Here is a 144,179-nt window from a genome sequence, read left to right on the forward strand (position 1 = left end):
AGTGAGGTGTGGGAGAATAAAACTGAGCTCTAGAGAAATGTTTGGCTAGAGATTCCCCTACAATATGTACCAGTTCCGACTTACATACAAATTCAACTTAAGAACAAACCTACAGTCCCTATCTTGTACGTAACCCGGGGACTGCCTGTATTTCAGTTGGATAAGTTAGAGCAGATTCGCATGCCATATGATTATTACAAAATTTGAGAATTAACTGTTACTGATCTGAATCTACAGCAGTTACTACTTCTTAAACTTTAAGAGCATATTTTATTTATGTGCATGCAATAATTGTTCAGCCTGGCATGAATGTGCACTTGGAAATCCTGCTGTAAATTAAAACAATTAATTGGCATTATAGAGTAGAGAATAAAGACGTATTAGCCTGGAAGAGAGGGTTTTTGAGGGGGTGACCCTAAGTTTTAATATGGCAGTCTGAAGGATAAAACAGTTTCAGCCCTAGTGGAGGTTCTTAGTGCCAGCACTTTCATTATTGTGTTAAAACATCTTCCCAGTGGGTATAGAAAGTCAGGAAGCAGTGTTAATGCAACAGACAACCTCCAGCCTCAGATGTATGTGACTCAAATGTAGGTTGATCATACACCCATTTTGGCAAGGACAGTCCCTTTAAGCCCTGTTCCAGTCATCCCAACTTTTCGGGCAGAAGTGGGCATTTGTCTCTTCCAGCTGATCAAGCTGAAAAGAGCAAATGGGACAAATGCTAATCAAGACAATGCCAGCAGCAGTGCCAGTTCTAACCTCTCCTAGGGACGGGGGGCAGTCAGGACTTGGGTGAACAGCTCAGGCCAGCGAGCCCCCATGTAGTGTCCTGTTTTCTCTTTTGGAAATATGGTCACCCTACTCTGATTTTATAATCAGTGGTTAAGACTTGGAGCTATGATTTGGGAGATCTGTTTTTCTTCCTAGCTCTTCTTCAGACTTCCAGCATTTCCCTTCTCTCATTCTTGGTCTTGTGTATTCATATAAGCTCTGTGATAAAGGGGCTCTGAGTGTATAAACAATAACAATGTTTTAGGAACAGCAAAACTTGATGCCAAGGAAAGTTGGATATTATTTTATTTAATAACACCACTTTATATTGAATAAAATGGGATTCTGCCAAAGCAGTACAGGTACTATTGAACCTCTCTAGTCTAGCTCCCTTAGGATCTGACCGGTGCCAAACCCAATAATTTGCCAAACCACAGGAGGTCAATATTGTCTAGCAGCATTACCAACATGTCCACTGACTGCATACTGGGCTCTTACCAGACATTTAGGGGTAAATTAGAGCTAAATAACACACAATATTTGAGAGCCAGGACCGGTGACTATAAACAAACTTTGAGACCATGGAAAACTTGGCCACACCCATGATGAGTGGGTATCTGGCTAACTAAAATTATGCTGGGCCAAGGATGTTGCCAGACCAGGGAGACCAGAGAGGTTCAGAATGTAGCTTAAGTGCTTTTAAGTAATTGTATTATTAAAGAAAGGCAGAACAGTTAGGTTTCCCAGTAAGGAATTTCTATATTATTTTTTTTAAAGTTAAAGTAGATTCTTGAAGATTCATGAGAGATTAATTTATACAAATTCAATTCTATCTGTGGGGAGAAAAATGATAATCTCAAGAAATGTTGTAAACAGTTCTCTGGTTTAGTAAAAAGGGGAAAAGGACTTGCTTATCAAAATAAAAAGTGGATAAATAATAACTCCAGAACTGATTCTATAATGAAAAATTAAAGTACAGGAAGACTAATAGCAAAGATATTACAGCTGAATTTGAATTTACTCTATGACTTTAGCACAGTTAAACACAAAAGAAATCTTAGACAAGGTGCTCATGTATCAAGACAATTAGAGAACTTTATACCTGGAGAAATGTAATTAATTTACTTTCTTGTAATGAAACTCCTAGATCAGATGGGTTTTCTATTCATTTTTTTTAAAGTAATAATTTGCTGGTACCTATTTTTGGTCAAATCTCATACCTCCCAAGATAAAAAGGAATTAATTCACAAATCCTGCCTACTAATTGCCTTACTTCAACTTGAGTGAGAGGGTTTTGTTATAGTTAGTAAGGTATTCCTACACTCCTATGGTTTTAGCTTAGTACAGCATACAGCTTTCTTAGCACGTTCTGAATAATCTCAATCGTTGTCATATTTCATATGAGATTTACCAGAAACGCTGGAGGCTTATACTTAGAACTGTTCAGAGACTGACCATTTATTCACCAAAGCTATTTAAACTTTACTCAGAAGAAATGTTCCAATTTCAACAGATGGTGATGAGGCCATCTGGAAGCAAAAGTGACTGGACAAATAAGTAAAGTCTACTTCCTTTTACTGTTCCCAATAGGGCATTAAATGAAATGTTCTTTTAAATAAAAGCATCTGGAGCTATTTATCACAAACAGTTTAACAATGCTCCTGGCTGTTGAAGGAAAATACTGGAGAGAATTGTCTAAAAGCTGTTATAAAGCACTACTACAGGAAAAGCTTAATTATTGGGTTTTTTTGCTTCTTTGTGTCTTTCTAAATAGTGAACATTCAGATAAACACCTGCTGATAACAGTACAAGATAAAAGAAAAAAAAGTATGGAGAACACAATACAGGGAAGGAACGAAAGTGAGCAAGATGATGAGGGGGCAAGAGAGAAACTCACACGGCAACCAGCACAGTACAATATACAGTCCACTGGCATACTCTTGTATAAATAACCACCCATTTGTCTCAATTCTGTCTGGTAAACAAGGTGCCAGCTCTTTCCCCAGCTGAACAGTGACAGTTTCATTGCTGGAAACCAATCCAGCTCACCCCTATATGTTAGCATGGTTAAGGTGGAAATTGGACTTAACAATGTGTTTAGGTTTCATAAAATGAATTTAAGCAGCTGTCTGTATTAATTCTACTTAAAATGTCCATCTCCCATGTTGCATTCCTCACTCTGGCTGGGTAGTGCAGGGGACAGACTAACCTCGACCTGCCCCAGCTGGGGAACATGCATCCCACCCCCAGCTGTGCCAGCTGGAGCTGCAGTGACCATGGAGAGGTGCTTCTCATCTGGCCCCAAGCTACTGCAGTGAGAGAGAGCAGGGGTAATCCTCTGTCCCTGGGGCTGCCTGCATAATGAACCCCTCATCCTTAGCCCCATCCAAGACCAATAATTTAAATAAAGAAAAACAAAAATTGAGATAAGGACCTAAGCAACATCAGATAAATCTTCTAGTATATAATATGTAAATTAATATTTCAAATTATAAGGTACAATGATTTATACTTGTTTTTACAATTTTCTTTTCAAATTGTGCCTGCAGCAAAATATAATAGTGATTGTAGTAAGCATTTGGATTTAGAAACATCCCTTTTCCCTTGACAGTTCTCTTTGCATATCTGTGTGTATGTGTAAGCTTCTCTCACACTTTGTTTATTTTCATTTCTAGGGGAGGTAATACCAACCAGTCATCGGTGTAGGGAGTATGGGTGGGCTGCCACTGCTATAGTTCACTCTGCCTTCACAGGTATTGGAGATCACCATTCCCAGCCAATGGGAGCTGCAGGAAGTGGCGCAGACCGGGACACCACTTCCTGCAGCTAGCATTGGCAGGGAACGGGAACCCGTGGCCAATGGGTGTTGCAAGTGCCCATACCTGAGGAGGCACAAATAAATATACTGGTGGTAGCCCATTAGGGACGAATCCTGGTCAAATAGATCTGGTTCAGGAGCCAGTATTTGCCTACTCCAGGTGTAGAGGGTCTGGGCCATATGCCAAATGTTTTTGTTTCCTTCCTTTCATTGGTATGGAGAGCCTTGGAGAAGTGTCACAGAGCAAGCCCACCCAACCCTCTCAGGGAGTGACGGTCAGGCCTCTGAGACACTTCAAATGGTGCTCAATCCACAAGTGCACCAGTCTGGGATGGGGGGAGGGACCATGCCTTCCCTCCTGACTATGCCCATAACTCCTACCAGACCCTGCAGGGAGGGATGGCTCAGCAGCCAGAGTCACTAGCAATGGGGTGTATATTCCCTCATGGGGTTGATGAAGCGGGGGTAGAGGAACCTAGACTCGCCCTCTTCACTGAGTCCCAGCCCAGGGCCCTGTCAGTGCTGGAGTGGCTTACCACTAGTTCGGCAGGGAATCCCAACAAAACATGCCACGCTCCAAGGGTACAACTCCCTGCTGTGGGCTACTTCCTACCAGTCTCTCAACTGCAGTGTTCCCTGGTTCTTCCCTCTGGACTGGGGGCTTCTCCTGCAGTTCCTTGCTGACTGGCCTCTGTGCCTTGGTCCATTTGCAGTTCCTCCTCATCGACAGTTACCTTCAACTGAGCAGCTCCACGGGCCTTTATTGCTGGCCTCCGGCTAGAGCATGCCCAACAGGGCTGTATGGAGTGGGGCCTCACAGCCCCAGTGTGAGGTTGGTATACCCACTATAGGAAGTTAGAAGTTTAGGGCCTTCTCTCTCTGGGATGTTTTTGGTTAATACTTAGAATCAAATAGCCTCCCCCTTTTTTAACCCCTTTTTTTGTGTAGCCAATCTCTCTGAACATATTTTTTAACTTCCCTAACCCTTCATATTATATTTAATTATTTTAGTCGTGTTTCTTTATCATTCCTAGGGGTGTGCTCCAAGGTCTAGGCCACACATCTAATGCAGTCACTAGTGAAGGAACCTCAGGGAGCTCATGGACGTTTGGCCTGTGACCCTTTCCAATCAAAACTTTCTGGAACATTTTAATTATTTACAAGTTTGAACCTTTTCCCTTTACAGGTCTCTTAGCGCACAGTGATGAACATCTCTCAATTTAAATGGTAGCTTTTTTTGGTACATTGAGCTTGCTTTCTTTATCACTTCAAGTGGTGGGGTCCTAGTAACATCCAGTGACATCAAGGTGTGAGGCAAGACTTCCAGTAACATCATCATCCTTCACTCATCCATCAGCCTCTTTGACATAGGGGCAATTTACAACTCTGGCCACTCTGGATCTATTTTACTTTGGCTCCTTAAGCTATCACATTTGGGTAAGTTATTCAGTCTGGACCGAATATATTCATTTTGAAAAAGTCTCAGGAAAAAGAAGTCACAAACTTCAGTAGATTTTTGGTCAATAAGAAAAAGAGAAGCCTAGATTTGGTCAGCAGCTCTTAGTGTTTTTTGCTGTATCTGCGATACCTTTATATCGGAATCCTACCTAGAAGTGATCATTTTATCTGAGTAGCAAACGCTGGTAATTGGCATGTCCATATCCTTTTTATAGTTTTATATTGGAGCACATGAATGGGAGTTTGTTGTTAATTAACTAAATTAAAGTTTAAAATATAATTTATTTAACTGGGTCTGTCTATATATTGGGAGTCAGAAAGGACCTTTATTTTTCAGAAACCATGAAACACTGTATATGTAACCTATCTAATTTTTAGACTGAAACAGAGAAGTTAGAGATTTATTGCTTAGCAATTGAAGGAGCTCTTCCTCCTACACCAAGTGACACTGTGATTTTTCTAAGAATAAATGTAATAGGTGAATTTGACCTTTGGTAACGAATATTTGGGGCTGTATTTCTAATAAGACCATTAAGCCCTTATCTTTTACAGGGTTTTCCCATCTAACCTACTAATGACATGAAGTTTCCTTTCACAGAAGACTTAAAAATCAATACAGTGTTACAGAATTGTTTTGGTACCTTTCCCATTATTGATTAAACTCCTTTTAGCATTTAAACCTCAGAAATATTTATTACTTTTCAAACCTATTTCTATCATATGCTTCTCCAGTTTTCAAGCCTGACTTTGTAGTTATGAAGATAGCAACTTGATCCGAAAGATAAGTTGTTTCGGTGCTGTGATGGCTAACTCTGATCTGTTCCTCCCATTCATCTTTAGAGCATTCGTTAGAGATAAATGAATTGTCTTCAAGTACAAAGTGTAATCATATACAGACCTATTAAAATATAAAATTGCCAAAGTAGATCAGTATATTTGGTGTCTTCAGTCTACAAAGTGCTGGATGTTCTGGCCCTGATTATGCAGAAGATTTTAGCGTATAATTAAGTTTTGGCAGTGAACATTTCCAAACAGAGTGCTATTCAAGGAAGTGCTTAAGCATGTGCTTATCTCCTACAGAAGTCGATAAAGTTAAACACATGATTAAATGCTTTTTCTGAATAGAGATGATTTCCTAGATCATGGCCAGTGTCCAGGTCCTTAAAGGATTAAGCCTTAATTTTCTTAATTAATCTGTGTTGAAAGCCTGAGCATAATTTCAGAAGAGTTTCAGTGGCTTTAACAGAACAGATACATCGTTTATGGGAAATCATTTTACAGCTTGTTCTTGTGGCAGATTACGATAATTGTTTGTTCTTTGCAGAAGTTCATGAGAAATGAAAATGTGTTTGTGTTCCCAAAAGAAGAAAGACACTGTCCCTTCCAAAAATTAACCATCAGCTTCAGCCTTCACCTGTAGGAAAAACACCAGCAGTGGTATGGTGCATTGTAAGTGTGGTGATGTTGGATTTCTAATGGGAACATGCACAGGGCTGGCCACTAGGACCTGGAGTGTAGAAAATTGTCTCTGCTGCTGGTGCAGTGAGGGGCCATGGGGGCATCATTTGAGCTCCCCACCTCAGGTGCCAAAATGTTGTGGGCCGGTCCTGAACATGCAGAACATTGTTGCCCCTGCTGTTCTGTGTTTGCCCCAGATTTGGTACAAAATGGGCCTACAGAGGTGTCCATTGAAAGCTTATGCTTTGCTGAGTCTGTCTTTACTATCCATGTGCATATGTGATTTTTGTATTTAAAGCTGTAAGCATTGGCTGTGTACTGGTGTTTCAACTATTTGCTTCTGGGAAACAACAGGCGTCCCCCACCTATTGTGAAGAGCAGCTAGTCAAGTGAATAGCACTGCTTCATGGACAATGGGCCTTAAGGGTGCAATCCACATCTTCCTCTGAACATGCAGACTTGCAGAGAGGTGATGGTGGGTTGCCGAAAAAAGGTCTGGACAGGTAACTTGGTCCTGTGACAAACTCCATTTTTGGGAGATACCTTCACACAGTGAGAACAACGAAATTCCCTCCACATGGGCAAGATTATAAAAAGGATACTAGATGCTCATCCATTTGTCTTCACTCCAGTTCTTCACGTCAGAAGCATCTTTGCTATGAACAAAAGGATTAATGACCCATCCTAACAAAGGATGTACTTCAGAGACTTTTAAGATAGCAGATATGGAATAAACTGCTAAGAGACTGCCCCAGGAACTTTGTCACAGAGCAGCTGTGCACAGTATAGCATCACTCTTGGGCTAGGGAAACCAGCACTGAGTGTTGGGATCACTCTGTCATGCAGGTGTGGGATAAAGAACAGTGGCTACAGAAGGGGGTAGAGCTGGGGCTGGTCTGGCCTCGTTCCAATCCCTGACGGCTGGCTTTGCCTGGTGAGGCCTCAGCCCCTGGCCCCTCTCACTCTCCCTCTCCTCCAGTGGCTTGGGGGAGAGAGCTGGAGCTTCCAAGGCTGGGAGGGTATGGGGGGAGGGGAGGCAAGGGGGGAGAGCCAGGGCAGGCCTGGCCTTGGCCTACCCCGTTGCCCCCAGTGGCAGGGGGAGAGAGCTGAGACTGACGGGCTTCACCCTGGCCCCTCCTGGTGGCTGGGGGCAGGAAAGAAGGGCTGGGACTTCCCCAGGGCTTTCCCGGCGGCCAGGGGGAAAGCCTCTGCCTTTCAGGAGGGGGAAGAGCTGGGGTTGGGGTGGCTTTGGATCCCCTCCCCAGTGTGCCATGGGGTGGAAGAGCTGGGGCCAGGGTGGCCAGAGCTCTGGGCCTTCCCCAGTGAGAGGCGGGTTGGCAAGGGCAGCAAGCAGGGCGTGCGGCTCCCTAGTAAGATGTAAAATCAAGGTGTGTCCATTCACAGTCAGTACTGATATCCTATGATGGTCAGCTTCAATTCTTTGTGCTTCATCCTTTAAATGTCTGTCCAACATCCTTCCAATGAAGACTGTAAAATCCTCAGTGTAGGAACTATCTGTGAATAGAAGTCCATCTGTGGGGCTACATAAGCTAATAATTATAAAAATCTTTTGTAAGAGCATTAGCTGTTGTCCTAGTCACGTTCCAGCTTGTGTAATTATATCCTAAACACCCCCAAGCAATTTCAACTTTAAATCATATTCTAAAGTACCATGTAGGGTGGCCATACATTGTTTTATGCCTGTGGTTCTCAAGTTTTTCAGCCTGTGGCCCATTCAATGCAAACTTTTCCATGGACCATCAGCTAACCACCCATGATGACAAAATGGGGGTGGGAGTGCAAGATCGGGGTGGGAAGGAGGGTGCAAGAGTGGGATGGAGCGGAGAGCTATGTGGGAGGGGTATATGTGGGGGGGGGAATCAAAGTAGAGGTCTGGATAAGAAGAGGATAGAGATGTGCTTACCTGGCTTTGAGTCCCCTGCTGCTTCCAGGCACTGCCTCCCTCCCCCCCACCACTGTTCCCATTGGCAAGGATTCCAGCCAATGGGAGCAGTGGGAAAAGCTGCCAGGTGAGAGGTTTCCTATGCTGCCATTTTCCCAGCTGGGGAAGGGGTGGAGATGAAGAGTGGAAAAGGGAACAGAGTTGTTTCATCTCCCTGCAATCCAGATCCTGCCCTGTGAGGCTTGGAACTCCCCTTCCGCAGCAGGAATCCGATGCTGGTGTTCCAGACTTGCAGGATAGGGGCATGAAGGGTTGGAGTGTCAGTTTGTGCTCCCTGCTATGGGATGGGAGAGGCAAGCCCTGAGCTCACAGACCACATGCAAGATGGGTGTGGACCACTAGTGGGCTGCAGACCACACGTTGAGAACCACTGTTATATACCTGTCTTATTCTAAACTGGAAGGCAGCTACATTTCCACACAGGAGAAAGCAAGTTTTCTGCCAAGCATTTCAGCATCTTTCAGAAGCAAAATTAGCCATAGCAGCTAAGGTATAACTAAGTAATGGTAAGATCATTTTCTATCTTTATCGCGGCAAAATCAGGCACTTGCAAAACTGTGGTGTCTAAATCCTCCCCATCTCACTAGCAGGGGTGGTGATTTTAAAAGGGGGAAGGCTTTTTTTTTTTTTTTTAAACTATGGGTAATTGAACAGACAGAGCCATTGCCCAATATGAGCTGGCAATTTGAAGCTTGTAGCTACTAGAAACAAGCTGAATTTGTTTTTGAAAACCATCTTATTAAGGAGTTCGTACGCCTTAGTCAAAAAGAGCAATGTGTAAGCCAGCAGGGGAGTGACGGCCTTAGAGAAAACCCTTTTTTGTTTTGTGTTTGCCAAATTCACAGCAGCTGTCTCTTCCTCACTTGCCAGCTGCTAAATCCTTAACCTCATTCCTCACCAGCAGCAAGCCCTTGCTGAAATTCCCTGTAGAGACCTTTCTCTTTGGGAGGGCACAGAGCTCACTTTCCTTTCACTTGTGAGAGCCTGCAGGGAAATTGTGAAGTCTCAAAAACATAGGCTAGCAAATGCTGCCAGTGAGGCAGTCCTAGCTGTTAGTTAGCACCTCTTCTGAATTGTAGCATCTTTAGTGCTTGAAAAATGAGTAGTACCTTACAGACTAACAAAAATACATAGACTCATGAGCATTGGTGGGTAAAGCCCACTACATTGGATGAATTGGAATGGAAATAACAGAAACCAAAATATATAATCTTTAATATTTTAGTCATTTATGAGCTCATCACACATGTATCGGAGAAAATGGGTCTTTGCCCACAAAAGCTTATGCTCTGATAAAACTGTTTTGTCTTTAAGGTGCACAGGACTCCTCGTTTTTACATTAAGTGAATTGTTCAACTGTTAACTCCTTCCCCTTCCATCTACATTGTTTTAGTTCTTTTAGGGGTAGATCAGTGGCAAAATGCTCCTTCTACTCGTGGGGACTTCATATTCCTTTCCCCCTAATCCTGTCCATGGTTTCTGCAAACATTTTGCACATCATCTATTTAAATTCAGTCCAATTCCAACCAAACAATGCTGAGACACACACCACATCCTCCTGTATCTCCTCCCAAAGTCTCTAAGGTACGTTCCAGGAACAGATTTCCTATTAAATGTGCTAACAGATCCTGATCCAAAGTCCACAGAAGTTTAAACAGAAAACTCCCATTGACTTCAGCAATGTTGAATTAAGCCTCTTCTGATCACTTTACTGGAAGAGCTTAGTAAGTGCCACCAGGTTATTTTAAATGACTAATCATGGCTTAGAATAGCAATAATCTCATCAAAATTGTCTCTTCCCGGCAAAAACAACGAGGAGTCTGGTGGCACTTTCAAGACTGACAAATGTATTAGGGTCTTGGAGCATAAGCTTTTGTGAGCTACAACTCACTTCACTGAAGTGAAGGCAGGGGCAGAGTGGGGCGATGCACCTCCCAAGTGCTGCCATGAGGCTCCTGTGTTTATCACTTCAACTTATTTACATTTTCAGTACATTCTCCTGTAACATACAATCTTTTAGTCCTCGTGCTACTTTGTATCAAGAAACAAAATATGCATTTACTCCAGAAAAAGATGACCTCAGTAGCACACAGCAGATCTCCCTCACTAAAAGCTCTTCCAAAGTCTAGTGAGGGAGAAGAAGGGTACACCATTGCCAACCCAAAGTGTTACAAAACTATGACTGACTCAGGCCCTCTAAAATCATATGGTTAGCTTTGAAATCATGAGATTATTATAGATTTGGCATTCTTGTTGTTTGCTGTCTGGTTATTGAGTCTTTCAGATTAACATTCTCAAGATTTTCTCCACAACCATGAGAGTTACGCACGTAATCACATTCTCATATAGTCATCTGATGCCAGGAGCTGTCCAGTTGTCCCTGTGTAAGGCTTCACGAGCCAGGCTGTAAGGGGTAAGCGAGGTCACTAGGATTACAGTGGGGGATGTGGAAATGCCCATAGTAACTTTCTGGTCTGGAAAAAAAGTCCCAGCATGCAGCTGTCTGTACAGGCCACTGTTCCTGAAGGTGCCTGCATCACACACCTTTCCAGAGCACCCTGCATTTATGTCTGTGAAATGCTCATGATAATCCTGAAGCACCATCGGAGAAGTACCCCCTTCTGATGAATGTGCTCTGGGGCAAGGTTGGATGGTGCTTTAATGGGAATGTGTGTGCCAGCGATTGCCCCGTCAGTATAGAAAGCCATTTCAGCAAAGTCAGCCACGATGTCATTCACCTTTCCCAGAGTCACAGTCCTACACACCAAAATGTGATTATTGCGCTGTGTACTTGCAGAAGTGCTTCCCCAAAAGTAGACTTCCTCACTCCAAACTGATTTGCATCTAAACTATAGCAATCGGGAGTCATCCGCTTCCACAAAGCAATGGCAAAAATGCTTCTCTACCAAGAGAGCAGCTCTCATTCGGGTGTCTTTGCGCTGCAGCTCAGCACATGGCTCCAGGAAGGCTGCTTTGTGCACCTGACAGTTCTGTAGCTACTGCTCTTCATCCCACACCTGCATGACAGACCGAACCCAACACTCAGTGCTGGTTTCCCTAGCCCAAAAGCAATGCTCTACTGTGCACAGCTGCTTTGTGACAGCCTACTGCAATGCCACCTCACCTGCTGCCCGTCACATTGTCGGCCGCATCCAAGTAGGCTTCCTCTGATGCTAAGTGCATAAGTAGCACTGCTACAATGCGCGATGTCCTAAGCACATTGGACATGGCATGGGGAGAAGCCTGTAGATGCTGGAGTGCACAGCAAGGACTGTCCTTTTCAAATGGCCCACAAGGAAGCTGGAAGCACCAGGAGGACTGAGAAGCAAAGCGGTGGCTGCTAGGATGTTTTTCACAATCCCAAAATGCCTAGCACTACGTTGAGCATTCTCACAGCGTTTAGCAACTGAAGGTGATGCCAGGCACCTGTGGCATGCTTACCTACATCAATCTGCTCTTTCTGTTGGCAACGTGGCCATGATCTGTCGACAGAGTGTGGCAGTGTAAAGATGATTTGGCATCCATTTTTTTGGTGACTTATGAATAGCGACAGTACTCGTTGCCAAATCTTTCCAGTGTAGACACAGCCTGGCTGTGTCTAGACTGCATCCCTTTTCCGTAAAAGGGATGCAAATTAGACCTATCGCAATTGCAAATGAAATGGGGATTTAAATCCCCCCCGCTTCATTAGCATAAAAATGGCTGCCGCTTTTTTCCGGCTCGGAGCTTTGCCGGAAAAAAGCGCCAGTGTAGACGTGGATCTTTTGGAAAATAAAGCCTTTTCCGAAAGATCCCTTATCCCTTATTTTAAGAGGGATAAGGGATCTTTCGGAAAAGGCTTTATTTTCCAAAAGATCCACGTCTACACTGGCGCTTTTTTCCGGCAAAGCTCCGAGCCGGAAAAAAGCGGCAGCCATTTTTATGGTAATGAAGCGGGGGGGATTTAAATCCCCATTTCATTTGCAATTGCGATAGGTCTAATTTGCATCCCTTTTACGGAAAAGGGATACAGTCTAGACACAGCCCCTAAGTCTCTCTTTGGTTTGCAGGTAACCCATCCTGCAGGAATGCAACGGTGGCCGCAGGGGAATGCAGTGCTGCAGTAGCTGTGCCCTGCAAGACACACACTTGTGAGGGGAAGCAGCAGTGCGATTAGCACTGGAGTCTGGGCAATGAGGAAGAGGAGTTGGAAATGCTCATTGAGGAGGGGAAAGGGGAAACCTTGCGGGACAACGTTTGGGATTGCACTGTCAGTGTTGCTGGTTACAACCCATCTAGGGAGGGTGGGGGAGTTGGTGACACTTGACGTTAGACACGTCATTTGTTTAACATTTTTGGTTATTGAGAAGCCCAGGAACTTGCATGGACATGGATCAATATGCTGGCTAAGACAGCCCCACGCAGAAACTAGCACCACTGTCCTTAAATGTTTTGGTGGCCTAGGCAACCCCCCAATCAGGGGTGCTGCACCACAGCAGGGGGTCTTCCACAGGAGGTGTTGTGCTCAGGGCTGCAAGGGCAGGATCTGTGGGAAGCAGGTGCAGAACTGGAGGGGCGAGTGGGGGAGGGAGGCATCAGGGGAAGGGCCCATCCCCATACTCACTGGAAGCAGCCGGAAGTGGAACGACCTGGCCCCTGCCTGCTTCATGGTCTTGGCTCCCAGCTTCATCACTTGGGCGGGGAGGTTTGGGGGAAGGGATGCAAATGCCCTCCCCACCTCACTGGCAGCCATGCAGTGGAGCGAGCTGGAGCCAGGTTGCTCTGCTTCCACTAGGGAGAGCAGAGATAGATCCAACCCCAGCTGCCACAGCCAGGCCCTCTGCAAATCCCGCAGGCCAGGTTGCTTGGGGGAGGGGCTGTGGAGGAAGGGGGTGGAATGATGGTGGAGTGGGGGCAGAGAACCACCAGGAAGAGGCAGAGCAGGGGCTAGGGCTTAGGGGAAACAGTGGAGTGCGGACAGGATGGGGGCAGAGGGTGTGTGTGCGTTTCCCAGGCCCCACACTTTCTAGGGACAGCCCTGCTGGGCATAGTCTATGGGAGGCAGGAGCACCATTTCAGATGTTAGGTTGGGTAGACATTAGCCATGATTCCAGGCACTTCTTGTGGATAGATATTATGACAGATAATGTAACTGTTAGCTGACAGGAGCCCTGTATATCATTCCTATATAAAAGACGGACAAATAAACATTAGACCCACTCTGCTCTACTGCTAACATATTCTGACATCTTGTGGCAAGTCACATAAGGGACACTGTTAGGTTCAGAGTGTTAATATATATTCTCACTTTGTTACTGCGTGGAGGGAGAGACCCTGTCAGAACTCTGGGTTCCATCTCAGCTCTGTAAGGGGAGTGGGATCAAGTGGGGCAGGTACAGCAGGGTTCTCTAAGAACATCAGAATGGCCATACTATATCGGACCAAAAGTCCATCCAACTCATTATCCTGCCATTTGATAGTAGCCAGAGGGAATGAACACCCTCATTCAGTGATTAATCCTGTCATCCATTCCCAGCTGCTGGAAAACAGAGGTGAGGGACATGCAGAACATAGTGTTGGCTCCCTGCCCACCCTAGCTAATACCCATTGAAGGACCTATTCTCCATGAACTTGTTTATTTCTTTTTTGTTATAGACCTTCATAATATCTTCTGGCAAAGAGTTCCACAGGTTGACTGAAGAAATATATTTTGGTTTAAATCTGCTGTCTATTAATTTTATTGAGTGACTCCTACTTCTTGTGTTACTTGAAAGAGTAAATAACATTTCTTTATTGACTTTTTCCCATGCTGTTTATGATTTTTATAGACGTCTGTCATATTGCCCCCTTAATCATTTCTTTTACAAACTGAAAAATTCCAGTCTTTATAATCTCTCCTTACATAGGATGTGTTCAATATGCCTAATGATTTATACTGCCCTTCTCTGTGCCTTTTCCAGTTCCAACACTTCTTTTTTGAGATCAGATAACTAAAAGATGGTAGCTAGTTTTTTTAACAAATATAACCCATGGGTTATATTAATTTTTACAAACCTCGTGCCCCCCTCCATGGGCTATACTCGTGCACGGGGTATATAAGGTTTTTTTTACTCGATGGAAGAGGATCCCCTCCCCCACACTGTTTCATTATGTTTGCCGGGCTGGGGTTAGGCTGCCAGCCCACGACTGAACAACACGGGGAAACTTACAAGGGGCGCAGCAGCCATAAACGCTCCGGAGCCGGGGCAGAGGCATTCCCCGGCAGGAGGCTCCCAGCCTGTGTGGACTAAGGGAAGGAGCCCAGAGCAAGTTGCTCGGCGGCCAGCAGCAGCAGCGGGAGTCTGCAGGTGGCCACGGCTCACAGGAGGGGGGCTGGGGCATGGTTCTTGTTGCTCATTGCTCCTGCGCGATCCAGCTGGGCGCCCTTCCCTGCCTGCAGCTGCGCACCGGACCCTCTCGCTTGTTGCAACCAGGCAGACACCTGCCCCGCCGCCCCAGAACCATGCCCCGGCCCAGGAGCAACAAGTAGGGTATAGTCGCTAAAATATGGTACTGTGCCATATGCCATATGCAAAAACGTCTTGTGCAAGATCGCATCCACACGCCAAAGTGCATCAAAAAAGTGATGCGCTTTTGTGAGAGTGTCCACACTCATTGGACACTTTGACACACAAAGCCACCTGGAACTGGTCCTAGCTGGGCTTTAGGTCACCAGTTGCTGTCGCGTGCTGTTGCCGGAGCCCTGCAGTGACACGTGCTTAAAGGGACCCCCCTGGATAGCTGTTTCTCTATTTCTGCTGCCTGCTTGTGGACCTCTGTTGAGGGACAGCAAAGCTTCAGCAGTGCCTGCTGTGGTTGCCCTGTTCTTTTTGAGGACACCAGAGCTTTTTTGCTTGGTGTCTGCCATGGAGCCGGCGCTGCCCCTGGGCCGGCGATGGCCCCACACGGCCATGCTGCAGTTCGTGCAGCATTTGCTTCCAGCTGCCTACATGTTCCTGCTGGACATGGACTCAGAACTCCTTCTTGTCAACCTCTGGGTGGCTGCAGCCACTCCAGTCTAGCTGCCACCCCCCACTATTCTGAGAAGGTTCTGGAGGCTGGAGACCAGGTCTGATTGGTGGGACTGACTGGTCATGGAGCGGTGGGACAACCAGCAGTGGCTGCATAACTTTCAAATGCGAAAGGCCACCTTCTTGGAGCTCTGTGCCTGGCTCACCCCTGCCCTCCAGAGATGCGACACCCATCTGTGGCCCACCACCCCGCTACAGAAGTAGGTCGCAATTGCCCAGTGGAAGCAGGCCACTCCAGACAGCTATCACTTGGTGGCCAACCACTTTGGGATGGGGAAATCCACCGTTAGGGCCCTCCTGATGCAAGTAAGGAGCTCGCAGGCTGTAGTCCCTGCCCAGGAGGGAAAGGAGGGTGTTGGATAAGGGGGACTCTCGGGAGAAGGGGGCTGGGGACTGTAGAGGGTGGAGTGCTGGTGCAGTGGGGGTGGGGGAAAGCCCTGGCTCACACAACCCCTCTTTCATTCTTTGTTTTGTGTGTTTCTTTGTCTCCTTCTGTCATCATCTCCCTCCAGGACCTGGACGCAACCATGGCCGGATTTGCTGCCCTGGGGTTCCCCAACTGCGGGGAGCCATCAATGGTATGCAGATCCCCATCCAGGCCCTGGATCATCAAGTGGCCCAGTTTATTAATAGAAAGGGCTACTTCTCGGTAGTCCTGCAGGCCCTGGTGGACCACTGGGGCCAATTTACAAAAGTGTGTGTGAGGTGGCTGGGTAGGGCACATGATGCCCAAGTTTTTAGGAACTCCAGCCTGGGAGCCATGCTGGAGGCGGGCACCTTTTCTCTCCACCAGGACTTTGTGGTGTGTGACCAGAACATGCCAGTGTGCATAATGGGGGACGCACTCACTCATGCCCTGGCTAATGAAGCCATATCCTGGCCACCTCAATCCCAGCAGGGACCTTTTCAATGCCCGCCTCAACCGATCCCGGATGCAGGTGGAGTTCATCTTCGGGTGCCTCAAGGCACGCTTCTGCTGCCTCCTCACCCGCTTGGACATAAGGGAGCAGAATATCCCTGAAGTGGTGGCAGTATGCTGTGTGTGTGTGTGTGTGTGTGTGTGTGTGTGTGTGTGTGTGTGTGTGTGTGTGTGTGTGTGTGTGCGCGCGCGCGTGCGCTCCACAATATTGTGGAGCGCCAAGGGCAGACCTTCCTCCTGGGGTGAGGGACAAACGCCGCTCACGAGGGCTGAGCATTTGAGCAGTCCCAGACTACTGCCACCTGTCAGGCCCCTCGGGACAGGATGCGCATCAGGGAGGCGGTCTCTCAGGCCCTCCAGTAACTTTTCCCAGGGCCTCCCCAACAGGGGCTTCTGTCTTTCAGCTCTCTCACTTCCCCCTTTCATCTCCTCCCCTCGCCCCTTTCCTGACTTCCCAATTAACAGACATGTTTGCTTTCATGACAAAAGGAAAATGCAGGACAATGTAGCACTTTAAAGACTAACAAGATGGTTTATTAGATGATGCGCTTTTGTGGGCCAGACCCACTTCCTCAAAGTGGGTCTGGCCCACGAAAGCTCATCATCTAATAAACCATCTTGTTAGTCTTTAAAGTGCTACATTGTCCTGCATTTTTGTTCAACTACCCCAGACTAACACGGCTACATTTCTATCACTATGACAAAAGGAGTTTTTCCCTTCCTCAGTTTCCATGTTTTCCTGCCTGTGCTTATGCCCTTTGATTTCACAGCCTGCACCCACCCCCACACTGCACAGTCTAATATTAACTCCTCTCTCTTGCCAGCACAGTGACTCCTGCCCTGGACCCAGAGCTGGAGACACGCTTCCTGCAAGCTGCCGGGCATGCTGTCTTCACCCTGGGCACAGAGGAGGCCACCCCTCAAGCCAAGTGGATCTTTCTCCAACTCCTCTCTGCCAGGTGCAGGAGTGGCCTCTGGTCCCTGCTCCCTTTATTGGCCAGAGCTAGAGGTGGGTGGGCAGAGATAGGAAAAAGCTGCATAGTAGGTTCCTTCCTTCCAAGGGGGGGTCACATTACTCTCTGCGGGGATTCCTTCCTTCCGTCTTCCCTGGCACATGCTGTGTTTGGCTAGCAGCCCAGCTTCCATCCACAGCAGCTTGGCTCTTCCCTACTCTGCTGCCTACAAGATCCTCTTCAGAGAACTGCTAGGTCATGAATTGAAGAGCCAGCTGGCATCCTGCCCTGAACCCTTGCTAATTGCTGACAGTGGGATGTGAATGAGCAAGGCCAGGCTATGTGTTTGGGGATTTCAGTAGTGCTTCCCAGAGACCCACATCCTATGGCAGGTAGAGCCCCAGTTTCGCTAATTCTGACCCATGGTGTGATGAATGGGAGCAGTACTGCTGTTTTCTGGACATCCCCACCATGCAGTTAACTAAATTGCTTGTAAAGGTTAATCCTACAGAGAGTCTCCAGGAATGGTAGGGAAGCAGGAAGTATTGGAAGCCAGGAGAGCCAATGGAAACAGAGTGGGAGGTTTTGAATTGGAAGCAGTGATCTTCCTCTTATAAAAATTGGAATTCCTCTGCAGCAGGGGCATGAGTCTCTCTGTCCTTCTCCACCTGCTGCAATTGGATTGGGCCAGGGAAACAGCGATTGGAAGCACTCAGACATTGGAAGCAGACGGCCGAATGTGTTTGACTTTCTCACAGGATGCCCATCCCTGCTGCAGCTCAGTGGTGCTGGGATTGGCACCAAGACAGCAGGATCCTGGGATCTGGGAACACAGCCAGAGTGGGGGAGATAAGGATACTGTGCCAGAGTACAACATAGCTCAGGGAGTGGGGCTGGCTGGGTTCCCTGCAGTGGATATCGCCAGGGACCAGGACAAAAGCTACTTCTTACTCTCAGATGAGAGCTCCCTATCCCTGCACCCAGTAGGATAGTCTAGTATTAAGGATCTCATAGTTGAACTTCGCTAATTGCTGTGATTTGGCATCTGTGCGCCACTCCAGAGGGCACTGGTGACTCCAGCCTCTGTGGATACAGGGGAAACTTCTGGCACTGGTGCATGTAGCAGGCGCACACACCTATGTTGAACAAGCACTCAAAGATGAAAGAACCATTCCTTCCCTCCAAGAAGGGCAAATAATAGTTCTCTGAACAACCCCAGAGAAATCTGGAACAAGGATGTTTTTATAGCTGCTTTAAGACTTTGAAGGGAGGAGAACTGCACATGCATTAAATTGTTCTCAGAGGAAAAGGGGCATGGAGTACTTTAAAAAAAATTGCAGTGATGTCAGATGAAGGGCCGAGGTATTAAATCATCATTAAGCACAGCAATCCAGCAACTGTCTGAGAGAAGTATCTGGCCTAGTAGCTCTTGAAGGTATAATGACAGGTGGACTCAGGTTTCAAATCGGGGGGAAGAAAACCCTCTGGCTGTGTCTAGACTGGCAAGTTTTTCCACAAAAGCAGCTGCTTTTGCCGAAAAACTTGCCAGCTCTCTACACTGGCCGCTTGAATTTGCGCAAGAGCACTGACAATCTCATATAAGATATCAGTGCTTCTTGTAGAAATACTACGTTGCTCCTGTTCGGGCAAAAGTCCTTTTGCGCAAAAGCTTTTGCACAAAAGGGCCAGTGTAGACAGCTCAGCTTTGTTTTGCGCAAAAAAGCCCCGATGGCGAAAATGGCGATCGGGGCTTTTTTGCACAAAAGCGCGTCTAGATTAGCACGGACGCTTTTCCGCAAAAAGTGCTTTTGTGAAAGTGCTAGATGCTCTTTTCCGCATATGCTTTTAACGGAAAATCATGCCACTCTAGACGTAGCCAAAATGTTTATATACTGCAAATTAAACCTTGGCATTTTCCATTAAATTCTTCTGTCACCCTTTAATTATAAGACTCTATGAATTCCTTGTTTTATATAGATGAGAATTTTAGTTAAAACTTGTGCAGTGCTTTGAGTTGCTGTACACCATTACTTGGCAAACTTGATAAACAGATGCACTCACAGTACAATAGGTTTTATTTACATTTGTCATGAGCTTTTATGCATTTTAAGTGACACCTAAGGAAGGATGATGTGCCCCAAATTGCAGAGGGAGACATGTTCCCAAGAAGCACAGTCTTTCCAGGCAACTGACCACAGACCAGCAACTGCTTAGTTAAACTAGCATCCTGCTATACAGGCTTTTAAAGGAGATGGATTTAAATCATGACACTGTGTCTGTATGACCCAGAGTAAGTCATTAAGCCTCAGATCCTGAAAGGCACTTAACTTCCATGGAATTTAAGAGCCTCTATACCGCTAAGGATCTGGCCCCTTAGCCTCTCTTTACTTCACTTCCCTATCTGTAAAAGGGGGGGTAATTGTATTGTCCTACCTCACAGGGATAGTTTGAGGATAAATACATTGTGAGAAGCTCAGGTACTTTGGTGCTAGGGAACTACATAAGACCTATAGATACATAGACATATATCATTTGGCAACACATGTTCTAAAACACTGTGTTCTCTTACCTCATCCCTGTGTGGGATCCCTTACAGAGGTGACCTAACATAATAAATATTTCAGAATGATTAAAGGTAACACAAGGAATGTGCATTACTTAGGTCCCAAATGAGCCTTTGTTTGCGGTTGTTGGTGTGATTTTAATTGATGCACAGCCAGCGTTGGTGATGCTTCAAAATGTATTGAGAGTCTTGCAATATTTGTTGTTTGTCTTCAAACTCCTGGAGTCATAATTTTAAATTATATACAATGTATAGCTCATGAAATCGCAGACAAACTTGAAAACGTGAAACTGAAAGGCTGAAAAATCAGAAGGCAAGTAATAGAAAGAATCTGCGATTGGCTTAAAAATCATGAGCTTTAAAAATAACCATCAATCTCAGTTTTTGAAGGGCCCTGACTCAGGTTTTTGAATGCTCAGGCCTGCCCATACTGCATATGTTTGATGCTGGCCTGTTGCAGTGTGATCCACATGTTCATTGTCAGGCCTGAAGTCTTTGTGTTAAAAAAATCTCCTGTTAGGTGTGTAAAGAAAGCCTGAAAAGAGAGAGCGAGAGTGTTTGTGCATGTGCGTGTGCATGATCCTGAAGGCCCGGAAACAGATGTATGAACAGCTCCTACTTGACTAGCAGTGGGATCTAGAACTTTTCAGTGTTGGATTACTGGGTCAAATCGAGTCCTAGTGGCTAAAGACAGCGTCCCTTTAATGGTGCTACCTGGAGTTAAGGGGACTCTTCCTAGTGGACAGGTGGCTATACTGCTGTTTGTTTTTCAAAAGAGGTGACAGGGAGTGAACTGCCTTGTGGCACATGAGGGAGAAGGCTCACTGACACGGGGAAGCATAGGCTGCCTCATGTCCATTCATGAGGCTATACCCAGGACTTCATATTAAAGTGCTGTGAGCTGAGCTCCTGTAATTCAAGTAAGTGACTTTAGCTTTCATGAAAAATGAGGGAAGTCAACAAGTGTCTTGTTTTTAATTAAACACTGCTAGGAATTTTTGAACTAAGGCAAAAATCATTAAGAAAGCGAAACCAATTCTCTGCTCAGAAAAGTGTAAATTCTACTTTTTATATGATTAATCAATCAAAGTTCCAAATTAAAAGCGGAGTTCGCTAAAAATGAACATAAATATCACATCTGTGCCAATGGCTTCTTTGAGCAAAGCACTGCTATTTAATCAAATAAAGCAAGCCCCATGAATTGGGCCAGCAGTATTTTGCAACCCCAACCCAGCTGCTCAAATAGCAGTTGTGTTTTTACATCCAGAACTGCATTTCCTTGACATCTGCCGACAGCAAAATAACAGTGGAGACCAATTTGTTTTGTTGCACTCGTCTTTGAAAGTTTTTCCAACCGTGTGTGGTTCCAACAACCAAGTAGAAATGAACTTTGTTTAAGAAAGAGAAATCAAAGAAATAAGAGATTGATGATTCCAAAAGAAAGCAAGTGAGCATTTCATATCTTATCAGCCACTGCACCAAACTAATCATTCAAACAGTTTTTAGAGGGGCCTGTCCTGTACACTCATTGGGTTTTTTAAGTGACTACATTTAGTAATTAGATGGTATGCTTGAAATATGTATCCTCATTCAGAAATGGATTATATTAAAAACAACTGTTTTGCCATCCCTGCTGAGGCAATAGGGGGTTGGGCCTGACCGCAATGCCATTAAACATGTTCTGACAGGGCACATCTACACAGCAGGGCAAAAGTCAAATTGAGCTACCATCAATTGCGTAGCTGAATTTGAAATAGCTTAACTTGGCTTTTGGCGCTGTCTCCACAGCAGGAAGTCGAAGGAAGAACACACTTCCATCCACTTCCCTTACTCCTTGTAAAATGCAGGTTACAGGAGTCAGAGTAAGAAGTCCACCAGCTCACCATTATTTTGAAATAACAGCTTGCTGTGTAGATGCGCTCTTGTTATTTTGGAATAAAATCAGTTATTCCGAAATAACGCTGCTGTGTAGACAATACTCATGATGGGCACGCATAGTACATGCCAGATGTGCTCCACCCTATGATGGTCTTGGAGAGCAGGTAGGTGAGACCTAGCTAGAGCAGGGTAAGCTACACATTCGCTGTACTGAGAGTGTTGCTGGGAGATAGCTTCCCACCCTGTGGCAGGCAGGAAGTGTGAGAACGGGCAGAGGTTGCACCCAGAGCTGTGACTAGGATGGGGAGCTGAGAACAAACATGCTGGTGTTGGCCACAGGCATGCAGTATGGAGAACCAGGGAGGGAAGTGAAACCGGTCAGGGTTGGTGAATGTCACTAATCACACCTCTGAAAGTGGGGAGCTGGCACGAACAGTGCACACCCATAGCTCACACGGCCGGGACCAGGGGGAAAAGTTAAAAACTGGAAGCAAGTACATGCTAAGACTCCATGACCTCGAGTAGGGTGGTGAGGAACTGTGGCCAACCCTGCCCGGTGACTGCAGCAGACCAGTAACAGTGCAGGAAGCTAATTGGCAAGTAAGCCCAGCGAGAGGCAGTGAACCCAGACAAGCCTGGCACATGCTGAAAGGACAGTGCCAGGTGTGTGGCTTAACTAAGATGGGCATGGTACAGCCATGCAGAGCTGAGTCCAGGGGGTTGGGAACAGTGCTAAAACCAGGAAGAGTGTATGCCACAGACACAGCACACAGCCCAGAGTGCGGTGCTGCCAAGGAGCAGGCTAGTCTCATATATAAGCGCCTGTTGCAAGGCAAGAGCCGTGAGCTTGGAAAGGACAGGACTGGTGCATAACACAGATACTAATCCCACAGTACTCACAGCATGGGAGTGCACATCAGGTAGTCAGAGCTCTAAGACTTGGGCAGGAAGTGCTGAACAGGCTGGCTCAGTGCCTAGCCCACGGCCAACAGACCGGGGTGGAGAAGTGAGCACTGGAAGCTTGGGTCATGGCACAAAAGCCAACTATTAAGATGTAAAGAATAGGCATATGCCATGTACACAGAGCACTGCCCAGGGAACAGGACAGGCACTCAGTAATGGGATCGGAGAGGTGGAGCGGAGCTGAGCGAAGGCCGACGTGGGATATATTACAGGCACACAGTACCGAGGACTGTGAGCAAGAGCTAAGAATGTGTAGTCTTGCTGCATGCCAGATGCATGGAGAGCTACAGCTGGGGCTGGGAGCTGAGGTTGGGGTGAATAGCTGAGAACACACTGGCTTAGTGCCTGGCCTTGGCATAAGTGCTATTATCTAGCTGGGGTGCTCAGAATGGACCCATTTAGTGCATGCCTAAAGCACATAGGGCTGGTAGATACACAGGAGGCACTAAACCAGGCCAGCTCAGTACATGATACAGGTGAATTGAACAGAGCAGGGAAAAGGGAGCTGAGCACAGACAGACTCGTTTCTTACCATGGAAAGCCAATGCCAAGACTGAAACGGGGAGCTAGTAACAGCCACGGCTGGTACATCATCTGGGTGCACACAGCACAGCACCCAATTGTACTAATAAAAGGACAGGGAGTTGAGCAGTCAATCAGATTCAGGGAGCTGAGACCAGACAGGCTTGGTGCATATCACAGCGCTATGACTGAAACTGGGACCTAAGACTGTTTGCTCTATGCCACACACACAGGCTACGTCTACACTGGCATGATCTTGCACAAAAACTCTTTAGTGCAGGAGTTCTTGCGTTAAAGTAGTTGTGCAAGAGAGCGTCTACACTGGCATGTGCTTTTGCGCAAGAGTATCCTTGCCAGTGTAGACGCTCTTGCACAAGAAAGCTCTGATGGCCATTTTAACCATAGGGCTTTCTTGCGCAAGAAATTCACGTTGCCTGTCTACACTGGCCTCTTGCGCAAGAACAGTTATGCAAGAGGGCTTATTCCTGAGCGGGAGCGTCAGAGTTCTGGCGCAAGAAGCCCTGATTTCATACATTAGAACGTCGGTTTACTTGCACAAGGACACGCAGCCAGTGTAGACAGGCAGCAAGTTTTTGCGCAAGATCGCACCAGTGTAGACACAGCCAGAGTGTTTAGGCTTGGTCATAGAGCTCAGAACAGACAGGCTCAGTTCATACTGCAGCTAGCATGCACAGAGACCTGAGTACAGCCACTATGTGCTATAGAAAAGCACAAGGGGTCGGAGGACCACTTGAGGGTGGGGCAGGGCTGGAGCCAGGGTAAACCCCCACAGGGAACAGAATGTTTCAGCCCCAGGCACCAGTTCTGTGCCAGATAGGGGCCACTGCCCCTATCTGGGTCTCTATGCTGTTCCTGTTTCACCACCCCTAACTTTGGCCCCAGTACAGGCCCCCCGTTCCATATGTGTCATCCTTGATCTGGGGATTATAGTGGATGAGAAGCTGGATATGAGTCAGCAGAGACAACAGTGCGCCCTTGTAGCCAAGAAGGCTAACGGCATATTCGGGTGCATTAGGAGGAGCATTGTCAGCAGACCTAGAGAAGTGATTAGTTCCCTTTTATTCAGAACTGGTGAGGCCACATCTGAATTATTGCATCCAGTTCTGGGCCCCCCCCCCACTATAGAAAAGATGTGGATGCATTGGAGAAGGTCCAACAGAGGGTGACCAAAACAGTTAGGGGCCTGGAGTACATGACCTATGAAGAGAATCTGAGGGACTTGGGTCTGTTTAGTCTGCAGAAGAGAAGAGTGAGGGGGGATTTGATCGCAGCCTTCAACTTCCTGAAGGGAGGCTCCAAAGAGGATGGAGAGAGGCTGTTCTCAGTGGTGACAGCTCACAGACCAAGGAGTAATGGTCTCAAGTTACAGTGGGGGGAAGCCTAGGTTGGATATTAGGAAAAAACTATTTCACTAGGAGGGTGGTGAAGCACTGGAATGGGTTACCTAGGGAGGTGGTGGAATCTCCATGCCTAGAGGTTTTTAAGTCTTGGCTTGACAAAGCCCTGGTTGGGTTGATTTAGTTGGGATTGGTCCTGCCTTGGGCAGGGGGCTGGACTTGATGACCTCCTGAGGTCTCTTCCACCCCTATGATTCTAGCCCTAGCCACTCAAATCTGGGAGGAATGCAGACAGACAAAGGTGTGGCATGACCCTACTTGTCACCACACAGCACTGAGCTGGGCTGGGTTATTCGTACCAGTTTGCCTCAAAACATGGCATAGACATGGGGAGCTCAGAATCCATATGTGCAAGACTTCTGGCACAAAAGATCAGCAACCTCTGAGATTTGCTGCCATGGAGGTTTTTCTTGCAGCTGGGAGTTGTGCCTAACTCCACTTGAAGCCCATGCCTGGAGTTACTCCAGGTCAGCCCTTTTCTAAAAGAAGGCTCATTGAACCACTGAGCTATGGGGGGAAAGATTGATCCTGACAGTCACCAAAGCTGTAGACACATCCTGTTGGGATGGGCCCATCTAGCTGAGAATGGGCAGCTTCAGTGCACCCCCCTAGACCCTCAAGGCTGATATATGGATCACCAGCCCTTGCTGACTTTGTGCCACAGATCCACATGGTTGAGACTGGGGAAAGGTCACAGGCACATAGCAGAGAACAGACACAGAGCTCTACGACTGATGCACAGCGCTGAGAACAGGCAGGCTCAATGCACAGCTCAGACTCAGAGAAGTCTGGATGTGGACCTCAGAATGGGCGTATGTGCTGCATGCCACAGACATGTTTAATTGAATGGAAGTTGGTATTCTAGGCACAATTAAGTGTAAAGGATGGATTAGCAGCAAACCCAAGACACAGATTTCTAAAATAGATGGGGATTTTAATATAGTGGCAAGTAACTTGCAAGCACCTTCTGCTCACCAGTTACTGCTCAGAAATAGGGTGACAATGTATCTAAGCTGAATTTGGGGCAGCTGGTAAAATTGCTCATATTCAAGCGAGTTCAGTGGCAATCAGAAGATGCAGGACAAAAATCACAAAGGTCTCAGACACACACACCCCTCTCTCTCACCCTTAGTAGGTATCTGACTAATCCAACCCTGCCTGCTCTGTGCTCTCCATGCCTAGCTGGGCCCCCAGGTCAGACCCACCTTTCCTAAAAGAATCAATGGATTTTGAACTTTGGAAAATAAGACTATCTAGAGCTGAATAAAGGGGATGATTTACAGAGAAATCCACTGTGTATTAGACCTCTTGGAGTACATTATGGTATACTGCATGCTAATTTTTCATTCATGTATTCTCTGCCAATACAAATCTGCAACCAAGAACTGAAGACAAATTTTAAGCCAATTTATTCATGGTATTTCAATATCAATGTGTTTCTCAAGTAAGAAATCTCTCAACAGAAAAAAAAAAAGTCAACTTCTAGTCACACAATTTATTTTAACAGGTTTTCAAGTTTCTTACAATTAATGTAAGCTATTTTGGTAGAAAATTAACAATGGTGTTGAGGTAAAATATTTGCAACAGTAATCTTACTCAAAAATAAATTAGTCATTTACTCACTGAAACTGCAATTGGAACAGCATCATCTCAAAACAGGTTCGGTATGTCAGAAAACTGCAGAATCAATACTTTAGGCAAAAGAAAAAACCCACACCCACAAAAATACCTAAAACCAAAAAACACAAATAGCCAGATACAGCAATATACAAAAGCAACACAATGAAATTAATGATTTCAGGTTCATTAATTTAGGTTTCCAATTTCAGCCTTAAATCTGGAGAAAATAAGCACTTGGGAAGTAATTTTGGCAAGTAACTATCCACAAACTCCATTTTCAAGGGTATGCACCCACCCCTTAATTTGTGTTTTTCTGTAGGAGTTATTAGCACTATATTGCTTCCTGGAGTTTGGCCTAGTCTACATGGGGAGTTAGGTCACTATAGCTGCATGGCCTAGGGATATGAACAATTCGCCTCTCTAATGTGAGGTAGCCATTCTGACCTAACCCCCAGTGTAGATACAGCTAGGTCAACAGGAGCACACTTCCATCAACCAAGATACCATCATCTGGTAAGGTGCTGTTTCTATACCAAAACAAAGACTCCTAGTGGAGCAGGCTTCATCTACAGTACAGAATAAATAGGGCTTCACTACAGCATGTAGCTATGTCAATGTAGTCTCTCTAGTGTAGACATGAGATTGTAGAGAGTAAGTCATGAACGGTATGAAGCTTGACAATTGTGTACAGCTGGAGCTTTGTTGTTTTCCATTATTTACTGATGACACTCTTTCTTCTACAAATATGTCTGAATACACACTGAAAACCAGAAACCGTCATCGCTACATCTATCCAAAATACTAGGTATTTGCAGTAGTGATTGTGGACAAAGTACATTCAAGTGACATAAGGACTGAGTACATAGTTCTTAGGAATGAAGGGAGGTTATATATTTCCACCAATGCACAGGACTCCCATTAATTATTATTATACAAGTACTAATGGGAAAAATATACTCCTCAGTGATCATTCAAAACAGATGTTCTCAGATTTTATTGCACTTGATAATAAAAAGACAGTTTATATATTAAATACCTGAACATCTATGCAGCTCCAATACTTCATATTCTCTACTAGAGATGCTAAAATGTGTTTAAGTAATCATGCAACTGCTGAAATTTTCAGCAGTTACATTCCTGGGGCTGGCAGCTCAGAAGCAATAGCATGGGGGGGGGGGGGGGGGGAGGGATGGTCAGCAGGAGATATGCTTAAAAGCTGGCTCCCTGCATGCACCATCTCCTCCCTCCCTGTGCCACTACCTCTGATACAGAGGCAGCAGCATGGGGAGAGCCTGCGTGTAACCTTGCATGTTAATGGTTATACTTTCGTATCCCTAGTGTCTATTAGCTCCTCCTTCACAGTTTATGGAAGAAAAAGCTTTAAGAAAGAATGACTGCTTTTGTGTATATATATTATATATAAACCATGGAGAGATCTTCTGAACACAAAAGCATTCCCTTTAGCTCCTTGTGCACCTATAAAATATCCCTGCCATTTATTTTGAAAATTCACACATTGACCTTCCTCCTTAGTGTCACTAACATTAGCATCACCTTGCCTGTCCTACCAAATAAACTTTTAAACAATTTATGTTGATACTGTCAGATTGTCACTGCAATCTAAGATGATCCTAGGATAACTGAAAAGAGCCTGTTTAGATATAGAAGATCTTAACATTTAATGGACTGAAGACAATTTTTAAGTTTGTGCTTAGACTGTAAGTGCCTATCTAGTTTTGGTAACCCAAGTTTGTATATACTAAAGCCTGGATTTGAGCTTGCAAACATCACATTTCATTGTTAAGTAATAACATGGTCTCGCAAATTTTGAAGCTACATCTGGTCCCTAAGATGCACTAAATGTTATCAAAAAAGCAGAAAGTGATCAGGGAGAACAACTCATTTTAGCAGACCCTGTTTACATAAATAGCAATAGCTGCATCTCTCTCAAGTTCTGTACATTGCATTATCCACATACCCTAAACAGGGATGAAAAAAGATCAAATGCAGTACTGGTCAACCAGGGTCAATAGTACATCCCTTTAACTGTTAGGGCTATCAGCTGTTAAGGACTAAGGCTCTCCTGTGGGCAGAGTGCCTATGTAAAATCTGGCTTTCAGAACAATGCAAATGTAGAAAAGTGGCCTTACTCCCCTTCCAAGAAAGACCATTACAGGATTCAAGGTCTTAAATAGTTCTTAATGCAAGTGTGCAGGAGACAAATCACATTTAATGTTTTGATCAATATTTAAAAACAATCTGCAGACATTACCAGCAGATATTAAAGCGTCTGGTACAGTTTATAACTGAGTTAGTGTTAAAAACAATCCATACCAACAGAGTTTTTTCAGTCCGACAGTGATATAACAAAAATACTTTTAGCAACCACACAAATATAACTAATTCAAAGCAGCTAGGAAATAATTTAACTTTTATGACTTACTATAGTGCATTATAACAATGTACCAACAATTAGAAGGTTACAATGTCTCTTTATGGCACACTCAAAAATTTAGGACCTCTGGATCTTGAAAAAAAAATGAAATGGGGGGGGCAGAGGTCAGGGAGGAAAGAGGAAGGCTTACTTTTTTCATTTCAAGTTAGAAATCCAGTGCTTTGAATGTCTCTCTAGTTAAGACAACAGAGGGGTTTATAAATTAATTAGTCATACAAACAGTGCCATCATATTGGGAGATACTGGATATTCTTCGTATTTAAACCAAACAGGATGTATTCCGGTAATCCATTAAGCAGCCTCATTTGTCCATTCCTTAAACAGAAAGGATTATGCATCAGAAATATAGACTGTACTATAAAACAGCTCTTTATAACAGAGTAAGTCAATCATACAAAAAAACAAACAAAAAACCCCACCATTTTTACTAGCTTTTAGCCTCATTTTTGTCAATTGGCTATAACTAGATTAAAAAACTAGAGAAAAACCTATAACTAGATGTTACACATGACGAATGCTGTTGTAACTTATGTTTGAGAGCTTGGGCTGCATCTCTTGGTGTTTATGTTGGGAGAGGGGAGACGACACATCACATTGATATGCTTTTGACACATGTAGGGAGGAAATTGAATGCTTTTAGCTTCATTTTTTTGAAAATGGGGCTCAAATTTCTACAGTTCAAATCCAAATTTAGCCAGTTTGCATAGATTTTTTCCAATTCAGTGGTAGGTGCTATGATATCCATCTATAACGAGTATGCAATTTCACAGTCATCTCTGTTGTTGGATGCAGTAGCCTCCATAACACCCAACAATTTAATAGATAAAAGGTGGGGAAGAACATCCCATCCACATTCAATAGCACAGGAATTCAGGTATGCAGAATTATAGGACTTGTTTTGGAATGTCATCTCATCAGCAGGGCTGATGCCACCCTTTCTCGGATCTTAACTAGATACAGCTAACCTCTGTTAGCAATATGGACAGCACAATACACTATGCAAAGACATTGTTCCCACTGTCTGGAAAGAATGCCAATTTTCACGAAAGTAAGAAAAAAAATCACTACAAGAAATTAGTGCAATTTCAAACAGCACTCAAGAGGTTTTTGTTTTTTTAAAGTTTCCTCACTTAATGTGTGATCTCAGAGGCTATGTCTACACAGCAACATTATTTCGAAATAACATAGTCCGCGTCTACACAGCTGGCAGTTATTTCGACATAATGTTGAAATACTGCCAAGCTGGAGGACTTCTTACTCCTACTCCTGTAATCCTCATTGTACGAGGAGTAAGGGAAGTCCGAGGAAGAGTGCTCTATTTCGAAATAAGTGCTATGTAGACTAAGGATGTTAAAATGCGGTTAATTGACTAGTCGATGGACTTTCCACCAACTAGACCAGGGGTTCCCAACCTTTTTCGGTCCCCATACTCCCTTGGCTTTTAGTAAACCTTCCCATACCCCCTATTCAATATGAAAGGAGATCAATTCTAGACTCTAGAATCCACAACTTTTTTTCACTACTACTACTACTTTTGGAATATTTCAGTTAGGATAATCTAGTTATTTACCAAATATTCCCCGTACACCCTTGACAAGTTTCTCGTACCCCAGGTTGGGAACTCCTGGACTAGATGATAGGCACTTCTGCATTCCTCCTTTTGTACATTTCAAAAGAGAGGAATGTGGAACTTTGTGTGCAGCCCAGGGCCAGCCGGAAGTTCCGCTGACTCCAGCCTGCACACGGGTGCCTGCTTTGGACTCTTGGGCATTTCAAAGCCATGGAACCCGGGGTCAGCTGGGGAGTCCCCAACTGACCCTGGGTTCACAAGAGCTGCCCCTTTGAAATGCTAGGAGGCGGCGTTTTAAAGGGACAGCTACCACACAGCTAGTCTCCAGCTGACCCCGGGTTCTGGGGAAAAGCTGCATGGATCCCGGGGTCAGCTGGGGAATCCTCATCTGACCCCAGACTACTAACGGTACACAGCCCAGGGTCAGTGGGGGACTCCGAGGGGAAAAGCAATATTAACTTGCTTTCTAACGTTCAAGTTTCATATTGTTGTAGGTGTCCCACATGGGGTCAGGAATCAGTACTGCAAATAAAACTAGAGTTTTCTTATTTAGCTTGTTCAATGTAACTAAATTGTACAAATTTGTTTTTACAAAGTACTGCCTTGTACCTTGGGTTTTCCAGCTAGGGCCCTCTTCATGTAAGTGTAGCTCACTTTCAGATATGTTAGTTATGTCAGATGAGTTAGTGAATCAAAAGCCAGCCACTTAATTTATTGATTAACCATAAACCTTTCTGACAAGTGCAGGCCACATGGAGTCTTCACAGACCATAAAGTCTTTAAAGACCATGCAAGAAAAAGTAGCATTGAACAGCATGAAAAACAGACTGAACAGAAACAAATTATTTTCATATTATTAGAACAGTGTTCCAGAGTTAAGAGTTTGGATCAGCATTGCATAAAGACTGTTTCAGAAATTTATGGTCAATGTGTTCTTAAGTATCTGCTTCAGGCTGAAAACTTGCCTTTTGTACATTTTAAAACTGAAAGCTTAAAATAAGTCACATGGGTCTCTACAGTGTAAGAAAGCAAGAACATTTATATAAAATAAGACAACATTTTTAAATATTCAAAGAATATTTTTAAAACCTTGTTTATCTACAATTAACTTCATTTTTAACAAAATATCAACTGTTACTGAAAATAAATATTTACTGCACATGCACACAATTCTTCCCATTTAAAAATATAAGTTATTTTTATGAATAAGCCTACTAATCTCTTTTCCTCTTTATATGTATAAATCTAGTTCAATATATTGGAGGATGTACTGTGTCAGGAAGAGAAATAGTGAAAGTGAGCAAAATAGTGAAGCTATTTACATTGCTCAGTCTGTTCAAACAGACCAATAGCTCCAAATTGATCAAAACAGAACTCCTATACCTCTTTCAAGGAGAGCTGAAAATACATTTGCATTTTCATGACTACACTGAGGTTCTGTCTTAAAGTTTAAATGAAAAGAAGTACAGGATACAGGCTAAAACTCTTACTTTAACTACAGAGAATACGATCCTTTGTCAGCATGCTCCAAAGGGTATATCTTGTATTAGGGTTGTAAAATCCCTATCAATCAGTTAACCGGCCAAAGCAGGATTCAGGTTGGGGACCAGTGTTCCCTCTAAACTGTGTAGCAGCATCATTTCATGAGGGAATGCTGCTAGGGGCTGCTCCAGCCTGGCTGAAGCAACCTCCAGCTGGCGGAACTCCCAGTACCCACGCTGGGGCTGCCAAACCCTCTCCACAGCAGCTCCAGCCTGTGGGGAGCTCGAGTCCACCATGGACAGGGGCTGCAGACAACTTCTGTCTGTTGTGGGCCCCCTGTGGGGCTGGAGCAGCCCAATGCCGGAGATAGGCAGGGAGCTGCCCTATCCTGTATACAGGATGTAAAAACCAGAAAAAGCTAAGCTCCAAGTCTAATATTTTAATGCAAAACTGCTTCATAAGCTTTTACAGAGAATTTGTGTGTGTCACAATAGGATGAATTCCAGCATTCATCTGAATTTTCTTAATTGTAAGTTTAAATCCCCACTCTTAACTTCTCTGTGTGCATGAACAACAAAGAATATTAAAAACTATATTGAGCACAAATGGAAGATTAGTACTTTTAAACTAGAGACCTTTTAGAATTATCTAGTTCAAATAACTAACCTGAGATGTACTTTGCTCCGATTAACATTACCATGCTACTCACTATATAAAAACCCAAAGGCAGACTACAGAAGATACTAGAGTCACCTGATGTCATCCAGCAGAAGGAGTTTCCAGTCAAGCAAATCAAAAGAGAAACATACATCAATTGCAATATTTGTGTTAAGAATCACATGAACAGCAAAAGTTACAAAAAATAAAATAAAATAAAAATAAAAGAGTAGTAACACCTGAAAAAATATTAAAAATTGTACATGCACACCATAAAAATGAAAGGTAAGCCCAAGCTATATACATTTGAGTCTGGATCCAGAGTCCTCTAGCTTTCAAAGTTATTAGGGAGAGCCCATTTCCAATATTATTCAGCATAAAGAGACAAGCAGAAAGCAAGTAGCAACACTTCCAAAAACCAGAGTGCAGACAAATACCAAAGATTGTCCCTATGATAACTGGAGATCATTGTAAGCAGATTTTTGTAAATAGAATCATAAGACTGGAAGGGACCCAGAGAGGTCATCAAGTCCAGTCCCCTTCCACTCCTGACAGGATCAAGCACCTTCTAGACCATCCGAGATTTTTAAGAGCAGGTTAGACAATCTCCAGTCACCTTTGATAGAGATTCCCCAGCCTCCCAGAATAGTTATATTCTGCTTATCACTTCAGGTGAAAAGGGAATTAAGCATATTTTTCAAGGGCTGGCAGAACTTTTAATTCTATTAATGGGGAAATCACGCTATATACATACGCCATTCTCTGGCTAGTGGGGATGTTAGTGTACATAACACTAGAGTGTCCCCTGTAAGGCATCCCAGTCACAGCTAATAATTTAGTGAGAAACAAAATCTTGATACAAAAGTTCTATTTGCTTTTCTAGGGATTCCAGATAAATCTGTACAGTAGAGTCCCAATTATCTGACCTAAATGGGACCGATAAGTGGTCGGTTAATGAAAATGTCGGCTACTACCGAGCATGAGTTGCGCCTGTAGTTGATTCGGGTGGCCTGACCCTTCCCTCCCTGCAGACCCCGCGCGCGGTTTGGGAGAATGGCTCCACTCGCTGCCATGTTGCTCTGGGGCCTTCTGGGAAGGAAGGGGCTAGGCAGGAATGGGGACCGAGCGGCGCTGGCAGGAGTCTCGGACCCGCGGGCCGGACTCTCAATCGCCTGCCATGCACTGCAATTCAAGGTACGTCAGCAACTGGGGAAGGAGAAACGGGTCCGGTCAGGTGGTAAGCAGCCGGGGGAAGCACGGGGTTTTAGTTTTGCTTTCAGGGGCTACTGCTGGAGCCTCTTCAGCCAGGGAGCCTGCATGAGGCATGGCACTCCAGGGTTTATCCGGCTATGTCAGATAAAGCGGAATGTTGGATTAGCGGAAGGTTGGATAATCCAGACTTTACTGTACTTGCACCTAAGACATGAAATGAGGTATGTTTGCCTATTCCAATCCTTTAAAAAAAAATGACAATGAACTGACTGTATAAATATCCATTGATTTAATAAGATGTCTAATTAATGTACATTTAAACAGTCCCCAGGAACAAAGTAATTCCCTCTTTCAAAATGCTCCCCTATAAGCTCATTTTCATTTTATTTTGAGTTTGGTTCTTAAATCAATTTTTATAACACCACAACATAATTTTATTTTGTATGCTCTAGAGTAACATATATAGCATTCCGTGTTTTAGTCTCTCTTCCTTCCTCAAATAGGCTTATTATAATCCTAATTTGAGTAATCTAGATCAAACATCAGAAATACTTTCACTGATCTTAGACCTTCCTGACAGGAGTTGAGAATGTCTTTTGCATGAAGCTTTAATTGTTACTTTTGTCTGTCTCTCTCTCTCTGAAGGAGTATTGCTCTTTCATGGAGAAAGGACAGTATGCTGCAGTGGACCATTTCTAAAGTTCATTTTGCTTAAATCAATATCATGCTTATTTTATAGGCCTGAATTTAGGCATATGAAACTATGCTTTAATCAAGGAATGGATATACTCCGAATCAGGCAGCAGCAGCGGGACAGCTTTTGTTTGAACTTGCTAATACCCCAGTGTGAACTGCTACTTTAAAAATGTAGCTACAGGTTCAACCTCTCTAGACCAGCAACCTCAGGACCTGACCAGTGCCAAACCAGAGAATTTTCCAGACTATGGGAGGTCAGTATTGTCTACCAGCATTACCAATTCTTCTGCTGCTTACTGGGCTTTTAGAAAATACTCACGGGTAATTTAGACCTGAACAACAGCACAGAACACTGAGAGCCAGGACTGGTGGCTGTAAACAAATTTTATGGTACCATAGGAAACTTGGCCACATCCATGATAAGTCAACATCCAGCTAACTAAAATCACGCCGGACCAGGGAGTGCTGGATTAGAAGTTCAACCTGTAATGTGTAATTGTTCAGCAATGTTTGTTGCTTTCACTGTATGGTCAGTCCTATGTTATTTTTACTTCGTAATAACTAGTACATGGATTCCTAACCTGTGGTCAAAAATCATTTTCAAGGAGCTGGGACCACCCTCTCTCCTCGCCTCTGACGCACACTGTTTATTTTTTTAAAATAGGGACATTAGGGTCCTGAAGTTCTCTCTTTTGTAGCACGGGATAATGTTATGGAAGCGTTTAAGAACGACTTCATTAACTGAATGCTATCCCAACATTCAACAGTGTTCGCACTCTTACTGCAGATTTCCTCTGAACTGCATCAATAAAGATGCTACAGTCTGCTCTTGGTTTACGTGCTCAAAATTTGAATATCTTCACAGTGATTTAAACGTTAAAAGTAAATCTTAAAATTACAAAAGTAAATTCAATGTGCTTCCTGTTTTGTTTTACTCCATAACTCTTTTACTGCAAATAATATCTTTTTCTAATTAAACTCGAGAATATGATAATGCCAAAAAGGCTAGAGGTCATTATACTTTCAAATGTACAGGTTTTTAAATGTTAAACACCTTGTTTTACATGGATTTCAGAGCTTTAGGGAAAAAATTTTAAATGTTAAAATGCTGTTTGCTTAGAAGCAGAGCTATACAGGTCACTGTTACCATGTGCTAAAATGTAATAAGTAATTTAGGAACAAGTAGTAAGAGAATTTTTTTCTGTCTTTTACAAGAGAAAAATACATCTCTGTAATAGAAGGTAACTGATGTTTTGAAGGACATTCAAGTTGTGCTAGTCACTGGAGTATAAAATATAATGGTTTACCATTTGCATCAGGTTCAGATGTCTCCCAGCCCATTGATTTCATTACAGCTTTCTTCCACCTGGCATAGCGATATTCACTTTCTGAAATCGGAAAGATGAATTAATGTACTTACACTTCAGTTTTTCCACACATTAAATTCACCCTCAAACCTTTGTCCGGCAACGATTTCTCCAAGAACGCACAGCAGTTACTTAAGAACTCATCCCCATTGCAAAAGAATGTCTGGAGTGACAGGCTTTTATTTAAAAACACTAATGCACAAGTAACTAGTAATTTATCAATTCTTCATAACTCCAGCCATTTACAGCCTAATGCACTTTACTTAGAATCATAGCATAGGATTGGAAGGGACCTCAGTAGTGCTGGGAGGGAGGGGGGAGAAGCATAGACAGTGAACGCTCAGGGGGAGGTGACAAAGAGGAGGAGCAGGTATGGAATGGGGGCATGACCTGGGGCTGAGTGGAGGTTGAGCATCCCTGGGGAAAATCAGAAGTCATCTTGTGCATCTGTGAAAGTTTTAAATCAAAATGGGGGTCTGCAGTTTCTGAAGTTTGAAAATTGGCAAATTTAGACCATCCTTAACAGGTGTGTGACTAGCCTGTTCTTAAAAACCTCCAATGACAGATTCTACAACCTCCCTGAGTAATTTATTCCACCACTTAACTATCGGAGAGTTAAAATGTTTTTCCTAATGTCCAACCTAAATCTCCTTGGCTGCAATTTAAGCCCATTGCTTCTTATCTTATCAATTATTTCCCTAACGATTGAGGACAACAACCTTGTACATACTAGAAGACTAATCATGTTCCCCTCCTCCCCTTCGTCTCTGTCTCCCCCACCCCCGTCTTCTCTTCTACAGTCTAAACATAAGGATGTTAAGAAGCAGGTAACTGACTAATCATGTACTAGGTACAATTTGTATCGAGTACATGATTAGTCAATAAGCTGTGGCTCTGCAGTTTAAATGTAGGAGCTGCCGGGTATGTAGGTCACCTGCTGCATCTCTGCCTTTAAAATATAGTAAGAGCCAGGCAGTTCTTACTATATTTAAAAAGCAGAGATGCAGCGGTCCAGGACCTGGCGGGAGCTGGGACTGCTGAGTCCCGGCTTGTGCTGGGTCCCCTGCTACAGCTCTGCCTCCCCTGGCCCTCCCTCCACGGACTGCAGAGACAATGCTGGGTGGAAACTGGCTTTTAAGCTGGCTCCCCCCCAGCATTGGCTCCTGCTTCCCACTGCCCTTGCAGTCTGAGTCTAAGTTTATCGAGTAATCAACTACTTGAGTAGTCGCTTACATCCCTATCTAACTATCCACTTTTTTAAAAAAAAAAATCTGTCCTCATAGGTCATGCTTTCTAAACTTTTCTTCTTAACTTCCTCTAATTTGTCCACACTTGGGAACCACACTTGGGAACAAAGTGAACGGAACTCCAGCTGAGGCCTCATCTGTGCTGAGCAGAGTGGAAAAATTATTTCTCATGCCTTGCTTATAACGCTCCTGGACAATACATCTCAGAATGAGGTTTGCTTTTTTTGAGACAGTATTACATTGAAGACTTATATTTAGTTTAAAATCCACTATAACCTCCAAATCCTTTTCTGCTGTACAAGGCCCTATGCAGTCATTTCCTGTTTTGTGTTCATGCAATTATTCCTTTCTACATGTAGTACTTTGCATTTATCCTTATTGAATTTCACCCTATTTCAGGCCATTTCTCCAGATTATGTCAACATGAATTCTGTTACTGTCCTCAAATGCACTTGCAAGCACTCCCAGCTTGATATCGTCCACAAACTTTGTAATTGCACCCTCTGTCATTAGGTTTAGTATTTATATCTGTGGGAAACAGATGCCAGATACTGTCATTGTGACTCAACTGGACTCGACAGAGGCAGAGTCTGTGATATGAGATATGGGACGTGGAGATGCAGGCCTTCAAACTCTGCTTTTCCTCTACAAATTCACTAGGCAGATTTATAAGTATAATCCACAATGAAGCAATAGTAGTGAGTTTCAAATCCTTTGACATGATGATACCAGAAGTGGGAACTGATAGACCTTTATGTCTGTTAAAAACACCCAGACTAGAAGGTTGGTTACACATGTTTTTTGCACAAACATTAAAACTTCAACCAAAAAAGGGAGAAATGTTTAAGTCTTGCATATATATTAATTATAATGGCAAGTTTCTGTCTCCAGAAGTACCTAACAACTGATGCAAGATAACGTAATAGTTAGAACAGTGAGCTAATTTTAAAGACCTGCTCTACCTACAAAAAAAGTTCTCTTAAAAATATAAAAAGTTCTCTTAAAAATATAAAAGTTCTCCTGCAGCCCTGAAAGCCAAAAAACCATGTGGAATCTTTAGGGTCCACTAGCTTCTTCTGTCAACAATTTTCTAATCCTGGGGAAGGAATAAGAAGGGGAAATGGGTTTTTTATATCAGTTTTTAAATGGTTGAAACTGAAAGTCACCAAATGATGGCACACTAAATGACAAGCATCTATGTAAGCCATTCAATTTAAATTTACACTTATGCTGATGCCGATAGGAAGGGGCTTGGAGGTTTTTCAGATAATTTTTAAATTCAAACTTCAAAATTTCTCTTTTTACCCTCAGGATTGATCTGTGGTTCAAACCGTTCCCATGTCACTGCTGTCAAATCCCCAGGATTCAGACTCCAGACTCCAACTCCTTCTGCAGCTCCAGCTGCCATTGCTGCTCCCAGTGCTGTTGTTTCGGGCATTGATGGCTTTACTAAAGTGAAACAGGAACACAAAAACCATTTTTCTTTATGGGCCAGTTTGCAAGGACAGAGATACCTCACAGGGCTATTATATACACCTAGCTTCCCTCAGGCTTAAAATTTGCAAATCTCACTTGTATATAGTTGTCACAATTACTGGCCTAACACATTTAGCTTCTTTGGAGAGCATCCCCCCCTCAAGCTTCTAGCCTTCTCTCACTTTCAGACTTGGCCTGAGGCTGTGGTTCCCACATACTAACTGCGATTATCCCACACAAACCTGATTTAAGCTCAGCACCTCAGTTCTGTGCCCTCCTTGGTAAGAGAGCCACAGTAATCAGTGACCAAATATCCTTCTTAAAGCTAAGTATTGTTTCTGTTCTACATAAATATTTCAGAGAAAATCAGTCTTATAAACAATAGACAAACTATACATATATCAGGCTTAATAGGCATCCATCTATCTTCTGCTTCACTTCTCCCCTGAAGAAGGGAGACACGTCTCCCTCCTGTCTCTGCTCAGTCTTTCCAATCACCTCCCTTCTCAAAGAACAGATCACTAATTGTTTATAGCCTTTCATCTGTTACCACTCAGCAATGGCAAAAACAAGGCTTGCAACTTCAGTGGAGAAAGGATACAGGATCCTCAAAGATATCAAATGTGTGTCAGGGCTTTTTTTATTAAACCTGGGAGCCATTGTGTTGTCTTCCTGCTTGTTTCTCCAGCAGCTCATATTAAGTCAGCTCAATACATGGCTACAGAAAAGTCTATTAACTCAGTATAGCTATACAGAGGTTAACGTTGGCCAGGTCACATACCATATTAATAAGTTACATATCAGTATACACCATAGCTCCACGTCTGCCACAGCAGTATTACAAAGAGAGTCTGAGAAAGGTGTTTTGTTCTCACTACTGCTAAAGTTCTCCAATCCTGTGAGTTTTCTGGTATAAAACTGCAATAGGCTTTAAACAGCAACCCGCTTAGAGCAACGGTACTCAGCCTCAATCCTGGAAGAGCCTTTTGCCATACAATGGTTTGGCAGGCACAGCTTGATGCCCTTTATTATCACCGGACTTGTGCTGCAAGGACAGCATGGGGCCAGAGCTTCCCAGCACTCACAGCTGTAGTGGGGGAAGAGAGAGGGAAGAATGGCACAGAGTTGCCTCTCCTCCACACTCTGCAAAGAAGGGTTGGCCCAAAAGACAGAGGTTTTACAGGCTGTAGCCCAGGGTGGCCCTTCCTCAGCCTGGGGCCCTGGACTGAAGCCCCTTTCTTAATCCAGCCCTGCTGCTGGGGCCAAAGGAGCACCTCTCTCCCCTGGCCATGACAGCTCCTTGCTAGCTCTGTTGCGGCCAAAAGAGCATGCCACCTCTGGAAGCTGCTATGACTGGGGCATAGGAGTGCTCCCACGGCCCCACCAGGTAGCTGCCATGTCCGGGAGAGGGGCCTCTCCCCTGAACATGGAAGCTCTGTGCATGGCAGCCCTGAGCCCCTGCAAGAGGCTCATTAAGCAGCTGTGCAGCTACATAGCTTAGAGGAAGCCCTGCTCTCTATTCACCTGTTCATCACCAGAAATACCCTTTTCTCCCCACATCACTGGGTGAAGACAACAGTGACATTTCTCCTCTCTCTTTTCACGTTCTACACTTTGAGTCACGGAACTTCCATCCTCTTATGTCACATAGAATAGTTAGGAGGTTTTTGGTTTTTCCTATTCATTCTGTTCTCGCAGCAATTGACACCCTGCTGGTGATTCTGTTCAGGGCTCCTCCACATTTATAATCTGAACTGAGCTAAGAAGCCTTGCCTAAATAGAACCTGCATCAAATCTTAGATCTCCACCATGGTGCTCTAACCCTTCACTAACAGGAAGAGCCATGCATCTCTAGAACACTACAATCCTGATGGAGCTGCAGATACTCACCTCCTACAAACTGGACTACAAAGCCTTTTTTTAAAAAAATCCCCACCTCACTCACAAAACAATGATGAGAAGGCCAGCAGCAAAAAAGCTAATATTGTATAGTTGAGGTTTGTTCAGGTTTTCAGAGACTTGTTTTGTTCTTAAACAGGCTGAATGGTAAGTCTGCACTCACCTACTGGAATACAGAGAATATCAGCTTGGAGCTGCATGAGAATCTTGTTGTTGGTCATTCCTCCATCGACTTGTAACTCTTTCAGTGGTATCCCACAGTCCTTGTTCATAGCATCCAAAATCTGAAAGAAGAATACTCCATCTTATACATTTCACTGTGCAGCAACACAAGAGCCTCTTTCAATATATTGCTGAAGAGTTCCAAGACAGACAACATTCCTCTGAAGTCCTATTCATCCACAAAACAGAAAGCAGGCAGTGACAATACCAGTTTCTTCCCACGTTTCTCAAACACATTCCAACAGTCTTAAGATACAGGTAATGGGAAAGGCGCTAAAGACTTCTAGAGAGTCCACAAACCATGCTTTAAAGACCTGTGTACATTGGACCTGAATAAAAATAGATCTAACCTCTAGAGGCGAGAAGATGGCTTCATCTTCATACAAAGTTGACCTCGGAGACTCAGACTACCAAATTGAGACCTTTGACTGCCTAGACAGGTTGTTTAGAGGTCTTCCACAGTTCTTTGGGCAAGGAAGAGGAACTGAGATGAAAGAGGATCATAAGCATTTACTAATGCAGTTCATAAAAAGAATGAACTTGTAATGCTACGATTTATTGTAGAGGTAAAAATACCTCCAATTTCAAATGGAATTAAAGCCCAAAGATTCTTTTTGTGGAAAAAAAAAATCAAAATAAGCGACAGGGAAAGAGTGTTTCCTTGATCAGTTTTCCTGAATTTTGTGTGAGCCTTCACACAGAAAGAAAATAAAACGAGGAGATTCAATTTAATATTTAGAACGGTCAAACAGATACACCCAGGGTACGTCTACACTACAGCGCTAGTTCGAACTAACTTAGTTCGAATTAGTTAATTCGAACTAAGCTAGTTCGAACTAACGCATCTAGAACTAAAAACTAGTTCGAACTAGCGTTTTGCTAGTTCGAACTAGTAAGTCCACATTGAGTGGACTCTGAACAGGGCTTAAGGATGGCCGGAAGCAGTGCCGGCAGGGCATCAGAGGAGGACTTAGAGCATGGAGATGCTGTCTCAGGCTAGCCGAGGGCTGCGCTTAAAGGGTCCCGACCCCCACCCCGGACACACAGTTCTAAGGGGTGCCCCGCTTGCAAAGAAGTTCTGGCTTGGAGTGCCCTGAGTGCCCACACTGGGCACATCACACCACTCGGCCATCAGCCCGGCTGCACTTGCCGCAGGCTGCCATCTAGGGAGAGGGAGTAATTGGGGGGCTGCAGGAGAGCTTCCACCCCCAGAAGCCCGCAGAGCCAGCCCAGTCCTCCCCATCGGGGGCTCGTACCCCATTCCTCCCTCACCTCCTTCCACTTACCCTTCCCTAGCCCCCCTTCTTATTGATGTACAAAATAAAGATAACGTTTCTTCCAACATTGACTCTGTCTTTATTGAAAAAAACTGGGGGAGACTGGGAAAAGGAGGTGGGAGAGGGGAAGAGAGAGGCTGGGAGAGGGGAGGGCAACTAACATGATCAGGGGTTGGGAACAGGTCCCAGATGAAGAAAGGCTACAGAGACTGGGACTGTTCAGCTTAGAAAAGAGGAGACGGAGGGGGGACAGGATAGAGGTCTCTAAAAGCAGGGGTTGGGTGGAGAGGGTGCATTCAGAAAAGTTCTTCCTGAGTTCCCATCAAGAAGGACTAGAGGACACCAAAGGAAAGGAATGGGTAGCAGGCTTGAAACTAGTAAGAGAAAGTTGTTCTTCTTGACAAAGCAAATAGTTAACCTGTGGAACTCCTTGCTGCAGGAGGCTGTGAAGGCTACAACTAGAACAGAGTTTAAAGGGAAGTGAGATAAAGTGATGGAGGTTGGGTCCATGGAGTCCTATTAGCTGAGGGTAGGAGTGGTGTCCCTGCCCAAAGTTTGTGGAAGGCTGGAGAGGGATGGCACGAGACAAATGGCTTGGTCATTGTCTTCGGTCCATCCCCTCCAGGGTCCCTAGGGTTGGCCGCTGTTGGCAGACAGGCTACTGGGCTAGATGGACCTTTGGTCTGACCCAGTACGGCCATTGTAAGCTCAGGGCTCAGTGTCGGGGGTCTCAGTGGACCCCCTTGATTTTCATGCACACCTGCTCCTGGGTGGCCAGGCTGGCAGCTCTCCTGCCCTAGACGGCCACTTTCCTGTGCCTAGTGCGGAGATCGTGGACGAGGTCCACGATGTCCGCACTAGCCCAGGAAGGTGCCCGCCTCTTGCGGTCCAGGGCAAACTCCCGGGAGCCGCCAGCCTGGTCCCGGCAAGAGGGGGTGGGCTGGGGGGCATCGGGTGGGTGGCTCTGTGCCGTGCCAGGTGCAGGGTCTGCTAGCTGGGTGCTGGCAGGCTTGCACCTGGCACGGGCACCGTAGCCAGCCCGTGCCCCTTTAAGGGGTCCGGGGCCGGGAGGGGGGCATAGAGTTTCCCTGGTGTTGGCCAGAGTGGCCACCAGGGAAACCTGGGGAGGGCTAGCCTCCCACTAGTTCGAACTAAAGGGCTACACAGCCCTTAGTTCGAACTAGCTAGTTCGAACTAGGCGTTAGTCCTCGTAAAATGAGGTTTACCTAGTTCGAACTAAGCGCTCCGCTAGTTCGATTCAAATTCGAACTAGCGGAGCGCTAGTGTAGCACCTATTAAAGTTAGTTCGAACCAACGTCCGTTAGTTCGAACTAACTTTGTAGTGTAGACATACCCCCAGTGAGGAACTCTATACTGTTGTAATGAGGGACAAGTAAAACACCAGAAAGAGACAACAGTACTTAAATAACCACAAGGATAATGGGTCAGATTCAGTCCTGATAGCAGGCACAGGTACACCAGTCTACTAGCAACTCCCCTCACAGCTCTCTTATCACAGGAGGCTCAGTGCAAGATAGCCCAGCCTCAAAAGCAGTCACCAAATACAGTGATTTCAGCCTCTCTTAGGGAGTCTACACCACTGAAGCTCTATGGATCCTGAGGCAAAAGGATCACTGCCTTTCCCCTGGAATATTCCTCAACATGTGCTGATTACAGCCGTACTTACAGGCTGCACCTCTCTTAACCGGGACTCTCTGGTCCGGCAGGACCACAGCTGTCCCAGGACGAGGGAGTCCTGGTGGAGGGCTGGTGGCTCGGGTGGGGCTAGAGACCAGTAGCAGGGATGCCCTGCAGCAGTGAAACTGGGAGCCCGGTAGTAGGGCTGCCACCCAGTGCCAACACTATGGGGGGGGAGGGAGCGCTCGGGAGGTAGCGGGGCTGGAGCCCAAAAGCGAAACTGCCTGGCGAGACTGGGAGGCAGCGGGGTCAGGGGCAGCACAACTAGGAGCCCTGCAGCCCCACTAGTGCCAAGCGGCTCAACCTCCTGGCAGGACTGGGAGGCAGCATGGCTGCCCTGCAGAGCCAGGAGCCTGATCACGGTGCTGCCTGGTGGAGGGGCCAGGAAGAAGGAAGTGAGGCAACCCAGCAGTGCAGCTTAAAGCCTGGCAGCCCCACTGGTGCCCAGCAGAGGTGCCTGGTGAGACCAGGAAGCAGCAGGGCCGCCCAGTAAGGCTGAAGCCCAAGCGGGGCTATTGCCTGGTGGTGCAACTAGACCCCAACAGGGGGGCTGCCCCGGCAGGGATGGAGCCCAGCAGTGGGCTGAGAGTGCCAGTGGCGGGGCTGCCATGGTGGGGCCAGGAGCCTGCGTGTGGAGGGGCTGGTGGCAAGGGGAAGCTGTCTGGCAGGCTAGCAGTGAGGCCATGGCTGGGGGTGCCAGTGACAGGGGTGGGCCTAGAAATGACCTTCCAGGACCAGTCAGGTCCTGAGGGTGCCAGACTAAAGAGATCCAGCCTGTAGTAACTATATCAGGGCAGGGATTGTCTTTTACTTTTTTTTTTTTTTTTTTTTAAATATAGAGCTCAGTACAATGGGTCCCAAATTAGCCTGGCACACTACCATCACAAACATTTAATACTACAAGATAAAAACGCTTACAGAGGAACAAAATTCTTGAGGTGGAATAAATAAGAGCATATGCACTATGGCCCAGATATGGAACGGTCATGCTCAGCATTGCAACACCTACCTGATTTAAGAGCCTAACTCTCACCATCAATGGGATTTAGGTTCTTTAACACCGAAAGCATTTTTTTGAAAATTAAATTTAGGCTCTTAAATCAGCTACATGTTGCAACGCTGAGCACAGCTATGCATCAGTGCCTTTACAAGTCTGAGGCTACTAAACTTAACTAGATCTTCTGATCAGTTTGTAGGAAAATTTAAAAAAATACCTCAAGTCATTATTGTTTGCCATCAAACTCAAAAAACAAGAAAACCCCAGAAGTTAGGAGCAAGTTTGCCTTTACCTCTCGTGTTTGAAAGCAGACAGCCTCTAATGCAGCGTAGGCAATGTGGTTTTTATTTGTAAATTGAGTAAGGCCACAGATAATACTGTTAAAACAAAACAGATAACAAGCAACTAGGATCATTAATGTTGATCAGATTATGTTTCAGTCTTACAACTGAGATATTCAGGCATATTTGTATTGTATTGTGGTTAGCTACTGTGGTTTTAAAGTTAAAGCACCTGAAATATATATAAAAAAAAACCTCATGATAATGTTTTAAAAATTTCATTGAATATTTATCTTTTGTATTTTAATACTAAAAATGTCTTTGTTGTACACAAAGAACATGATTGTTTTTATAACATGGAAACGTCAGTTCATTGCCTCACAGTGAAAAAAAACAAAACAAAAACTAACCAACATTGCATTCTATTAGATTTTTTTAAAGAAGTGTGAGAAACTCCTCATGAAAATCATTTCATGTTTTAAAAGAACCTCCATTTTCCACCCTATGCTATATATCTGTTATTTCATTTCCCATGTAAGAGCTTCACTGGGGACAGGACTACATTTTTGGTATTTAAAATGGTTACCCCATCTGTTTTAAACAAGTAATAGTCAAGAGTTACAAACCCAAAGCTCCTTTTGGTGGAAGTAATGCAGTATTTGCACTTAGATAAATTCAGTTAAGGTACACTGAATAGGATAGCAAGTCAACCTAATTTCTCAAACAGTTCTGCGTGTGAATGATGCATTAATATACAGTACACAGAAACCCAGTTTGACTTGAGAGCACAAACCAATTTATGAGAGTTTAGAAATTCTCTTAGAATTGATTTTGACATGGGTCCGTCCGTCCCCCCCCCACACACACAGAGTGCGCCCTGACAAATGAGTATTAATATTTGTGTACAGAATTTTGTTTTGTTAAAATCCTGAAGTGGGCAAGAGGTTCAACAGGACTGCATAGGTGTCTCACTAAACGGGACACATTTTAATTTTTTTTTTTTTTTTTAATTGGGAGGCCACTTTAAAAAAAATAGGAAAGAGGAGAAAGGGGAAATGAAAGGAGGGGTAAGCAAACTTTAAAAAAGAATAATGTTTAAATAGTGTTCATGGTGCTCCCACAGGTCCCATTGGCAAGGCCTATTGAGAGTGGGCAAGCTCAGCAGCAGTGAGCAAACATAAGAGACTAAGGCCAGGTCTACACTTAGGAAAAAAGTTAACTTAAGGTATGTCGACTCCAGCTACACCATTCTTGTAGCTGGAGTTGCATATCTTAAGTCGAATTTCTGTAGCATCCCCTTTGTGGGAAGTTAGCAGGCCTTTAGTTCTTGCAACCCCATGGAGTACCAGGGTTGACAGAGGCACTATCAGCATTTGATTTAACGAGTCCTTACTAGACCCGCTAAATTAAATCTCAGAAGATCGATCTCTGAAGTGTCGCTCTCCAAGTAAGTATAGACATGGCTAACGACTTGAATCAGCAACCAGTTAACCATCTATTAGGGATGATCTAGACCAGTGTTTCTGAAAGTGTTCCACAAAATCATTTTGAGAAACACATTAACTGGCCACCCCGGTTTATTTACAGGTGCCACGGCCACGGAGCCTCGCAGCTCCCATTGACTCCGTTTCGCTCTTTACAGCCAAGCAGAACAGCAGGAAGCGGTAGCCCAGCCGACATCACTTCCCGCAGATCCCCTTGGCTGCAAAGGATGAAATGGAGTCAATGGGAGCCATGAGGCTCCGTGGCCGCGGCATCAGTAAATAAACAAGCTGGGGAGGCCAGTTAATGTATTTCTCAAAGTGATTTCATGGAACACTTTCAGAAACACTGGTCTAGATGGTGCTTGGTCCTGCCGTGAGGACAGGGGACTGGACTCGATCTCTTGAGGTCCTTTCCAGTTCTAGTGTTCTATGAAAACTGAAACAAGGATGGGGTACAGAAGCATTACACTAGATCAGCATTTCCCAAACTATGGACCCAGTACCTGGCATGGGAAAAAAATACCTTAGGCCGATTCGGGCCCCGCGCCCCTGACCCTGGAAGTGCCGGCAAGTTACAGAGCCAGGGGCTCTGCTCCACCAATATGTGGAGCTGGATCTCTCCCCCGGCTCTGCCTGGAGCGGGCCCGGGCCAGGCCCCAGCCCCCCCCGCGTGTCCTCCCACCCCGCTCCCAGAGCATCCCCACCGCGTGCGGCTCCTCCTCACCGCCTGCTGCTGCCCATGTGCAGTGTTGCACGTGGGCGGGGAGGATGCACGGGCATGACGTGATGTCACAGCCCAGGACTTTAAAACTCTTCGGAGGCATGTGGCGGGGCCACGCTGCCTCCGGTGCCAGCCTCCAGGGCCTGAGCGCGGCCTCTGGCCCCGCAATGTGGAAGGTAGGGAACAGGCCTGGGTGAAGGCGAGGAGGCAGCAGCGGGGGGTGGGAGGGGGCCCAGGGGGGAAGACACCAAGGGACAGGGGTGCAGGAGAGAGACACAAATGCCGGGGGGCCAAGTACAGACAGACAATGAGGGAAAGGGCAGGAGGGGAGGTGTCAGTGGGAGGGGGGACAGGGTGATGCTGGGAGAGAAGAGGAGAGGAGAGGAGAAGGGCATTGGGGGCTGGAGGAGGAGGTGCTGGGAGAAGGCTTTGAAAGAAGGGGTGGGCATGAGGAAGGCCAGGATGGAGCAAGTCATGTGTGAGGGCACAGAGGGGCAGGAGGGGATGGGGCAGAGAGTGCTGAGGGGGTGGGTATTAGGGAAAAAGAGGGCAAAGGGGGTAGGGGCAGTAAGGGAAGAGGGAGGCACCAGGAGGGTGCATGGCTAAGGGAAGGTGCAGGTGCCAGGAGATTCTGGGGTGAGGAGGAGGGGAGAGCTGGCCACTGGAAGCAGCACTGAACGGGGGAATCAGGGAAGGCTGGGGAGACTGGGAGGCCAGTGGAAGCAGGGCAGCTGGGGGGGTGTGAGGTTGGGGGCAGGGAGCTGGCCGGGAAAGACTGGGGGGGGGGGGGAGATGAGGCGGGGAGAAGCGGCCACCGGAAGGAGGATTGGACGCGGGCAGCGGGACTGGCCAAGGGAGATTGGGAGGAGAAGCGGGGGAGAAATGGCTGCCCGGGAGGGGGTTGGGGGAAGTGGGGCTGGCCAGAGGCGGAGCGGGGGGGAGGAATGAATCGGCCTGCGGGGAGTGGGACTGACCCGGCCATATGTAGATCTTGGGGCGCTGCATGAGTTAGTCCGGCCCAGGGAATCTATTGTCCCCCCTCCCCTCCCCCCACACCCCTCGAGTAGTTGCGAACTGTCTGGCTGGTAGACACACTCATGCAGCCTGAGCATATATTTACCAGCCAGGCAGTTCGAAACTACAAACTGATACATCTAGTAATAATACAAAGCTTACCTAATGAGAAAATACCAGACATGTTATACGTCTGGTATTTTCTCAGTTTGTTTGTGCGTTTATATTTTTGGGCTGCAAAAAGCAGCAGTGGAAAGAAAAAAAAAAAAAAAGGGGTTCCAACTAAAGTAAAATGTCTGGGAAACCCTGGTCTAGCCAGCTTTCTATCTGTCTTACAGTCCATTTATCCAATCCATATTCCTTAACTCGCTGGCAAGAATATTGTGGGTGACTATATCAAAGGCTTTGCTAAAGCTGGCACTGGGGGTTTTGGGAGGACCAGAAACAACTTATTTGAACATTCATCATTTGGTTAATGAATATACAAATGAACATTATGGGTCTTGCACATGCGCAGTACGGGGCTAGTGAGTAGTTTTCGCTGCCGTTTGTCAAACCCTGGCCATGAGCATATGCCCTCCCCTCAGGAATGACATCGACAGGACTACATGGAGAACCCTTCTACCCCATGAAATAATTAGAAAATATCTGGGGAAAGCATGGGGAGCACTGATGGAACTGAACTCAGTTCTCAGCACTGAGTTTCCCACTTCCTACTGCTGTTGCCTGCTGATTCCTAGTGACCCTTCCACAGGAGAAGTAGCCGTCCATGTATAGTATGTGCAGAGGGATGTCCAAGGAGGAGATGACACGCAAACTCTGCTTCCTCATCTCTTCCAGTGGTAGATTAAAAGAGCACCAGAAGCCAGCAGACAAAGTGGGAAGGAAAGAAGCAGACAATGCAATTACAAGGAAGGTTGAGATCTCCTGCCCCAAAACTCACCCGGCACAACTTTCATCCCAACCTTCTACTCCCAGCCTCTTGGGGTAAAGCAGAGACTTTGGCTTCTCCCCTTATCCACAACCAAGTACATCTCTCAAGGATGGGCTTCAATCCCGCTTTCTCTAAGTATTTTTTGTTTTGGGGAAGGATGCTAAAAATGGAACCTTCTGCTTCCCAGTATATTTTAGGTAAGATTGTTTTGACTAGCAGTGGCCATCATTGTCCCTACCTGTTGTAATGTGTACCACAAGAAGCCCCTGTGCCAGTCCCCTTTTGATGAGACAGCTGGGGGCAGTGCACTCAGGAGACCCAAAAACAAATTCAAGAAAATATAACGGTTAGTGGTTCTGGCTGGCTCCTAGCAGACACCCACAGATTACTTAAAATACAATTAGTCATTTCTGGAAATACAAGAGTTATCCTTACCCTCTTGCACTGGGCTCCCAATATGGTGCATATAATCCTGAGAATGCTGGGACAAAGTAGCAGCCATAAGAAGTTCCCACTTCTGCAGCAAGTTTTTCTAGTATACATGCAAAAAAAAATGCCTTTAGGTTTCCATAAATAGAACATCTAATGCTAAAGAAATTTGATTTTAATCTGCTCCAGAGATTATTTAGAGATAATATACTCAAACACATATCACATCTATGAAAACAGTTAACAAAAATCAACTGCAGTCAGAATATACACATGGCTACTCTGACGTACCGATGGGCGTACTATTGTTGTTCAGCCATTTACAATGCTATTTAGTGGAATTTGGGCATCTAGCCCCCACGAGGTCTTGGTTTGCATGGGGGGGGGGGGGGGAAGAGGGGAGAGAAGGGAGTTAAAAAAACCTCACACTGAAATTTATTACTAGGAACTTGCTTACAAGTAGTAGCATAGGATCTACTTGCTTCTGAGAAGCAAGATTTCTCATTGTCTGAGCAATGCCTGATTAAGTTATGTCTTCACTAGGGATGTTAAATATTGGTTAATTGAACAGTCGATTAACTTAATGAATTCTTATTGGTTACTTGACTATCGGTTAATCTCCGGGGGTGGGGCTGGCAGCCAGTGTGCTCCGGTCTCACTCCCAAGTAGCCCCCTGCCACTCCATGCTACTGCCTCTGTATCAGGTAGCAGAACAGGATTCCAGGTGGGAGCAAGCTCCCCTTGCAGACCAGCTGCGCATTGCCCCTGCTGCTGCCTCTGATACAGAGGCAGCAGCGCAGGGTAATAGTAGTTCCTGTCCAGGGTGGGGAGAGGGCTGAGCTCCTGGATCTAGCACAGGCAGGAACTGAGCCAGGCTACCTGCCCGCCAGGCTCCTAAAACACTTTAAATGCAGAGCCACAGCAGGGGTAAGTCCCAGACCTAGCACAACCTAGGACCAGAGTATAACTTTAGGAAAAAAAGGTTCAATATTTGACTCTTACAATAAAAAAAAAGTAATAGAAATCATGATATCTATTCATATTTGGTATAAAACTTACAAGATTGTCCAAATGATTTAGGATCCACTGTATCATTGACTATTAGTCGTTTAAAGTTTTATCCTTTGTCCTGGGTTAATTTTTCAGAAGCCAATTCTGTTCCAAAATTTTAAAGCATCTGCACTTTTGGTTTAATTTTCTAGACTTTAAGAGTGAACAACATAGGTTTCTACTGGTAATTCCATTCTCATGGAAGATGGATTATCCTTAGATATTACATTCACATTCCAAGTTAAATGTCATTTTGTGTAGCCTTGCAAATTGAGGTGTTCTTTCAATGGACACCATGCATACAAGCCCTTGCACAGAGCACAACTGCAGATTTGGGACCTCACTCCACCATTTCTTAGCCTGGGAACAAGTCTGTAGGTGTTGAGACACAATTTTCAATGGACTATGCAGTGAAATCTGTATACAGTACTATTGATCCTGAACTTCTCAATATTAAATGAAGCAATAAAACCACCATGTTAGTATAGCACAGTTCTCAGTAATTCTACACCTTTCAACAGTAACAAGGAGTTTTGATAACAGCAACGTTATCGGTTAAAAAATGTAAATGTACATAATCTTTTTTGGTAATTGCAAAACTGGGTTATATACTTACATGTGTTTTACTACAATCATTCTCTATTTTACTTTCATCTTTTCGCACTACAGACTTCTACACTATTTGCCTTCTATACAATGTGAAAAACTTTTACAATTTATGAATACTCACCAACTTCACCTGAAGTCTTTACTATACCAAGATTGTCCCTTAGCCAACGAACAACAGCACCAGCTATAGCAACAGAGCCCTAAGGAAACAAAAACAGTCATACACTGAGTTTACTAATTTCCAGAAAGGACAGACAAAAATGCCTTTATATCATCTTTGCAGATCTATGACCTTGGAACTGGCCAACCCCATCTCAGAGGAGTCTCAGGACTTTTCTGAAATTATACTTTGGAGCCACAGGCAGTCCAGTGGCCGGAGGAGTGTCAGAGCATAGTGGTGTGGAGAAGTCAACATTACTCCAGTTCTCTTACCACATGGAGAGATTTTCCCCTATTGAAGAAGAATTTTCAAGATGCTAGTAAAAATGGCCCAGGTCCTTAAGTGGTCGTCACATTTGGACTTCAGTGAACACAGTGGTGAGGTCTGAATGTCTCATGTATCCCAACTTAAGTCCTTCAAATTCTGAAGGTACAAAGGTGTGCTAAACTTCAGTACCATGAATAGTTCCACTGACTATTCATGGTGATTACTCATGCCCTTGCTATTTGGCAGATCAAATGTCTAAGACCATTAGAACCTTCCCACAGATTTGGTATATGCTCCTGATCTTTCAGACATTTACTCTAAAAACCCACAGCATTAGATGACAAAGCAATACCTAGTCACACCTGCCCTGAGTGAAGAGGATTAGTTAAAGGTAACAGTGTATATCTAGGAATGGAACAGAAATATATGACTTTTTCCATTTAAGACTTTCTACATATACAGTGAATTGTGATAAGGCTGGAAATATTTTGACACAATTCTGTTTTATTCTGCCATTTTCTGGAAGAGATTTTCTGAATTAAGATTCCAAGAATGAAAAGAAAAAGCAAGGCAAAAAGTGAGGGGGGCCATTGCCACATCTACTTACTTCTAGTGCATAACATACAGGTTTGTCTCTTCCCAGTTTGTAAGCCACTGTGGTTAGAAGGCCATGGTCAGACAATACAGGCTAAAAAATATAACATGGATCAGCCATCACTTGCTTGAACTGGACAAGTCAGGAATCACATTTCTATAAGAAATTGCATAAATACTATAAGATAGTCAAATTAGAAGGGGAGGCCCTTATTTATAAAGAATAAAGAAAAAAAACATGCAGAATCTTTAGTGTAACAGGTAAGTAAGCTTAAGAAACTAAATGAGCCAATGTTTCAGCACAATTCCCAAACAGCAACCCATGGAAATGTGTTACTTAATGCACATTTCCACCAGGTTCTTCACAGCAAAGAAGAACCTGGAGGCCTGCAGAACCAGCTGATAAGAAGCACCAGACTCAAGCATAGCTGCCTCTAGACTGGAAGTGCAAGGCAAGAAGAATTACCAAGAAAACAGGGGGAAAGGCAATGCAAGTAGTCAAGTTGTGCTGCCAAGTGAGCAGAAAAGGAGCAGATGGCTAAGAGAAGAGAAACAGTTTGACTGAAAAATCTTATTTAGCAAGAGAAGCAGTTTGACTGAAAATATACACACTCCTAGCAAGCTATTTCCAATTCAAGCAACCAACCTTTTGTCCTGTATTGCAGAGCAAGAAACATCCTGTACCATACCTGTAGTGATAAAAAAGAGGCATAAAATAAACAACCAGAAACTGAAGATGAACATCTTTGACAGTCATTTATCAAAGCTGAGTTATGAACATGGCATGATAAGGAAACTTAATATAGCAAGCCATTACCACCACCTCACAATTATTCTAGGTTTGAGTAACTTGTCAGATGAGCTCTGTATAAGTCTTAGTTGAATTCTGTCTCAAACTTCTAAGTGAATAATTAAGAAGGGCCGTTTGCAGAACTTGCAACAGGAAGAGATTTTCATTAAGAGGAGAACATTTTCAGAAATACCACACAATAGGAAGAACACATTTTCAAATTCTCTAAGAAAATATGTTGACAAACATGTTTATAAAAACCTACGGTAGGTTTTTAATCATATGGAATTAAAAACTACCATGAAAAATATCCTTGTAAGAACCATGCAGGCAACAGGTTAACGCAAAATATTAATTTATGAAGTATTTTGACAGAACAATATGCCCGATATGCAAGTATGCATCTAGGGAAAAAAAGAAAAAGCTCATTGAGTAGAAGACAGTTAAATGGCAAGTGGAGGTTAATAAGCAAAGGACACCAATCAAAATTCAACTATGAACACACTTTCTTATGTTGTGAGAGAAGCCTATTTTATATTCAAGGTTGGCTTGAATCTGGGTCAGGACTAAAATTCGGCCTAACTCACCTAAAGCTAGTACGTCAAATAATTTTTCTAACCAGATCTCTGTACTGCAGCTGGATATGTAGAGTCCCAGTGGCTGGGACTCAGACTATGCTTGGCTCTGCCACTAGCCTGCCCAATGACTGTGGCCAAACCAAGTCATCCCTGTGCCTCAGTTTCCCTATCTATACAAGGAGTAAAATAACTTTCCTTCCTTCAGATTTACTGATGAAAAATATTTGTAAGTGCTAGCACTCATTACCTGTCTATAGGAGCATCTGAATTACAAACTCACGTGGCCAACAATTCCTATCAACGTTTTCCTTAAAACAAAAGCCCCCCCCCCCCCACACACAGAGAGCAAGGAAAACAGACAGCAGAAAGCTTTATTAACCTAGTGTTAAGGTTGCTCAAATATAGCTTGTGCTCCTCCAGAATGTCTAAGTCATCAGAACTCAAACCTGTGGAAAACAGGAAATAATGAATTAAAGTAAATGTCTGTGCGACTTTAAACTCTGTCCCACTGGAGTTGTCAATAGTCACTGGGAATTATCTGCATGCACTGCGCTAGATGTAGCTGATTCAACTGTTAAGGAAAAAGTTGCAGTATCTTTAAAGAAATGTGCTTGTGATACGAGGTGATCAGATGTGAGGCCCTCTCTGATCCAGGTGTCCAAAAGAAAAAAAGGGCATATACGTAGTAGCAAGAGGTTCCTGGTCAACTGGCAGGGAGGATCCCATAGGTTAGATATATGCACAACTATATTTACCAGAAGGTGGCATTTGAGGTATCTGCCAAGAGCCAACTGGAGGTCAAAGTGTAAGATAATTCCTTAAACATCATACAATCAGTACTTAAAATTATGTTCTTAAGGTACGAGAGCTAAGGCAGGTCAACAAAAGATGATGAACATGCTCCTGTTAGGTAGGAAGGAAAAGACACCTCTCTTTCTCTGGCTAATCATGTGCACATTGTACGTTGTCTGTTTCTACATTTTGAGCTGAATTCACAATTTCTTGTTTAGCAATTGACAAGAAAGGGACACACAGGAACACAGAACCTGCAGGACAGGCCTTCTGTTTATGAATAAAGATAAGAGGTTTTGGGGCTGGGTAATAACTGGGAGGTACAGGAAAAATACGCCTGATGTTTTGCACTGAGGCGGCAAGCTAACAATGTGACTTCTCATGAATGACAATTACAATCAAGGTTGGCTGCAGAAAGCTGAAGAGATCTGGGGTAAGCTTTTCCCTGTAAGTCATAACAGTAACTAGTTGGGTCAATCTAAGCTCTAGATTGTGTGTTTTTTATTTCATACAGTTACTATTTATTTCTACTTGCTACCACTCAAATCTCTAACTTTATTAAATAAACTTTTCCTTGTTTCCACTATGCAGACTCATCCAAGTGCCACGTGTTAAGCAGAGCAGTGGTCTGAGGTGTAACTGGTAAACTGGGGTGTACGGTTTCTTCAGAAGCTGTGAATACTGAGGCTGGCCAGTGGACGATCCAGGGAGATGCTCGGAGATTGCAGGTTAACAGCAGGCACAACAGAAGGACGGTGGAGCCTGTGCAGGCGGAGGGGGCAGTGCTTGTGTTGCCCATGGCTGGTGGTGGCAGGGAGCTGACCCACAGCAGGCACTCACAAGGGTTCTTACTGCTAAAGGCAGGTAGTAGGGAGGCGCTTCATAATCCTGGGAAGAATCACAAACCTTGGGCGATCCAGTATGCCTCATTTCAGTGCTGCATTGTGTAGGATGTGTCACTAGCAGGGCTGTGCAATGGGGACCAGTTAGTAGGGAAGAAAGAATAGTTTGATAGGCTAATGACGGAAAAGTGAAAGTAGAGCTTTTAATGGCATTGGATTTATAAGAATGAAGGGGATGAAGGTGCTTAGTAGGTATGGGAGTCTCTGTAGATTAGGCTAAAGATACAAGGCTGATGTAGGCAACTCCTGTTCAGTACAAGCCAAAAGCAAAGTGGAAATACATGGGCTTATTGGGGCATTGCTTAAAGAGGGCAGAGTTAAGGCTGCATGGGCAGGTATTTTAACTCAGTATGTACTGTTTTTCACAAATATGAGTTTTGCTGAACAAGACATTCTGGAAGGGCACGAGCTATTGCTGGGCAACTTTAACCAAGTCAATTTTTCTTCTCATTTATCAGTGTTTTAAAAAAGGAAAAGACTCAAGGACGGACAGTGGAATTGCAGACAGCTGCGTTCAGAAATCCAGCTTACTTGGATTATATTTTTTCAGCCCTGAATGTATTTGAGTTAACTTACGTATTTTTTGCTTGTCCATCCTTGAAACACATTTGTCCAACTAAAGCAGCAGATTGGTCACCCAAGCACTGAAAAGAGAGCCATGTTCTTAGCACAGAAGTGCATATGAATCACAGTGTAACAATAATAACCTTTAAATAAATTTATTCTAGGACTATAAGTCCAATTTGGGTCAAATGCAAATGCTGTAAATAAGAGCAAACACAAGTGATGTCTTCATCTACAGTCATTCCTTTTTCTCTCTACTGAAACTACTAACAAAAGGTGCCACTAGTTAAGATAGCAATTAGTTTAGTGTGATAAAGTACAGTATCCGCATTATTGGCTAAATTCTCAGTTCGCAACATTTGTGCAGGTAGATCTGATGAGTTATCCATTTAGATTGTTTACTTACTGTTAAGAGTGCTAAATTTCCATGGGACTATTTCCATTGCTAACATACTGTACTTTTTGCATGATGAAGCCTTAATTCAGTAATTCATAATGGTCTTCATTATTAGTATAAGATAGCAAGTACAACATTGTATTTGTTTAAAATGAATCCATTTTATTGCAAATATAAAATCAATTTTCTAAAATAAACAGTTTAGTTTTAAGGCGTATCCAGTAAAGGTATCTCTACACAGAACCAAGTTCTCACACCAGAAAACAAATTGAAGAACTCACCCCAGAAATTGGCACACCTGTCAAGGCTCCAGATGTCTGGCAAAAATACAGAAAGACAAACTTTAGCTTATTTCACACTGCTTGCGTAACAATTAACATTTAAAGCAAGAAAGGAAAGACTCTCCAGTTTTTAAATGGAGAAATGCATGCTTCAGGAGAGGGCAGAAACAGTTGCAGCAAAGACCCCCTTGTATCAGAATGTGTAACAACTTAAAAGCAAAGCGTGTTGCTGCCATTTTAAAAGACTGCCTTTAAAATAAAAAAAAAGTTAGTGTTTAAAAGAGAAATGGCACTTAAAGAGCTTCAACAATACTAAAAGCTTGCCTCTTAGCACAAGCAAGGTACTGTATTCTGTTGAAGAAGCCAGCTTGCAACAATGCTTTTCCTTTCACTCAGAGGCACTCCACAAAAATAGCATAAGCCCTTTCTTGTGTTTTTACATGTTATTTTGTTATCAATGTCAAATGACGTAACAACTGTGATGGATAAAAATGGCATTTTTAGATCAGAGTCAGATTACTAATTTCAAGATCAAGATTTTTCGACTGACAGAAACCCATAAAGTGTCATCAAGGGCTACGTTACATGGCCCAGTTCCCATTGGACTTCACCTCATAACATGATCGCATCTCTTCAAAGCTACTCCAATTTATTCCTCTACCAGTCAGTCAGCTACATCTATCATAGTGAATACAGATAATTCCTAGTGGCTAAATTCACCAGAGAATAGTTTTCTTAGGGCAGGCATGTCCAAAGTCCGGCCCGCGGGCCAATTGCGGCCCGTGTTCCGGTTTAATACGGCCCCCCAGGTAATTTGGCAATATCTATCTTTTATGGCCCCCAACGAATCCATATGTATTGAGATGAATACATTGTAAAATCTCAGTTAATGTCAGTTGGTCTAAATCAGTTATAAATATATTTGGACACAACATGTATACTTGGTGTTATGTTCCCGTTCATATTTTTTGAACTTAAAAGTTGACACAACCTTTATTACCAATAATATGTAATGTACTTTACAATGTTCCTGACATATATTTCAGCTTCCTGGATTTTTTTTTCATCTGGCCTTCAGATATGAAAGGCAGAGTGATTTAACACCTGTTTAGATTTGTCATCCATGTGACGAAATGAAAAGTATGCCGTTTGCAATAAACTTTGCATAAAATAGTTAATTTGCGTTTAATTTTAATGGTTCAAAGAATGTCAGGCAAAATGGTCGGCCCTCACGCATGTTCACTTCATAAAATCTGGCCCTCTTTGAAAAAAGTTTGGACACCCCTGTCTTAGGGCATCTCTACACAGATGCTTCAACAGCAACAGAAGACATTTTACCATCAATGTAGGCAATCCACCTCCCCAAGAAACATTCCCCATAGGGAGAGGTATGATGTGTGGCTTCTTCCCCTCTGTAAAACGCAGGAGAGTAACATTAAGGCAGAACTTGAAAGCATCAATATGAGATCCAGCAGATCCTAGTGCTTAGAGGGAATTTGGCTCACTACAGCATCATGGTTTGTGTGTGCACAGGAGCTCTGTTTAATCCATCAAAACAAGTTTAAAAGCAAAACAATAAACAGCAACATTTATGCCATAGCCTAAAACAGAGAAATCCAGAATCCAGTTTTAGTGTTTTCTGTATATACTTTAACTGTATATAGAAAACTCTTACTAAAAAAATAAGAAATAGAATGTGATTGGTGTTATGCTAGTATGTGGCCTGTAACAATGACATTCAATGAGTCAGGTTGAACCTCTCTAGTCTGGCAACATCTGTGAGTTGGCATGATTTTAGTTATCCAGATGTCTGCTTATTATGGGTGAGGCCAAGTTTCCCATTGTCCTATAAAGTTTGTTTACAGCCACCAGTTCTGCACTCAGTGTTCTGTGCTGTTATTTAGCTCTAATTTATCCCTAAATGTCTTCTAAGAGCTTAGTAAGTGTTGGTAGTGCTGCTGGACAATATTGACCTCCTGTGGTCCAGAAAATTCTCTGGTTCGGCACCAGTCAAGTCCTGAGGGTGCCAGACCAGAGAAGTCCAACCTGTACTACAAATGTAAGTCAGGAAAGTACCTATTACAAGTGATTATGATAAGGTGGTTCAACAAGTAAACAAGGACAGAGGTATTATTTTAAGATCACAGTGTTTTCAATCTAAGCAGCACTTAAAAAAAAATCACTATGGGTTAAAAAGTTTCTTCAGCTGTATTTCTGTAAATGGCCATAAGCATCAATACCTGTCATAATTAAGATATCCTTTGCTTTTATTAAAAAGAGGGTTCTTTCTGGTGCTGTGACAGTACATTTTCATTGAAGCCATGCATAAGACATGACAGTGCATTTCCAGTTGTGGAATCTACTGAGATTTCATAACTCCCATTTTCACTGATTGGGCTTTTTGGTTGTTTAACTTTACAAACCTTTATTCTATTACATTGAAATACTATGTGTTGTTCTCATCACATAGCCAGACATAACTGTTTCTCTTTAAAGATATGAAATTGCCAAGCTTTCAAAATGTATGCCAACATGCTAGTACAGCTGGTCACTTAACAGTAATGTCTCAACATGGAGACAGGTGCCAGATCTGTTAGTTTTACCAATGTTACTCTACATGCCTCTCAGTAAATGGAAATGCACCGTATCTGAACAGAATGGATGAGACATAACTTGTGGACAGCCTAATGAATGTCTCTACTCACCAAGCTAGCAGACATTTTCTACAGTCAGCAAGAAAAAAAGAATAGGTAGGAAGGAGGAAGACAGACAAAAAGTTCATAATCAGCTAATCTGTCTCACTTCCCAGGAACAGGTTCATCTCTTCTTCCAATTGCTGCATTGGTTCAAATCAGAATAAAATTTACTGTGTTCTAACGCCTTCAAATCAGTAGAAGCCAACTAAGATTACTAGTACCATTTACATTTTATAGCCTGGTTTAAAAAAGAAAACCTCCAGATTTTTTTTTAATTAAGCACAGTCTCTTTCCCACTGCATGCCCATATTCAGCAATCACTTCTGATGTAAGATTCTGGCAGCTGCTCTAAAAGCACCGATTGATTACAAAACTCATCAGCACTGCTCCTCTAATATGATTTTGTATTAGGAAGTTTACGGACATTTAGTCCTCAAAAAAGGAGGCAATCCAAGATGGTATAGGATGAACCTCCCAAATCCAGGACTCTCTGGTCCAGCAGGGCCAAGGATGTTGCTGGACCAAAGAGCCCCAGAGCAACATGGGCTGGGGAGCCCCCACACAGGACGGAACCCCCAGCATTAATGGGGCCAGGCAGTGACCTGGGGAGCCTCCAGAAGGAATCCCTGGTGTCAGCAGGGCCAGGCAGCAACCAGGGAGCTCCAGCCTGGGTCATGGAAGCCCTGGCACTAGACCATGTGACTGGTGAGTCCTGGCCCCAGCGGGGGAACCCCTGGTTGCAGCTGGGCCCCAGCCAGGAACCCTGAGAAACCCTCAGTGGCAGCAGGGCTGGGATGACTAGGCAGCCACCGCTGGAGAACCCCCAGCAGAAGCAGGTTGGTGCAGGTGGGCGGGTGGAATCCGCAGTGGCACCAGGGCAGCCCCAGCAGTGGGGTCAGGGTAGTCAGGAGGACCCAGCTGGGAAACCCCTGGTGGCAGCGGGACCCCAGAGAACACCCTGTGGCAGCAGGACCAGCAGAGGCAAAGGGTCCCACTGGGAACCCAGGAGACCCTGGGCGGGCAGCAAGATGGGGAGCTATGGGGGACCAGCATTAGTGGAGCCAGTGGCAGGACAGTGAGTCCTAGGGAGAGGAGCCTGGGAGAGGGGCAGCCAGCAGGTAAACACTGACCTCCCCTGGTTTGGAACAGCTCAACTTCCAAGGGGTGTCGGACGGAGGAGGTCCAACCTGTACTTGCATTTCTTCCAATTCAGGAGAACCTAATCAAATCCTTTATTTAATCCCACAGGGATGGAACACTGTATGGGACCTACCCAGTATTCCTGCAAATGCTAAGGCTCACATAGAAGCAGCTCTTGGGAGTTTTGGCTGTTGTAGTGACCCCAGGAAGGGCACTGTTTGAATTTGGATTATTAATTTTCATCTATGAACAACAGATGAATTCACCTTCTACTTATCAAAATTCATTAAGTAATTCACAATAAGAAATAGATATTTAGGAGTCCCAAAAAACCCTTTTAACGCAATTAGTTTAACACTCTAGAAAAAGATACTTCTGTGATCTGCAACTATCTTAATTTGACATACTACTAAAAACACTAACAAATGCTACATCTGATTCATACCATTAGAGAAGGTAACCCATTTGTTCTAGAAAAGTAAAGTAGAGAGCTTGTTTTTAATCCACATAAAGTCCTTCAACCCACACCCACCAAAACTATTTCTCCAAGAGTAAGTTTAAGAAAACATACCATCAAACCATAAATCTCAGAAGAACTCCGCACTTTTGGTAGTATTTCCATAGGAACATCAAAAAAACTGAAAATAAAATAATCCAACATAACTAAAAATGCAAAGTAATAGCAAAATTATTTTACACGTTCTACTTTGAGATAAGTTTAAAGGGAATTTTGATGATCATATCTTAGGATCATGACCTAAAGAACTTACTAGTAAGATGTGAGTGGAATGTTTATGAAGCAATATTTGCTTTTGAATATTTTATAGACAGATACCTTTGGAAAATCATTCCTATTTTGAAATAAAAGAAAGTGGATGCGTGCTAGAGATTCAAAGTATTTAAGTTCAACATGTAAAGAAATGAGAGACACAATACAACACTTAAGTAATATGCTGAAGGACTAGTCAGATAACTCAGAAATCAAAGGTAAACTACTAATATTTAATATGCACTTCTGTGCACCAATATTTCAATACTGAAAGACAGGAGGAGCTGGACTCTTCATTAATCCAAGCAATAATCATGTAGATATTTACAGATAATAAACCCTACTTATTATGACTATAACAAGTGCAACTAATTGCTTTTCTTAATCACAAATGAGAGCAGACAAGCATTGATGGAGGAGTCTTATTGTGAAAAGCACAATTAATGTCTGTCTTTATACAGGATTGGCTAATACCACTATTTCAACAGATTTAAATGGAAAATTAGACTTACTGGCAGAGTTCAGAATCCCACTCCAAGGAATGAATGTTGAACAACATTGTTCTACTGGCATTGGTTACATCTGTACAATGAATCCCTCCATTCTTCCCACCTGTCAAACTCTGGAAAAAGGAACCAATAATATTAGTAAAAAGAAAAGATTAGTCAACAGTTTAAACCAGTGTTACTTAACACATGGTCCATGGGCCGCATGCGGCAGTTTGGATTTATGTGGGGCTCAACTTGTGGCAGTCAATATTATGGTCTTCTGTTGATATGCGTTTTAGTAGTTAAATTCCTGGACTTTCATTGCTCATTAAAAGTGCTGTCAGATGGAAATTGGATCAATATTGCATTTTATTAAGCAGAACTGACTTAAATGCATGTTGTACAGTTTGGCCCTAATCTTTGTATTCATGCCCATCAGTGAGAAAGAAGCTGTTTCCATATTTATTTGCATGTATATGCAACCACACTTAAGTTACAGCACATGCTGAGGACCGCATCAGGGTATCTACACTGCATTACTCTTTCAAAAGAGGAATGCAAATGCAGCTGAGCGAAATTGCAAATGAAGCACAGATTTGAATTTCCTGCGCTTCATTTGCGTAACCGCATCCGGGCGCTATTTCGAAATACCCTATTTCGAAAAGAGAAACTCTTGTCTAGAAGCAGTTATTTCAACAGAAAACTCCTTCCAAAATGAGGTTTAAGGGTAATTTCGAAAGAAGGGTTCTCTTTCAAAATAACCGCGTCTAGACAGCGTCTCTTTTTTCAAAATAGGGTATTTCGAAATAGCGCCCGGATGAGATTATGCAAATGAAGTGCAGGAAATTCAAATCCGCGGTTAATTTGCAATTTCACTTAGCTGTATTTGCATTCCTCTCTCAAAAGAGGAACGTGGTGTAGACAGACCCTCACTGTGGCTCCCAGGGCTTCCAAAATTGAGTAGCCCTGGTTTAAACAAAATAATCCAGTATTTGCGAACTAGTAACAGGAGACGGTTTGAAAAACCACATAGCTTAACAGTTAAGAGGAAATCAAAGTATTTTGAAAACTAGAAATAGTACTTTCATACTGTTAAGGTAAATTGGAACTTTGCTATCTTTGCAAACTGAATTAAGAGCTAGAGATTTATGTCCACAATGGATGGAATATATAGCGCATAGGAACAAAACAGGGATTACAAAGGATACACATCTTGTGTACATTTTAATTTCTCCTCCACTTATCTGGTCTAAAGAAGCTGATTTTTTTTCCTTTAAAAAAAAATATTTAAAAAAAAGGGGGGGAGGGTTTAAATGAACTCTCACATACATACCCATATAAGCCATGAGTCAATGGTACCAAACATAGCTCTCCCATCATGAACAGCCTTCCTGATCTCTTCCACATTATCTAGGAGCCACCGAAGTTTCACTGCACTGAAATATGTGCTAAGTGGAAGGCCAGTCTTAGCCTGCAAGAGAGTTATTTAGGACATGCCATGAGTTAATCCCTTCCAGTGACTACTGTACTTGTCTATGAAGTTAGGGGAAGAGGAAAAAAAAACCCCTCAAAAATAAGGTTTACATAAAGAATCTTTTCTTCTTTTTTGAAAAAGAACGAGCATTCTGAGAACTGTCACACTCACCCAAACGAAAGACGAAACACATCTATGAACAAATATCACAACCGCTGATCACTTTACAGTTCAAAAACCTTCCACATGGCAAGGAGATACAGGCATATACAGACATCATACATTTATGATAGCTACCTGCAATCAGACAGCAAACACTGATGTTGTAAAGAGCAACCTGACACTGAAAGGATGAACTTTCAGTTGCTTAGCTGTAAAGCTACAAATGTAAGTTCATATGCTGATTTACTGACTCACTCCTACCAAGTGTACCTAGAACAATGCAACAGCACAGAATTTGGCAAGAATACAGCTTGAAAGGAAGATAGACTCTCATGAAACAGCTTCTCAATTCACAGATTGGCCTTATTAAATTAATGCTATGAATTATTCTAATCTATATATTTTAGAAGTGTGCATCTATCTGTCTAGGAGTCCATTTGTTCAAGAACTCCCCCTAAATAGTAAGAGTTAGGACCACCAAGTTTGGCATGCAGTTTCTTCTTATCCTAACCTAAAGCAAGATCAGATTTGGTTGTGCCAGGAAAATATGAAAGAGCCTGGAACGGGAATGTTCTCACATGGAAAGGGAAGGGGATGATTGTAGGAAGAGCTATATGCCCACTGACCCCTGGAGGCAGTGAGCACTGGGAACAGCTATACTACAGAGCAGTGGTCATCATCCAGTAGATTGGGATCTACCAGTAGATCTTGGAGCCTCTGACAGGAGATCCTGACTGGTTTGGACAGAAAGGCGCTCTCATTCTCACAGACACACACTGTCCTTCACTCTCATTTCCCATCCCAACACATATGTGGGGGGGTTGTTGTTACTTCTTTTACTGCTTGCAAAGTGGGTTATTTTTGGTTTTAAACTGGTCTGTGCATTTCATTATTTTCATTTCTCTCTTGTACTTAAATTTAATTCTTTGGGTAGTGAGTTCTAAAATGCCTAACCTGTCATGGCTGCAGTAATTATCCCTATGGTAATTGCTACTCCAGGAAGTGGCTGGCATGTCGCTGCAGCCCCTGAGAAAGGCAGAGCAGGGGGTCTTCATACACTGTCCTTGCCTACAGACACCATTCCTACAGCTCCCATTGGTCAGTAATGGGGAATCATGGTCAGTAGATGAGGGGCAGCACATGGTGCCCTGGAGCCATTACTGTACATGCCAACTGCTTTCAGGAGTGGTGCAGGGCCAGGCCAGGAGTAAGTCTGCCATAACCCCACTGCGCCACCACTAGGAAGCTGTTTCAGTTAAGTGATGCCCAGCCAGAGGCTGCATCCTGAAACTCTGTCCAAGTCCTGAACCCTCTCCTATATCCAACCTCTTGTCACAGACATGAGTTCTCCTGCAACCAAACTCCTTCTTAGAGCTTGCTCCCTGAAACCCAATCCCCCACCCTTGGCTAAGCCCAGAGCCCAAACCACATTCTGAACCCTTTGGTCAAAGACTAGAGGCTGCACTCCAACCTCCTACCCCAGCCTGGTGAAAGTGGATGAGGTTTGGGGAGGAAGGGGATGGAGTGAGCAGTGCGAGGCCTCCGTGAAGGGGTGGAGCCTCAGAAATGGTGGGAAGGAATCAGGGCAAGGCTATTTCGGTTTCAAGTAGATCTTACATTCCACTTAAATTGAAAATGTGATCTTGTGGTTAAAAAGGCTGGAGACCACTGCTACAGAGTGCAGCAGCAGCACCAGCAAGAGAGTGCCAAGCTGGGGACAGGGCTTCACATGGACATTGGAAAGGGAAAGTAGCCTGTTGCCCCAATTTCCCTTTCCCCAGCCTTCAGCTGCAGTGCCAGATGGGGAGTGGGGAGCCCCACCAGCCAGCAGCCCCACCACAGCCCGCCCTGGGATTACCTCTGGAGCTGGCAGTGCATCCCCAGTTGTCCCCAGGAAACACTTTGTGTGGGGAGCCATGAACCAAGGTCTGGCAGCCCCTTCCCACCCTCAGGAGACACTGGGCACGTGTGAGATCCTGCCCTCTCAGCTCCCCACAGAGTAGACACCGGGCTGGTGGAGCAGTGCTGGGAGAAGGCAGGAACCAATATGCATTGGGATCCAGGTTTAAACCAGCTTTCTGTGCATGCTGGCTCTGTGGAGCCACCTGTCCACCTCCCCACCCCCCACTTGCTGCCTCAGAAGGGCAGTGTGTGTGGGGGGGGAGGGAGCGGGAGAGGCAGATGGGAGCCGGTGCTGCTGCCCTACGCTGATGCCTCTGTATCCGGGACTTCAGTCCCGAACCTCCCTCAGGCGTCCTTTAGGGAGAAAGGGTGACTGAAATTCCCCCCTTCAATTCTTATGGGGGCATTGCTGACTGTTCCCCTTCATCACGGAGTGAAGGAAAAGTGCAAAGTTTGCTACATTCCTCACTTTGGCTGGGGAATGCAGGAAGCAGATGAACCTGGATCTGCCCTAGCCAGGGGGCATACCCTCCCCTGGCTGTGCCCGCGGGAGCTGCAGCGGCCAGTGAGGGGTGATTCTCATCTGGCACCAAGGTACTGCAGTGAGAGAGGGCTGAGACAGTACTCTCCCCACGGTGAAGCTTACATACTGAACCTCTAATCCCCAGCCCCATGCCAGAGCAATGGTTTAAATTAAGAACAAAAAATACTGAGTTAAGGACTCAAGAAACACTGGGTACATCTTCTAGTAATTAAAATTTAATATCACAAATATAGGATGGGCAAGTAGATTAAAGACAAGATTAACTCCTATTTCAGCGGAAGCCCGAACTCTGAGTTCAGCGTGTTTAAGATAGGGGTTCTGGTACATTATACTCATGACTCAAATAGAGAATAATTAATACACAGACTATTTGGAAATGTTAACTTAAAACACTACAAAATGGATATTCTAGAAAAAGCCCTTACCTTAAAAAAGGATTTATTCTGCCCTGGAATTATTTTAAGAAGTCTCTCAACTGTTGGCTGAGTTCTCAGGTCAAGCCACACTATAAATCAAAACACAGAAAACACAAAAAATGTTTCATACTACAATCACCATTTGCTATTTGTAATATCCAAAGAATAGCAGAACTGCACAGTTTCTTGCTAACATCCTTAATGTCATTAAACTGACAGTAATATTAATAGAGGAAAAAACAACAATTAAAGTAATATTCATTTGCATATTTTTATATCATTGTAAAGCATAGAAGGGACATTCTGTTTGCAAGACTAACTGGTCCATAACCTCACAACATGACTTTCTACAAAGAGAGACTACCAAGACTCTATTTTTTGTTTCTCCATTTATTTGTGAATACAGAGGTCAAAAGCTTAATAGATTACTAGAAAACCAATGCCATTCAACTAGAAGGCTTAAAGTACACAGTAGGTTGATTATTTACCATTTCTGTGTGAATGCTCAACTTCAGCCGTGTTAAAGAACTACTGATGCTCAGCTTTACCTAATATTAAGTCTTCAATGTTACACACTTGAACATTAAACACAAAAAGCTACTTGGAAGGAAGAACTTAATCCTTCTCTCTCAAAGCAATCCCAAGTTCAGGTGCCTGAAAGTTGTTAGGACCCTTCAATCCTACAGCAAAAGCTGCAGACTGAAAGACAAAAACCAAGCTGTGAATATGATATTTTGCTGAAACCCTATTAAAAGATGTATTAAGCTAAGGTTTTGAAGTGACAGCTCATCTGATAGAATATTTAATTGGAATATGTTTTCTGTATAAATAAGAACGGCCATACTGGGTCAGACCAAAGGTCCATCTAACCCAGTACCTGTCTTCCAACAATGGCCAATACCAGGTGCCCCCAGAGGGAGTGAATAGAACCAGTAATCATCAAGTGATCCCTCTCCTGTCATCCATTTCCAGCTTCTTACAGAGAATAGGGACACCTTTCCTACCGATTCTGACTAATAAGCACTGATAAAGTCATGGAGGTTAGGTCTATCTAGTTTTTTTGTTTAAACCCTGTTAAAGTCCTGGTCTTCACAACATCCTTTGGCAAGGAGTTCCACAGGCTGACTATATACTGTGTGAAGAAAAACTTTCTTTTGTTTGTTTTAGATCTGTTACCTATTAATTTCATTTGGTGACTCCTAATTCTTATGTTATGGGAACAAGTAAATATTTTGTCCTTATTCACTTTCTCCATATCGGTCATGATTTTATAGACCTCTATCATATCCCACCTTAGTCTCTTCTTTTCTAAGTTGAAAAGTGCCAGTCTTTTTAAATCTCTCTTCATATTGCACCCATTCCAAACCCAGTCATTTTTGTTGCCCTTCTCCGAACCTTTTCCAGTGCCAATATATCTTTTTCTGAGATGAGGCAACCACACTTTTATGCAGTATTCAAGCTTTAGGCATTCCATGGACTTATATAGAGTCAATAAGTAATTCTTCATCCCCTTATTAAAGATTCCTAACACTGTTTTATTTTTTGACTGCTGCAACACATTGTAGACAGTTGTCCGAAAACATCCACTCAATGACTCCAACCAAGACTCTCTTGAGTGGTTGTAGCTAAATTAGTCCCCACCATTCTGTATGTATCGTTGGGATTATTTTTTTTTTCAAATGTGCATTACTTTGCAATTATCAACATTAACGTTCATGTGCCATTTTGTTGATTGATCACCTAGTTTTATGAGATCCTTCTGATGCTATTCAGTCTGATTTGTTTTTACCTATCTTGATCAGTTTAGTACCATCTGCACATTTTGCCACCCCACTATTTACGCCTTTCTCCAGAACATTTCTAAATAGGTTGAATAGGATTGGTCCCAGTACAGACCTTGGGAGACGCTACTAGTTACCTCTCTCTGGGTACGTCTACATTTGCTCCCTAGCTTGGACTAGGGATGCAAATGCAGACGAGCGAAGTAGCTAATGAAGCCAGGATTAAATATCCCGCGCTCCATTAGCGTGATCTCGCCGGCACGCTAGTTCGCATCACAACTGATTAGAACCAGGAAGTGCATGCCAGGACACGTTAGTTTGAACCAAAGTCCTTGGTTCGAACTAACGTTACTCCTCATTTTTTGATCATGCTAATGGAGCGTGGGATATTTAAATCCCAGCTTTATTAGCTAATCTGCTCGTCTGCATTTGCATTCCTATCCCAAACTAGGAGCAAATGTAGACGTACCTTCCTTTCTGAGCACTTACCATTTATTCCTACTCTTTGTTTCCTGTCTTTTAACCAGTTATCAATCCATGGGAGAACCTTCTCTCTTATCCCATAACAACTTACTTCTCTTAAGAAACTTTGGTGGGGACCTCGTCAAAGGCTTTCTGGAAATCTAAGAACTCTTTTAGCCACTGGATCCCCCCTTGTCCATATGCTTGTTGACCCCCTAAAGAACTGTAGTAGATTAGTAAAACATGATTTCCCTTTAAAGAAACCATGTTGACTCCCCTCCCCCCCCAACAAATTATGTTCATCTATGTGTCTGACAACGCTATTCTTTACTATAGTTTCAACTAATTTATCTGGTGCTGATGTTAGACTTACCAGTCTGTCATGGCCAGGATCACCGCTAGAGCTCTATTTACATATTGGTGTTACATAAGCTATCTTCCAGTCATTAGGTATAGAAGATGATTTAAAGGATAGCTTACAAGTCACAGTTAATAATCCCACAATTTTACACTGGAATTTTTTCAGAACACTTCGGTGAACGTGATCTGGTCTCTGTATAATTGCAGCATCAGTGGCTGCAAGCACACAGCTTTTGGAAAAGGCCATTATTATTATTAGCTTCTAGCAAGATTTACATGGGATTTCTAAAAGTCTGTCAGCACAACTGTAGCAAGGTTATACTGAAAGGAACAGCATACAGTTTCTTTAAGTTTATAAACACCAGTTAGGCACTGTGATCCATACCAATAGCATTGTAGAGGGGCTCTCCAGTTACCTTGTCCCAAACCACAGTTGTCTCTCTCTGATTGCTGACTCCAATAGCTGGAAGACAAAGGAGAAAAAAAAAGTTACATTTTAGAGATTTTTGGAGGACAGGAAGGGAAGAAAGGAACTGAAAGATTTTTTTTTTGGGGGGGGGGGGGGGGGGAGATGTATGTCTTTTACATTCTTGGTATATAGGGATGTAAGTGGCTAGTTGAATAGTTGCTTCCCCCCTCGCTGCCTCTACCTGGCAACTCTTAACACATTTATAAAAGGCAGAGCTGCAGCGGAGCTCTGTAGTTTTCCCCTTTATTGATTAATCGAATAGTTGATGGAAATTCAATTAACTACTCAATTAGCTTATTAAATGCAATTTAACATCTCTACTGGTATACCACTTCTCTATCAATTAAAACAAATTAACTGCTGTACATCCCTTATTCTTCTATTTGGTCTTCACAAACTAATACAAAGAAACTAAAGTTTTGTAAGAGCAGGCACAGCATAATATGATCAATATTTCATCCATTAGCTGCCTAACCTCTTAAACCCAGGATAGAACATTTTATTTGGTCTATTTTGAAAAAAAGACAAAAAAGGCACACTGCTAGTAAGTGTCAGCAATATCATATTTTCCAAAAATGCAGAGCTTTAGACATAGTTTTAAACTCCTGCTTCCTTTCTAATCACTAACTTTATTATCCGAAGATCTGACCTTTACCAGTCCACAAAGCATATTCTGAAAAGCAGCTAGTTAAACAAAAGAAATAGCAGCAATACCTTTTATGTTGGTGATGTCTATGTTTAGTTGGTTCAATTTCTCACATGTTTTCTCCACACATTCATAAACGGACTGCAAGATTTCCTTTGGATCCTGCTCCACCCATCTTTAACATGAGACAGCAATCAGAATAGAACCAAAACATGAAGCAGGTGTTACTCTTAGAATTCTTATTCAGCTCTCAATAAATGTATTCCATAGAGTCACATGCTCAGACTATTAAAAAGTATTAGAATGAACTCAGCTTGAATAATCATAAAAGTTATTAAAATGGTTAAACAAACACTTTCTATGTGATGCAGAATATGCTTGGGCATTCTGATGTGGAATAAGAATAAGTTGACTAGAGGTGAAAACTATCAGGCTGCTTGATTAATCATTTAAGTCCCGTCGCTTGCTCTTACCACAGCTGTGGGCTCCTAGCATGGTAAGGGTCCTACCACCTGGTCCTACCACAGCCAGGACTGCTCTGGCCCAGCATGGTTGGTCACCATCAGAGTTAACCGGCAAGGGTCAGATACCCAGTAAGTACACTGGGGTAAAGCCTCATGCTTACTGGTAAACATCTGTGGTAGTCAGCATTTTTAGACAAAAAGCCAAACCAACAGAAGAGACTGTTTTCATTCTTCTACAGATATACATATAACTGCCTGAGTACAGAGGGGAGAAAAGTGTCTGGGGATAACACCAAGTAAACAACACAGAAAATTTAGAGCTAGAGAGTAACTTGTGCAGACGGGCAGATGACCGTTTTGCGGGGCCCTGGGCAGCATAATTCCACGGGGCCCCCCCTTTGCCACGGCGCATGAGCAGTAATGCCATGTGCATGCGCGGGGCTTTTTGAAGCGCGGGGCCCGGTGCGGCCGCCCCGTTCGCCCTGCCCTAAATCCGCCCCGTGTGCAGACCTCATAGGTGAAGTTGACAAATGTAAATGTAGGCAAGTCAATCAAGAAAACGACTAGTTTTACCATTTTAAACAAGACTAGACAGTGATAAAGAATTGGCCAGCAACTATTCTGAGGACTGAACTTTTATAAAGCTTTTAAAGAATTAACATTACTTCCATTAGGCCACACAAAGGAGGGTTTTTAATTGTTGTTTTTTAAAAAGCTTTTATTAAATTATCCTTTCCTACCACATTAAAACATTTGCAACTGATTCCATATTCTGAACAGATTACTCTCTGGCTTCAGTTGTAACTATTCATACATAGATCCTATTAAATAGGCTTTTGCCATACTGAAAGACACAAAATGAATCAAAGATACACAGAGATCATACCCTTCTTTAGGAAATTTCTGTTTTATTTCCACTTGATGGTGACTCAGGAGCTCTGCTGTTTTTGCATTAAAAACCTGCAAATAAAAGGATACATATTAAATAATTTGTATGCCTACAAATAGGACCCTTACATTGAAATAAGCTATGCAATTTGTGCTATGCAAATTGCATAGCTTATTTCAATATGATTTCAAAATAAGGCGCTATTCCGAAATGTCCCTTATCCCTTGGGCAACGAGATTTACAGGGACGTCGGAATAGCACTCTCCGTGGTGCATGAAGAGTGCGGGGCCCAAGTAGCCGCTTGCGCCACTTGCTCCACGCGGCAGCTTGGCTGAGCAGTGCAGAAGTCAGCCGAGCAACACGGCACGAGGCAAAGGGGGATGGGTGGTGACATTCATGGCCAGGGGGCAGAGACTGGAGCCGCTGTCACACCACACGTCACCGCCTCCCACCATAGTGCTCGGCTGACTTGTGTGCTGCTCAGCTGGGCCGCTGTGGGGTAGCAAGCGGCCGTTTGGGCTCCCCCATGGCGGCCCGGCTGAGGGGTGCAGAAGTCAGCCAAGCACCATGGCGGGAGGCAAAGGTGGGCGGGGTGGTGACATGCAGTGTGACGACATGCAGTGTGACAGCGGCTCCAGGCTCCGCCCCCTGGTTGTGAACGTCACCTCCCCGCCCCCCTTCGCCTCCTGCCGTGGCGCTCAGCTGACTTCTGCGCCACTCAGCCAGGCCGCTGCGTGGGAGCAAGTGGTGCAAGCGGCCGTTTGGGCCCCGCGCTCCCCATGCAGCTCAGCCTCCCAGAGGGAACAGCCAGCATTTCAGCATTAGAGTCTCAGACATTGGGCTTTATTTATTTATATATAATTATACACACACACACACACACACACACACACACACACAGTCCCCGGGTTACGTACAAGATAGGGACTGTAGGTTTGTCCTTAAGTTGAATCTGTATGTAAGTCGGAACTGGCGTCCAGATTCAGCTGCTGCTGAAACTGATCAGTTTCAACAGCGGCTGAATCTGGACGCCAGTTCTGACTTACATACAGATTCAACTTAAGAACCCCAGGCGTCCCCAAGTCAGCTGCTGCTGAAACTGATCAGCGGCTGATTCCAGGAAGCCCGGGGCAGGGACTTCCTGTAGTCAGCGCTGGTCAGTTTCAGCAGCGGCTGACTTGGGGACGCCTGGGGCAGAGCAGCTGGGGTGCTGCTGGGTTGGTCCAGTAGCGCCGAGGAGCGGTGCTGCGGGACCAACCGGCAGCGCCCCACCTGCTCTACCACAGGCCCGGGGCTTTGCTCCGCGTCTCCCTAGTCTGCTGGGGGGGGGGGGTGCACTAGCTGCATCCCCCCCCAGCAGACCAGGGAGACGCTGAGCAAAGCGAGGAGGACCCAGGTGGGACGCGGCGCTGATCTGGCTCCTCTGCCCCCCCAGCAGACCAGGGAGAGGCAGAGCAGCTTTTCTCGCCCCGGAGGACGGGGGCAGCGGGACCGGGCATCCGCCGCTCCCGTCGTCCGGGGCGAGAAAATCCCCGTTCGCATCTGCGGATCCGACAAGTCGGATCCGCGTAACTCGGGGACTGCTTGTGTGTGTATGTATATGTATTATATATGGTATGTTAGCTAGCGTTATGTAGTCACATAAACAGACCCATTAAATTAAAAATTATTCACTGAAATAGGCAAAGTGCCTATTGTTTAGAATTCAGTCTATTTTAAAATAACTGAGGGTGTAGCGTGCCTGCATACCAAGATATGTAATTTAAATTATTACATTCTTCCATACTAACTATTTAAACATTATGACCTCCTTGATATTCTTACCAGCATTGTACTATATATAAAAAGATTATCCAAGTAAGGCAATATGGATTAATGTTTGTAAAACAATATTTACAAATACTGTTTATTATTTGACAGTGCTCTGTGTATCCTTAGAAGCCTCACAATAAAGATAAGATAATGAGTAGGCTTGATTCTCTCATGCCCTAGAACTATATTGCACTTCAGTGGCAAAGATACCCAAAAGCAGTGATCTCACTTCCCTATATACATTGGGAATAAGACCCAAGTAGGGGACACTATCTTGCTTACAGCCAATGAAATGGCTCTGTGGAACCCCTCTCCCCAAGCTCCTGGAATTTGGGCATTCTGGAGGAAAACTAGAGCAATGCTGCTGTGTGCTTATTTGTGGCCTCCTATGACTTCCATAGAACTGTGGACAGTGCAGATTTACAGCAGCCTTGAGGCTAATCTAACAAAAAAATACATACTGCAAAGTTTTCTGTATTTGACTTCATATTAAATAAACATTTATAATCATGCACCTTGTCAATTCTTTTAAAATGTTATGGAGGAAATAAATACTAAAAATAAGGTATTGGTTAATAACTTGGGTGCCACAGTGTCACACATCTGAACAAGCATATATGACCTCAATATTAGTGCACAAGACAAAACTCACTCCACTCATGGATGGAAAATCTTAGAGGGAACACTGTGGAGCACCCATCTGCAGTCGGCTCAGTGCGGCTGGAGTCCGATGGCAAGTGGGGAGCTGCTCTAGCCCCCACCAGTTAACCTCTCACATCCCTACTCTTTACCCACAGCAGACTGCTGTCATCAACTGGGGCAAGTTCTCAATAGAAATCCTACATCCTTGCAATCAAATATCACATCTACAGAAAACACCTGCCAGCGTATTCATAGAGTAGAATGAGTAACTATTCCCTCTGGTCTCCTTAAGTGCCTTCAGTCTACTTTTAGCACCATCTCAACCAAAGCAGCAAACACCGCCTCCACTACAAAGCAAGAGAAATAAAAAACTAAATACAAATAAAAATAATCAATTTATATATAGTAATTCTAACATCCTAACTCATGAAGCTAAAGCAAACATGCTTTAGACCAGTGGTGGGCAACCTGCAGGCCTACTGGAGCTCCATGTGTGGTCAATGGTCCCTCTGGCTACCCCACATCATCCATGTGCCTCTCGTTCTGCACTTCATGCTCTTCCCCATCCTGCCCAGAATTTTTGGAGGAGCCTGATACACATTCTCTTCTTGCTTCAGCGCCTCCTTCCCAGAGCTGGAATTCCATGCTCAATGAATCAGCTGTTCATGGGGTTCCAGATCTGGGAGGGAGAGGAGTGGGGTTGGAATCCAAATCAGGCGATTCACATTCTCCAAAAGTGCTGTGAGGGACATGGAGAGGCAGGTAAGTGCGGGGCCCTGGTGTGTGAGAGGTGCATGGGGGAGAAGGGGCAGATAGTGGGGCCCACAAGTGGAATCCCAGTGGGCTGCAGGCTGCTGCGGCCCACTGAAGTGAAGGAGGGCCACTCATGCAGCCCACCCACCATTCCTGCTTTAGACACTAGACCAGTAATTTTTAACCTTACTGCAGCCTGAACCCCTTTGGTTTTCAAAATATGTTCTTGCACCCCTTATTAAAAATCGTTGAAATATATCTTAGGTTTAAAGAACTGACCTATCAGAAAAATCTGGCATGTCTCTCACCCCCAGAAAGGGCATCTCACACCCCAAAGGGTGCATGCACCCCAGGTTAAAAACCACTACATTAGACCAATACCAGAACAACCAACAGAAAAACAAGCCACAATGTGACACAAGCTGTTCGGAAATCATTGATTGCAGCCAAATAAGCTTGGGAAAGGGATGACAAAAATAAAAACCAGGTTTTTGAGAAAGTTCCTGCCCCCTCATCCAATCATATTTCCTCGCCCACTGATTTTATCTCAGGATACAGATGCTCTCATCTACTCTCATGCAAGGGCAATCAAAGTCCACTTTGGCCTATATATGCTCATAGCAGCCACATGTAACTCTCACCACTTGATTTCTGCAGCCATTTTGCAACACACCGACTTTATGTGCTCATTCAATTCCCAGAATATCTGATTAAACATTATAATGGAATTCAGTGTGTGAGTAGTCAGCAAAGGTAAAAATAAGAATGGAGAAGCAGCATAAACTAACATAATAAACAAATCAGAACAGGGTTTGGCTATTTAAATAAATAAAAGAACCATTATCGACCTTAAGCTTTGTGCACTAGGTTTCAGAGAAAAAATATTTTTAGTTAAGCTTTAGTGCAGACAAGGGCCTTTAATGACCTTTACAATTTGAGGATCTAGCAAAGGCTGGTAGACTGAAGACTTACACATATGCTTAACTTTTATGCACTGTGAAAAGTCTACTTAGTCACTAGAACTTCTCAGTGTGCAAAGTTAAGTGTGTGCTAAATCTTTGCAGAATTGGGATGTAGTACCCTTGGTATCAGCACGAGCCATTTTTCATACAGTCAGAAACAGGCTTCAGTGTGATAATGCTGCTGAGTCACTGCTATTTTACAATATTAATCATCAGCGACTTTAAAACAAGCTATGGGACTGGACTTTGCGTAGCCATCTGGTTTATTCAATTCACATCCACATGCTGACTGGGAGCACAGTGAATGCAAGCCACTCCCCAAAATCAGAAAAGCAACATTTCATACACGTCAGCAATAACACAAAGCAGCAGAGAATCAGAGCCATGAGGAGAATCCTGCCTCCACTTCACCCCGTAGCAAAACTTAGTGGATTGAATGTTGCACTTAGGTCCATAGGACCCAACGCTGCGGGACCATGTCAGAACTAAAAATTGTGATGTAGATTTTAGGTTTAGGCTGGAGTCCAGGCGTGAAAACACCACAAAGCAGGTGGGTCTCAGAGCCTAGACTCCAACCCAAACCTGAATGTCTAGACTGCAATATTTAGTCCCCAGGTCTCAGCAGAGAAGGACTGGCCTGGCAGGATACCGGGAATTTCCTGGTGGGCCGTTATGTCCACATGCCGCTGCCCCTCACTCTGAGTGGCTCCGCGTCTGCACTGTATATAGCACGCAGAGCCCGACCCACCATCTGCCGGACATGACGCAGGGGGCGGGGCTTGAGGGGCACACAGATGTGACGGGAGGGCCGCTCTCAACCCATTTCCTGGGCCTATTTTGATTGCTAGTACACTCCTGGGTATCAGCTCCATGAGTTTAAGTCAACTGACCATGGGTCTGGGACTCTGTTAGGATCACAAAGACCAGTAATATTTGCTTCTGAGGGTTGTAAAATTTGGTATTTCAGTTGAGTAAGTTGTATAGAGCACTTAAATTTTCCAGTGCAGCTGCCCCGTGAGTCTGCCAGAGGATAGCTATGTTATGTTCTCAGCAATGCTTATCAGATAATTGACAAGCTTGTCAACTAGTCGCTCCCCACCCCTTTGCTGCCAATATCAGAAAGAGAGACTGAGGGGGGAAAGGAAGGAGGGTACTTCAAAGTGGCAGCGCCAGGAGGTGCCTGGGGCCAGACCCTGGGCTCCACACGGTGCTGCCGCTTTGAAACACGGCTGTGGGTGCCCGGTGTCAGGCTCCTCCCAACATTTCAAAATGGCAGCACCACAAGAAGCCCAGGACTATGTCTACACTTGCGGCTTCTTGCATGAGAAATATGCAAATGAGGTTAAGCGTGGAATATCACCGTGCCTCATTTGCATACCTCATGAGCCACCATTTTTGCAGAAGAGGCTCTTGCGCCAGAAGGAGCTGTCTACACTGCCCCTTCTTGTGCAAGAAAACCCCTCTTGTGGAATGCCATTATTCCTGAAAATAATCCACATAGCGGCATTGCGCAAGAGGGGTTTTCTTGCACAAGAAGGGGCAGTATAGACAGCTCCTTCTGGCACAAAAAGCCTCTTCTGGAAAAATGGCAGCTCATTAGGTTTGCAAATGAGGCGCGGCAATATTCCACGCTTAGCCTCATTTGCATATTTCTCATGCAAGAAACCGTGAGTGTAGACATAGCCCAGGAGTCCCCAGTTGACCCCGGGCTCCACATGGCACTTTCACCTTTAAAGCATAGCAACAGCCTTAGAGCGGTTTCTACACTTCAAAGGTGCAGACGCCCAATCCACTAGTCAAACAGTGAATGCAAAATGCATGGACTATTCGATTAGTCAATTACCCACAATTTAACATCCCTATTGCAAACTCGGCCACAGTGCACTAGGGAGACCCTGTAGCTCAGGCCTGCAAAGCAAGAGGGCTTAGAGCCGCTCCACAGCGGGAATCGGGTTCTGACCCAGCCCCGAGCGGGCCCGCTGGCCTCTAGACCTGGAGCCAGGGAAGGGCGGGCTTGGAGGGCTCTTCAAAAGGAGGTCAAACTGGAGTCGGGGCTCAGCGTGGACGGGGCCAGGCGGTCACGCTGCGCCCCCAGACTAGGTGCTGCTGGCCAGCGCCCCCATGCCCCACGCCGGGGCCAGGGCGCACCGGTCACCGCCCGGCCCCGCACCCGGGCAACGCGCCGCCCCAGGAGCGCGCGGCGCGCGTCACTCACCAAGAAGCGCGTGGAGCTGGTGCCCTGGTCGATCGAACCCACCAGCGGCCCCAGCACCACCCGGTCCGACGCTGCCATGGGAGGAGCCGCTCGCGAGACGCGTCTCCCAGGCGACCCTGGCCGCGGAGTGCGGGGCAAAGCGCGCGCGCGCCGGCGCCTCCAGCTGGCTCTGCCTGCGCGCCTCACCGGCTCTAGTCTAAAGCCCGGCCCGGGGGGCGGGGAGCGGGCGTCGGCCATCACGCTGCACCGCCGCAGCCAATCCGCGCCCGGGCCGCGAGCCGCCAGAGCCAAGGTTCGGTCGAGCTGGGACTGAGCCTGCGCGTGCAGCGGGGGCGGTCACCTACTGCAGCAGCCCCGACAGCTGGTCCCGGGAGCGGCGTGTCCTGGGTCTAGCTGCTGGCGGGGCGGGGCCGGGGGCGGGGGTGTGTCTCGTCCTCGCTGGTTGTGCTCCCGGAAGCTGAGGGCTTCCTCGTCACCCTCCGAAGTTGCTTTCCATGTGGATAAAGCTGCAAATGAACGTTCGTTGTCTCTGGCACTGCCTTGCTTGGGTTGCAATGGAAACAAAGGCAAAACCACGTTCTTGCGTCTAGGACAAAGTTAGTTATCAGCAGCGTACACACCACATGTTAAAATTATATTACCCGCCTATGTACATATTCTTTACACGCCAGTTGTGCAATTTAATAAATCAAGGTCTGAACAAAGACCTGACCTGAATGGGCTGCTATGTTCAACAGCCTCATGACATCAAAAGTTAGGTGTCAGGCACTTACAGCCAACTCTATTAGACTCATTTAGCACATTTTGCTTCAACTACCCCAGACTAATACGGCTACATTTCTATCATTTAGCACAGGCACTCTTTAAGCTTTCCCCTTCTCCCTCCCTATCCCCTCTGATTGACAAGATTTATTTACCTTCTCTTTCCCTCTCCATCCTCTCTTTTTCTGGTATTTATTTGTAACTCAACCCCTTGCACCATTCATCTAAAGAAGTAGATTGTGCCCACAAAAGCTCATGATACCATCTACATTTTTTTTTTAGTTTCTAACATGCTGCAAGACTATTTGATGTTTAACTTGTGTAAATGTGAGGGTACGTCTACACTGCAAGCTTCTTTGAGAATAAGCATTTCCAGAAGATATCTTCTGGAAAAGCTTATTTCAAAATAGAGCATCCACACTACAGGGAAGCCTCAAATTAGTCTGAGGCAGGCTCCTCTAATGTGGATACGCTCTCTTGACTTAGAGCCCCAGGAGGCACTGGGGAGGAATAATTTTAGAATGGCCCACATAAGGAGCTATTTCAACATAGCAGCGGTGGAGAGTCTATAAACACCCTCTTCTGAAAAAGCTTTTTTGGAAAAGGGCTTATTCCACATGGAATGAGGTCTACCGCCATTGGAAAAAGCTGCCCGTTAATTCAGCTTCGTCAAAATAACCCAATAGCACTGTGGATGCTAGTATTGGTTTTACAGAATAACAGTCATTATTCCAGAAAAATGGTGCAGTCAAAAGGAGGTCAAACTGGAGTCGGGGCTCAGCGTGGACGTACCCGACGGGGCTAGGCGGTCACGCTGCGCACCCAGACTAGGTGCAGACACACCCTAAGTGACAGGCAGAATTGAACCTGGAACTGCTAGTGCTTAGTGCCTGAGCCTCTACAGCTGGAGTGGGCAAGAGGCAGTTAGCAAGTCGTCTGTCCCACAGCTGCATCACTGGGATCCTTAAGGACAGTGCATCTGCAACCGCTTTAAAAGGTAGCTGCTCTATGATCTGGATATGCTTTGTGCTCTGACCTGCCCTCCAGCAAAATCTCTCCACTTCCACAGGCCAGTTTCTGGCCAATAGGAGCTACAAAATTTTGCTAGGGGGCAGGAGCAGCCAATGAAGCTTCCTCTCTCCCTCCCGGGAGCAGAGCCATATGGAGCAACCTGAAACTGCTGCTCAAATTCCTTTCAGGGCTGCTGGCTGGGAGCCACCAAGGTAAGTGTCTGCTAGCCAAAGCCTGCCTTTGGTACCTATCCCCTCTTTGCCTTCCCTTCCTCAACTACCTGCCCCTGGCCACCACCCAAACCATCTTTCACCCTTTCTCCCAGGTCACAACTCCTTCCCAGACCCTGCACCCCCTCAGTAGAAATGTGACCCTTGACCACTTCTCAAAATCTTGAAGTGTTCCCCCCCCCCCCCCGCCAAAAAAAAATATTGCCCACCCTTGCTCTACAATGAGCTATGAAGCCATTTGCCTCTCATAGAGCAAACTCATTCTTTCTCTTTAAGTGGTCTCAGTAAGTGGGACAATTCATCACAACAGCAGGAGTGTGGCTTACATATACATCACATAATGATAGATGTCTCACCAGTGTTTATATAATACCCTATATTATGTTGCTTGGCTAAATATTCTGAGTACAGTTTGTTGGGTGTGCCATTTACCAGTTGGTAGAAAGAGACTGCTAGGATCTCAGAGACCAGTAATATTTGCTCCTGAGGGTTGTAGAATTTGGTATTTCAGTTGTATAGAGCACTTAAATTCTCCAGTGCAGCTGCCCCTTGAGCCTGACAGAGGGGATAGCTAATGCCAGGGATTAGCCTGGAGAAGGCAAGAGTATTTTATGTCTTTATCTTTCTGGAAGGTTGCAACAAAACAGAACTATGACACACAAAAGCCAAAATCGGAGACAAAGCAGGTAGAAAGGCACAACTCAAGCCTTTAGTTTCCTGGGTTGTTCTTATTTCCCTTTTTGTAGATGGGCACTATATTTGCCCTTTTCCAGTCTTCTGGAATCTCTCCTATCTTCCATGATTTTTCAAAGATGATCGCTCAGATACCTCCTCTATCAGCTCCTTGAGTATTCTAGAAGTATTCTAGGATCTGAAACAACTGTCAAGTCTAGTCAAATCCCAACAGTCAAGATATTGGTACTGTCCACACTGACTAAGAAAGGAGGTAGTGGGAAGAGTTGTGCGGGGGGAGTTTAAAGGTAACTTTCTGGTGCACTCTGCAATTCACCCCACACCCTACCCTCGTAATCTGCACTGCCTACATGGTAAAAATACAGGTTCAGTTCCCTGCCCAGAGATCTGTTTTAGCCATGTTAAGTTTGAACTGACAGTAAACCTCCATTAGGAGAGTCCATGTTTTTAGTATGGACAAAAGGAAACAGCAGCTTCCTATGACAAAAAAAGACACAGCAGTTTGTTTTTGTGTGGGATGGAAGTAAGTTTAAGTTTAAAATGAATGTACCATAATAGTGATCCTTATAGTGGAAAGTTGATTGAGATACAAGGCATCATGGAAATGAAAACATTAATGTGAAAATAAGTAAAATTGAATTATATCTGCCTGCAGCCCTTAGAAAAACATATCACCGTTTTCTGATGTGGAGACAGTAATTTGAGATTTCTTAATATTTTCCTACTAGAAAGTGTTTGTTGAATCATGCAATTTACAAACCTTATGCTTTCTGCTCCACCCTTTATATGAAATGATGCCAGTAATATTATCTGCAATGATTTCAACTGAGTTACTGGTATTTATGCAAAGCAGGAAATTGAAAGATTACTGCAACACTTAGTAATTCAGTGAACTTTTAAAAGATTACCTAAACTTTATTAAAGAAGCAGTGTCAGTCTATGGGTAATGTTTAGGTTTGGCAAACGTGCATATGCCCAGTATTTTTTTTTTGTACAAGAAAAAATATGTCCACATCCAATTCCAGTATTAATGTATTTATTTTAAAGAATTTTGCTTTACATTTCAGTGAAAACATTTTTTCTTAAGTTTACTAAAGATACATTAATGCAATGCAACCCGGATCCCGCATCAAAGCAAAAACAAAACAAAAACACCCACCCAACCAAATCAAACAATCCCACCATTGGGCAAAAAAAAAAAAAGAAAAAAAAATTGTGAAAGTGAATTTGATTTTTAAAATGTTTATAGTCAAGTTTGAGTGTAGAGAGGAGATAGATGGAGTTGTACTGTTTAGAGGTCTGCAGAGACCTGGAGGAGGAAAACTGGTGATAATGTGTACTTACTCTTTAAATCTGTATCAGAAAGTCAAGCAGGAATGATAAAGAAGAATATTCTAGGCAGAAGCTCTCCCATGAAGCAGAGTTGCAGCTTTGTGTTTAACAGAAGAAGAAAGTTCCTTGTTCAGTGTTAAAGAAAAACAATTCCTTTGGTGATTTGCATATGACAATTAGGTTACAGGTGTACAAGAGGAGCCTGTCATAGAGGCTCGGCATGTTGAGTAGGGCTACCCCCTTTTGTCTAGTGTGGGGTTGATGCCCCCTGTCACACACCTATTGATTCCCCGTTGAGTCAAACAGTCACGATCAGGGGACTCAGGATCCCTGCCAGGGCAGAACCACCAAGTACTGTGTGATCCCTGGGGCAAATATTCAATCTGTGGCCCCATAGCCACAGGCAAGGGCAGAGAACAGCAGTTGGGCAAGGCAGAACAGACAGTCTGTAGCCCCTGAGGCAGAAAAAACCAGTCTATATCAGGGCCCCCAGTAGCCACACCTAGAGGCATGTGCATGTGTTGGGGCTCTGATCAGGGACCCTATGGAGCTGGTAAACTCTCTATTAAGGATTCAAGCACTGGCTCCTTACACATTCCCTAGTCACTTCTTACCATAAGACCAATACCAGACACATCCTCAATTGGCAGCAGCTTGCCATTTCCTTCATTCTCTGAGATCTTCTGGTTGTCTGCAGCACAGTCTGGATCCAATCCTGCAGAAGCCTGCTGCACACACGCTTTCCCCTTCTCTGCCAGCCCCAAGTGAGCTGGGCTGCCTCCTTTTATCTCTCTCCTCCACCTGGATCATGTGCAGCAACAATGTGGCCTCCTGGGCCCACAGTGATTGGTAGCCCTTGTTAGCCAGCATAGGGTGATATACCTCATCCATACAGGTGCTAGAGCTAGAGGTCCTGAGGGTATGGCAGAACCCACTGGTCTGATATGGTTTTCTTCATATACAGGCTTTATAGTTTCAATGGCTTTTAGTACCTTCCTCCGAATTGTTCCAGCACCTATGCCAAAGGGCTAAAAGACATAACAGTACGCCTCCAGGAGTACTTCTAAAAACTGCGGCTGTGTCTACACTGGGCCACTTATTCTGGAAAAGCAGCCGCTTTTCCGGAATAACTTGCCAGCTGTCTACACTGGCCGCTTGCTCTTCCGGAAAAGCAATGATCTACTGTAAAACTGTCAGTGTTTTTTCTGGAAAAACTATGCTGCTCCCGTTCGGGCAAAAGTCCTTTTCCGGAAAAACTATTCTGGAAAAGGGCCAGTGTAGATAGCACAGTAGTCTTTTCCGCAAAAAAGCCCTGATCGCGAAAATGACGATTGGGGCTTTTTTCCGGAAAAGTGCGTCTACATTGGCCACGGACGCTTTTCCGGAAAAAGTGCTTTTCTGGAAAAGCATCCTGCCAATGTAGACGTGATTTTTCCAGAAATACTTATAACGGAAAACTGTTCCATTTTAAGCATTTCCGGAAAAGGGTGCCAGTGTAGACCCAAACCTGCTTGTTTAAAGATCCCAGTGGCTGACCAGATTCCCTTCTTCCACATGGGGAGTGAGGGCTGCCCTCAGTTTTTTCAGCTACTTACCATCTCCTCTTCCCCAAAATAGGCTGTGCCGGATGTCTGTTATATGTGGTGAGGGTCTTCAGTTTGGTGTATCCTTGTACTTTCTCATGTTCACATGCTTCCATCTGACCCCCCTCAATGGATCAGAAAATACACTAGATTGCTCTAGAGAGAACATAAGGAATGGGATAATGGGGCAAGGACAGCAAGAGAAGGAAAAATAAAATGAGGAAGGAGAGCAGAGAGACAAAAGGAGAAAACTAGAGGAGGAAAAACAGGAAGAAAAAATAAGAAAATAAACAGATAAAGAACAGTCGATTCCTCCTTACAGAAAGAGTTCCTTATAGAACCAGGTGCACAGCAGAGAGGCTGCCTCAAATAATTGATTCTTGCATTTGGAAGTGCAGAACAGACTGAATCACCTGACTCAAAATGGAAGAAGGGTATCATAGAAGACTTTGTCAAAGCACCCTTCTTCCATGTTTGTTTATAGGTTTGTATCACACTGATCTCCAGAGAAACTATTTATGAAAAACAAATACTGGGAAAAAAAATACAAATACTGAAAAAAAAAATCTGAATTGAGACAGGTCATGCTTTCTGAAAATATACTTGTGATATGAACATATCATAACTAGGATATCCTGCATGGAAAAATGCCTCATGTTAAGGTATGTTAGGAAAGGCTGTCATTTACAGAAATATGATTATCCCATTTGTATGTGTAACCCCGCACACCTAGTGTGGGTTATATATGCATGCATCATTTTTTTTTTTTTTTTTTTTTTTTTGTAGAGCAAGTTAGGAATGTTGAACAGTGTATCTGTAATTGCATATTGCATGTTTTGGTTACACTTGAGGGCTGTGGTGGCCCATTAGCAAGATACACCTGCACCTCTCTCCCTTGAGAGCTGTGCCAGGTAGGCACCCCAATTCCCTGGCTCACCTTTTATTTTGTTGTGCAGGTTTCCTTTGAGGATGAAAACAGAGATCAGATATGGAATGATTTTTGGTTGAATGTTCTCCCACTTTCCTCAACTATGCTTGGTTGGAAACAGTGAATTGCAGCCAATAGGAGCTGCAAGGCTCCATGACTATCAACACTTAGATAATCAAAGTGTTTCACGGACATCCAGTGGCTTCCCCGGGTGTGCCCATGACCTAGCTTGGAAAATTCCTGGTTTTGAGGGAGGGCAAGGATGTTCTGAGGAAAACTAATAATAAGCAGTTTCTAGAGGAAGTCTGTTGTGTCCTAGAGAAATCTATCTCTTTGGATAGTGAATGGTTTGAGGTTGCTTTCTATGAATCATACTCTTCAACATGAAGGAATATTAATAGAGAGGTAGCTGTGTTAGTCTGATCTTGCAAAAACAAAAGGAAAAACTATGTAGCACTATTAAACCATCTTGTTAGTCTTTTTCCTTTTGTTTTTGCAATACAGGCAGTCCCCAGGTTACGTGGCTCCGACTTACATCGGATCCCTACTTACAAATGGGGTGAGGCAACCCCGCACTAGCTGCTTCCCCCCAGTAGACCAGGGAGATGCAAAGCTAGCGCCCCCACCCCCCAGCAGACCAGGGAGACGCGGAGCGGCTTTTCTCAGCAGACTCCTCAGCTTGAGAATAAAGGACTGAGGGAAGTGAGGTGTGGGAGAATAAAACTGAGTTCTGGAGAAATGTTTGGCTAGTTTCCCCTACGATATGTACCAGTTTTGACTTACATACAAATTCAACTTAAGAACAAACCTACAGTCCCTATCTTGTACGTAACCCGGGGACTGCCTGTATTCCTTCTGTAAAAGTGTCATGGACAGATATGATGCCTCTCTCTCCTTAAATTCCTGTGCAAGCTCATGCGTGGGTCTTCTCTGAATTGGAGTGGAAGTGTTGTCCTCATTGATGCAGGTATGTTAATTGAGGATGACAATGGTGCCCCTTTTGTCTGCTAGTAGGTTCATTATCTGGTGGATGAGTTCAAGGGACAGGAAAGGTTGTGGTGGATGTGATGGTTTTTGAATATTTCAGTCATATTTTTTTTTTCCTGATGAGGCTCATGTAAGGATCAAGTGTGTGTTTTGTCTGTTATGTTGTTATCCAGGCAGATTCCTTTTTCTTATGAGTGTCAGTGGGAACATAACTATCATGGGTGGTGCTGGCTTTGTTGTGAATGACAAAGTTGACTATGAAAGCAAATACTAAGAGCCATCTAAACAAATTGTTAGTGAGGAGGCTGGTATATATTGATATGAACATATCCATGTTCATCCTGAATAGGAACCTGGTATATATTGATATCAATGACACAGGGAGTAGAGACTGACAACATTTTTCAGATGCTTTATTTGGCAAAAGGGGAAAAAAGCAGTTTTAGGTTGACACAAATTCACTGAATAGTTTCAGACAAATTTTGTTTAAAGCTAGAGTCACAAGGGAAATTAAACACACATTCAAAAATCTAGTGGGCAAAGAACCATAATCTAGTAGAAGAGAAGCAGATTATTTTGCAGAGATGAAAACAAAGGAATTCTGCTAGAGAAAGCTTGCTCTTTATAACTAATTCTTCTCACTTAATCCAAGTAAAGAACAAAAGGCAACAGTGTAAATTAAGGCAAGGGTACCAGCTGTCAACACATACCTCCATGCCAATGTGGAAACAAATCAATGATTTTAAAAAAATCAAATTTTATTTAAATTGGACTTTTGATAAAATGCTTTGAGGAAAAAAGATATAGTTTTAAAATACATTATTGTTCAATGATCTCTCCTAATGCAATAGGGATGATAAATTCTAATTCTATAATATGGGACAACATAGCCATGTAAAGTTTAAGATAAGTTTTGTAAGTAAGTTCCAATAGTTCATGGATCAGGGATTCAATCTTATGGGGTTCCAGAGGCTTCTGTATAAATTATTTCAGTTATTCTTTCCGTCGACTCAATGGGACTCAGAGCTCAGTCTAGAACAGGACTGGACAAAATACGGCCCAGGAGCTGGATCTGGTCCACCAAGCCACCGATCCAGCCCATGGAAGCAGTGGGGAGCCTCAGGCAGATTCCCTGCTTGCCCACCCCCCACAACACTGCTCAGAAAAGTGGCTGCCGTAGCCATTTCTGTGTCTCAGCTGTGAATCTGGGGAAGAGGGGAAACAGTGCTCCATGTGCTGCTCCCACCCCCAGCACAATCCCATTGGACAATTTCTGGCCAATGGGAGCTACCTGATTGAAGAACAGCAGCATATGTAGCACCACTCCCCACCTCCTGTCAGGCTCTTATTCACCAACACACATGGTCCCTGCAGCCGCTTAAACTCTCAAAACTTTGACTTCCTCATCTGGGAAATGGGGATAATGAAACATTCCTCATGGTATTGTGAGGCTAGGTTATTTAACATTTCTAAAGAGAATCAGGGTAGTTGGACAGAAAGAACTAAAAAAGTGCAGAGGAAATATATGGTAAAATTTTCAAGGTAAATTCAATAATGCAGTGCAAATAGACATGCTGGTCCAAGTGCTCTGACAGTAATGAAATTTAATGGTAACAGAGCCTTTAACTCCCACTAAATTCACCCCTCATTAATGTTCAAAGACAGAAAGAACAAAGAGGGAAAACTCATTTAATTCTGTCAGGGAGGATTGTGTTCTGCATAATAGGAGAGGAAAGAGACATAGGTCACTGAAAAATAGGTCTGACTGATACTTTTCTTCCTTTTCCTGGTTTTTATTTCTTTTTCTCTTAATTTGCATAATCATATAAAGATAATCTTATATGGCCAAATCATTTCATCTTTGTTATTACATCAGGGAAAGGGACTGTGATGGGGTGCGGTCACAGAAGACTCCTTGGGGGTGCCACCTGGAGTGCTGACAAGTCCATTGACACTCACCTTCCTGCTCTTTGGGGCTTCTCATCACTCTGTCCTGCTGGGCCAGCTCTCTGGTCTCCCCCAGCCAAGATACAAACCTGAGGTCACTGCTCCCCAAGGAGCAATAAAGACACCAAAACCTTCCGTTCCAAGAAAAATGCATTTTGGGGCCCAGCTTTCTGGGATACCACTCCCAAATTGGGATCAGAACCCCAAATGAATTGTTGAGTAAGCCCCCTTTACCAATGAAAGGAGAACGTGCATACAAAGTGCTCCCCTAAGTAACAATAATTTACACTGGGCTTGATAGTAAATAAAAGTGATTTTATGAAGTACAAGCAGTAGGATTTAAGTGGTAATAAGTGAGAACAGGCAGAGCCAAGTAGATTATACTTCGAATAACAGAAGATGCTTAGCTAATTCTACCACTAAAACCTCAGTACAAGCTTATTACAAACTCCCCCTAAAACTGTTCCTTTTCCAGCTAATGCTTCAAACCAGGGTCTCTCCCTCCCTGGTTCTTTGGTTCCTTCTCTTGGAAGTGTCACGCCAGCCAGCCAAAGACAAAGACCTGTTAGTTTCCTATTGTTTTAAAGATTCCCTCTTTCGCATGAGAAGTTACCTGGCCAGTCCCTACCAGTTAGGGAAGTCATGTGACTTTCTAAGACCAACCACTGCTAAGAGTTAAGGACAAAAGGTTATTTACATATGATTGCCCAGACAGTGAGGCATCCCAGCATTGGAAACATTCTTGATGGCTTTCCTTTGCACATGTAAAACAATAAAGCATTCCCTCCACCATGTCTGATTTTACACACAAGAATGATACATACACCAAAATAAGATAAACAGATCCAGCGGATTAAGACGTGAAGATCGACATGAGACAGTTTGTCCAAAGCACCTTTGAGTTAGGCATAACTGTGTCCACAAGTCCATTTTCTAAAGCCTGGGGGGCGAGGGGAGGTCCATCACAAGGACATGCCAGTGTACTAAGTTCCCCCCCCCCCCGTAGCACAAATGGAAATTGCCAATACTTAGTTTCTCTAACCCCATGCTCTCCTTGGACAAAACCATTTAGAGACCTTGGCATTTTATACTATACATTTCTTTGGGTGGACAACCTGTGACGGATTTACCAGGTGCAAGCGCCCCCTCTTGGAAGAGCAGGGGGGTTCAGTGGACCCACCGTCTATGTCTGAGATATTTTTGTCCTGGGGTCCTGTTCCCTGGAGCGGGATTCGTGAGTGCGATCACCCGTTGCTGGTTTGGCGGACTCACAGCCCCGTCCCCGTTAAGGGTTCTGGTGTCCCCCCGGGTTAAGCAGTCTGGGGGCCTATCCCTGGTAAAGGTCCTTCCCGGATGGATAGCAAGCGTTCGGATAACGTTTGCGGTCACCCGACTACCGAGGTTGCAGACTACCAGGTAGGTCGGGTAGGCTGGGACTGCAGGTAAAGGGGGAGAGGCATGGGGGACCTGGGCCCGCCCTCTCCACCGGGTCCCAGCCCGGGGCCCTAAGTGGGTGAAACTAGCGCGCTCCCTCCACGACAGGCGGGGTTGATCCCCGAAACTCGCCTGCCCACGGGCGCCAAAAGTGCTCTTCCCCGGGCTTCTTCCACTTCCCGCCTTTTGCCAACCCGCCTGTGTATCCGCACAGGGCACTTATCATACCCAAGCCTTTGGCCTCGTCCAGCTGGTGTCCTAAGGTCTCCGGCGTTGCTGCTCTTTCCCTCCTGCGGGGCAGGATGCACATCCTTCCAGGGGGAGACCAGCGGCTTCTCCCTGAGCCACCGTGAGCCGCCTCACCTGGCCACTTTTCAAGCGGCCTGGGGAAGATGCCATGTGGGCCCGCCCCACCCCTCTGGTGTCCGCACGCCGCGTTGCGTAACTGCCGGGGACCGGAGCTCTGCCCCCGCTCCACCCTGCCCCGGGACGCTCCCCGGATGCCCAGCCCGCATGCTGCAGTTGTGGCTGGCCCCGCCTCCCTCGGCGTGGGGCCGTGCGTGTTCCCTCGCGCCAGACCTCAACCTAGCTGGAGCTACCCCTGCTGCTCGCGCTGCCGGTCTGCCCTCCCCGGCCCGGGGTGAGAGGCAATCCCCCTTATCGGATCAGTGCGGACCCCGCTGGGTCCGTGTCACAACCGTATTTCTTTCCCTTCTTAGAAGCTCTACCACCTGTTCTTTATTCAATAATAGTAGGAGTGTGGGGTTTTTAAAAAAATGAATGTCTGCTAAAAGGAGAGAATGGCATTTAATAGAGGAAAGAAAAAGTTAGACTCAAGCAAGAAAGGAACAGCTGGAATATGTACTAGCATCTTCACTCGTATGTTGTTCTCTTTTGCTGCTGCTAAGGGAAATCAAGCAAAAGGAGTTTATTTACTGAAATAAAATTCCACTTTAACTGCCATATTATCAATCAGTGAATGGATAACAAAGAATGTTTCTTCATAGCAAATATCTGAATTATATTCCATAAATTATTTACCATATAACCTATGATAAGGGAATACTAACTGGAAGAAATGCTATGCTTTTTAAAACAACTTGGATTTTTTTAGAAATGTATAAAAACACCGATGCTCTTCTGCAGAGCTGTTTTTTCTGTTTTTTTTTTCCCTCCCCATCCACACTAGTGAAAGTTTCTTTCTTTTCTGTGATGCAGAAGTTTTAAAATGAACTGTGGTAATCAAATTATCTTGGAACAATGCTTAGACTTATCTAAAAGCCTAAGCATGCAGGTTTTCCTGCATTTGCACTGAGTCACCAACTGATGTAATAATATCTACACCATCTTTACACAAAGTTGATAAAACATTGTGATCAACGAACCTTCAGATTTATAATTATTTCAGCCTAACCATATCTGTCCTGTCCTGGAAGGCTATTTCGTGCCTTTACTGGTTAGTTAGCAACCACTGCAGATATCCATTTAAGAGAGTGCTTCTGCTTGCACTTGACTTTCCTTGATAAGATGTATTTCATTCATTGCATGGGACTCTAGCTCTCTTTTGTCTAGACTGCCTAGGAAGGAGTATGGCAGAAAGGGATCTAGGGGTTATAATGGACCACAAGATGAATGAGTCAGCAGTGTGATGCTGTTGCAAAAAAAAGCAAACATGATTCTGGGATGCATTAAGAGGTGTGTTGTGAGCAAGACACGAGAAGTCATTCTTCCGCTCTACTCTGTGTTAGTTAGGCCTCAGATGAAGTATTGTGTCCAGTTCTGGGCACATTTCAAGAAGGATGTGGAGAAATTGGAGAGGGTCCAGAGAAGAGCAACAAGAATGATTAAAGGTCTAGAGAACACGACCTATGAAGGAAGGCTGAAATAATTGGGTTTGTTTAGTTTAGAAAAGAGAAGATTGAGGGGGGACATGATAGCCATTTTCAGGTATCTAAAAGGGTGTCATTAAGGAGGAGGGAGAAAACTTGTTCATCTTGGCCTCTGAGGATAGAACAAGAAGCAATGGGCTTAAACTGCAGCAAGGGAGGTTTAGGTTGGACATTAGGAAAAAGTTCCTAACTGTCAGGGTGGTCAAACACTGGAATAAATTGCCCAGGGAGGTTGTGGAATCCCCATCTCTGGAGATATTTAAGAGTAGGTTAGAGAAATGTCTATTAGGGATGGTCTAGACAGTATTTGGTCCTGTCATGAAGACAGGGGACTGGATTCGATGACCTCTCGAGGTCCCTTCCAGTCCTAGTATTCTATGATTCTATGATTCATTGTACAGGTTACGACCGCTGCTTCTCATTGGGAGAAGTGGAGAGAATTATATAAATTAACTAATGAAGATGCTTATTTCAGAAGCATTTGACTATTGCAAGAGACAGCAAGATCTTGGGAGAAAAAAGCCTATCCTATTAAAGAAACATGCTAGATGAGACTGAATCTTTTGCTGGTTTCCCAGAAGTGATATTTTGTTTTCTGCCTTACTACTTTAATCAATTGAATTCAGCCTACTCACACTGCAAAAGAATATGAGCAAAGTACAGTTTTCCATGACTTTGTTCTTAGCACTTTCTTCCAGTTTAACCCCACAAAAGCCAAGCAGAGAGTGTTTGTACAGTGCACCATTTCACATACATCTTTTCATAAGACAGCTGGATATTGCCAAAAATTATGTGCAACTACAACTGATAGACAGTGATTAATAGCAACATTAAAACAAGGATAGGTTAAAAAAAAATAAACACCAGCATCCATCTGTTCTCTAGACACTTTGGCTCAGGTCAGAACTGAAAGTGAGTTTGGGGATTTTCATCCTAAACACTTGCTGAAATGCACGTATAAATAAATAAATCCAGGACCAAAGTAGCGGGGATTGACCCATCAGGAACAAGAAGCACTAGCAGCTGCATGAAAACCCTGAGGCTATCACTCTGTCTCAAGCAAATTGTATTAATCCTTCTCTGGCATGAGCTCCAAATTCAGATACCACTAACACAAATTAAATAAAGCAGAACAAACGAGTCGGATTTCTGGCTAAAACAATCACGTGTCTACAGTGGGCTCCAAAAGTGAAACAGTTCAAAATTAGAGGGTAGGTTATTTTATATCTGATAGCATCATTTGTAGAAATGGATTAATTTATAAAAATATTTCAAAAGGTATTACCAGTGTTGTCTCTCAAGCATGCTATGGAACAGTACTGTGTTGTTGTTCCTGTAGTCTGGTAAATTTAGAATTGGCAGTCTATCACTATCTTAGTGTCCCCCAAAGTATCTGAATGCCTTACAACCTTTAATGTATAATCCCTGGGAGGAAAAGAAATGCTTGTATCCCCATTTTACAGATAGGAAATTGAGACACTAAGAAACTAAAGCACAGATCCTCAGAAGTATTTGGACACCTCATTCCCACTGGCCTTTGAGGAACTGGACCTGAGTGACTTGATCCAGGTAACAAAGTCTGTGGTAGTGCAGGGATTTGAACCAAGCACTCTCACATTCAGGATTACTACTCTAACTGCTGGACAACGCTGTAATGCACTGAGCCCCCTCAATTCCTTTTGACATTAAAGGGTAATGACATAGACAGTCACCCAGGAATTAACCATTATAGTGGGTCACTATTAGTAAGGATTGCAATTTCATGTCATTAAACTTCTCCTGTTGACCTAATCCCATTCTTGAGAAGTGTTTAATACTTCTATTGAACCAGAGCCCCACACTTCCTACTCCTTCCCTTCCCTCCCAGCACTTTTGAAGCACCACAAATCATCTGCTTCATGCTCTGTCCCCGTTCCTCTCGCTCCCTTCCACAGCTGGAATGCTGCAAATTAGCTGTTCAAGCTGTGGGAAGGTAGGGGAGGAATGGGAACAAAGTGGCTACGTCTACACTGGCCCCTTTTTTGGAAGGGGCATGCTAATTTTGAAAGTGGGAATAAGAGATCCTCTGGAATAGGGCTTTATTCCGGAGGATCGGGCCAGTCTAGACACTTTTTTTCCCGGCTTTTCCCCAAGCCGGAAAAAAAGCGGCAGACATGTTTATTTAAATCCGCGGGGGATATTTAAATCCCCCGCGGATTTCCCTATTCCCACTTTCAAAATAAGCATGCCCCTTCCGAAAAAGGGGCCAGTGTAGACGTAGCCAGTGTGAAAATGCCAAGGGGAAGAGGCTAGGAAGTTCACAGCTCCATGCTCCAGTGTGCAAAAGGTGTGTGGCAGAAGGGGGAAAAGAAGAAGTCCACAGGCTCCAGATTGCCCAACACTGGACTCGATAGTGGCCGAGAGGTTGTCAGCAAAAATCAAGATGAAATTATGTTCTCACTTTTCAAAACAATACAAAATTAGTACATCCCTCTTTGAATTTCACAGACCAGGTGTTTAAAAAAAAATGCTATTCCTCAACTAGTGAGCTGCATGCTATGTCTCAAGTGGCTCAACAGCCTCGTTCAGGCTCTTTGCCCAAGGGTGAATTTCACACATCACGATAACATGCAGTTTCACCGATGTTACAGTATTCTGACCAGCAGTCTCTGCTCTTTGAGAGCTTTCAAATGTGTCATTTTTATACGTTACATATGGTAGCTGATGGTCTAAAACTATGGCTGTGCTACAGACCTTACAGTGGCACAGCTATACTGTGGAGCTGTACCACCGTAACGTCTCCTGTTGGTATAATTACCAACCGCCCCCTCCCAGAATGAACGGTGGCAGTGACATTGTCAGGAGAACATCTCCAGCTGAAATAGTGCTGTTCACATTGGTGCTTTTGTTGGTGAAACTTATGTCAGTCAAGGATGCAGTTTTTCACATATCCCTTTGTGACGGGGCGCTCGAGGTGCCCGGGGCGACTGCAGGTGGATGCGCCGGGGGGTGGAGAGCCGGCACGCCGCCGGGATGGTGGGCCGTGCTGCCAGACCGGAGCTCGGGGCGGCAAGCGACGGGGAGCAAGGGACACCTCTGAGTGAGGCCCAAGTAGGAGGCGCTACGGAGACGCTGGCAGGTGATGTCACGGGTGAACGGAGGTTGCTGGGTGAGAGGGAGGAAACGACGTGGGAGACGAGGGCCGGCGGGGGATTTAAAACTGGGCCCGGCCCCGTGGAAAGGAGGAGGGAGAAACTGAGAGCCGAGGAGCTGGAGGAAGGAGAGGTGAGGCCGGGAGAGGCGAGGCCGGGAGAGGCGGACAGGACCAGCCCTTAGGAAGGGTGGAGCAGGAAGCGGCCCAGGGCGGGGTCGTGTAGCCCGTGAGCGGGTGTGTTTTGGGGTACTGCCCCCATCCGCTAGGGAGGGACTGTGAGTCCCTGCCTTCAGGGCCCTGGGCCGGGGTTCGGAGAGGGGGCGGGCCCGAACCTCCCTACTCCGCCGGCCGGAAAAGACAGCCTCAGTCGTCCTCTAATATAATCAAGGGACTGGGGAACCGGGCGTGCTTTCGCCACGGGCCGTGCCTAGGGCTACGGGACTGTCCCGGAGTCCCAATAAATACGGGCGACCGTAGCCCTTCTTGTGGTGAGTGAGGCGAGACTCTTTTACACCCTGCTGACAGAAGTTTTGCTGACAAAGGTACTAGTGCAGACAAAGCATGAGGAATGGGTACAGCCAGTGTAAGTCATTGAAACATAGAAGTTAGAGCTCTCTTAAATGAGTACAGCCGCTCTCGGAGTTACGAACAAGTTACGGACCAACACTTGGTCCGTAACTCAAACTGTTCGTAACTCGGACCCCATTGAGTTACACGTGACTGCGCTGTTTGTAAGCGTGGGTTGCGTTCGTAGCTCGGGGACTAGTTCGTAGCTTTACGACCACTCTATGGGAGCTTTGGTCATAAGTGCAAAAGGTCGTAACTTGACTGTTCACAACTCGGGGAGTGTCTGTACATCCATGTCATTGAATAATATTTTAGTGGTTATAAAAGACTTTTTTGCCTTTATATTCCTTTTTATTGGGGGTAATGAATATTTCATGATGTTGGAATCAGATAAATTCCTAATGTCGAGTCCTCAGATAGTTTAAGTCAGTATGGCTGCAGTGGAGCTAATGAAACTACACTCATCTACACTAATTAAAGCGAAGGCTCCTAGATTTTATTGTAAATTAAGGAAATTACCTATGCAGGGACATGACTACTACAGAAGAATTCATACTTGGCTGTTCATCCAGCACATATAAGTTATATTTATGATGAGATAACACCATTATAAGAAGCTTTAGTAGCTGAGTTAGTCTGTACAGGATAAACTTTTAAAAAACAACAGTCTGGTAGTACTTTAAAGACTAACAAAACATGTAGATGGTATCATGAGCTTTTGTGGGCACAGCCCACTTTACCAGACTATTTGTTGTTTTTTAAAGTTTATCACTGAGACATTTAATTGCAACCCTTATCATGCTTAGTGAGGCAAGAAGTCAGTTTCATCTGACATTGAACATGGGCCTTGTACTTGAGGTTTGATATCATGTTCTGTATACTCAGTTCTAGTTAATTCTGCTATATGCAATAGCAACTTGGCTGTTATCCAGCTAGTAATACAAGCTACCAGGTGCCTTGAGTCTTAGTTCACCACTGCTTTAATTCAATAATATTTATAGGCCAGCTCCTGTCCTGCTCCCCTTCAAGTCAATAGGAGTTTTCTCACTGAGTTCAAGAAGAACAAGCATGGGACCTCTGCCTTAATTTATGCCCAGTCTGTTTTATGCCCAAACATGCTGTTTGTTTTTGATTGAAATGTGTGTTCTTTTGCTTTGCAATGTTTATTGTAGAATTAGCCTTGGTTATAGTCTAGTGACTACAGCAAATAATACTGTGCTTAAAAAGCTTCATTCATTATCTCTGTATGTTTGTTGTGCTTATTTCTAATAGAATATTGAATACATTTCTAAACAAAGAATATCCATTATGGATTTCTCCACCTAATACTCCTAAGAGCAATGACAGAGAACCAGGAGGCTGCTATGCATGAACTATCAACAGGAACAGACAGACAAATATGAACTATTTGATATAATGCTTTATTTCATGAAAAGATGAACAATATTAAAAGGAGCAGTCTGTGTTTGAAAGAGAGGGTACTGTAAGTATCAATTACTCAGATATATCATGGTATAGTCAAAGTGTACACAAAATAGATAGCATACAATGATAATTCAGTTTGCATGGGTTTAGTCTTATTTCTTTTCATTACCTAGTTTACAACATACTTTGGCCCCAGTCTTTATTTATGGTTACATTCTGGAAGATGTTGAACAATCTTACTTTCATTTCTTTTTGACTTTATGTTGCACAATCAGAGAACCAAGTCATTAGTCCATTCTCATGCACAGATTACACTGAAATTTGTGAGTTTTGCCTAAATAAAGTTTGAATAAAACCTGAATAGGGATGTCACAGGATTTGATCCTTTGTGATTAAAATTGTATTGATTTTGTTAACAACAAAAAAAAACCACTGATGCTGAAAAAAATAATTTAAAAAACTCGTATTTGCACTAGAGTAGTACAAGAATATCATGTAAATGTTAAAAAAACCCACAACTAATTACCACGAGTAAATAATCCTCCAGATTATTAGAATGGAACCAAATGTGTACAACTTCTTTTAATGCTAGGAGGAGTTAAACCGAATGCCTGAATCAATAGCATAATAGAACCCCACCAAATAAGGTTCTAGAAGACCAGAGTACCAACTTTGAAATCAAAGAAGAAAACTTGGTCAGGTGGTACATAAAATTACACATGTATTGGAAGTGGGTCCAGATAAACTGACCAAACCACAAAAGACCAAGATGTTGCAGAATTATATGCTATCATATTTTGTTAATGAAATCAATAGTAGAGCTTTGTCCATGGGCAAATATTAGGTTTTGTTTCAAATCTGGAGACTAATTTTTGAATGGTTCTGAACATTCTGATCTCATTCTTATTGGGAACCTCCACATCCAACATCAAAACACTATACTGAAATCACTATAAAGCTACTCTTAGAGAGCGTGACCTTTTTGTGGTGAGAAAGGCACGCTTTCCCTTAAATTTATGTACACAAATGGCACCAAAACAGGAGGACACTTTCCATATTCAATCCAAGATGAATTGCTGCTATTTTTCCATGGGTTTGTCTTTTCTTTGTAGATTTTTATAATAGCAGCAAGATCCCTATTGTCAGAAAGGAGCCTTGCCGCTGCAGTTAGGCCATGCCCACTCAACATGTGTGCGCCGGGGGGGATTTCTTTTGATCAAATTTGATGATGAGGCAGTCTGTGCAATTTTTGGTGACCTCTGGCAATGTAGCCTGTTGCACAAGTACGCCTCTGGGGCAGGAGTGAAGGATTTAAGAATTACACAGTAGCAATAAGGATTGTACGTTAAGGCTGGGTCTAGGGCTTAATGCAAAATGCCAGTTCAGAGACATAGCCTGACAACCAAAGGAGACATTTTCTTGAAAGTACACATGTAGCTATCCCAGTGAAAATCTGGTTTTAGCACATAAGCCTGGATTGAGTAATCTAGCCAAGCAGGAATGCCATAATATTAAATATATGGCTTACATGATTGTGCAGGAAATATATAGGAAGCAAGCTTTGAACCAGCTTTAGATGGTGAGGGTTATGTAAAAAGCCAGATGGGCAAATGCTTAGCTGGGTGGGGTTGGAGCCCAAGATAGGGCAGATGCTTACTTCTCCTGCATGTGGTATGTGCTACATCGATCACCAAATGGCAGGCAGTAGCACACTTGGTTGGTTTAAATTGGTATGTTTGAGATGCTATTAGCATGGGGGATCAAGTGCCTCTCCAGGTGTCTGCTTGGCAAGCCAGAGGGGAGAAGGAGGGAGGGTAGAGTCTGTCCTTCTCCCACTGTGCCTGGCCTGGTATGCTCAGCCCCCGTCCCTAGCTGTTGGGCCCTATCAGGGAACAGAGGAGCCTCTTCTCACGCTGGTTACTCTGGGCCACTGCTCTATGCAATGGAATAGCTGCCTGAAAGAGAGCCTGGCTATGGTGGCAACCTTCCCTGCCCCCTCTCTGGGGCTGGCTCCTGGAGTTGAGCAACCTGGAAATGAGCTAGAAGGGAAAAGGAGGGCTCCAGTTTACTCAGCCCCTGTTCCCAGCAGCAGGTTTGGATGGGAAAGCAAAGGGGGTAGGACTTCTGCCACCTCTGCCAGTCTCTCTCACAAGCCATTGCTGTGCTGTGGAGAGCAGCCACCTGGAGCTGACATCTTCAGCTATGTAAGAAGTGGTTCTGTCCTCCTCCTTGTGCCTGGGCCTTGGTGCTACGGAGAGTAGCCAAACGCGCTGGGGATGGAGGGGAGGGTAGAGAAGCCACAGTGAGAGGACAAAGCTCCCACGTAGGGATATACAAGGTTAACTGGTTAACCAGTAAACATTACATTTACCATTAACCAGATGTTAACCTTTAACCCTGGCAAATGGACAGCCCCACCCAATCAGGGGTTCGGGGCTCCACGCACAGAGCTGTCTGACTGGGCGAGGCTGATTAAGCACTGCCAGGCTGTACTGCGGTATATCTTAGAGGAAACTGCTCATGAGATACTGAAAAGTTCACTTCCCAGTTATACCAGCCACAATCAGTAAAATACATTTATGCCACAGGGCCAAATGAGCAGCAACTAAATATGCAGCTGCAAAGGACAGTAGGTAAGGGCAGAGATTTTGTATGATAATTTTTAGGGATACAATGAAGTACTGTACAAGCGTGAGGCTCAAGAGTCCTCAGGTCCCTTGAGTAGCCATAAAATGGCTATAAAAATGTAGCTCGTCATGGAATGGATAACATCTGTCTTTACGTCCCCCTTTGCTATTAATCCCCTGAAGTGGCAGCTTGGTTCAACCAGCTGTGGAACATAGTAATATCTTCAGATACCCAATAGAAATACCTGTGAAACTGCAGTTTCTTTTGAACTCCAGGTGAAACAATTCCAAATGGGTGCATAACAGGCCCTTATGACAAAGAACAGACTGTATGTCTCTGGATGGGCATTTACCTCCCCAAAAGGGCATCCCTGTCTATTTCACAATCCCTGCACTAAAGGGCATCCCTGCTATATGTTGCCCCGCTATAAGTCGGTTCCACGCTAACATCTGACACTTGAAGGAACTGTTGCATTATAAGTCCTCCCATTCCCCACTCCTACATCATGCAAAAAAACCAAAAAAGACTAAATTTATGCAAATGGAAGTCAACCATGGGAAAAAAAATTCCCTGCTTTACATCATTTTGCTATATGACCACGTTTTTTGGAACATATCTTGGACATATAGCGGGGATGCTTTGTACAAACATGCTTACTCTCTCATTACAGAATGAAGTACCTGTAGAATGTGGCCATTCATCATATAACACAGCAAGGGAGAGTAAACTTTTAAGCCCAGTGCCTATATATTACCTTAAAAGAAGGTCAAAAAGGTCAAAATTAATACTAACTGGCAGATTATTTGGCCTTTCTGCTCCCATTGTACTCTGCTCTGGATACCATAGCCAGACTGCACAAGTTAGAGCTGTTCACAAGGTGCTCTACCCTGTTTTGGCTCGACAGGAGAGAATTAGGGGGCTATAACTGGTGGCTGGTTCTCATCTTCTTCTTGCTTCTCTCCTAGGATGTCCTGGATAGCTGTATGTAGGAGTGGAACCATCTTTCACTAGCTATTCTCCAGGTATTCAGGCAGAGCCAATAAAGTCAGCTCTCTCTGGCAAATTCCACAGCCTGGCAGGTAAACAAGCAATAGAGCAGCCAAAACTATTTTTTCCTTCCTCCCCATAGACACAGTGGGTGGTTAGGCAGGGGAGCACCTAAAGGAAGCCAGAAGATGGGGGTATAACCCTGTCTGCATCAGAGAGCTCTTCCCCCAGTCCCAGGGGAGTAGCTGCTGGACTAGGGGTTCAAATAATTATGGGAGACAACTCATTTAGCAGAGGAGCAGCAAAGGGAAATCATTCATTCATGGCACATCCAGCTCTCACTGCTGCTGCTCCTTGGGGCTGTAGAGCACATGGTGGAAGACAGCTGTTGTTCCACCTCCTCTCCACGGTGAAAGGGTGGATTAAGCTATTTCAATTTAAAAACTGCAGGATACAGCTGAGGGGCATAGTGCCAATGTATAGTCACATTTTCACCTCAACACAGTTGCCCTTGAGAGCCATAGCTTTGAGCACAGGTGTCAGGTAAACTGTGACTCAGAGAGGCTAGCCCCCAGCCTGCCCAACCCTTTGGTCTGAGCCCTGGAACACCCCAGCAGGTGGGTGATGCATGTACCAGGCTCCAGTTGCTCAGAGCCCTGGCTGTAGGACAGTCCACACTAGCCCCAGCCTAGGGGATCAGGCTACAGGGGAAGCGCTACAGAATGCTGGGAGCCAGAAAGGACCCCCTAGGCAGAATGTGGGTGGGACCACTCAAAGCTGTTTGGGGAGGCTCTGCCTCCCGCAGCCTTTGATAGTCATTGCCCATAGTTTTGAGCTTCCAGAGCCCCACACCAGGGTAGAACAACACGTGGAATTAGCCCTTCCCCAGCTCAGTAGCCCACATGCTCAGAATAAGTGCTAGGCAAATGTCTTGTTTCAGGGCAGCAAGCAACCCTGCATTTCCTGGAGAAGAACTGAATCCTGCATGGAAAGAACACTTAACTTCATGTCTGCTGTGTCCTCAGACTGGGGAATTATTACTAACATTGTTGAAACCATTGCAACATGTGTCTTTCATTTTGCCCTTAATGAACTAGCATAGGGCATTGTGCAATGGTGAATGAGTCTGAGCCATATTTGTAATAGTAGGTATAAAGAAGAAGGCAAATGCTCATGATATCAGGTACTCAGGATCTTACCTTGGTATCTGAAAGTGAATAATTATATTGGAAATATTTTTTGTATTACTCATACTCTGATGCACAGTTGCATTGAAAGTGTGTAGAGTCAAAAACTGAGTTCCCTGAGTGCTCAATTAGTCTTACTAATGTGGCTGCTCAATTTAGAACTGAAACGGACATTCTCAGTCCTTGTAAAACATTACCCAGGCTTCACTGAGGTATGAAACTATGCAACAAAAACATTTTTGCCCCCCCCCCGGATGACCTGGCTTAGGCACTAGGAAGGCAGGGTAAGGGATGTCCCGATGGAATGGAGGTGGGGTGGGTACTGGAGTGGCTTAGGGGATAAGGTGCAGATACTAACACACCTTTAATTTTTAATGATTCTTAAGGTTTCTTCCTAAAGCAAACTATTTGCCAGACATTTCTGGAATCTAGAGACTTGTCTGGCCCTGAAAGAAAGCATTAAGCAGGGCTTAAAGGAAAAAAGTCTGAAGGCTGAAAACAACCACCTGCAGCAAAGACATCTGCCTATGGTGTTCTGCATTTTATTTCTGATGTAGTCCTAGAAAAATGCTAAATTCACTCACAACTAAGAGGTCTGATTCATCTTATGCCTACTTCATGCTTAACTGTCTTAGTTACTGATTGCTGGTTTCTCTTTACCTTCCCTTGAAAAGAACTACAACAGATGTTTTTTCATTGCTCTAGGCCTGTTTGCATTTCCGACATTTTCTCTGTGTACTATATTTGTCCAATGTGAATCTGTCTGCTCTGACTTCTTAATGACTATGACATTATTTATCAAAATATGACCTTGTTGTATAGATCACTTATATAATAGCAACATATCTTATACGAAGCGTGTCAAGTAAGGTGTTAATACAAGTTATGATTTGCTTAATATGATTATGCTAATTGTATGCGTATTTTTGTATTTGAAGTTGTGAGTATTGACTCCTATCTGGATTTCAAATGTTTGCTCCTGGTTAGCACCCACGCCAGCACATTGTGAAGGAACTATTCAAGTTGAATGGCCCATCAAAGAACACTTAACTCACAATAGAAGATGACTATGCACACTTACTTGTCTTTCCTTTGATAGTCATTCCTGTGAATGCTCCATCTGGAGTATAGGCAATGGCTTCTGCCGTGACTAAACTAAGGATGTGCAAGCAAGTTATAAACATTGATTATTTTAGCTTCATAACACCACTAGTAGTCAGGTGTTATTTTTATGGATGGGGAAGCTGATTCATATAGTGGTTAAATGACTCATCCAAGGTCACGCAGAAAGTCTGGGACAGAGCTGAGAATATAATTAAGACCTTGCTTTAACCACAAAACTGTCCTCTCTTTATTGCCCAGCCAGCTGTTCCTCTGTCTCTTCTCTTGTATTTATTGTATGAGTTTTGTCTAATCTGATATTTTATATTATGTATTTTATTATTGTGCTTACACAACTTTTTATTATGCTGTATTGGTAATATGTATTCATAGAAGAAATACTTTCTCTGCTTGGTGTATAGATAATATGGTAATGCTTATCTTTTCCCTGATGCTTTTTCACCTTTCACTATTTGGGGTCTTGATTTTTTGGATCTTGCATTCTCACTTCTCTGCATCAATTTTTGGGAGCTTCCACTGCAGCTACATTAGAATATAAACTAATCATTTGAATCGTCTCCTCTCCCTTTGCACCACCCAGTACCAAAAATCAGGCATACAAATATTCTCATAGAAGGCCTCATAGATTTTCAAGGCCTTCCGATCTTTTCCAGAATCTAGTGCATATTCCATTCCTTTGTTTTTTTTTAAATGCTCCACTGACTGGCATCCTTTCCCATCTTCTAGGCTGTATCATCTCATATTTCCTATCTTATCCCTAGAAATTCTAATTTTCTTACTGTTCATATCTCTCTCTCTCTCCTCCTCCTTCCTTGCTGATCCCTTAACCTGAAACAACCTCTCTGTGCTTACTTGGATACTTGACTCTTCAAATTCTGTCTCTTCTAGGTTATGACTCTTTCAACAGAATCTTCTTTCCTGAGCCTTCCACTATATTACACCAACCTTCCAGAAATTTGTCAGTAACGACCTCTTCCTTCTCACACCAATGAATGTCATGTCCAAATGTATCTACCTAGCTCATATATTTGTCGTTTGAGGTGACCTTATTTATTGTGGCTATCCCACCTCCTAATAGTCTCAGAGAGAGAGCCATGTTAGCACAGAACTGAAAAAAATTAAAAAAATGGTGAATGGTCCTGCAGCATCTTGGAGATTAACAAAAACATAGATAGTATTATAAGCTTTTGTGAGCACAACCCACTTCTACAGATGAATTTGTACCCCCTTCCTCCATTCATCTGAAGAAGTGAGTTGTGCCCATGAAAGCCAATGATACTATCTCTGTTTTTTGTTAGTCTTTAAGGTGCTGCAAGACCATTTGGGCTACGTCTACATTGGCCCCTTTTCTGGAGGGGCATGTTAATTTCAGCGATCGTAATAGGGAAATCCGCGGGGGATTTAAATATCCCCCGCAGCATTTAAATAAAAATGTCCACCGCTTTTTTCTGGCTTTTAGAAAAGCCGGAAAATAGCGTCTACACTGGCCCCGATCCTCTGGAAAAAGCGCCCTTTTCCGGAGGATCTTATTCCTACTTTGAATTCCTATTTTGAAGTAGGAATAAGATCCTCCGGAAAAGGGCGCTTTTTCCGGAGGATCGGGGCCAGTGTAGACGCTCTTTTCCGGCTTTTCTAAAAGCCGGAAAAAAGCGGTGGACATTTTTATTTAAATGCCGCGAGGGATATTTAAATCCCCCGCGGATTTCCCTATTGCGATCTCTGAAATTAACATGCCCCTTCCGGAAAAGGGGCCAATGTAGATGTAGCCTTGTTGTTTAGGAGGTGGGAAAACATAATGTTTGTTTCCTCTCCCTTGTAGTCTGAAGCACAGAGATCATTTTTAGAGAACTGCTTCTACCAAAAGAGCCCACATTTAATAGCAACGCAAGCAATGTCTATGAGTGCCCTTTTGTGAACTAGGTTGCAAGGGCCATGTGGGAAAAGCATTGACTGTCCCATTTTAATCACTGAGTGGTTCAACCTACTTCATTTGCTGCTTTGAGATTTCCTGCATGGTGAGTCATTGTTGTTCATGGTGTAACCCTACCAAAGAGACTGTCTGAATTCAGACACTGATTTCAGTGGAGTTTCACCAGGGATTAACTTGGCCCAGTCTGAATGCTTGTTTGCTTGGTAGCTGAAAGAAATAGGAATAACTGGCGTGGGAAAAGAGAAGCAGAGAAGAGTAAAACAAAGAAAAAAAGCCCAATAAGACAGAGTACTTAGAAAACAAGTTATTACAGCTATGTTGCATGCAATTAAAGTATCACTAGATGGCTCCAAATAGCCAGTGCACACATCATTCAGTACTGCTGAAATAACCAGCCCTTGTGTCATAACAGTCCTGCCTGAATTTCTCCCAATCTTATTTAGTATTTAACACACGTTCTTTTAAAAATCCTTGTTGTATATATTTCATTATGTTGAACAGAGGATACAGTAAAAACACAAAAGGCAATGCCCCTGTCTATTTCACAATCCCAATCCCAGTGAAAAGCCCTCTGCACAAAACCTTAAAACCTTCCCCCTAATAACTCGCATAGTGAGTCAAGAAGGATATAAGTGTGATGCAAGATTCCTTTTGCACAGTGCGACTAAATAAAAGCTTCATGTCAGAATGTGTTGCTTATTCCAGTAACTGAGGGTAGGAGTCAACTATTTCATATTTCCAGGGAAATCTTGACCTGTATTAAGTCAGTTGCCCTGTAGAATTAGTCTGAAAATCATGGATTACCAAAGGAACCAGAATAACCACCTGGTTAATGGCAGGGGAGCTGCATGGACTCAGTCCTGGGGAAAGGAATTCTCTCCCCATGACCGCAAGAAGTACAGACAAGTCCACAACCTTTGCCTCTTTGTTTACTCGGGGCTGCAGCTCACTGATCTGCAGCCTCCCTGTTCAGAACTGTTAAATCTGAAATAATCCCTAAATTAAAGGTCTCACCTATTTTCAAGCTGTTGCCTCTTTAATACCCTCCTATCGGTTGGTCATGTCACAGGACCAGTAATGATTCCTTTACTGATGTGTGTTAGAGTGGTTTAACTTGGGAGATGTTAGGAATAGTGCTTGGAGCCATTAATACCCTCATATTTGTGAAGCACCCAATATAGTAGCCCCTGTGTCCAAAGTGGTTGGGGGGGGGTGCCACATCACTCATCCTGGGTGAACTTCTTTGAACTGTACAGTGTGATGGCGGAGTGGAAAGCAGAGGTGGGATTTTCTACCTGCTTCCTGGCCAGCCTGGGTTTTAAAAGCAAAGAGTTGGCTCTTGTATGCTATTGATGTTTAGGATAGGGTCCTCCATAAGGCCTTAATTACAGGTTCTGAATAGGTAGCAAACATAGTTATATTTGCAATTCAGCTGCAACTATTTCTGCCCCCATGCCCTAAAAATAATGGGATAATAGGGAAGGACAATGAACGTTAACACAAAAAAAGAGAACAGTCTGAATTAAACAAATCAACTGAAAATGACAAGAACAGAAAGAGTCTTGCTTTCCAGCTCCTTGGCATGTTTGTTTTCAGATTCTAAAACAGGGAGGGGAACCTCTGGTGTGCTGGGCATGCACACTTCATTAGAGTTAGATGCTGGCAGACGGTCAGATACTTGGTTTACCTGAGTATCTGGAGGCACAGAGCTCTGCCAAGGATGCCATTTTGGGCACATGGGGGAGGAGGGGCAGCAACCGTGCACTCTAGGAAACAGCTAGTTTTCTATCCCTTCACCAGCCAAGTGTGAGAGGCATGCATGGAATGCAAGCACTTTCCTCTCACTCCCTTAGGGTACGTCTACATTGGCAAGATTTTGCACAAATACTTTTAACGCAAGAGTTTTTGTTAGAGTGGTTTAACTTGGGAGATGTTAGGAATAGTGTTTGGAGCCATTTAATACCCTCATATTTGTGAAGTACCCAATATAGTATCCCCTGTGTCCAAAGTGGTTGGGGGGGGAGGTGCACAAGAGATGTGCTTTTGCGCAAAAGCATCCGTGCCAGTGTAGATGCTCTCTTGCGCAAGAAAGCTCTGATGGCCATTTTAGCCATCGGGCTTTCTCGCACAAGAAATTCATGTTGCTTGTCTACACTGGCCTCTTGCGCAAGAACACTTGCACAAGAGGGCTTATTCCTGAGCGGGAGCATCATAGTTTTTTCACAAAAAGCACTGATTTCTTACATTAGAACATTAGTGTTCTTGCACAAGAACTCGCAGCCAATGTAGACAGGCGGCAAGTTTTTGCCAATGTAGACGCAGCCTTAGGGTTCAGGGAATGGGTTGAAAAGCTAGCCATGACCCGGCTGGAGCACACGGCTGCTGCCCCCCATCTGCCCAAAATGGTGTCCTTGAGCCTTGCAGCTCGAAGTGGCCGTGATTCACCATTCCCAGCCAATGGGAGCTGAGGGTAGTGGTGGCCAGGCCCACACGACTTTCCTCTATGCCTGTAGACATAAGTAAACAAAGCATTTGGTGACCCACCAGCAGCTAACTCTGACAAAATAGTTGTGTCCTGTGGACTGGAGGTTCCCCAGCTCTGTTCTAAAATGTTCCTATCACGGTATTAGAAGCATGTTTGCCTTTACCTTCTTCAGCTGTTGGACCTGGGCTGTGTGACTTTTCTCACTGTAGTTTTGCAGGGTCATATCTTACACCAAGAACATTCTTTTAGTGACACTTTAGTAGATAATATCACAATTATCTTCTAATTAGACTGAAATGCCAGCATCTGTGGTAACAACACTGCCATGTCTGAGGTACAAAAAGCAAAGCAAAACAGGATGTCTTCCCTCTGAGCTACAAAAACTGCCTTCTGCCTGCCCCTGCACCATTCAATGTACAACTTATTGCCTACTGATCCTCAGGACACGGTCTCCCCATCCACCCTCAAAAGAAGGCACCAGCCCCCACAGGGTCCTGCTACCAGGACTACCTTAGGCACCAACCTCACCAAACAAGAGGTGGAGATAGCATTGGCCAGATACATCCCTCTCATCTGGCAGTGACCTCTTCAGTTAGCACTTAATGTTTATATAATAGTTAGTGGGCATTACCAGACTTGAGTTTCTCCCTGTCTACATGCTGCTCTTGAGATGCCCATCTCTACAGCTCCCCCTGTTTTGGCTAGTGTGGGCTGGAGGAGCTATCAGGGCATGAGTGACAAGAAATGGAACTCTTAATGTCCTGAGAACACAGATTTTCTAGGACAGCTACCTAAACAGAGATTTAATCTCAGGAAAATTGCATTAGGCAGCAACTCAATAAAATTACATTAGACTGCGATAGGAGAGTGTTCCAAAGCATGCCATCTTGTGGCCCTACAAGTGCATGACTCTGAATTCCCTCTGGGTTTTTTTAAGTCACTTATTCACTCCTCAGTACTTCAAAACAGATAGCCCTCCTTTTAATATTTTTTTGGGGAGGGAGAGGGGGAACAGAAGGGCAGCTTTATTTTTACAGAATACAAACACTGCCTCTTTAGCCTTTCAAATCCAAGCCCCTACTACAGCTTGTAGCAAGGCTGAAATAGGCTTCCTCTCACATATCCAGAAGTCCCCAAATCTCAACCAGGAGCTGGGCTGCCTGATGGGGGAGGGGCAAAGAGGGCAACTGCCTTGGGGCCAGGTGATTCAAAAGGGCACAGGGCCTTTAAATTGCCACAGGAGTGCTCCCTGGCATGCTCTGGGTAGTTGTGAGAGGTGCTGGAGATGGAGGGTTCTGTACCATGTGCCCCCCTCTAGGTGGTACTGAGGGCAGAGCACACCCCTTTCAGGAGGGCAGAGCAGGGCCCCCTCACCTGGCCCAGGGGCCCAGAAAGGATGTTTGACTCACTGCTGGGCTGTAATTCAGTCACTCCTTTCTTGTAATTCAGGCCAGCTGCAGGTCTTTGCCAGCTTCTCCCCAGCTGGTCCCTCTTCCTTACTCAGTTCATTCACCCCAGGTTTAGAAAGCTCAACAGGAAAATTACAACCACCTTCCTCTGCTAGCTTCTTTGAGTTATGAAAGAGGAGACAACATATATACTGCATTCCTTCCTAGGGCTCATCCTGATTGGCTGGAGACAGGGAAGTCTCCTCACTCTGCACCCCAGGGGACCCAGTCCCAGGTTCTTACAGGAACAGTAATGGGTCCATCCCCCCCCCCCCCCCCCCCCAGACACCAATTATTCCCCAGAACAGCTTTCTTTATATATACTTCTGTGGTTTCCTAGTCCCTTGCATACCTCAGAAGTCCCCAAACTTCAAAAAGCCATGCCAACAAACAGAAGTTGTATGAGCCCCTCGTCCCTACTATTATTAAAGAGACAAATTACCCCTGTTACATGGATGATACTGATGAACAAGGACAGGCTGCTGTTTGTAGTAGGAGGGTTATGTAAAATATGAGCTGGTTCATGTTTAGGCACAACATATGGGATCCACAAGAGTACTTAGATACCTAAGTCCCATTTTAGGTGCCTCTGCAATCCACAAAACTCATATCTACTGCCTAACCTGTAGGTGCTTAAACTCACTCAGCACCTAAGTTTTTGCAGTAAGAGCTTCCTAGCCAGCTAAAGTTCTGTTTTAGAGCAAGTGTAATGCTTCCTAGCCAGGAAGATAGGTGTTCAGCTGCCTAAGTTGGTGTGTGTTGACTGATTAGGTATTCACAACACCTGCCTATCCAACTGGGTCCTTCCAATGAGAAGACACTCATAGGCTACGTCTAGACTGGCATGATTTTCCGCAAATGCTTTTAACGGAAAAGTTTTCCGTTAAAAGCATTTGCGGAAAAGAGCGTCTAGATTGGCACGGATGCTTTTCCGCAAAAGAACTTTTTGCGGAAAAGTGTCCATGCCAATCTAGATGCGCTTTTGCACAAAAAAGCCCCCATCACCATTTTAGCCATCAGGGCTTTTTGCGCAAAACAGTACTGTGCTGTCTACACTGGCCCTCTTGCGCAAATGATTTCCACAAGAGGGCTTTTGCCCGAACGGGAGCAGCATACTATTTCTGCAAGAAGCACTGATTTCTTACAGTAGGAAGTCAGTGTTCTTGTGGAAATTCAAGGGGCCAGTGTAGACAGCTGGCAAGTTTTTCCGCAAAAGCAGCTGATTTTGCAGAAAAACTTGCCAGTCTAGACACAGCCATAATCTTTAGCCCAGCAGTAATAGTACTTAGCTGGGCTGTGGCAGATCCCACATGTCTACCACCTTTTAAATTTGTGCTTAAATTATTCCCCTCAATTTCTCCTGTTGAAGTTGTTCCAATTAATTAAATATTAATTGGGCTAGAGAAAGCATTAGAATGAGAAACCCCGAGGTTGAATATTACAATGTTGGAGACTGTAAAAGTATAGCAGAGGAACAGCGGTCATTTTACTGCAACTTGTGGAACTTTCATCTTTCAAGGATTGCATATGGTGCAACCTATAGTCCTTTTGCAAATAAAACTGCCATTGGTTTCACTGGAGATTTTGTCAGAAAATGTGCAGGATTAGCACTTCCACTGTAAGTTTCTGAGGGTAAAGGCCTGGTTTTTCTTTTTGCCTCCATTTATATATCTGGAACATGGGAGGCAGGTATAAAAGGCCAGGGAAGGCTAAGCCTCCCAAAATGGGATGTGGCACATCTCCCTCTGGCAGAAAACTGGCCTGACATCTTTGAAGCACCACTGCCGAAAGGGCACCTAAGTGTAGCACCACCTGTGCTGCTCTTTCCCCCTGCTGGCTGCTAAGTGAAAGCTTGCTCACAGGAGTCAGATCTAGTAGATTAGGTCTGAGCATACTTACCACATCAGGCCCTGACTACAACTTAGGCAGAAGAACATTAGGCATTTGGATGCCTGTGGCAATGCATTGCGCATGTGCAGAGGCAGAAACATAGGTGCCTAAAAAACAAAGAGGAGTCCTGTGTCACCTTAAAGACTACCTGGTTTATTTAGGCATAAGTTTTTGTGGGTGTATCTGATGAAATGGGGTTTTGCCCATGAATGCTTATGTCCAAATAAATCTGTCTCTAAGGTGCCACAGAATTCCTCGTTGTTTTTATGGACACAGACTAACACAGCTATCCCCTCAGCTACTTAGGGAATTTTTACTCCAGAAATGTGACTTTAGATGCCTATAGAGTTCAGAGCATTTGAGCGAGAGCTTTATAAATCCCAGTTGGACCTAATTCTGGGATTTAGGTGCCTAAAATGGCAGGTAGGTGTCTATTTCCCTTTTGTGAAACTAGCCCATGTTTTCTGTACTTCTCCTCCCCTCTCCAAAATCCTACATATGTAGTTGTGCATACAAAAGGTTAATTGCATATGAAAATTGGGCAGTAGAACATTCAACTGCTTGTTTGTGTGCATAGCTTTGGATTCTGTAGATATGATTTGCTTTTATATCCATTGTGCCCAAACCAGGCCATGTAAATGTTGAATGACACACAGGGTACATCCAAGAAACACTCCATTATTAGGTACTAGCATTTCCCATCCCGTTGTGATGGAAGAGGTACACTCAGGTTGGCCTGGCATGGGGTGGGCAAAAGCAGACCTGGCCGCCATCTTGCCTGTGAAGGATTTGCTGCTGCTGTGGCTATGTCCCCGCCACTCTGCCTCTGTCTTGTGCCATCTGTGCACACTGTGCACTCACAGCCGCTGGAGAGTGCTGTGGGGCCACTGGAGTCATCATCCAGGTGCCGTTGGGCTGGATCCCGGCCAGCCAGCATGGTGCTGCTGGCTGGACTCCCTGCGCTCCTGGTGAGGCGCGGTCCACATTCCACACTCCACCCATGGGCCACTAACGTATACCCTGTTTGGAGCAGCAGCTGGCTGTTACAATAAATAAACCACTCTACAGACACTGGAGGGGGAGTTCGGGGGTCCCTGTTCTTCAGGAAGAAATCTTCCCCAGTGGGATCAGATGGGGTGGGAGAGGGGGTTGGGCTGCTCTCCTGTCCCTTGTGGCCTGCTCAGGGGACTGGGCAAACCTGAGTCATTATTGTCCCCAGCTCCACGTGAAGCTGTGGCTGGGGGCCTGGGAGCTGCCCTGGCCTGCTCAGAGCAGGGGTGGTGGTGCTGTGAACCTGGGAGCTGCTGTGCTGTGGGGGGCACTGGGAGCTGTGTTGACTGCAGGGGGCAGAAAGGGAGCTGAGAGGAGCTCTCCTGGCTGGGGGAGGGGGACAGGGAGCTGTCCTGGCTGGGGGGGAGGGGGTAGGGAGCTGGGGGGAGCTGCCCTGGCTGAGGAAGGGGCAGGGCCAGTTGCTACTCCTTGCTGCAGCCAGAGCAAGCGGCTTTGTGGTTCCAGAGCCAGCTGCTCACTCCTGCTGGCTCCAGCCCCGGGTGGGGGGTTGGTAACAAACCTTCCTAGCCTCAGTTGGTGCTAGCTCTAGCCCTAGGCAAGCTGGAGGCAGCTGCCCACTGCCCCTAGGGCGGGACTCAAACCTATGACCCTGGAGTCTGATGCCTTATCCATTAGGCCACTGGAGGACCCACCCCAAACCCAGACTTTTCAAGTCTTCCAGTATATTCTGAAATGTTTTCTGTGACCAACGGTGTGACGGACACCTCCCCCTTTATAACAGTATAGATAAAGCTGTTGGGGACACTCATTTCCTTGGGGTTTGATACATGGGCAGTGGGTGAACCACTGGCTGGCCCTAACCCGACCCTTTCTACCTAAGGCCCTCCCCCTTCTGTGCTCACCAAAGCCCTTACTTGTGGGGAGTACCTATAGCTGCTGGCCCCATCCTGTGTCACCCAATGTTGCTGCTGGCTCCTGTCCCAAGTTAACACATCCCCTAGAGCAGCGTTTCCCAAACTATGAGCTGTGGCCCAGTACCGGGCCACAGAAAAAAAATACCAGTCCTCAGCGTGGCTGCTGGGAGGGGAGCAGAGCAGGGAGGGCTGAAAGGAGGTGTGTGTGTGTGTGGAGGGGGAAACTGGTCCCGGGAAGCAGGGCTGGGGGCAGCAGGGCTGTCCCGCGGAGATGGGGGAAGGCGGGTGGGCGGCTGGTGGAAGCCGGGTTGGGGGAAGCGGGTCTGTCCTGCGGAGTTCAGGGCTGGTGGGCTGGCAGAAGCAGGGTTGGAGGCAGCGGGGCTGTCCCGCAGAGATGGGGGGGGGGGCAGGCGGGCGAAGGAAGCAGGGTTGGGGCAACAGGGCTGTCCCGCGGAGATTGGGGCAGGCGGGCAGGCGGCGGAAGCAGGGTTAGGGGCAGTGGGGCTGTCCGGTGGAGATCAGGGAGGGCAGGCAGCGGAACCAGGGCTGGACGGGAGAGATCAGGAGGAGGAGGATGGGAGAACCATCTGCCAGAAGCAGGGCAGGACGGGAGCAGCGGGGCTGGACTGGGGAGATCAGGAGGAGAAGTGGGGGGAGTGGGACTGACCCGGGCACACGCAGACCCTGGCAGACGAGTGAGTCTGGCCAGGGATTCCATTTTGCCACCCTCTAGTAGTTGCGAACTGCCTGGCAGGTAGACACACTGAGGCAGTGTGAGCACATCTACCAGCCAGGCAGTTCGTAGCTAAGGAATGATCCACCTAATTATAATAAAACTTACCTAATTAGAAAATACCGGACATTTTATATATCTGGTAATTTCTCAATTTGTTTCCTTGTTGAGAAACAAATTTGAGGGTTCTGTACCTCAAATACCAGACTGCCCGGTACAAAACCAGTCCCCTGGCAACCCTACCCCTCCTTGCACCCTCCCTCCTAGCCAGATACCCTACCCCCAATCTGCTCCTACTCCTGCCTCCTGGAGTGCCCATGCGGTGCCGGGTCCCCCAAGCCTCGGCCTAGGCTGGGCGGAGGATGTAGCCGGGTGAAACACTGAAAATTTATTCATGTTTCATTCTTATTTTTATACGTGTTTATATTTTTGGGCCGCAAAAAACAGTACTGAAAAAAAACCGGGTTCCAACTAAAGTAAAAAGTTTGGGAAATCCTGGTCTAGCCAGCTTTCTGTCTGTCTTACAGTCCATTTATCCAATCCACATTCCTTTAACTTGCTGGCAAGAATATTGTGGGTGACTGTATCAAAAGCTTTGCTAACGCTGGCACTGGGGGCTTTGGGAGGACAAGAAAAAACGTATTTGAATATGCATCATTTGCCTAATGAATATGCAAATATGCAAATGAATGTTACCAGCCCCAGGCAGTGCAGCCCCAGTCTTCCCAGCCCCTGAGGATCATGCAGTATTAGGGTTGCCAGGTGTCCGGTATTGACCTGGACACGGGCGGCCCGTGAACAAGGCAGTTGCTTAGAGTGCTGCAGGCCCAGGCGCCTGATGATGACGTCATGGCCATTGACATCCGTGCGGGGGGGCGCCAATTGCGCCGCCTGCCTGGGGCGCCAGCAGCTGCAGCCGGCCTCGGGCCACTCCTGCCTGGACAGTCCGGTATTTTCACCTCCTGTCCGGTAAAAACATTCAGAAAATACCAGACATCTAAAATGTCCGGTATTTTCTGATTTTTTTTCCCTGCCATGAGGCAAAAATACCAGATACCTGGCAACCCTACGACACACTCAGCAACTGGGCCCAACCCCAGACCTAGACGCCCCTGCTTACCTGGTTCTGCAGGGAAGCTGCCTTCTGGCTCTGATAAAAAAAACAAGATGGCTGTCGGCAAAAAGCCTAAACACTGTTCTTAAAGGGGCTGGTTTAATGCTTTTTTAAATTTTTTGCTCAACAACTTTGGTCTCCCTCCTTTTTTTCCCCATTTTTGGGGGGTGGAGGGTATTCGGTATTTTTGGTGAAACCATCTGGTAACCTTAGGCAGCATGGCCCCAGCTTTCCAGCCCTGGAGCACAGGGAGGCCAAGCAGTGTGTCCTCAGCCCTCCAGGTCCTAGAGCATTGGGTTGCTGGGCAGCACCGCCCCAGCCCGAGAGTGCAGGGGAGGGAGTGCACAGGGAGCATGGAGCCAGCCTCTTGCAGAGCTAGAAGCACAGTGGTGACTGGAGGTTGAGTGTGGGCAGACCACACTAGGCTCTGCTCTGATACTCATTGCTCATTGTCTGATCCAAAAAACTGATCAGTGCTAATGGGAGCCTTTCAGTTCACCGGGCTTTCAATGAAGCCTTGCAATGGAAACTCCCTTTGAAAGCTGCTACTGAGATGCAGATGCACACATAATATGGAGACATGCATAGCAGTAGTGAAAGGTACTTCTTTGGGGGGTTTTTGAGGCAGTCTTTTGCAAGGGAACAGAGGAATCAGCTGTAAATAGATGTTTAATTGAATGGCATTGTATTTTATTTAGCACTCTCTATAAATTTGCTTTCCAGTAACTACAAAGAAGGGTGAGAAAGAGGAACTGTACAGAATACTTTTTCCTCACTTAAACATTATTTGTTGTTTTATTTAAGTAATTGATTGTATGTATGTGATTATCAATGTGTGAAAGTAGTGTTGGACGGTAATCAAGAAAGTGGTGTATTAGGCAACTTGAAATATTGATTTTGCTAAGAGATGACCACACTTCTTGAATTATTCATAAAGCCTACCACATAATAAATTTAAGTATTGAAACATTTGCCTGTCTTTTTTTTTTAAGAGGAAAAAGATTCATAGCAGCCTTTTGTGATACTGCATAAAATCATAAGGAGAGTAGACCATAAAGTTAGGGTATGTAATTATAACCTTTGCAGTTCCACAATCCTCAGTTAATGATATACGATCATGAAGTAGTTTCAGAATTAAAAGTGGTTTGGCTGCTGGCCTGCAGATATTTCAGTATGCACCTGTGTTCTGTACAGCTTGAATATATGCACCAAACCACCCTCAATATCTGTAGGCTGAATTTATTTCCTATCATATGCTCTGACTTTATTCTCTCCTGGGGGTTCCCGACCTCTGCTTTTCCCCAGGCCTTGCTCCCATCTCCAGGCCCTGTTCCCATGCCATCCCTTCTTCTAAGACCCCACCCCTGACCATATATTTTTGCCCCCACCACACCCTTTGTCATCCCCTCTCACCCCTTTCCACCGTGTTCTGCCCCACCCCAAGCACACCCTGCCCTCACTCCTCCTCTTACCCCCAGTGTCTCCTGCATGCCGCTTAACAGATGACCTGTGGTGAGTGGGAGATGCTGTGAGGGAGGGGAAGGAGGTTCTGAGGAGAAGGGGAAGGAGCTGATAGGGTGACTTTTTGGTGTGCATTGAGCACCCACCATTTCCCCCCATGAGTCTTCCAGCCTTGGAGCATCCACATAATCAGTGTCTATGTTTCCTACCTTAATAGTATTTGTAACAACAGACATAGAGTATCTTTCATCTCACTGGTCCCTGAACCACTTCCCAAACTTTACAAAGACAAATAGCTTTGCACTTACGTTTGAAATGCAGCCAGCCATCTTTTGCAGGGTTTCACAATATGGGTGCATATTTAGCCTATATTGAAATGGGTTCTCTGGCATAAAGTGCACTATGGTGGAGTTCATATGAAGTATGTGAAACAGTTCCAACCTTTTCTTCTTGTTTATAATAATGCAGCATTACCATGCACAAGCTGGCTGGGGAGTAGAGAGTCTAGAGCAGCCAGGGCTAACCCCAGTCAGCACATTCCTTCAGCTGACTCCACTAATAGTGCTTCTGTGGAGTCACAAGTGGGAATTAAAGCTGTCCTCCAAAGGGAATTCCCTCTCATGCAGACAGATTCCACTGAAATGGGCTTTTAGCCAATGTCAGTGAATCAGGCTCACAGTCTGTCTGTGACAGGTACACGTTAGATGGCAAAGTCTATTGAGCATAATAAGTAAATGTTGCTACAAACATTACGAGCAAAATTCAGATATGAATCTGAAGGCGTTTCAAAGCTGCTGCAATTTGCGCCATCTTCCAAGCTCTCTTATTGTGGAAGTTATACCAGCACAAGCCAACTTAGACACAGGAGGAGGGGGGCCAGATGGTGATGTGTTACAGCAGCTGATAGCTCCCGATTTCACTCACCTTTCAATTTGACCTTCAGAGTTAAACAGTGGATTATAAATAAAAGGGTAACAATTTGTGTGATAATGCCTGCCTTCAGAAAAAGGTGAACAGGGCACTTCGAAACATATGGTTATATACCAAAAAGGGTGATCTTACTCTTACAAAATATCAGACTGTAAGATCTGTCTTATAAATATCTAGAGCACTTAAACTCTCATCCTCTGGAACTTATTTATAGTGACTGTAGAATCCATGGTTTTTGTGTTCTTTTCCTTAGTGAACACCAGGCAATTTTTTTCAAACTTGGGTGACTAAAGTTAAGTCTTTAAATCCCTTGAGGTACCTCAATAGAAGTAATAAGATTTTAAATATATTTGGAAAGTTGTAGCTTCCACTGTTGTTCAAGTGCTCATCCCTTTTAAAAACGAAGATATAGATGGCTTTAGTAGCCTTACTTTAGGCACCCAGTTTTAAACATTCTAACCCCTCTTCTTAAGCTTTTCATGAAGGTGCTTTTGCATTAGCAAAAATTCATTTTCTGACATTTTCACTCTCAGCAAGCTACCAGCCACATGGAGCTCTGTAGAATATAGAAAAGCCCACCAGGGTAATGGAGGCTTGGGAGAAGAAGCTAAAAGTGTCAGCACATTAAAGCAATCACATTCATGGAGGAGAGGCGGATGCTTCATTATCTATGGAGGGAAATTCATATTTTAATCTTTTCTTTTTTACAGATATTTTCGCCACCCAAAAAGATAACTTGCATCATATATTCATAACTTTATAATTCCCTGAAAATCAATGTAATATTTCACAAAATTGCTCACTATTTGAACCTTTGGCATGCCCAGGCCTGTTCCATCTACACAGCCAAATGTATCCCAGGCAGTGACACAACTGCTAAATGTACACATATGATAAAAGGTGCCTCTTGACAGAAGATTAGCTCTCAAGTAAAGATGCTTCTTGGAATTTGATGGAGACCGACAATCTTGCCCGGCCATAGATGGCTTTAGGACTTACTGAAGCTGGCAGATCACTTGAGCAGGTTATTTAATCCTAGCTAGTCCATATGGTAATGGGAGTAAATAACATTGTATAGACATGCTGGGCAGGTGTACAACCAAAATGTTAAAACTGATATCTGCGCTGGATTTTCAAGGCTAAGGTTAGGAGGACATTGTATATTATTGCTACTCAGACTTAAAGTTGGACTAAAGGAAAAAATGAGACACTGGCTTCTGAGGGAGCAAAAGGTGAGGTCTAATGAATTCAAGTTTTAAGGGATGTGAGTGTATTGTTACAATGAAGACTACTATCTGTATATCTCTGATTTTTCTTTAAAATCCATTCCAGCTGTAGCAAAGCATAGAATTTTATTAGGCTCTGTGGAAAAGCCATCATCACCTAATAAAAATAGTTCCGTAGTACAGTCCAATTTCTCCCAAACAGATGAAGGGATGAGGGCTGTGCTTCCACACAGTGCCCCAGCATTGCATGGATCTCTATCTTTTTGATTGATTCCAATCTTTTCCAATAGACATACAGAGCTAAATCATGCTATAACTAGTGCATATATACCTTTGCTGGTTAGTGGCTGGAGTTTCATGGTTCTAAGAGAACCTTAGTCTTCCTTAAAGAAAAGTAATGTAGGTTTTAGTTCAAAAAAAGAGATGGGAAGAAAATAGTTTGCAGTCATTTCCCCAGGGTACAATTCTGATAACCCCTTTTCTGCTAACACTTATTCAGCCTTTTGGGGTCAATTCAGCTGTGCAAGTAGCAACTAGTGCTGGCTCATTTGGCAATAGACTAAATGTAATAGCACTTTTGTGAGACCAAGTGTTTCCAACTAAAGAATGGATTCCTATAGTGAATTACTATCTCTGTAAAGATGGACAATTACATAAATGGAATGAAATTAGGGAAAAACACAACTGAATTATAGATTATCAAACTCTATCAGATTGCTATGTTTTTTCATTTAATTAACATTTCTCTTTACAGAACTCTGGCAGCATAGGCTGCTGAGTACACACGTGTTATGTTGCAATCAACTATTTTAACAGCATTTAGTTTCACAACAGTTTCATTTTGGCATAAAAAGAGGAAGAAGGTGTGCAATATGGTGTGGCTCTAATAAAGAAGTTATAAAACCTCCAAATCTCCCTGGGACTTCCCTTTGATTCTTCTGAGTAATGGAGAAAAACAAAATACATGTCTTCTTTGCAGTGTGAAAAGACCTACATACAAGTAAGTTTTTAAACTGTCTGTTTTAAACTTGCTTTTGTGTATCTTCTGTCTCAGGGAAGCAACTAAACTCTTGAAAGTAAGAACTATGCACTGTATAATTCTCTGTAAATACTTTTCTTGAGTTTCCACTTGGCTTGTTAGTGTCTGATTGGCAATCACATTGGTATAATTTGATAATCTTTGTCTTATTGGCATGTAGGCATTGTAGGTTTTCAAGGATTTCACATAGTCTCTGAATTTCCACATGCAATTTCTGGTGCTTTCAGAAATGGTAAGAATATTACAAACTCCAGTCTAGTTTATTGGCCTCTAGAACCATGAGTCACAGTAATTCATTTTTGATGTGGTTTAAGGACATCAAAAAATAGTCACGCATATCCTCCTTAGGCTCTTGGTATGTGACTATGGCTCTAGGCACTAGCATAATACAAGTAATAAAATAATAATAATCTACATTACTTAATATTTTTAAAGCAAGTGTAATTGAATGTGCTGCTTTTATGTCAATTGTACCATTTATCATTGAAGTATGTGCATGAGTTAGGAAGTTGTCCAAGTGATAGTTTAGAGGTAGAGTACCACATACGTAGATTGTTTCTCCCTAGTAAAATTGGATATTGTGTTTTTGTGTCAAAAGATTTACAATTCTTTTTTGAGCAAGCCTACACACACACACACACACACACACACACACACGTAATTCTTGCCATAAAATGGCAATCATTTCAATAGCAATGTACTGTTGCTTTTTCTCTGTCCCCTGCTTTTAGCAAATGTAACACTTCCAATGGCAAGAGCACATGAATCCATTTCTCCCTGCTTCACTTACTTCAGATGCAAAATATTAATGATTTGACACAACATGGCTATATCTTTAAAATGCACATACAAAATCTGAAAAGTTAAGATGGACTAATCAGGTATTTCAATTTACTTATAAGAGAGACGTTTAGAAGTGTAGAAACAAAGATTGTATCACTTGAAATTGTCTAACTGCTCTTATAAATACCATGCCTGATACTCCACCACCTTGCATTTTACGTAGACACTTACAGCTGTGCACAGTCGGGGTAAATTGCTACCAGATCTACAGAGTAGTGTCTTACAACCATATTTCACAGGTGGTGTAAATTACTATGTGAACTGTCAGGCAGTGATGCATCATCCTTACTGTGTACAGTTCAAGTCCCCACAACCTAGAAAACACACAGAAAATTTCGCTCCTATGGGACAGTTGAAAGTTATGCCATTATGGAGGTGTTCTGAACCTTCCACTGAAGTATCTGGTACTGGTTACTGTTAGGGACAGGATATTGGGCTAGAGACAGCACCTGCCCAATCCAGAATGGCAAATCTTATGTTCCTGTGTACCTACTTTGGGCATGCAAAAGATGTTTTTATAATTTAGGGAGCTAGTTTGGAAGATTTGGCCCATGTACTTATAGTCTAGACAAAGAAAAGAGGCAGAGTGATCACAATAGACAAATGCCCTCAAGAAGTTATACAAAAAGGAGGGAAATAATGCTTAGTTTCAGATGGCAATAGGAAAACGAGATCTTGTCTGAAGCTAATGAAGAGAAGTGTTTATTTGCTATTTGGAAAGGTTCTTAGCCATATAGAAGCACCTGAGACACAATCACTGTAGATAGTCAACAGTTTTGCTACAGGGCTTTTCAGATGCACAAAGCAAGGAGGTTTACAAACTGCAAGTCAGAGTGGGATGGTTCAGGGAACCAATTCTGACCTGAAATAAAGATCAAATTGGACAAAAAGCTGTAGGGAACAGGAAACATATTGTGGTTTCCTGTAGATAATTTTGTTGAAGAATGTTCCATTGTGCACATGTTGGAGGAGGGAAGGGGGGGGGCAAATTACAAGTTACTCCTCATCAAATGAGCAGGAGCAGAGTTTAAATTGGTTCTCATATTTCCCAGAGCTCCCTGTGGGTTTCAAAATATTTACTAGAGCTCCAGTCAGCTTTCTCCAGCTGAATTTAAGTCATGAGCAGGAAATTCAGTTTCTTAAATTTGGGGATGTCAGGGAATGAACCACAGGCACAGCCATCTTTGTGAAAACCTTATGTCTCCACCCTCCTTCCTGGCTCATTCTAGTCCCCTATTGCTCCTGACTGTGAGATCTCCACAGTAACTGCACTGTTGGGACTCCACTTCTAGCCATACCGCCTCAAAGATGGGAGTACAAACCAAGAGTACTATAATGCATAAACTTAATGCTGATAGTCACCAAGGGCACGTCTACACAGCAGGGCTAAAGCTGAAATAAGCTATGCAACTTGGGCTACGTCAATTGTGTAGCTTACGTCGAAAGAGCTTATTTCGGCTTTTGGCGCTATCTACACAGCAGGAAGTCCGAGGAAGAGCACTCTTCCTACAACTTCCCTTACTCCTCATAAAATGAGGGTTCTAGGAGTTGGAGTAAGAAGTCCTCCAGCTCAACATTATGTCATAATTCCGGCTTGTAGTGAGACATGGATAATAATGTCAGTTAATCCAAAATAACTGTTGTGTAGATGTGTCCTAAAGCTATTGTATACACACTCCATAGCATGGGCCTTAACTCCACATCTTCCCATACAAGGATCCCTAACATCATGGTTGGGCTTCTGTGAGTCCTATGAACAAGGGTGCCATTTCAGGAGAGTAGTGGTGGCAGTAGCCATGCACAATGGGGCACAGCTAGCTTTTCATCCCATTTGCACACTAAGGAAGTGAGGGGAAAGCGCGTGCAATCTGTGCATGCCTCTCACTCCTGGCTGGTGAGCTCCAGGGAGAAAGGATTGTTTACATCTATTATTTTAGGAACCTAGATAGAGGAACTTGTGTACAAACCTGAACTCCGGATACCAAACAGCACACCCATAACGTTACTTAGGACTGTACTTTGAGAGCTTGGATGCCAACACATTGTGGTTACAATGTGTTTGCCAATGTTCCTTTCTAAAACTCCCATCTCAGATAATCTTCTACCCCTAACTGTTCTACATTTCCTTCATTTTCTCTAGAAATCTTCCACCTCACTCAGGATTTAGGGAACAAGCTATCCCTGGACCAGAGAGCCCTAGGAGTTTAGTGGAATGGAGCAGAGCTGGAAGCCTGATGGCCTGGGTTGACTCTGGGAAGCAGCACCCCAGTGTCCCTATGGCTGCGGCAGCCCTAGCAATCCCAGCAACCTTGGAGTGGCAGAGTCCTGGTATTGCCATGGCAGCCCCAGAGCGATGGAGCCCTGGTGGGCCCTGCTGTGGCTGGGAAGGGAGTCCTGCCAGATCTGCTGATAGACCCTGGGAGAGCCTGGAATCCATCAGCAGAGGGGTGGAATTGACCTCCTGGGTCTGGCAAACTCCCTTATTCAGATTGGTCAGGTCCCCAGGGTGCTTTTTACATATATATTGTTCCAGGTTCTTTCTTCGCCTAGGCCAGCAGCCAGTTCAATTCTACATGGTTCTATAGCTTCTCCATCATCTATGCATGGGCTCTTTGTGCACACATTCCTATAATATCCAAGCAGTGAATCTGTCAGTCTGAGAAAGCCAATGATACTGCTAGGTTCTGGACATTTGTGCAAAGGCTTACTCTTGTCACACTAACGCTAGCGGCATAGCTCAAGACTCAACTCTTCTCCATTGAAATGCAGAAAATACCCAATTTACGACATATGCCAGGGATTTTTTTTTTTAAAACCGAAAAGATAAAGGTAATAAAGAATTTGTAACAGACAGTGCCTCTTTTATTCATCCCCAGTGCAAGCAATGCTAGTATTCCTTTCGAATTTAATCAATCACCATATTAAAAAATAACAACTGAGCAAGGAAAAAAATCCAGCCGGCCTGTTTCAGACAAAACATGTCAAGAGTAAAGACCGTGAAATAGGCCTTCTGCTTTCTCTGTCCCCCATGGGATGAAACATCCATGTGAAATTTTCAAGGAAGGACAGGAGAAAAATGGGTTGCTCTACACACATCCTTTACACATATTCTCTGTGCATGTGTATTGAGGGCATGAGAAGGTAGAACTAGGAATAACAACTCTTTCCTTACCTGCAGAAAAAGCACCTGCAGGAAATAATGCTGACCCTGTACACATGCAAATCCCCATCTGTGTGGCCAGTTGCCAGTAGTGAGACCTTAGCAAACGGCCTCTAGCTCAGGCTATGCCTACACTACAGGCTTTTTACGCAAGAAGCTTTTTGCGGAAGAGATCTTCTACAAAAATTTCTTGTGCAAGAGAGTGCCACACTGAAAAAGCACTTTGAAAAAGCGATGTGCTTTTGTGAAAAAGAATGTCCAGACTGCATAGATGCTCTCTTGAAAGGAAACTCTGATTGCTATTTACAGAATGGTCACCAGGGCTTTTTTCAATTGCCTCTTTTTCTGCAAAAAAGCTTTGTTCCCCATCCACACACACCTTTGTGTGCAAGAGCTCTTGTGCAAAAAGGAGTTATTCCTCGTAGAAAGAGGAATACCTACACTGGAAAAATCCCTCTGTTCTTTCATTTTACTTGCGCAAAAACACACTTGAGGTATGGACGCTCCGTGAGCTTTTGCACAAAACCAGCTGTTTTTGCGCAAAAACTCTATAGTGTAGACCTAGCCTCAGTGGTAGGGAAACATTTTGGTCCAAGGGCCACAACTTGGCATGGAAAGTGTATGAAGGCTCAGGAATGCTCACAAAATTGGAAGTTGGGGTGTGAGAGGACTCTTGCTGGGGTAATGGGCTCTGAAGTGGGGTTGGGCATGAGGGGTTTGTGGTGCAGCAGGGTGCTCCAGGCAGAAGGGGAATCAGAGCTGGGGCAGAGGGTTGGGGCATAGGAGAGGACCAGGGGCCCAAATTGTGAGCAGTGCTTACTTCCAGCAGCTTCTGGAAGCAGTGGTATGTCCTCCCTCTGGTGGTACCTGGCAAATGGAAGCTGCAGAGCTGGCACTTGAGGAGGGGACCACATGGGGAGCCCTCTGGCTGCCCCTGCTCATAGGAGTCAGAGGCGGAATGAGCTGCCACTTCCAGGAGTGAAGCGGGGCGGGACTGGCTCCTGATCCTACTCCTCCTCAGGAGTTCGAGGGCTGGCTTAAAAGGTCTGATGGGCCAGATGCAGCCCGCAGGTCATAGTTTGCCCACCCCTGCTCTAGCTGAGCAGAAGATGGAGGGGATAATGTGAATGTGAAGCTTTGTGAATGTCCAAGCCCCCAGAATTGCCCCTCATGATTTTGCTTGAAGGTCTGGGGACATCTGCAGGCTGAAAGGGAAACAATCCCTGCACACTCTACAGAGCAAATGGGTAAATCCCACTTAGCCAAAAATACTTTTCCAAGTACTCTGTGGGCCGGAACTTGCTCAGTTTCATGGCTTTTCTGGATTTCCCCCCTTCACACACAGTGTGATCTGAGCCTGAAAATAATTGCAGAATTTGGCCAAAGAAATGAAACCAGCAGTTTCATTTCCCTGCTGCATCACTTTGCAATAGAAGAATAGTACACCTGGCAGTTGGGGAACTAATGTTGACACATGCAGCATAAACTGGGCACAGCCTATGTATAGTGATTAGAAGTGGGATAGCTCATATAATATTGCTTTACTAGTTTCTCAATATCTATACCAAAATAAGGCATATGGCTGTCATAATAATTCCACATTTGCTCTGATCAAAATGAAAGCCAACACTGTACTCTTTCCTGTGAAAAAGTACAGGTCAAACCTCTCTAGTCCTGCACCCTCAGAACCTGACCAGTGCTGAATCAGAGAATCTGCTGAACCACAGGAGGTCAGTGTTGTCTAGCAGCATTACCAACACACTTAGGGTATGTCTATACTTGCCCCCTAGTTAGAACTAGGGAGGCAAATGAAGCAAACTGAAGTTGCAAATCAAGCGCGGGATTTAACTATCCCGTGCTTGGTTAGCATAATCGTGGCCAGTCGCCCAATTTAACTTGCCACGTGTAGACGCGGTAGTTCGATCAGAAACCCTTCATGCAATGAGGAGTAACAGTCAATTCGAGGGAAGGGTTTTACATTGGACTACCGCATCTACACGCGGCAAGTTAAATCAGGCGACCAGCATTTTAAAATGGCAACCGGCCGCGATTATGCTAATCAAGCATGGGATAGTTAAATTCCATGCTTGATTTGCAACTTTGGTGAGCTTCATTTGCCTCCCTAGTTCGAACTAGGGGGCAAGTATAGACATACCCTTACTGCTTACTATGCTCTTAGAAGACATTTAGGGGTAAATTAGAGCTAAATAACAGCACTGAACACTGAAAACCAGGATTGGTGGCTGTAAATAAGCTTTATGGGATCATGGGAAACTTGGCCACACCCATGGTAAGTGGACATCCAGCTAACTAAAATCATGTCGGACCACAGATGTTGCCAGACCAGAGAGGTTCAACCTGTATAGGAGAAAACTCTTTTGGCATCTCTTCCTGCTATGAGGAATTTTATCTGGCATTTTGCAGGAGCTTTTCATGGCTTGCTTAGAGTGGCTAATACATAAAATAAACCATCAGCAAGCCACCCTAAGTGTGATTTAACCCAACAGGGTTTCTGTAGCTGTTTAAAGGGAAGGGCTAGTGGCAAGGGGTCCTCGTGGAAAAGAGATCTCCTACTCTCAGGAACCTTCCATGGACACCACTCCATGTCTCTTCCTGTGTTCTGTTGACCAGAGTTCCAGCAGTCACAGAGCTATCTTAAACATAATGGAGCTGCCACTGGGAGAGAGACAGCCAGGATCCAGAATCCCTAACAGACAGGCATAGAAATTATCTCCATACATAGTTTATCTTCTGAAAGGCCCTGTGAGAATTGCTTTCTCCTCTTTCCTAACACAGAATGGGTTCTTTGCTCTGATGGGCCTTTTCTCTCTTTCTGACAGCTCCTCTATGCCCCAGTTTCTGAAGACAATTCCTCAGCCAGCAGCACTGGCTGCTGTAATGTAAAGAATGGCTCTTTTGGAGGAAGTGGAGGTCCTATCTCGCAGCCACCGATACCGAGTGACAACCACAAAATTGGCATGTTGCATCCCCTGTGCCACATTATGATACCACCTCCACTTTCACCATTTGGATAAGCATTTTCCAATCACTTGTGTGCTCTCAATTCTGGTGTTCTGAAACAAATACACTGAAAAATATCTGTAACATATGTTCCTGCCTGTGGAGATGATATCCAGGCCTATTATATTTTATAATTGGATTAAATGAGCTATCTGAAAAGTACTACACACTATTAAAATGAAGATGATTTAATTTCTCATCTACCACCCAGACGTTTTGTACTATAAAAATGATTTGGACGTGCAAAATCTGCTTGCTAAAACTTCACTTCCTCTTTGCTACACCATGTAGGACTGTTCTAGAGCCCTTTTCTTACAGAATATCTTCCTGCCACTGGTTTAGAAAAACTGATGCATAATAGGGATGTAAATAGTTAATTGGTAAACCAGTTAACTGTCAAGCCTCATCGTTAACCCTAACGGGTAAACCTCACCCATTATCTGGTAGGGGCTGGAGCAGCTCCCTGCCTGCCACGGGCAAAGGGCTGCTCCAGCTCCATAGGGCCCACTGCAGGCAGGGGCTGCTCCTGCCAGCCGGCTGGAACAGCATGTGTCCATGGAGGGCCCAGCCCAGCCCCCACAGTCACAGGCAAAAGTAGCCCTCGTCTGCAGCTCGGGTAGGGGGCACTACAGCACAGTTGAGCTAGAGCAGTTCCCCCCTGATTGTCTTCCCTTTAAATGGTTAACTGGCTAAATATAATGTTTAACTGGGTAATCAATTAAACAGGATTTTACATCCCCAATGTATAATCAGAGCGCAGAGAAGCTGAACATTTGCTAAGTAGCAGCTATGTAGGTGCCTTCTAGTTACACTGTACAATGCACTCTGAGGGTATGTCTACACTTGCCCCCTAGTTCTAACTAGAGAGGCAAAGGAAGCATACCGAAGTTGCTAATGAAGCGCGGGATTTAAATATCCCGTGCTTGATTAACATATTCACGGCCGGTCGCCATTTTAAAAAGCTAGTAGCCCAAATTAATTCGCCACGTGTAGACGCGATAGTCCAATCCAAAACCCTTCCCTCGAATTAACTGTTACTCCTCATTGCATGGGAAGGGTTTTGGATCGGACTACCACGTCAACACGCGGTGAGTTAATTCGGGCTACTGGCTTTTTAAAATGATGACCACCGCGAATATGCTAATCAAGCACGGGATATTTCAATTCTGCACTTCATAGCAACTTCGGTATGCTTCATTTGCCTCCCTAGTTTGAACTAGGGGGCAAGTGTAGACATACCCTGACTCTTTTCTAAGTTTCAGGGGGTAGCTGAGTTAGTCTGTACAGGACAAACTTAAACAACAGCACTTTATAGACTGACAAAACATATAGATGGTATCATGAGCTTTCGTGGGCACAGCCCACTTCTTCAGATGACTGGAGTTTTGAGTTTAGGATGTGCAGACCCAAAATAAATAGGGGAGAAAAGAGAAGGGGGAAGGAAAAAAAGAAGGCGGGGGGAGGGAAACAAGGAGCAGAGGGTATGGAAATATCAAAGGGAAAAACAAGTAGGCAGAACTGGCAATCTATAAACACCTGAAAATTGGATAATTGAAAAGAAACAGATCAAAGGATAGTAATAGATAGGAAAGGTGCCTGTCTGGCTATTTTTCTGAAACTATACGGTATGGCCTAAAGTCTCAACTAGCCAATAATTTTAGGAGCTTCGATTTCTGAGTGTCTAATTTGAGATAGTATGGCCCTTTTTCCAGAACTGCTGAGCATCCAAAACTCCAACCAAAGTGAAGAAGAGATGTGAGTACCACGGAGGCCATAGCTGTCTCAATCTCATATCTTGAAGGCTACATCTACACTGTTTTTTGTGGAAGAGGAAATGCAAATGAAGCACTCATTTGCAAATCTCACACTTTCATTTGCATATTCTCTTCCAATCCTTTTTGCAGAAGAGGTTTTTGCGAAAAACCGCAGTGTAGATGGGGCTATTTTCCAGAAAAAAAATCCCTTTTGTGCAAGATCCCTTATTCCTCAAAAAATGAGGTTTACAGGATCTTGCGCAAAAGGGGTTTTTTTTTTGTGAAAAATGGCCCCGTCTACATTGCCTTTTTTTCCCCAAAAAAACCTCTTCTGCAAAAAGTACGAGATTTGAAACGAGCACTTCATTTGCATTTCCTCTTCTCCAAAAAACAAACAGTGTAGATGTTGAAAGGGACTATTCAGCCTGACTGATAACAATTATGTAAGTCTATGTACAGAAATTTATCTAAGTACAGAAATAATCGCTGTATGGTGGGGTTTTTGACTTAAAAAGAAACTACAAAAATAGCAAGTATTCAGCCTGGGATGAGGGAAGAAGTTACACTCAGAACATGAATCTGAGATCTACCATTACAAATGTGAAGTCTTTAAGTTTTGGAATAAATCCCATAGCTTTAATGTTCATGGAGAATGAAAAAAAATCACTTTATATGGCCACCCGCTGAAATCAATACACTTTCTGCAGAAACTACATAGATATAAAATACAAGTCATTGCACTAAATACCCTCATAAAACAAAAACACAGTCCATTGTATATGGCAGTGGGCATAAAATTATTTTATGTGATTGGTTGAACATCACAGTTAGCAGCCTAGCTGGCTACCGCATAAATTCAAACCATTTTCAAAGTGGTAATCTCTCATGGTAATATCCTAATCTGAAGCTAAACTATATGCAATCAATAACAGCTTTTCCAGGAGGAATGTAATCAATACAAACTTTTTTTTTGTTACAAACAAATGAACTATTCGCATTTTCTTGTTGGTGTGTATCGGTTCCAACTTCCTGTTGGTTTATTCCTAATAACAATGATGATATTGAATTTTTGATATCTCATTTCCTCTTTTTTCAAGAATGTTGTCAGAAGGGTATCTTTGTGGAATCCCCTACCTTTGTGAGGACTTCTTGAGTTCCAAGCTCTACATCAAACAAGCAGCAGAGGAGAAGATGCATGAGATGAGCTATATGTGCAACTTTACCTGTGCCACCACGGATGAAACACAAGGCAGAGGTCTCTTTCAGAAGTGCAGATCTGTTGGCAAGTTTTTCTCTTCAGTTTGTTCTAAAGGAAGCAAACACAATGGAAGACAGAAAGAGACTTTACCACAGGTTATCCAAAACCCTGAGTTTGAAAGGCAAACATCTCCAGCTGACGATATGTCTGAAGGATCCACAAGCAGAGATACCTACCTGGTTCCTTCTTCCTGTAAAAGCATTTGCAAGAATTACAGTGATTTGCACATTGCTGGTGGTCATGTGATGCCCATTAGCTCAGTAGCTACAGATTTTACCTGTGACAGTGGGATAGGCCCATTCTTGGAGTCATCAGAGATTCCTCCACCTATGGAATCCATGATTATGCCCCCCAGTAATGTCATTCACAAGCCCGTCCAAGGGTACTCGTCATGCTGGCGAGTGACCAGCATCATGCAACACCAGCAGCCACTCTCCAATTCAATGCTGAATGACTATCTAGAGCAGAAAGTGATGGAGCTGTACAAACAGTATATCATGGACAGCATGGTCAACAGCGCATCACCCACACAAATCATGGCCTCTGAGCTTATCATGACCAACGTAGACCAAATCAGCATGCAGATATCACGAGAGAAAAATATGGAAACCACCAAGGCCAAAGACATGGTCATTAACTGCCTGTTGAGACTGGCCAGTGGAAAAGTGTCCACTGAAATAAGCACCCCTAGTCTGCATATATCTCAATAAAGCAGGATCAGTATGTTGACGGGTAGCATTAAGGTGGTCTGCAGCTAGAAAGCTTACAGGTTTTGTAAATGCAAATGTTAAGTTCTCAGTTATAATACTTTTCTGGTATTGTTGAATTAAACTCTGTTATAACTAATCTTGTTGTTATTGACCAATTTCTGTTGGCCAAAGAGACAAGATTTTTATTTGGTCCAGACCTAAAGAAGAGCTCTGTGTAGCTTGAAAGCTTGACTCTTTCACCTGCCCAAGTTAGTCCCATAAAACAGTGGTTCCCAACCTGTGCTCTGCAGACCCCTGGTGATCCACAGTAGTACTGCAGGGGATCCATGGACAGTTCAAAAAATAAGGATCAGGTCCACTTATGTCTCTTTTTCCCCCAGGGAGGGGATGCCGTGAAATGTTAATAGATTGAAAAGGGATCCAAATGCTCAAAGAGGTTGGGAACCACTGCCACAAAAGATATTACCTCACCCACCTTGTCTCACTAGCATCCTGGGACCCTCAAGTCTACAACCACACTGCAAACATTGTTATTTATTATTTGTACTGTCCTTGCACCTTAGAGCCCCAGTCCTCCTGCTTTTTCATCATTTGTGCAAGCGTGAACCTCAGCCTTCATCCCAAACACAGCTTTGTCCAGATCTTCCAACTATGACTAATCTCCACTGTCTGCCCAGCTCCATCCATTCCCTTACTTTCTTTGTTTCTTCACCTTCCCTGCCTCTCAGATCCAATCCAAGTTCCATTCTGATCCAAGTAAGCTGCCCAAGTGTGGGTCTGAATTTGTTTTCCTCTGAACTGAACCATTACAAAGAACGGAGAAAAATGATGACCAGCAATCACTTGCAGATATTGTTTTTGTTGTTGCAAAATGTAGCTTGAGGACTCAGACTCAGAGCTTTAGAAAATAACACTCTACCATATGAGTTAAAAGAGAATCTTCATTATCTGTTAGATGCAATATTCTTTTTTTTCTTTAGGCCATTTATGGATATTTTCTTATGAAACAAGTAGGTATAAGGTATTGAGGGGCAGAAAATAGGATTCATGATTGTAGGGAAAATTCCAAATTACACACTAAAGGTCTGACCCAAAGCCCATTTAAGGTAATAAGAATATTTCCACTGAATGCTTAAGGAAGTCTAAAATATCCCACCCAATTGTGGGCAGTGGTACCTGTATCAGCAAACAGAATATTAACGTTTGGGCTTGTTCTTATTTCATCCTAATTAAACTTGTTTATACAAAATAGTTTCCCTTGCTGTGTTCACTGCCATGAACCGCAGGTCTCAGAGTCTGGTTCCTGATGTACTGTTATAAGGATGTCCTTCCCACCTTCCATAGTTACAGTCACATTTTGTTCTCAGTTCTTTTGTGGAAGGTACTGTCACCTATTATGCGTTTGTAAAACATGTAGCATATGGAGGGGGCAGCCCCTTTGTGTGCCACTGTAATATGATAAATAAATAATAAACACCCACTAGGTGATTCATTAGAGCTTAATATTTGTCTTTGTTTCTCTCTCACTGAGATCTTTTTTACTTTCATCTCTACAGACTTTTTAAAATCAGCCTGCAATATTTTTTTAAAAAATAAACATGATACTAAAAACTTCATTTTATTGATTCTGTCTTACCAGAAATTGCTTAGAGATAACATTTATACTTCCCTACTGTGTGATAATTTCAGGATGAAATGAATATTTGAAGTAAAATATTTGTTGAAATTTGTAGATTTCTAATACCTTTGAAGTGTTGGCCCCATTTAAATACATCTTCTTGACATAGAAACCTACTATAATACTATTATGCAACAAATCAGGAAAAGTAATCTTTCTTGTGTTACAGTTCAGGAGATGTCAATGATGAAAGGCAATTTACAAATAGAAATGATGCTATTTTTGATCCAAAAAACTTATTTTCATGGTAGCGGTTTGGAAGTTATACAACATCAATTAACATCTCTTCAAATGCTTTATGGTCTTCTTTAAACCTTCCCAGAATATTATGGATATGCTGGGCCCTTTGGAAGCTATGTGTGACTAGCATGTGGAACGCTGCTACAATAAGTGAATAATGCAAGAGGTTTTTTTACAGATATGCATTTAGATTTTTAAATGAGCTTCCTCTGACCGTAGCTGTACCCTGTTTTTGATTGCTCTATGCTAACAGTCAAATGATTGAGTTTTCCTTGTACAAATGTTAGTAGATAACGAATTGCAAAGTCACAGGGAGGAATATTCTTGGCCAAAGTGCTTGGATCCTCATCAAGGCACAACATTTTCTGTGTGCCTTTTGATCACACAACTGACAATTTAATCAGCTGCATCTCATAATTCCAGACCTTGATTAATGTTTCTTTAATGGTGGGGCCTTGATTAGCAAGTACAGTAAAATATTATAAACAGCATTTCCACTGAGTCATGTAGCATGGCAGCTATACCTCCCCAAACATGTGAGATGCCACTGAAACTAACCATAGTGAGATGTGCACAGTACCCAACACAGCTAGATGGCTAAATGATATACAAGAGATTAATATATAGTGGTTTTAGCTCCTGTCTCATTGGAGTTTTGATTTAGACTTGTATCACTGAAAAGGATTATTAATAAGACATTCTACTGGCAGTAGTGCCCAAGGCTCCATCTCCATGCCCTGAATCATTTGATGTGGCTACCTTTATGACAAGCCTGTGCCACACATTATATCTTGCCATGCAAATCTTCACTGTGGATTTCTGTCGAGTCCATCAGTATACACCATCCTGGAACAAGGCAAGAGTACAAGTTTTTCCTGTGCTGCTATAAGCTTTGTAGAATTAACTCTGTGAACTATTTGTCTTGGTTTTTGGCTCTGTTCAGAATACAGCTCAGAATACTGCCAGAATACACTCTCAGCTGCCTTGGAACTGCTTTTTTAAAGTTACCTTTTTCTTGCTAGGGAAAGAGCAAGAAATAAGTGTTCAGCCTAGCCTCCATTTTGAGAAAAGGTTCTGGAATTAGCATCTGCATCTGTGGAATTGTGGAAATATCCTTCAAGGATTATGGGAGATGCCAAGCATAAGGTGGGAATTTCATTTCTTTTCCCACAATTACCTTGAGCTCCTTGAAAACTCACAGTAGCCACTGTTGCAGAAAACTGTACTGAGAAAGGCAGGTTCAGTACTTACAGGGAAGGGTGATTGCAATAGAGTAGTAAAGCATAAATGGGGATTCAAGATAAAACTGAAAGAACATGGCTAGAGCAGACACAGCTGAAATTTTGCTGCTTATACAGATGCTTTCTCAATAGATAAGCTACCAGTGTTTCAGTTCTCTGGTGCAAATGCAGAGCCACTGGGCTTCCTGGCCAAGAAACTCCCCTGGATATATCTTTGAATATCTGTAAAGGTGTTAATTTGTACACTCCAGTTGAACATGAAATATTTTGATCTTTTTCATGTAAGGGCTGTAATGTTCTTCCAGGTGCATTTAATTTGGGAAGCAGAATAATTAGCCTTTTCCTGGACACAAACAGTTGTTTCCTTCTCCTGTCTGGATAATTACACATGCCTTCCATTTTTTTTTTTAGTATTATATTGAACCTGCTCCTTGAAATAACTAGATGTCATCCACCTCTTGTCCCTTGCAGGGTTATTTTCAACATTATTTTAATTTAGAAGCACATGGACACTTAGCTTACTCTGTACTCAGACTAAACTTCACCCACATATCTGTCTTTGTTCAAGTAAAAACTAACTGTCACTACTATACTAGGCATGACTTTCTTTCCTGGGTGAAAGCCCTTTGGATGCTAACTTGGCTCCTATTAAATTGAATCAGGTTATTTCCTAAAGTTGATTATCATTCTTTTTCTTTCTCAGATGCTAAATTTTAAAGGAGAAGCTCCTGTTTTCCAGTAACTCCACTGACAGTCATTGCTACTTTGTATCATATGAATTCCTGAGATATGTAGCTCCCTCGATAACAACATTTATACAAAATCAACTTTAGCTCCAATAGCAGACCTGGGGTGTTTTGAAAAAGAGCTTGAATTCTACCGCCACTTTATTGTAGTCCCTTCCAGATCCCACTTTGCATTAAGGATACATTAATAAACAGTTTATAAAGAGTTAATAAATGATTAATAGATGTTTCAATATTTGGTGAACAGAGTGCTATAGTCTCCAACAAGTCAATACAAACGTGACTTAAAACAAGCTTCAATATCCTCTACAAATGTACTTACAACTTTCTATACTGCATGCTACTTATTGTGACCTGCTAATAACATCTGTTAGTTCCTTGTAACCTGCCTTATAAATGTAACCTTATTATAAAGTGTGCCCCTATTCCATTAAGGCTCTCTGCCCATCACCATCTGAATACTGTCACTGTGAAAATCCAAGTAGCCAAGGCATGTGATGTCAAATGTGTAACCCAAAGGGGCACAACTTTGTTGCAAGATGACACAGGTATATGTGTGGCTCAGCTGGTCACAGTCTTGCCTTTCTGTTCAAGTCTTGCACCTTACACTCAGGTTCCTTACCACTTCTGATTTCCAGTGCAGCCTAGAGGAGATGACTATGTAACACACGTCTTTGTATGTGATATGGAAATAACCACTTAACACCAGGATGGCTTTGTTCAAATGAGAAAAAAAAGCTGATTTGCTGGCCAGTTAACACTGAATACATTAATTGAGCTCTAATCACCAAAATCCATTTATGAGAAGAGTTTCTGCACTGATCATAGCCAGAGACATTTCTGGGATTACATCCCAGTGTCAGTGCAGAGCCCTCTGACAGAGAATGCTTTGCACCTCTTCTGAGCTCAGGTAAGGGCTCGAGTGACCCCCTGTCACAGGTTTGATCACAGCCTGAGCTCTGTCCTAGCTTACTGTCTATGCTGCCATATGGAATCATCGAGAGACAGGGACATCCCGCCATGCCTCCTTCTACATGCAGCCTGTCCACTGAGCCATGGCCTCCTGGGGTAAGTCTAGACTGCAGGCTTCTTTCAGAAAAAGGTTTTCCAGAAGAGATCTTCCAAAAAAACTTCTTCCAAAAGAGAGTGTCCGCACTGCCAAAGTGCATTGAAAAAGCCATCTGCACTGTCCACACTGAATGGATGCTATCGCACATTTAAGCTGTGATTACTATAGATGGAGTGAGTACCAGGGCACATGTGCTTTTTCCTCTTTCCCCTTCTTTCAAAAAAAACTTCCTCTTTTCCATCCACACATGCCTTTTTTCTAAAGAGCTCTTTCAGAAAAGGTGTTCTTCCTTGTAGCATGAGGTTTACTAATGTCAGAAAGACCCCTGCATTCTTTCGATTTTCTTTTGAAAGAATGCAATAGCGGTGTGGACGTAAGTGAAGTTTTTTCGGGAAAACGTCCACTTTAAAAAAAACAAACCCTGCAGTCTAGATGTACCACTGGTGTATATGGGTCTGTGCTTGTCCTATGTGGGCACCTGCCTACTTTGCAGCCAGTTTTATGCTGGAACTGGCAACCAGTAGCCACAGAACAGTGATGAATTCCTCCTCCCTCTCTCCTGTAAACAGGTGTTAGGAAAACTCCCTAGATCACTCCCTGTATGGCTCTTCTGTTGTGGCCCGCAACAGACCTGTTATTCCATGCAAGGTCATTCCAAAGCACAGCAAGTCATGCTGGGTTTGAAGCGTGGTTTTTGATATGACTCTACAAGCCCACCACATTAGTTGCTACTAGTAGCCAAAGGATCTGAAGCCAGATATTTGGAGGTGAAACGCCTTGTGTGTTTTCACCTATTTGCTCTATTACTTGCCTTCACCAACAAACCAACTCAAGCAAGATCTTTTCTTTAAAATAAATACAGCTATTTGCATATGACAGTCCGAGGCTACTCATCAGCTCTCTGTGGCCAGCAAAGGAAAGCGGTGCTGACAGAATGACAGAGACAGACAGCTGTCAGACAGCAAAAGTTTCACCTGCTGCATTATTCACACACATAGTAGACAATAGGGGATAAGTGGAAAATGGGCCAGATCCTCCATTGCTGTAAATTGGTTTTGCTCCTCTTAGTTCAGTGGAGCTTTGTTGATTTACACCTGCTGAGGAATTGACCCAACAGCTGTTCTATGCCAGATGGAATCACGGTCTCCTCAGAAATCCATCTGTGGCTTAGAGAATCAAGACCAAATACAACCAATATTCTAGGCTACATCATTCCAAATTAATACAAGTTTATTCTATACATTGTAACATTGCTGCTGCTTTCGTGCTGCTGAATCAGGGAATTTAGCTTGCGGTCTTCCTGGCATTAATGCTGACAGAATTAGGATGATTTTTTTTTTCAGAATGCTAAGCAGGCTCCCTAATGAGCAATGCTCACCAGCCAGCACATTGTCAGAGCTGCTTACCTCCTTCGTGAACTCTCTGTGGAGCTCAGTGTCAGATGAAATACCTCATCTGACACTGAAATTTAATCGAGAAAAATGAACAGAGCTTTCTATTGTATTAACATCTGATCAGTACTGAACTGCAGTGTATATAGTCTGGTCTCCCTCTCCGCCAATTACTTCCCAACCTATCTGTTCAAATGCAGCTGTTCAAATCATCTTACACTCCTATCCCTTTGGACATATCCACAATCCTCCAGATTCCATTAACTGCCCTCCTATGTTTTGCTGTATCAGTTCAAGTTCATTGTCCTTGCAATCCAGTTATTATACACTTACACCCTGGCCTATATGTCGGCTCCTATTGACTTCTACTTACAAGGTGAAATACTAGTTCCAGTGAAGTCAATGGGGATTTTCCTATTGACTTCTGTGGGGTCAGAATCTTACCCAGAGTCTTCATGTTCCCTTTCTTCCCTTCATCTTCTTTTGCACTCTGAGTTGTGTCTTATTTTGCTTTGCTTGCAGCGCCATCATGCTGAGAGCAGCCTCTCAATTCTTGTTCACCAAACACTCTGTCTCCTTCCCCTTCTAGTCCTGTCTCCAAACCCATTTAAACTAGGAACCCTTCCTAGCTTGTCTCCTACATTTTCAAAAGTGACTTGTGATTTTGGATGCCCAATTTCAGACATCATGGACAGGGCTGATTTTTCAGAAAGGGCAAGACACTTGCCTGCTGAAAATCCAGCTTTGTTACAGTGTTTCAGGCAGGGCATCCCAAATCAATCCAGGCCTGATTCCCTCATCAATAATCTCTAAACTCTCCTGTAGCTAAAAGACCATCTTATCTCTGGTCTTCATCTGGCCTCAGACTCATCAGATCAGAGTTTGTCTCTCACTCAATGTGTTGGTATTATACAAATGATTCATAATAATTCCTGCTACTCTAAATTGGTATGTCACATCCCAAATGATAAACCCAGTATCAATAAAACTCAGCTGCCCAAGGAGGCTGTCTGAAAGGAGAAACATAGTAAAATATAAAATCATATAAGCCTGAGGCCAGATCAGTGCTGGTAAAGCCCACGCTATGTGCCTTGCTTCCCACCAGTTTGCACAACGCATGGGCAATGAGTAATGAAGGCAAGGGAAGGCAGTGCCCAGGCAAACAAACATGGGTGGCCCTGCCCATGCTCTGCCCCAGGTCAGGCCGCCCCTACCTGCGTGTAGCAGGGTGCTCTTGGTCTGGCGCTGGGGCTAGCAGCTGGAGGGGGAGGGGATGGTCAGGGAATAGCTCTGACTGCACAGTCTGTGCTTCTCAGACACCCAGCACTCCAGGCTTGGGAAGGCTGCCTCCCTAAGCCAGCTGTTCTCCCACTGCCCATGGCAAAATGTGCACCTGGAAGAAGACTAGTAATAAAAACAAAGTCAACTATAACCACTTGTAACATGAGAGAATAGATACGAAGCACAGGAACAATGGTGAGGCCTGCTCAGAAGGAGATGATCTATATAAATGCAAACCAAAGAAGGTAACATGAGCACCAAGAAAAGCAGATAAATACTTCCCCTGTCTGGAGATCAAGCCAGCATCAAAGCATGCAGTGCTTCCCCCCAGCCATTTTCCTCCTTTCATCAGTCTAAGAGCCCTTCCCTGTGAATAGACCTTCAGGGAAGGAGAGTGGAGAGGAAGAAAGAGGTCATCCACTAAGTGCCGAGAACTAGATACTGTCGCCACACTATCAATTCAGAAAAAAACAACATCCCCTTACTGCATTGCACATGCCTAGTTGTCACCTACACCCTAGGATGGAACTCATATGGGGTATTATTGAACAACTACATCCTATACCTGATGGGACCCCATTCTAAAAGAAATCTTTCCTGCACCCCCACTTCTGGCTTCAAACTCACTAAATTCTCTAATTCTCAGACAAGCTCCCCACTGGACACACCGAATCAAAGCTTCACCAGACCCTGCCAGAACAATAGAGGCAAAACCTGCCGCTGTATCTCCACTGCTACAAGGATCAACAGCCCCCACAACATGCCTTTCAAAAGCCCTGGATCTTACACATACCTATCGCAATGTGTGATGAACCTCATCCAGTGGACTACTGTGTTTTAGCATAGATAAATCGCGGGTTATGCAAAGTTTTACAAACCCTTCCCCCCTCCTCCCATGGGCTATACTGGTCCACAAGTAATACAGGGTTTTTTTTTACTTTGATGACGGTTGAGGTGCCGAATCAGAATCGCTGTCATAGCCTAAGCAACTGTCACAGGGAGAGACCAAGCAGGCAGAGCAGAGGGGGATGATAATTCAGAGACGAGGTAATCAGCTGTGGCGAGGGGGAGGAGATTCCCTTGCTGTGGGAATACCCAATGATCTTTCTTCCCTCTGTTGCGTCTGTCCGAATGTGGCTGGCTCTCCGTGAGTTATGCATTTATTCTGTGATACGATTAATTAATGTCACAATATACATAGTCATTTTATGTTAAATAGAGTTAAATTGTAGGATTATAGAAAGTATAAGATTAAGAAGTGTTTAGAGGGAATCATGGATTGGGTATCTTAGTAAGCAAGACGGAAATGCAAGAGCTGTAGGCTGATGCCTAGAAGATTTTAACTTGGCGTAAGCAATGCTGACATAAGTCAGTGACCAAAGAATAATCTGATTCCCTAGGATTATGGGAAAAATAGGTACCAAGTGGTAATATTGCAATGAATTAGCCAGAATATTGCTGTAGAATTAGCCATAAAAATGCATTAGAGCAGTGGTCCCCAACCTTTAGAGGCTGCCGGGCGCCAGGGGGCGTGGCCGTTTGCCTGCCGGGCACCAGAGGGCGGGGACACATGGATATAGGTGGTATGTCATTGCTAATGAGAATAAAGAGAACCTACACAGCTTATGGAATTCAGGGAGGGGGAGGGGGTTGGGTAGGGTAAAGGTCAAGCACCCCCCCAAGCTAGCGGAGAGGTCAGTACCTATTACTGGGGCACACCTGCCAAAGGCCATGGCTTCAGCGCCACAAAAGGCATCTGACAAATTTGGGGTTAGTTTCCCTCCTGCTGAAGCTGCAAGCCCCATCAGCTATGCCCCGCAGGGTTGAAGTCCTGAGACATTCCCCCCTCTCCCCCCTTTGCCTCCCTGCTGGATAGAAACCTGTACCCCACCACCCTGCAGCAAAGCAAAGCTCCTGAGGCTCCTCCCAGGCTGGTAGATGGAGAAGAGGGGGAGGGGAAGGGGGATCCACAAGCCATCCTTTAACTATAAAAAAGCTACGTGTGGCTTCGAGCCATTTGGCCAACCTTAGTCTATAGCTATAATTGGTACAGTGAAATATCTAAGAGTTGTATAGCCGTGACTGTTGGCAACTGTAATAAAATTGATAAGAGATAGTAAACTTTGTACTTGTGATTGTATATGTTACTTGCCTATAATTTCATGTGTTCCTAAGAGATTTAGATCTAAAACAAGCAGTGATAACTTTATTCAACTTGAGATTGTATTTGACAGAGCTGAACCCTCGATGGTATAATCACTAAAATTAACTTTCACTAAAAATCAAGGCTATAGTGGCTTTAGTAGAGACACTGGATTTATGGCTTATCACAACAGTCTACAACACTCTAATCTCTTTTTCCCCCTATTATGGTAGAGATGTCAAATGGGTCACTCTCCCTTGAATGGTCCCTCACAATATGTGCTAACTACTTACACTAAACCATATGTCTCACCAGGCATTTTGCTGTGACACCGGGCCTGAAGAAAAATTCAGACCTAAAGAAAATACTCTTCCTAGCTTGAAAGCTAGCCTCTTTCACCAACAGAAGTTTGTCTAATAAAAGATATTACCTCATTCACCTTATCATCCCACATGCTGTCACATTTCTATTCAGCCAGGGGTCTAGAGATGACCAGCACAGAGAAAAGAAGTAGAGCTGAGACAAGTTCCTTTTCCCATGAGGGTGGAGGGAATGCTTCCATAAGCAAAGTGAAACACAAGTTAAAACCCCTGTGCCCTTTAGGAGTGAATCAAGAAAGTAAGTAAGAGTACTATATGAGCCCATGGCATCACAGAGAAAGGATAAAAGACAGCAGTCTAAAAGGGGTCATTGGAGCGTATAAGAGAATGGAGCAAGGATCAAGAAAACTGCACAGCAGCATACAAGGCACCTGGAGGCAACCCTGAGTGATGTCAGACTGTGTTGGCAGGACTACACAAAGCCTTGTGGTGGCAGCACACTCCTATTAACAGAAATGAAAGATCAGTGTGGTATAGAGATGACTTGAAGAGTTAATGACATCCACACGGAGTGGGGATTGTGAAATGTTCTTCGCCTTTGCAGGGCATTGAGGAAATATATGTCACAAAATGGTTCCTGTTAAGAAATGTCTCACAGGAAGCAGAATGTTCCAGCCATTCCCAATTGAATAATGAAGGGAGGACAGTAGTTTTTGGGCAATATTTTCAAAAGTGACAATTTTTGCATGGCCAGTTTAAAACAGCTCTGATTTTCAGAAAACACTATGCACTCGTCTTTTCTTCATTTCCAGATGACAGTCAGATCTAGAGACCCATAATCAATCCCACGATGTGACTGGCTGAATCCTGCTCACTTAAATGCTTTTGAATAAGGAGCTTGTACAATCTCCTAGTGGGAGTAAGGCACAGGGAAATCTGTAAGCACTTCTGTTCTGGGATGGACTGAGACATTTTGTGAATTTCAACAAACTAGAAGCCAGGGTTAGGCTATGTCTACACTGCAGAGCTTTTCCGGGATACTGGAGGTATCCTGGAAAAGCTCTGCCGCATCCAAGGAATGCGTCTATTTTTCCAAAAAAAAATTTGGAAAAGCAGATGCATTTTTTTGGCATCCCTGCAAACCTCATTCTACAAGGAAGAAGGGATATTCTGAAAGAGGTTTTTTTTCCTGACATTTGGCCCTGTGTAGATGGGCCAAATGTTGGAAAAGCCTCTTTTGGAAGAGAAGCGAAAAAAGATACCCAAATTGTGGTTTGCAATTTGTGTATCTTTTTCTGACTTTTCTTTGTAGTGCAGATATAGACTTAGTCAAAACTGGGATATTTAATAGCCTGGTCCTTTGGTGAATATCCTAGGTAAATAAATTATTAAGCAAAAAGAGAATAAGGGAGATTTAAAAAAATGTTTATGGGAAAGGAAAATGTGATGGGCATATAGCTAGATTAGGCAGCATGTTTTGTTAGTATAATTTCAGTTTAACCAACAGGAGTTAGAATTTTGGCTTAGATTCAAATTACAGCACGCAAAGCTAACCTGCATACTGCCATTTATGCAATCCTCAAACTTTTGTCCTTTAAATGCAAACTATCCTGCTGGAAAGTGGTTCCTATTTTGGGGATAGGTGTATAAGAATAAGCTGAAGAAAAAGTCAATAATAATTTATATGATACCTACACTCTTCTCTCCACAATAGGCAAACTCCAGTGCATTGCTAAATGAAAGCTATTTATCAAAAGAAAGAAACATATTAAACTTGTCACAGGCAGGCACAGCAATAATTGGGGTTTTTAAGAAATGGAGGTTATAGGCTGTCAGTTCCACCACTTTAAATCAATCAGTCTCAAGTGTTGTTCAACTATTTAGCAAAGGTAGGTTTAAATGCAAAGCTAGCTGAAGAATTGCTGCAGAGGCAGAATGTTTGACTGAAGAGATATTGCTGAACATTATTAAAAACTAACTTCATATATTCCTCTGTCATTCTTCCCATTAATAAAAGTATATTACAAATATATGGTCCACAGCAGAAGATGAATCAAGCAGTAGTTTGAATTATTTGATTACAGATTGCTACCAGCTATTAAATAAAACAGGTAGGGGAAAAAAACAGGTGAGCTGAATAAAAGCCAAAAGAATTTACCAAAAGAATCCAATCAAAAAAAGATTGCTAGCAGCTGTAATACTTAACTTCTTTGATGTTGAATTAACCAAAGGTTCCTGATTTTGACATTCCTTGTGGTTAGCTGCTTACCCTGTGCACTTGCTGATTGCAGTCACATGGCAGCACTTGCAAGAACTCTTGACTCTCAAAGTTCCCCAGGGTGATGTTTTCTCCCTAAGCTCTTCTCACAAAAACTCAGAAAGTTGTTTTCCCACTCAGGATAGACTGCAGTGAATTTTACCTCAGAACAAGATTAATATGTGCCCTAACAACAAGATTAAGGAGAGAGAGAGAGAAGCAAAAATACATAGAACTAAAAGAAATGGCATGCTGTATGATGACAATAGGATGGACAAGCCTTGTGCTCATTAGGGTAGGAAGCTATTGACTATCTTTTATGGAGACAGAGACTGGGGCTGTCCCTAACCTCAACACTTGTGAGCACTATCAAGCCGGGAAACAATGACCCTCCCTCTCAGCTGGAGGATTGAAAGAGGAGAAAACAGGCTTTAGAACTGGGGTGTCCAGAACAAGGAATCTGTTACTACAGTCTGGGTATGTCTAGAATACAGAGCTTTTCTGGGATACCAGAGGTATCCCGGAAAACCTCTGCCATGTCCAAAGAATGCATCCACTTTTCTGAAAAAATGTTGGAAAAGCGGATGCGCTTTGTCAGCAGGACTGTAAACCTGGGATGTTCTGAAAGAGGGTTTTTTCCCGACATTTGGCCCCATGTAGACAAGCGGAAAAAGATACTCAGATAGCGGTTCACAATATTCATATCTTTTTCCGACTTTTCTTTGTAGTGTATACACAGCCTCAGAGAGAACTTCAGGCCGAGCATGAAGGGAACTATGAAGGCTAGGAGCAGCAAGCCTGTGAATACAGATGGACTTCATGTTGTGCTTATATCATTTGTTTGCTGACAAAAATCAAACTCCAAGACTGAGATGAATATTGGACCTATACAGGGTGTAAGAAACTACAAGTAGCCCTGTGGGACCTTAAGGCAGGTCTACACTAGGAAATTATTTCAAAATAACTACATTTGAAATAACTCCAGAAATAACTTTCAAAATAAGCGTATTTTCCAAGGAAAGCAGGAGTACAGATTTCAAATAATGGGCTTGGTAGTATGGATGCTCCGCTTATTTCAAAATAAGGGGGTTAATTTGAAATAACTCCCTAGTGCAGACCAGGCCTTAGAAACTAACAAAAATAGATATGGTATTATGAGCTTTCATGGGCAAAACCCCACTTCTTCGGACACCTTGGAATGAACTGATACAACTTTGTGTGTAGGCACGTGTACACAGATGTGAATAACATATGTAGTCTGAAACTATGCAAAAGCTAGCTTAGACAGGTGTAACCCACACACCTACTGGGTTTAGTGCACTGTCCCATCTAGAGGCTCTAATACTAGTTACAGAGTCTGCACTACAGCCTTAGATGAGAGCCAACTGGTTTGAGGCTCATGCACTAAACTCCTGAGGTTTGATTCTGCCTGTTGGTGTTACATAGGCACCACTCCTTTTGATTATTGATGTAAGCAGAGTCTGATGAGCTCTCCCCTGACATCTAGAGATGAGCTGTGGCTGAGGACTTCGGGAACTAATCTCATATGCAGGGGGACACCCACCCTGCCTAGAGCGCAGCATGATGGGACTGCCTGCTCAAATGATCACTTTTGGCTGGTGTTCGATCCCTAGTTTCCTTCTTATTGGGGCAGGAGTACTAAAGGGTTGTTATCATCGTTGAGTGAATCCAGGAAAACAGAACTATACCTGGAATACTTCAGGAGCTGGGGCTTTAAAAGAAATAGCAAATATCCTACGATACACAATATGGGCAAGACCGTCTCTCCACCTGATACTTGTAGACTCAGAATATCCCTCCTTCACACAACCATGTAGGTTAGAGAACCTCATCTCCACATTCTGAAACCCGTCTGACCCATGTGACACACACCATTCCCATCACCAAGATTAGTAATTCCCTTCTCTTACTTTTAGCTAGGACTGGAGGAGCAGCAGAGGCAGCAGGGAAGGATAGTAGCGGCAGAGTGTTCCATACTGTTTTCAACATGCTCCCATGTTCTGCTAGATACATGCCCTTGCTTTGCCCCCGGACCAGATATCCCCAGTGGGACTCAGGTGTACAGCTGCCTTCAGGAGCTAGAACAGCTCCAGCCTATCAGGAGACCTCCACTGGTGGTAGATGGCATTACAATGCCTCGTAAGTCTGTCACACAACACAATGTCTATGGGGTACCTGATAGCTGTGGTATAATTTGTGGATCTTATCCACCATTATCTCATAATGACTAGGGATGTTACATAGTGTGTAATTGAAGAGTCATGTAAGTGCATCATATTTTAGCGGTTACACAACCATTCAATAGTCCCTGGGGGCAGGGCCGGCAGCTAGTGTGCTCCTGGCCCCACTTCTCGTGAACCCCCTGCCACCCTGCTCTGCTGTCTCTGATATGGAGGCAGCAGTGCGGGGTGGCAGCAGCCTCTGTTTGCTGGGGGCCCAAACTCTCCATGGACAGAGACTGAGCTGGCATCCGTGGAGCAACCTCTCTCTGAGGTGAGCCCAGGCCCACTGCGGACAGAGGTTGCTTTGTGGTAGCCTCCCTCATCCCACCCCCTGCCCCACACTGCTGCCTCTGATAAATGCAGCAGCACTGGGGAGAGGACAGGCAGAGCTAGTGTTAGAGGGGAGCTGGGTTTTAAGCTGGCCCCCCTGAGCACCAGCTCCTTCCTGCCTCCCCCCCCCACTTCCTCTGTGGGAGGAAGCAAGGGAGTAGAAGTGGCTCTGTGGAGTCAGCATGCATGAAGGGCGAACTGTCTCCTCATATGTTTCAGTTCCCACATGCCCCCAGGTTCCCTGCACTGCTGCCTCTAAAGAGAGGCGCGGGGAGGGGCAGATGGCTCCATGGGAGCTGATACATGCAGGCAGCTGTCTGGAAAGCCAGTTCCCTGCACGTATTAACTCCCACTGTCCCCCTCACCCTCCACGCTGCTGCCTCTGATAGAGAAGCAGCAGCGTAGGGGAGGGGCAGCTGGCTCCATGGGATCCAGTGCTTGTGGGGAGCTGGCTTACAATCTGATTATTCTCATGGGCACCGGCTCCCATCTGTCCCCCCACTTGCTGCCTCTAGTGCCCCAGTTTATCAGTTAATTGTGTAGTTGTCTACATGTTGACATCCCTAATAATGACCAGGTGTAAGCTGCAGATCCACTTTCAGCCTCTAGTAGTCACTGTGAAGCCTTCTTTCAGGGATAATGTCTGGCTTCTCATAGAATCATAGAATATTAGGACTGGAAGGGACCTCAAGAGGTCATCGAGTCCAGTTCCCTACACTCATGGCAGGACCCAGCACTCTAGACCATCCCTGATAGACATTTATCTAACCTACTCTTAAATATCTCCAGAGATGGAGATTCCACAACCTCCCTAGGCAACTTATTCCAGTGTTTAACAACCCTGACAGTTAGGAACTTTTTCCTAATGTCCAACCTGAACCTCCCTTGCTGCAGTTTAAGACCACTGCTTCTTGCTCTATCCTCAGAGGCCAGGAAGAACAATTGTTCGCCCTCCTCCTTGTGACAC

The 144,179-nt window shown here is 44.2% G+C and overlaps 2 protein-coding genes across 5 annotated transcripts; one reads left to right on the forward strand and one right to left on the reverse strand.

The window, feature by feature from the left end:
• Positions 1-26,125: 26,125 nt before the first annotated feature.
• GK (glycerol kinase) lies at positions 26,126-77,758 on the reverse strand. Of its 4 annotated transcripts, XM_075913273.2 has the most exons (21): positions 77,502-77,748; positions 71,115-71,188; positions 69,833-69,939; positions 69,035-69,112; positions 66,056-66,135; positions 62,882-63,019; positions 61,573-61,682; positions 60,863-60,929; positions 59,161-59,178; positions 56,456-56,491; positions 55,790-55,857; positions 52,798-52,840; positions 52,165-52,245; positions 51,252-51,330; positions 49,478-49,574; positions 44,901-44,985; positions 40,578-40,698; positions 38,345-38,488; positions 35,733-35,813; positions 32,527-32,613; positions 26,126-29,123 (listed from the first exon to the last, which is right to left on the reverse strand). In XM_075913273.2, exons 1-21 carry the CDS (start codon positions 77,736-77,738, stop codon positions 29,110-29,112), a joined length of 1,845 nt encoding a protein of 614 aa, XP_075769388.2. In that variant the 5' UTR covers positions 77,739-77,748; the 3' UTR covers positions 26,126-29,109. The 4 variants fall into 4 exon arrangements, 3 of the variants coding, with proteins under 3 accessions (XP_075769388.2, XP_075769389.2, XP_075769390.2); XM_075913274.2 differs by lacking the exon at positions 59,161-59,178 and having other exon boundaries at positions 77,502-77,744; XM_075913275.2 differs by lacking the exon at positions 32,527-32,613 and having other exon boundaries at positions 77,502-77,743.
• Positions 77,759-117,316: 39,558 nt separating this feature from the next.
• Positions 117,317-129,892, forward strand: TASL (TLR adaptor interacting with endolysosomal SLC15A4). Its single transcript, XM_006139668.5, has 2 exons — positions 117,317-117,488; positions 127,403-129,892. The coding sequence occupies exon 2, from the start codon at positions 127,404-127,406 to the stop codon at positions 128,271-128,273; it is 870 nt and encodes a 289-aa protein (XP_006139730.2). The 5' UTR covers positions 117,317-117,488; position 127,403; the 3' UTR covers positions 128,274-129,892.
• The last annotated feature ends 14,287 nt before the right edge of the window (positions 129,893-144,179 follow it).

This window comes from Pelodiscus sinensis, chromosome 1, assembly GCF_052426305.1.
Source record: "Pelodiscus sinensis isolate ZL-2025 chromosome 1, ASM5242630v1, whole genome shotgun sequence".
Lineage (NCBI taxonomy): Eukaryota > Metazoa > Chordata > Testudines > Trionychidae > Pelodiscus > Pelodiscus sinensis.

What these genes read in the sequence shown, in the direction of transcription:
- GK (XM_075913273.2), bottom strand. Translation starts at nt 77,738, where the DNA reads ATGGCCGACGCCCGCTCCCCGCCCCCCGGGCCGGGCTTTAGACTAGAG. An exon ending in CTGTATGTTATGCACTAGAA is followed by an intron (nt 51,331 to 52,164) that starts GTAAGTAGATGT and finishes TTGTTTCCTTAG; the next exon opens with GGCTCTGTTGCTATAGCTGG. An exon ending in TGGGAGCCCAGTGCAAGAGG is followed by an intron (nt 44,986 to 49,477) that starts GTAAGGATAACT and finishes TTGTTTTAACAG; the next exon opens with TATTATCTGTGGCCTTACTC.
- TASL (XM_006139668.5), top strand. Translation starts at nt 127,404, where the DNA reads ATGTTGTCAGAAGGGTATCTTTGTGGAATCCCCTACCTTTGTGAGGAC.